This window comes from Rhinoraja longicauda, chromosome 22 (assembly GCF_053455715.1).
Source record: "Rhinoraja longicauda isolate Sanriku21f chromosome 22, sRhiLon1.1, whole genome shotgun sequence".
Taxonomy (NCBI): Eukaryota; Metazoa; Chordata; class Chondrichthyes; order Rajiformes; family Arhynchobatidae; genus Rhinoraja; species Rhinoraja longicauda.
In genome coordinates this window covers 27,045,159-27,189,337 of record NC_135974.1, presented here as the reverse complement: position 1 = coordinate 27,189,337, position 144,179 = coordinate 27,045,159, and the positions used below count along the sequence as shown (strand labels likewise).

At 41.8% G+C, this 144,179-nt stretch overlaps 1 protein-coding gene across 1 annotated transcript; it reads right to left on the bottom strand.

Annotated features, from left to right (window-relative positions):
• Nucleotides 1–25,908: 25,908 nt before the first annotated feature.
• nfatc2a (nuclear factor of activated T cells 2a) lies at nucleotides 25,909–131,685 on the bottom strand. Its single transcript, XM_078419336.1, has 11 exons — nucleotides 131,352–131,685; nucleotides 125,984–127,013; nucleotides 120,041–120,203; nucleotides 108,794–108,996; nucleotides 102,954–103,126; nucleotides 96,587–96,727; nucleotides 77,945–78,000; nucleotides 76,881–77,010; nucleotides 73,458–74,297; nucleotides 50,323–50,366; nucleotides 25,909–26,731 (listed from the first exon to the last, which is right to left on the bottom strand). The coding sequence occupies exons 1-11, from the start codon at nucleotides 131,452–131,454 to the stop codon at nucleotides 26,717–26,719; spliced, it is 2,898 nt and encodes a 965-aa protein (XP_078275462.1). The 5' UTR covers nucleotides 131,455–131,685; the 3' UTR covers nucleotides 25,909–26,716.
• Nucleotides 131,686–144,179: the final 12,494 nt, after the last annotated feature.

Below are 144,179 nucleotides of genomic sequence, written 5' to 3'. Positions count from 1 at the left end.
GCATCCCATATTCCACTTGGGTAGCTTTCAACCTAATGGTACAAACATTGAAATCCCCAATTTTAGGTAACTAACCTACAACCCTCCCCTTCCCCACCTCCCCTTCCCCTACATCCCCCTACTCTGTGTGCCATTTGAACCTGCACCCATTTCTCCCTCCCCCCTCCCCCCCTTCCACCTATATTCCTTTCTCTGACCTCACGATCCCCTCGTCTTCTATCCTTATCTCACACCTTTTATCTTTTCAGCTCTGGCCATTGTCCAACCATCTGCCCATCAAACCCCCCCCCCCCCCCCTCACCAGTACCCACCTATCACTTGCCAGGCTTTGACCAGCCCCTCCTCTCTTCCAGCTCTCTTCCCCCTCCACCATAATCAGTCTGAAGAAGGATCCCAACCTGAAACACAATCTATCCATGTTCGCCAGAGATGCTGCCTAACCCGTGAGGTTACTCCAGCACTTTGACTTTTTGTTTCCATAAGATGTTCAACTGTTAAAAGGTTGAGATGTCAGGTGGGGGAACAGGTAGATTTGCATAAGAGAGTCCTGAGATTTAAACGGTTAGCCAACATTCATTTTCAGAATTCACAAGTGAAGAAGGGCTAATTTGATTAAGTCTCAGAGACTAACCAAATAACCTTCAACTTAAATTATAGTGGTCAGTAAATGGGGGCAGAAACTGGGAAATGGGTTAAAAGGGAAGAGAGAAAACTGTATACTTGATTAAATTGCAAAATAAATGAAAGGTAGACACAGAATGCTGGAGTAACTCAGCGGGACAGGCAGCATCTCTGGAGAGAAGGAATGGGTGAAGTCTGAAGAAGGGTCTTGACCCAAAACATCTCCCATTCCTTCTCTCCAGAGATGCTGCCTGTCCCGCTGAGTTACTCCAGCATTTTGTGTCGACCTTCGATTTAAACCAACATCTGCAGTTCTTTCCTATGCAAAATAAATGAAAACAGTTTCCAGACCCATTTCTTTAACGTACATCATAATAGGATACGAGTTTGTCACAGAAGATCACCAGGTTGACCTTCAGTTTAGGAACGATGTATATTGATGTCGACAAAGTATTCTACAGTATGGTACAGCTAAAACAAAGCTTTCTTTATGCCATTAGGTCAGGTAATATCGGTAAAATAGATGCATTCTTTACCATGGTTAACCGGTGTTTTCAGATTAGACTTGGGCGTTTGAAATGAATGATCTTAATGCAAGGTTTTAACCCACTTCCTTGCACTGTGAAAGGACGGTCTGTTGCACATGTGTACAGAGTTATAATTACATCCCATGAGGAGTAACGGTGCCTGTTAATCAAAGGTCATTCAGTAAACTTGGTGTCTCTTCATTTTTCCTCAAAGCTTCACAAAAGGAATAGTAGCTCACGAATGGTTCACACTATGGCCACTTTATTGTACATTGTGGTTCACTTTACCTGATGCTTCAGTATTTATCTTCGATAATTGATGTAGGGTAATTGTGGGATTGCTGGTAGGCGCAGACTCGGTGGGCCAAAGGGCCTGCATCTGCGCTCTAAAGTCTAAAGTCTAAAGCGTAAAATGATACCTTTAAAATTATAGTGTGTATTTCAAAATGTGTAGGAAGGAACTGCAGATGCTGGTTTAAACCGAAGATAGACACAAAAAGCTGGAGTAATTCAGCAGGACAGGCAGCATCTCTGGAGAGAAGGGATGTATCCTCATCACAGCAGGGAAGGAGACCATTCATCCTATCCGATCCATCCTAGCTCCAAAGGAAATAATCTAATTCATCCCACTCCTCCTGTCCTTATATCCCTGTCCCCTGCAATCTATATTGTCTCACGCATGCTCATGAAATGCTCATTTTTTTACCATTAATCTGCACTAAGGGGTAATATAAAATAGCCAAAATCTGCCATCATGTCACAGTCATAGAGTCATCGAGTCATACAGGGTTGGAACATGCCCTTCGGCCCAACTTGGCCGCACCGACCAGCTAGTCGCATCTGCCTGCGTTTGGCCCATATCCCTCCAAAGCTGTCCTATCCATGTACCTGTATAAATGTTTCTTAACCATTGCAATAGTACCTGCCTCGTGGAGATAGTACATGTCTTTGGAATGTGGGAAGAAACCAGAGCTCCCGAAGAAAACCCATGTGGTAATGGAGATAATGTGAGAAGGAGGATTTGGTGTGAGTATTTCATCATCAAAGTTTTCAGTTCCAGCCGTGTACTGGAATAATGATTGAAAGTCCTCACTGCACGAAGTTGCTGAGGCTGCATCAACTAAAACTGTTGAAATTGCCACAGATGGATTTCTGTTGGGCACTGGCCGGGAACAAGAGGGGCAGACGGATTTATAACACAGAGTAGTCACAAACTAATTCAATGGCAGAGAATGCTTGAAAGGCTGAATGATCTTTGCTTACGTTTCTACCCCGACCGGAGGAGGAATATTCTGAGGTAATTCTGCACTTTTCACCAGGTCACCTCATGAATTGGATCTGTTCATTTAATTATTACAGCAACATTACAGAATCCACCCACCCAATTCATCCATTCAATCTTTCTTTATCATAGAAGAGGGGGTCTAAGCCATTGAGCCCATGCCAGCTATCAATGCAATCCCATCAAATCAATTCCCTCACTTATTTCTCCGTAACCTATTTACTCTCATACACCCATCAACACCACCTATCCCAGCAGCCAATTGCACCTGGTGCGGGATCTCGACCCGAAACGTCACTTATTCCTTTTCTCCAGAGATGCTGCCTGAATCGTTGAGTTACTCCAGCATTTTGCGTCTATCTTCAATGCACCAGTAGCAATTTACAGTAACCAATTAACCATTAGAAAACACATCTTTGAGATGTGGTAAGAAAGCAGACCACCCACACTGGGTAGCCCACACTGTCACAGCGAGAGCGAGAGCGGTCTTCTTCTTTCACGTCCATCATCCATGTTTCAAATGTTACATCACTGTCATCGTCCGTCCTGAGAAGGGTGCAAGCTTCCGGCGACAATCAATGGGAGCCATCACTTGTACAATATATGATGGTGGTGGCAGAATTAGCTCCAGACACTTCCAGTTTCCAGCCCCGCGACATGGACGCTTCTGCTAAGGGGCCAACTCCGCGGTGACAGCACTGGAGGTGGGAATCGAACCTAGTTCGCTGGAGTTGTGAGACTGCTGTACTATTTACAGCACCACTGTGTCACCCATTCATTTAATATGAATAAGGTAAGGACTGGAGCATGAAAACCAAGAAGACCATTATGACATTTAGTTCAATTGATAAAGGATGCACTGAATTTTGTGTATGTCTGAATCTTGATTGATGTTGTTTCTCAAAACTGTTCATTCCAAAGCGCAGTTGGCACCAAACTAGGATTTTTGTTTTTGATATCCGTTGCCTTAGAAAATTATCCCCATCTGTAGTATTGTATGGAAGTTAATTCTAACACTTGAAGCCTCCAGAAGGTGGCAGTGACTAATGCTTTTAGATGTCCTGTGCTATAGTGGACCTGTCGGCAAGACTTGTGAACCCAAATGTTGTTTGTGTTAATTATCCAAACTGTTACTATGCATTAAAGTGTTAGGTTTCCACACTCACTGCCAATCCCATGCAGCTGTACAGTACTGATGGTGATGGTCATTTCATTTTGGCGAATTTGATGAATTCTGCAGAGTGTAGTGTGGCAGAACACACCATGGGAACTACACTCGCCCCCCTGCAGGACCTATACATCAGGAGGTGTAGATCGAGAGCAAGCAAGATTATGAGGGACCCCTGCCACCCCAGCAACGGACTGTTCCAGATGCTACGGTCAGGCAAACGCCTCCGCTGTCACGCTGTGAAAACAGAGAGGATGAGACAGAGTTTCTTCCCACAGACCATCAGGACTGTTAACTTTTATAACTCCAGGGACAAATTTTTGTCTTCTCTATATTAACTTTATTTATATGCTGTAACTGTAATTCTTTTTTTGTGCACAATCCGCAGGCATTGCCACTTTCATTTCACTGCACATCGTGTATGTGCATGTGACAAATAAACTTGACGTGACTTGAATATAAATTTAATAAAAATGTAATGCGGATCTTCTGCAAAGGTTCCACTGTCCAATCTGACGAAGTCTTTTCCCGAAACGTCACCCATTCCTTCTATCCAGAGATGCTGCCTGTCCCGCTGAGTTACTCCAGCATTTTGTGTCTATCTTCGGTTTAAACCAGCATCTGTAGTTCCTTCCTACAACATTTCTTCTGCAAAGGTTCCACTGATCTTAGGCAGATTGAAACTTACAAAATAGATGGGCAAGAAACTACCAATGTGTCCATCAAGCCTGTAAAGATACTACATCAACATACTACATAGTGAAAGGCTTGGATAGTGTGGATGTGGGGAGGATGTTTCCACTAGTGGGAGAGTCTAGGACTAGAGGTCATATCCTCAGAATTAAAGGATGTTCTTTTAGGAAGATGAGGAGGAATTTCTTTAGTCGGAGGGTGGTGAATCTGTGGAATGCTTTGCCACAGAAGGCTGTGGAAGCCAAGTGAATAGATGTTTTTAAGGCAGAGATAGATAGATTCTTGATTAGTATGGGTGTCAGGGGTTATAGGGAAAAGGCAGGAGGATTGGGTTAGGAGGGAGAGATAGATCAGCCATGATTGAATGGCAGAGTAGACTTGATGGGCCGAATGACCTAATTCTACTCCTATTACTTATGATCTTATGATCACTTTTGAACACTTCTTCATCTATTCAGTAACATCCAAAGCCATGATTTCCTGCTAGAGGCAAAGACAGCAAGAATCAGATCCAATTAAGAAAACAGTACACTGGGAAACCTCTCTCTGACATCTTCAGACTATCAACTATACCTAGTGTTAACTTTAAAAGAATATTGCTTCATAATAAGGAATCATTCTCCGAGTAAAGAAACATTCTAGTTTGCTTTTAGAGATGTGCCTCAACATACATTACACCAACTAACAAAGTGCAATGTTCTGAAATGAGGTGCTTTTAGGTGTGATATAAAAATGGAAGATAATTAAGTGTATAGATAGGTAGCTAAAATTTGGAAGATAGTTAGCTGTACAGATGGATAAGTATGATTGCAGTACAAAAATATATTGCCATTTACATGGCCTATCAATGGTCGGTTTACTTCCTCTAAAAACTTACAGAAATTATTTTAAATGTAAACTTTGGGCAGTGGTAAAAGTATTGACTTTCACTTGAATAAATATTTATTCACAAAATGCTGGAGTAACTCAGCAGGTCAGGCAGCATCTCAGGAGAGAAGGAATGGGTGACGTTTCGGGTCGAGACCCTTCTTCAGACTGATGTCAGGGGGGCAGGACAAAGGAAGGATATAGGTGGAGACAGGAAGATAGAGAGAGATCTGGGAAGGAGGGGATCTCCAACAACGATGAGAAGGCCTACCGGGAGGAGATGGCTGATCTGGCACTCTGGTGTCAGGACAATAGCCTCCTCTTGAATGTCACTAAAACAAAGGAGCTGATTGTGGACTTCAGAAGGGCTAAACATCCAAGGACGTACATGCCACTGGAGATAAATGGGTCTATTGTGGATAGGGTGAGCAGTTTTAAATACTTGGGAGTCCGCATCGCAGAGGATCTGACGTGGGCAACGCACATTGCCGCACTGGTGGGTAAGGCTAAGCAGCGCCTTTACCACCTTAGACAACTGAGGAAATTCAGAGTGTCTCTGAGGATCCTTCATTGCTTCTACTCTGGGGCTGTAGAGAGCATCCTGTCCGGCAACATTACAGTCTGGTTTGGGAACAGCTCTGCCCAGGACAGGATGGCCCTGCAGAGAGTAGTGCGTTCGGCAGAACGCACCATGGGAACTACACTCGTCCCCTGCAGGACCTATACATCAGGAGGTGCAGATCCAGAGCAAGCAAGATCATGAGGGACCCCTGCCACCCCAGTAACGGACTGTTCCAGATGCTACGATCAGGCAAACGCCTCCGCTGTCACGCTGTGAAAACGGAGAGGATGAGACGGAGCTTCTTCCCACAGGCCATCAGGACTGTCAACTTTTATAACCCCAGAGACTAAATTTTTGTCGACACTAATAGTAACTTATTAACTTTATTTATATGCTGTAACTGTAATTCTTTTTGTGCACAACCCGCAGGCATTGCCACTTTCATTTCACTGCACATCGTGTATGTGTATGTGACAAATAAATTTGACTTGACTTGACTTGACTATCTAAAGTTAAAGTCTATCTTGAAGAAGCATGCGTGGTTACATAAGAACAAGAATTAGAAGATATGTCCGATATTTGAACCTTTGAGCTTGCTCTGCCGTTCACCAAGGTCGTGGCTCATCATCTTCCAGCTCAGCATCATTGCCCCACACCAGCTCTCATCCCTAAATTATTTTAATTTCCAAGAATCTATGATTCTCTGTTTCAAATAAACTCAAGTACTGAGCACTCTAAACTTCTGGGTGGAGAATTTGTATGGCGCAGCGCTGCAGCAGGCAGAGTTGCTGTACCACAGCACCAGAGACCTGAGTTTGATCCTGACCTCGGGTGCTGTCTGTGCGGAGTTAGCACGTTCTCACTGTGATCGTGTTGAGTTTTCTCCAGATGACCTGGTTTCCTCCTATATCCCAAAGATGTGCATGTTTGTAGATTAATTGGCCCCTGTAAATTCCCCCTGGTGTGCAGTGAGTGGATGTGGAAGTGGAATAACATAAACCAAGTGTGAATGAGTGATCGATGGTCGGTGTCAGCACAGATTCGATGGGCCGAAGGGCCTGCTTCCGTGCAATCTCGATCTATTTTAAATATCTATCTATTTTTTTTATCTCTTAAAAAAAAAGTCAAAAGAAAACAAATATTTGTTTCTACTCTCTCCACTTTCTGCCCAGTATCTAGGCAACTTATCACTGCGGCCAGATTGTGCTCTCCAGCCTTGTGGCTGTGCCTAAACTGTCACTCATGACCACCTCCCCACATCCGCACTAAATCCCTGCGGCCTTGCAACTCCCAGTAACTGTGGCCTAAATTGCAGGGCCGTTGTGTGGAGCAGTTTACTCTGTGAGAGGCCCACAGGCCTCAGGAAGGGCAAAGCCAAGGCCCATTCAGAGCCTCCATCAGACCTTTCTGAAAGTTTGTGCTGTCATAAGACCTCATATTTCACTTGGGCAGCTTACAACCCAAAGGTATGAAGATTGATTTCTCTAACTTCAAGTAACCCTTGGTTTCCCTCTCTCTCCATCCCTCCCCCACCCTAGTTGTCCGACTAGTTTCACTGTCCTCCTGATTAATTGTACTAATTGTCACCTACCCCTCAGCTAACAATGAACCATTTTACATTTCCTTATCAACATCTGCTTTGATCTGTCATTTTCACACCTTACCCTTCCATATTTCTGGACTCCCTCTACCCTGACTCTCAGTCTGAAGAAGGGTCTCGACCTGAAACGTTACCCATTCCTTCTCTCCAGAGATGCTGCCTGTCCCGCTGAGTTACTCCAGCACCTTGTGTCTATCTTCGGTGTAAACCAGCATCTGCAGTTCCTTCCTGCACCTAAGATCTTTACGCCGTTTCTAAATGTCAGTTGCAGGTGCAGGCCAGAAATATGCATTAACATTTGAAATGATCAATAAATTTATTGGTATTCAGTGATAATGTTGTGCCAAGGCTCATTTATAATCAGATAATACAAGACATTTTGCAGTGGGAAAATGTGTTACTGCAATTCATCTGCACAAAAATATGTTGGGTTTCACATGCTTCCTCCTGGCACAATACATGTATAAGCGCTATAACAATACAAACAGGAAGAAAAACAAGCAATCGCAATTTTTAGGAGAACAAATGACTCACCGAGAAATGGAAAACAGACTTCATGGCTAAAAGACCAGCAGTGTACCAGACTAATTGCTGTTCCTGATCTTGTTGCACTGTGGGACAGCTCAGGCAGTCGACAGAGAAAAATAAAGCCATGTCACTGGTTTCTTTACAAGTGAGAAACCATGGCTTTACTTTGCAGTTTGACAGTGACATGTAATTAAACATTACATCGTTCTTGGTAAAACTTCATAGAGCTGTGCAAATGATAGTGGAGTCAGGGGGTATGGGGAGAAGGCAGGAACGGGGTACTGATTATGAATGATCAGCCATGATCACATTGAATGGCGGTGCTGGCTCGACGGGCCGAATGGCCTACTCCAGACAATATTGTATATTGTCTATTGTCTAAATCAAAATTTGACAATAAGTGACTGGAGGAAATAACTGACCTTGATCAAAAGATTGGTCCAAGAAGGTATGTTTAAGGACCATTTAAAAAGAAGCAGATAGCCAAATAAGGATAGACACAAAATGCTGGAGTACCTCAGTGGATCCGGCAGCATCTCTGGAGAAAAGGAATAGTTCATAAGTTCATAAGAATAGATGACATTTCGGGTTGAGACCCTCCTTCAGACTGAGAGTCAGGGGAGAGGGAGATGGGAGACATGAAAAGGTACAAAGAACAAATGAATGAAAGGCATGCAAAAGGACGAATCAAAGCCAGCAACGATGATCAAGGAAATGTGGGCCCCACGATGGTCCATGTTGGCTGTGGAGAAGGTGATGACAAGTGATACAAACAGTAAAACTAAGCAGGACAACAGCGAAACTAATGCGTAGACATGGATGGGGGAGGGACAGAGAGAGACCACTGGTTGTAAGCTGCCGCAGCGAAATATAATCTGCTGTTCCTCCAATTGAAAGAATGGCCTCACTCCGACAGTGGAGGAGGCCCTGGACAGAAAGGTCAGTGTGGGAATGGGAAGGGGAGTTAAAGTGTTCGGCAACTGGGAGATCGCATAGGCAGACTGAGCGGAGGTATTCAGGGTTGGACAAGTTAGAGGCAGGAAACATGTTCCCAATGTTGGGGGAGTCCAGAACAAGGGGCCACAGTTTAAGAATAAGGGGTAGGTCATTTAGAACTGAGATGAGGAAAAACGTTTTCAGTCAGAGAGTTGTGAATCTGTGGAATTCTCTGCCTCAGAAGGCAGTGGAGGCCAATTCTCTGAATGCATTTAAGAGAGAGCTAGATAGAGCTCTTAAGGATAGCGGAGTCAGGGGGTATGGGGAAAAGGCAGGAACGGGGTACTGATTGAGAATGATGAGCCATGATCACATTGAATGGCGGTGCTGGCTCGAAGGGCCGAATGGCCTCCTCCTGCACCTATTGTCTATTGTCTATTGTAACGATCGCCCAGTCTGCGCTTGGTCTTGCCGATATATAGGAGTCCACACCTAGAACAGTTGATACAGTCAATGAGGTTGGAGGAGGTGCAAGTGAAGAGACTTGTTATTATTAAGGACTGCATAGGTTACAAAAATTAATTCTCAAAAGTCCATAAGTTTGTAAGTCATGGGAGCAGAATTGGGCCATTCGGCCCATCGAGGTAACTCCATCATTCAATCGTGGCTGATCTACCTTTCCATCTCAACCCCATTCTCCTGCCTTCTCCTCGTAACCTTTGAGTTGAGAGTTAGTGGCAATCCGCTCTATATTTTGAGCCAGCAGAACACAACCTGTTCAAAGGAAGATAGTCCTAGTATGTTGGCTCAGACATTGTCAGTAATTCCATAAATAATTGCTGGCTCATATTAGCTGTCATCTTTTGAAATTTCTGGCTAAGTTCCCGTATTGGACTCCAAAAGTGAAGCAGAAACCGATTGAGATTCCCTGGATTATGATAAACAACGTTCTGTGAGACAACTTGCCAACTACAAGCCCGTGCATTTGAAAGAGCATCACACAGTTCTGAGGAAGAAAGGTAAGAATAAGAGAAGTCGCGCATTTTTAAATTGAGCATTCGATTGTCTCTCAGTTTAGTCTCGAGATGCAGCATGGAAACAGGCCCTTCGGCCCACTGAGTCCATTCAACCATCGGTCACCCATTCACATTAGTTCTCTATTCTCCCACTTTCTCATCCACTCCCTACACACTAGGAGCAATATACAGCGGCCAATAAGCCACAAGTATTTGGGACCTGGAAGGGAACCACAGCACCCGGAGGAAACCCACGCGGTCACGGAAAACATACAAACTCCACACACACAGTACCCGAAGTTAAGCTCAAACCTTATTTTAAAATCCTTTGTTTATTTTAATTTTGTTTTAAAAAAAACGATTAAAAAACGTAAATATAAACATAGCACAAAAAGTAAGGAAATTTGTGTTTGGTAGATTATTTCTTTGTTGTAACAATGCTTCTTGGCAATAATTCTTATACCGTTGGAAAGCCTGTTTATTTCCCTTTTAAATGGTGCCACATTTGTAAGGAACATGCATTTGTGGGATGAGCAGCAGAGCTGAGTATATGGGTTGCGCCCATGAAAAATTTGCCAAATCTTCTCTGCCAATGCCAAACAGCTTATTCTGCTGTTGCTATTGGCTCTTGTTTTGAGCTTCTGGTACCCCCAGGTGCTGACAATCAGGTGCCTGATTGGCACCTGATTGGCAGCATCTGTGAGCATGGGCCCTGCTACAGTGGTCAGTAGGTGTCTGCTCCAAGAATCGGCATGCCACGTTTGACTGATCTGGATAGGGCCCGTGCGATAGGGCAACTTCAAGCTGGTGTTCCGCAAAACCAAGTTGCGGCATTATTTGGAGTGAGCCCTAGTACCATCTTCAAAGTGAAGGCCAAGTTCCATATAATGGGGGATGACAGAGACAGGCCGCGAAGCGGGCGTCCCAAGAAGACGACACCCGAAGAAGACCGTTTCCTCACCCTGTCAGCACTTAGGAACCGTAGGCTGTCTTCTACAGATTTGCAGTCAAGGTTTGCAGGACGATATGGCCGACGGCTCTCTGCCCAGACAATTCGGAACAGACTGCACGCAGCCGATCTCCGGTCTCATAGGGCTGCCAGGAGGCCTGCCATGACTGCCCTTCACCGTCAGGCCCGTTTGCGCTGGTGTCGGCAACATGTGCACTGGAACCTGAACATGTGGAGGAATGTTATGTTCAGCGATGAGTCCAGATTCTGCCTACGGCAGTTGGATCATAGGGTCAAAGTGTGGAGAAGGCACGGAGAACGCTATGCTGATTGCTGCACCGATAGAGTAACATCTTTTGGTGGAGGCAGTGTGATGGTGTGGGGCGGCATCTCCCTCGCTGGAAAAACGAGGCGTATCATCATTGGAGGCAATCTCAATGCAGAGAGATATCGAGATGAGATTCTGCAACCAGTGGCAATCCCATATCTCCACAGTCTGGGACCGAACTCTATCCTCCAAGATGACAATGCTCGCCCCCACAGAGCAGGGTTTCTCAGAGACTACTTCCAGAATTTGGGAGTGGAGAGGATGGAATGGCCTGCCAGCAGTCCTGACCTCAACCCCATTGAACACTTGTGGGATCAGCTTGGGCGTGCTGTTCGTGCCAGAGTGACCAACACAACCACGTTGGCTGACTTGCGACAAATGCTGGTTGAAGAATGGGATGCCATTCCACAACAGTGTGTGACCAGGCTGGTGACCAGCATGAGGAGGAGGTGCCAGGCTGTTGTGGCTGTGTATGGTTCTTCCACACGCTACTGAGGCTCCTGTTTATTTAATGAATAAATTGTTAAATTGCCAATATGTCTTGTTTCTTCAGACTTCAATCATCCAATCCACCAAACAACACCGAACAAGAGTCAATGGCAGAATAAGCTGTTTGGCATTGGCAGAGAAGATTTGGCAGATTTTTCATGGGCGCAACCCACATACTCAGCTCTGCTGCTCATCCCACAAATGCATGTTCCTTACAAATGTGGCACCATTTAAAAGGGAAAAAAACAGGCTTTCCAACGGTATAAGATTTATTGCCAAGAAGCATTGTTACAACAAAGAAATAATCTACCAAACACAAATGTCCTTACTTTTTGTGCTATGTTTTATATTATTTAATGTGAATTTTAGAATATTGGAGACATTCAGAAACATTGAATAACCTCGACAATAGGTCAACTTTGGCGGGAAGGCTTTAGGGTCAAGTGGAGATGTCCAGTGGAGGTTTTTGAGCAAGATTTGTTCCGGGCCACCACAAGACTCAGTTTCATTGTAGGAAGCTCTACCATTGTTTGCGGCCTCATTGTTGAGCTCCAAGACTATCTCAGGCAACTAAATTTAAATCTACAGAAGAACAACAGCAGAATGGAGAACATGTGAGTATAGACATGAAGCCAAACCCAAGAAAACCTGTTTCAACAGCCATCTATCTCCCCAGTAAATGATGAAATCCACCATTGTTTTCTGCCATAAATAGTTGATTAGGTAATAAAAAAGTCAGTTTGATAATCATAAATAACTGCAGATCCAGGTAATCGATATTTCATTATAAATTGAGAGCTAAGCAAAATATTTTATTTGTAAATTACATTGGAATGTTCATTTCGGAATCAGAACCCTACTTGGTTCAAAGTATTGGGATAATCTTGAAGTGATGAACTGTTCTATGGTCTTTTCATATGTTTCCAATGTTGGGGGTGTCCAGAACCAGGGGTCACAGTTTAAGAATAAGGGGGAGGCCATGTAGGACTGACATGAAGAAAAACTTCTTCACCCAGAGAGTTGTGAATCTGTGGAATTCTCTGCCACAGAAGGCAGTGGAGGCCAATTCACTGGATGTTTTCAAGAGAGAGTTAGATTTAGCTCTTGGGGCTAAAGGAATTAAGGGATATGGGGAAAAAGCAGGAACATGGTATTGATTTTAGATGATCAGCCATGATCATATTGAATGGCCGTGCTGGCTCAAAGGGCCGAATGGCCTACTCCTGCACCTATTTTTCTATGTTTCTATGTTCTATGCTTCACCCAAGCGTAGCTGGAGAACTGAAGAGGAAACCACAGTTTGAAACCTCTGGTGTGTCATAGAGTCTTACACCGTGGAAACAGGCCCTTCGACCCAACTTGCTGACACTGGCCAATATGTCCCATCTACACTAGTCCCACCTTCCTGTGTCTGGCTAATATCACTCTAAATCTGTCCTATCCATGTACCTGTCTAAATGTTTCTTAAACGTTGCGATGGTACCTGCCTCAACTACCTCCTCCGGCAGCTCGTTCCATGCACCTACCACTGTTTGTGTGAAAAAGTTACCACTCAGGTTCCTATTAAATATTTCCCCCTCACCTTGGGAACTAAATCAGCCTGCAGTGGTCTGTGTCGCTCTTTAAGTGAGACGCTGAGTATAAGGACATAAGCATATTGTTTATTCAGGATCTCAAAGAAACAGTGCCCTTAGCACATGCTGACATCTGTCCTAAACTCTGGGTGGTATTAATCGAAAGGGTTCTAAACATCTAAACAATTGTGTACATGCTGCCTGGTGTCAGATCAAACTGTTGCATTTGATGTAGATTCATTTAATTTTTCGGATTCTTTCTGGTTTGGTTTGAGTTGGAGGTAATAGTTACTAGCAGTTTCAGGGCCAAGCTTGTTCAACTTTGGGTGGATTTGTTTTTCAGTTCCACAATGGAGCCACTGCTCCACTTAAAAAAGTCATTAAATTCCTGCAGTACTACATCACAACTCGATATAAAAAGGACGCCAGACTGTTTGTACAGCCATGGCTTAGTGGTGGCATTCACGCCCGAGTCAGCTAGTTGTGGAGGAATGTGCAGGAAGGAACTGCAGATCCTGGTTTACGCCGAAGAAAGACACGGAATGCTGGAGTAACTCAGTGGGTCAGGCAGCATCTGTGGAGAAAAGGAATCGTTTCGAGGGTCTCTACCCAAAACGTTACCTATTTCTTTTCTCCAGAGGTGCTGCCTGAGTTACTTCAGCATTTTGTGTCTATCTTCAAACAATTGTGGGTTGGTATCTCAGGTCAGAAGCAAGCATGCAATACAGACTGACACTTCAGTGCAGCATTTTGAGAATGATGCTATGCTAAGGGAGCAATATTTTGAATGATATTTATATACTAAAACTCTCGTTTGTTTGTTTGTTTGTTCCTGAACTACAGTCAAAACGGTACACGATAGCGCGACAATTTTAGGCCCACCTTACGCACCGTCGTCCCTTTGGTGCTAATGGAAGAAGTTTCATTGAAATCGGTGTTATATTTTTTAAGTTATTCACATTTTAAAGTTTAAATCTACCTCCTAGGGAGGGAGGGAGGGAGGGGAGGGAGGAAGGGAGGGGGGAGGAGGGACGATAAGGGTGGTTGAGGGTGATATGGAGTGGGGGAGGGGAAGGGGCAGGGTAGGGGGGGTGGAGGGAGGGGGGAGTGGGAGGGGAAGGGGTGAGGGGAGGTGGAAGGGAGGGGGAGGAGGGAGGGAGGGGGGAGGAGAGGGGAGGAGGGGGGAGGAGGGGGGAGAGGGGAGAGGGGGAGAGGGGAGAGTGGGAGGAGAGAGGGGGAGAGGAGAAGGGGAGGTGGAAGGGAGGGGGGAGGGAGGGGGAGGAGAGGGAGGGAGGGGGGAGAGGGGAGAGGGGGGAGAGGGGAGAGGGGGGAGAGGGGAGAGTGGGAGGAGAGAGGGGGAGAGGAGAAGGGGAGGTGGAAGGGAGGGGGGAGGAGGGAAGAGGGGTAGGAGAGAGGGGGAGGAGAGAGGGGGGGAAAGGGGGGGGGAGGAGAAGGTGCTGCACCAATGCTGGAGAGGTTTGGACCCAACAGGTCCACTTGGTCTAGTGTTAAACAAAGGCCTGAACTGAGGTGGCATCTTGGCACAGCTGGTACAGAGAGATTTAATGATAAAAGTACATAGATCCCTCGAAGTGGTGACACAAGTACTGCTGAAAACACATGGCACAATTGCCTTCATTAGACGGGCTATCAAGTGCAAGAGCTGGTATGCCAGGTAACCGCTGTGCAAGATGTTGGTGAGTCCACGCCTGGTATATTGTGTGTGGTACTGGTCACTATAGTGTAGGTAGGATGTGATCAAGCTGGAGAAGGTTCAGAAGGATGTTGCAGAAAGGTGTGCATTAAGGAGAGTGGGTAAGCATGGACTGTCTCTCTATGCACCTATCCAAATGTCTCTTAATCGTTATGATAGTACCTGCCCAAACGACCTCCTTCGACAGCTCGTTCCATACTCCCACCACCATTTGTATAAATGAGTTACCCCTCATGTTCCTATTAAGTCTTTCCCCCCTCACCTTGAACCTATGTCCTCTGGTTCTTGATTTCCTTACTCTTGACAGAAAAGTTTGTGCATTTACCCGATCTATTCCTCTCTTGTACACTTACGTAAGGGTTTATGAAACATATTTCCCTACATAAGTCGGGGAGTGACTGCAATGATATCTGAAATCTAGATGGAATATGCTTAATGAATTATCATGATGGTTCATCTCCAGGCTTTAGCAATTGAGCTGTTCTTTATACATTCCACTCCATTGAAGGTTTCAATCTGATTTTCATTTACAGACAGATATTCCAACATGCCACAGAAAATTCATGCGCATTGTGCCATTTAAAGTTTTCAAGATTACTTTTGTGTCCTCTGTGCATTTGGCCTGCAGATGTACACAGAACTCTGCACGTGAGAAGGGAGAGGTTGTGATGTGCTGCACATTGTGCATTACTTTCAGGAAATTCAGTTAGCCTTGCTATGGAAAAACATGTTTTGGTCTTTTATTCATTTATAACTATCGCAGATGCCTTACAATGTAGACAATAGCACCTGTATTGGAAGTTATGAACTCATAATGTAGTCCCGATTCACTGGAAGGAACAGCACCACACAGCTGGAAATCCTAGATTGAGATGCCAACACTGACTGATTTACAGATGCATTATCTTTCACCAGAAATTCATCCTACGATTTCCGGTGATGGTTTGTGCAAGCATAGTTCTGCATGTCTGGAGTGAAGTTGTCTCCCAGTGGTGTAAGCAATAGTTTTATCAGGTCAACGTGACCATCAGCACATCAGGCTTGTATACACTGGAATTTAGAAGGATGAGAGGAGATCTTATCGAAACGTATGATTATTAAGGGGTTGGACACGTTAGAGGCAGGAAACATGTTCCCAATGTTGGGGGAGTCCAGAACAAGGGGCCACAGTTTAAGAATAAGGGGTAGGCCATTTAGAACTGAGATGAGGAGAAACGTTTTCAGTCAGAGAGTTGTGAATCTGTGGAATTCTCTGCCTCAGAAGGCAGTGGAGGCCAGTTCTCTGAATGCTTTCAAGAGAGTGCTGGATAGAGCTCTTAAGGATAGCGGAGTCAGGGGGTATGGGGAGAAGGCAGGAACGGGGTACTGATTGAGAATGATCAGCCATGATCACATTGAATGGCGGTGCTGGCTCGAAGGGCTGAATGGCCTCCTCCTGCACCTATTGCCTATTGTCTATTGATCCAGAAAGAAAGTATCTGTTGTGGGTCATTTAGAGATGAACCAGAAGTTTGATTATGTCTTTAAAGAGTGGAGATTTATGCTGCTTAGAATCATCGAGTCTATGGAACATGGAAAGAAAGCCTTCAGCCCATTTTGTCCATTCTGGGCCAGTTACATTTGGCTACATTTAGCCTATAACTCTCTAAACACTTCCCATCTATCCATCTGTCCAAATTCTTCTGAAAGCCGGAAACAAAATCTGCTTCTATAGCTTTCTTTGGCAGCTCAATCCAGATACAGACAACCCTCTGAATGAAAAGGTTGCCCCAGAGGTCCATCTTAACTCTCTCCCCTCTCACCTTAAGCCTACACCCTCGAGTTGCTGAATCTTCTAACCTGTGGAAAAAGACTGTGAGCGTTCACATTATCCATGTCTCTTATGATCTTAGCTTTGGCAACAAGGTTAACGGTGGCACAGTGGTAGAGTTGCAACCTTACAGTGCCTGATACCCAGGTTAAATCCAAAGAATAGCCATATAAATTGGCCAGAAGCAGCAATCCGGAGGACTGGGAGAAATTTAGAACTCAACAGAGGAGGACAAAGGGGATAATTAAGAGGGGGGAAAACGAGCATGAAAGCTTGCAGGGAATATAAAAACTGACTCTAAAAGCTTCTTTAAATATATAAAAAGGAAAAGATTAGTGAAGACAAATGTAGGTCCATTACAATCAGAGGCAGGTGAAATTATAATGGGAAACAAGGAAATGGCAGAACAGTTAAACGAGTATTTTGGTTCTGTCTTCACTAAGGAAGACACAAACAATCTCCTGGAAATACTAGGGTACCGAGTATCTAGTGGGAGGGAGGAACTGAAGGAAATCCACATTAGTCAGGAAATGGTGTTAGGTCAACTGTTGGGACTGAAAGCAGATAAATCCCCAGGGCCTGATGGTCTGCATCCCAGAGTACTCAAGGAGGTGGCCCTAGAAATCGTGGATGTATTCGTGATCAATTTGCAATTTTCTCTCGAATCTGGATCAGTTCCCGTGGTCTGGAGGGTAGCCAATGTAACCCCACTTTTTAAGAAAGGAGGGAGAGAGAAAATGGGGAATTATAGATCAGTTAGCCTTACATCAGTAGGGGGAAAGATGCTTGAGTCGATTGTTAAAGATGTTATAGCCGAATGGCCTACTCCTGCACCTATTTTTCTATGTCACTGTTTCTACAGGTGCAGTCCGTGCGGAGTTTGTACGTTCTCCAAGTGACCACATGGGTTTTCCGGTTTCCTCCATTGATCCAATAATATGCAGGTTTGTAGGTTAATTGGCTTCTGTAAATTGCCCGTAGTGTGTAGGATGTGAAACTGCGATAACATTGAACTAGTGCTGGGTGATCTTTATTCGGCGCGGACTCGGTGGGTCCAAGGGCCTGGTTCCACGCTGTATCTCTAAACTTTTTCACTGAACTCTTACGCATGGTCTGCCTAGGCCTATGGGATCTCCCGGTTGCCAACCAATTCAACTCCCCTTCCCATTCCCATACTCACCCTTCTGTCCTGGGCCTCGTCCATTGCCAGAGTGAGGTCACACACACCTCACCTTTCGCTTTCGTAGATTATAACCCAGCGTTGAATTCTCTCATTTTAAATAACTTATACTTACTATCCCCACCCCACCCTCTCCCCCTTGCCCCGTTCACCCTATTCATTTTACCAGTTCCACAGTTCTCCACACTGTTTCCCTCTTGAGATCACACCTTCCCTAGCCAACGATGGGCCTACCAGGCACTGCCTGAGGTCATTTGTGGCTGTCCATGTTTGGCCTTGGTCTTTTCTCGCCTCCAGGTCTTCAACCTCCCCTCCCCCCCTCTTTTCAGACTTGCAGTCTGAAGCAGTGTCCCAACCCAAAATGTAACCTATCCTTTTTCTCCATAGATGCTGCCTGGCCTGTTGAGTTACTCCAGCACTTTGTGTCTATCTTTCTAAATAAGCTAGAGTGACCAAGGTGCAGGTGAGTCAGTGTGTTGCATGTGTATGCATGCACTTGAATGCTTATGTACATTAATATGTATGTAGGAAGATGAAGGAATATGTGTGAGTGAGTTTGAGAGGAACTAATCAGTGAGTGAGCATCTGATGTGAGAATGAGAATCCATGAAGAAAAGTGTTTTGTGAAAGTGAGAGTTTAGGATGGAAGGTAAGCTGCCAATAAAATGTTGATTGAGCTGAAACCAGAGACTACAGACATTGTTAAGAAGTATATAATGCTTACATTTCTCATATCTGGCCCTTTGTCCCACCAAGTCCGCGCCGACCAGCGATCTTTGTACACCAGCGCTATCCTACACATTAGGGACAATTTACAATTTTAACCAAAGTCAAATTAACCTACAAACCTATTTGCCTTTGGAGTGTGGGAAGAAACCGGAGCATCCAGGGAAAGCCCACACAGGTTCACAAGTTCACAAGTTATAGGAGTAGAATTAGACCATTCGGCCCATCGAGTCTACTCCACCATTCAATCATGGCTGATCTCTGCTTCCTAATCCCATTTTCCTGCCTTCTCCCCATTACCCTTCACACCCATTCTAATCAAGAATTTGTCTATCTCTGCTTTAAAAATATCCACTGACTTGGCCTCCACAAAGAGCGTCCTTTAATTCTGAGGCCTAGACTCTCCCACCAGTGGAAACATCCTTTCCACATCCACTCTATCTATGCCTCTATCTAGGTCACAGGGAGAACGTACAAACTCCGTGCAGACAGCACCCATAGTCAGGATCGAGCCCAGGTATCTGGCACCGTAAGGCAGCAACTCTACTGTTGCGTCACTGTGCCGCAGCAGTTTGATTTTACTGGCTCTCTGAACAAAAGCTCTCGCTTAATGCCTTCTGGCAGGGCTGCCCACCTGACTATAGTCCTCCAGCTCTTTGCTGCTTGGCACACAGGCATCTCTCTGCAGACTGTTTCCAACAACTTCTTACAGTTCTCTCAGCTCTCCGAGTCATGCAGTAGCTACTGTATTCTGCACACAGCTCCATAATGGTCAATTTGTAACAATGAGCTACTCATGGGTTCAATCAGAAGGTCGCTCCAGTATCTTGCACAGGAGCTAAAGAATAGCTGTGTTGCAGTCAGAACTCGACAATACTCTTTCAATAACATCTTGACGGAAGAGTATAATCCTCTTTTCAAATAACATTATTAAAACAGATGTTTAAATAGTTTAATGAAATTATAGCTTGGTGTTATAAACTTGTGTTTGATTAGCTGAGGCTACAATGATATGTGTAAATAAAAGTTAATTTATTGATGAATTGAGTAGAATTTAATGCGGATTTACAATGGAAACAACATTTTATGGATAGACAAAAAACTATTTAAAAAAAAATCTATGGAATTATTTTCAAATGAAGGGAACTCAGATTCGCAGTCAAAACTTGACAATACTCTTTCAATAACATCATGAAGGAAGAATACAATTCTCTTTTCCAATAACATTATTAAAACAGAAGTTTAAATAGTTTAAAGATATTATAACTGCGTTATAAAATTTTGTTTGATGAGCTGAAGCTACAATGATATGTGTAAATGTAAATTGGTGTAGAATTTAGCATGGGTTTAAAATGGAAACAAAATTTTATGGATAAACAAAAAAAGTAAAGTTTAAGTTTTATTTTAATCGATGGAATTATCATCAAATGAAGGAATTCAGAGTTACAAAGTTAGATCTCCAGCTGTTATAAAAAATCAATTACACCTCTTTCGATGAAGCATAATATTTCTAAGAATATTTGCATCAAAAATTGTGTAGAATGTTGAAGTTCATGTTAAATCTGTGGTAATTCCACTTGTAAGGATTATAAAGGGCCTGTCCCACTTAGGCGATTTTAAGGCGACTGCCGGCGACTAGGTTGTCGCCAACAGTTCGCCGGGGTGTCGCGGGCATGATCGTGAGGAGTCTTCCAAAGATCGTAGTGGATCGTAGTGGATCTCGGCACGTCGCCGAGAAATCAAAAGGTTTGAAATCTCTCAGCGACAGCTGGCTTGTCGCCAGGCATCGTAGCCTATTGTGGGCGCTGTCGCATGCTGTCCCCAGGTTTGATAGGTTCTCTTAAGTTGCATTTAGAAGCACATAATATTAAAATAAGTAAAGTCATTTCAAAATACCATAAAATGCTTGTATTTAACCAATTTATTTACCGTCAGGACATTTGACAGGTAGATTGGAGGCGACAGTTTGACGGTCAGGTAAGCGTAGGAATTTTCGCGATGTTATTGGCCTCAGCCATTACATTTAAAGTGGGCTCCAAACCCAGATATGCAACCCTGAAACCAGATATACATCTCCCTTACATTTTCAAAGAATGCCCACACACTTTTCACAACAATCCACTTAACAACTTAATTTTTTTTTAATTTTAATTCAGCTATTAGTAAACTGGAAGTAAATCCTGTTTATTCCTTGTTTCAATGAAGCTTGGTATTTAAGTAACCCATACAAGGTGTTACAGTTCAAAACTCTCAAATACTTACCGACTTGTCAGTGATTTCAGCGAAAACCAGGACGCCGGAGAAGCATTGACAGCGTGGGAATTTTCGCTATATTTCAGAAGACGCTGTCATCTCGACCTGACTCAGCATTGTCGTGGTCATTGTCGGCGGGTGAAAGAAAAATTCGGCGATCTGCTACGACTTTGACAGTCGCCTGCAGTCGTCAAAAAGATCGCCTAAGTGGGACAGGCTCTTTACTCTTTACTTTGTGGAGAAGCTGAATATCATTGACAACCAGTTCCTGGCACCTATATTAATCTACTTGAGCAGAAACCACACAACACTGTGAGTTCTACACACCAATGACAATTTGTAATCACTACAACCGCAAATTTCAGGTCATTGCTGTTCAAATTCTATGTAATTATTCTGACCTCTAGCACTGCCCTCAAGCTGATACAAATAGAAAAACCCTTTCACTACATTTCACTCTTCTTAAAAAGATTTTGATATTAGATACAGCACGTAAACAGGTTTTTTGGCCTACTGAGTCCATACTGACCTTCGATCACTTGCATTTTACAGAAGCCAATGAACCTACAAACCTGCACGTCTTTGGAATGTGGGAGGAAACCGGATCACCCGGAGAAAACCCACGCGGTCATAGGGAGAACATACAATCTATGAACAGACAGCAGAACCTGGGCCTATGACACTGTGAGACAGCAGCTCTACCATTGTGCCACTGTGCTGGCCTTGCATTTTATAAACATTAAACACAATAAAATATTTTTTTCCTGTTTCAATATAGCAAACGTAAAATTTCAGATTAGTATGTTAAATTATGCGGTGGCATGGTGACGCAGCGATAGAGTTGATGCCTTACAGCACCAGAAACCCGGGTTCGATCCTGACAATGGGTGCTGTCTGTACGGAGTTTGTATGTCCTCCCCGTGACCGCGTGGGTTATCCCTAGGTCCTCTGATTTCCTCCAACACTCCAAAGACATCCAGGTTTGTAGGTTAATTTGGCTTTGGTAAAAAAATTGTAAATTGTCCCTAATGTGTAGGATAGTGCTAGTGTATGGGGAAGGGCCTGTTTCTGCCTTGTATCTCTAAACAAAACTAATCTAAACTTAAGATTTCATGTTACTTGAAATCAGTTTTGCAATTAAAACAATATTTAATCCCCCCCTTGTAAAAAGACAATATTTAATATTAATTTAATTTAATAAAAATATGTATGACTGGCGACCATTATCAAATGTATTTTCTTAAGGCAACTATTATCAAAAAATTAAAAGAAACAGTTCAGCCAAAAATTAAGCTTTTTTTTCATTTTTATTGATAAATTGCACAGATCTAAGCATGGCAAAAGGTTATAATAATTAGCATCAGAGTACAAAAGTTAATGATTTAATACTTTGCTTAAAGAATAAAATGGCAATATCATCAGATGCATTTAACCCCTTCTGTGCTGGTTCTTAGTCTTTTCTTAGAAAATCTTAGTAAATATATTTCTTTACGTAAGCAGTACATTGCATTAGTCCAAATCTCATTAGATCTGACACTGAGGGGAATATAAAAGTCAGGCAAATAAGTAAATAGTATCGACAATAGTTTAAGGTCAGAAGCATGAAACAAAAATATTAAACATTTCTATACTTTAAAAATAAAGATAACACCATGCTTTTGAAAAACATGAATAGATATTGAGAACTTTTTGGATACAAAGGTAAGCAGCAGAAATCTTTACATTACAAAAAATATAGTGCTGTCTTTTGAGAAGTTCTACATTCAGAAGGAATATATTGCTCTTAATCAATGGCATTACATTTAACAGTGCAAATCTTCACTTTATCACATTCTTTATGCTATTACACATGGACCTTTGTGAGTCAGCTTTCCATAGTTGACCTTTGCTAAGAACTTTGTTGGCTCAAAACATACTTTGCTTGGGAGATACTTAGCAAAGTATCTTTGAAATATTTTACTTTACAGAGATCTGTGGAAAGCAGGGTTGATTTTTTTGGCATCCAGTCCATTCGTTTTTTGTTTCAGTACAATGACAGGAAGGCACTGCAGCAAACCATTTAGACAACTGGGGAAAGATGGCGTTTCCTCATCTACAAATGTGGCCACCATCCACAATAAACTAATACAAAATGTCCCCTCTTGTCAGTTTCTAAATACATGCCAACTGGTCAGCCCTGGTCATTGTAAGGGACTGAAAGTTGTTGATGGAGGGATTCTGTGCATCGTTGAAAGAGTTTGATAAAATAGAGCAATTAAAAGCTGTTGGAGCTGACAATGTTCTAAAGCAAAATATAGTTCTGTAATGAACTGTACATAAATTACATGACACATACGAGAAGCTGACTCATTTAAACATTTTCCATTTGAATCCCAAAGACTGTCTTTTGATATGTATTTAAACATCTGTTACAAAATAGGTTTAGAAACAAGACTTGAGCCATGTTGTGCACTTTGAAAGAGCCAAAAAATACTCAATAGAATAAAATATTCATTGAATGCCATATAAAATCGCCTGGGGCCAATTGTATAAGGAACAATGGGTTGGCCCACCAACACCTGGAATCGCAAAAGTAAGGAAAGTAATTTGTACTTCAAACACGTATTAACTCAAGATAATTTGCAAAATCTTTTTAAGATTTCATTTTTATAAATCGAGTAAATGAACACCGATGGATTAAGTCGTTTCATCCCATCGTTTTACCTTTCTATCTTCTACTGCACTGTTACCAATTTGTTTGTTTTTTTGCTAAAAAAGAGTTTAAAATATGAACGCATTGAGGGTCAACAAAATTGAATTTGTTATACATTTACAATGATTTTATGAAATTATAATACATTGTTTTAACCTGTGACAGTCTCAGTTTGCAATATAGAGGACTCATAAGTTACTCTGTGCTTTATGAAAGGATATACTGGTAGGAGCATCCTTCCATGCATTATTTTAATTATGATATTAAATAAGAGATAAAGATCAAATATAAATGACCAGGAAATAGTAAGCTTAAAAGCAAAAGCTTAGAGATTTGTTCACTCCATAGTTAAGTAATAACCAAGAAACATAACTTTAAAACAGATTCCTTAACAGAGATTTAATCTATGAACGAATTGTCCCTTGACAGTAAATAAATGTGACTTTTGAAGGGGGAACGTAAATAATGTGTCAACGATGTAATATTAGTTGATGCCATCCTTATCTCCATATTCCATCACATTTAAAAACTTCTCATTTCTGATCCTTACATTACAAGCTATTTACAACAGTTGGCAGTTTTCGTGCTTGATTATATTATATGGGAAACGCTGTCCAATAAACCATTGATAAATTGGTATTATGGAATGAGAATAGTAAAAGAATCTTTTGGCATTTAAGCAAGCTAAATATAAGTTTAATACAAAACTAAAATAAATTCATCTACATTTAAAAAAATGGCATTTGGGCTTTCTTAAGTCTACATTCAATGATTCATTAAATCATTTTGAGATCATGGGTGTTGAGATTAAAGTTTACTGTACCTATTTATAAAACTAAAGAAGCTTGGAAGATGCACAGCTAAACAATTTCTAATGAGGCACCAGATTACAAACCAGTCCGATTGCTTGGGGGTTTTCAATAATAATTGCTTTCTTATTTGAGCCGAAGTACTTGCAAATCTTTATACAGTTGAGCAAATTGTAGCATCTGAATAGGCCTTTTTTTGTGGAAATATGAGATGCTTGAAACACTATGGGCCGTAAATCCTTTCTCCTATTTACAGTAATCTAATTTACAGTACCATATTTTCTAGCCCCACAAGGTGGCAGTTAACAATAACAAATTAGTATTTATGATATTTAAATCTAATTCTGCCATGCGTTATCCTATGCCACCAACAGGGAATGTATTTGATAGGCATCGCCCAATATTGCAAGAAACATTAAGATAATTTGAGCAGCAGAGATACACAAATCTTCTGGTTCATCAGAAAGTAAAACAAATGTTCTTATAGTTTCTGGGCTATAGAGTTAGAAAAGCATCTGTGGTTTACAACGACAAAATAGATTAGTGGATTCACAAGATTTGAGAATAGAATGTCATTAAAAGCATTTCCACTGTTTAGTGGAGATATTCCAGTCACTTCAATAATAACTAACCTCAAATTCCTGATCATTAGGCACAAAATAGTCCAGCTATTCTTCGGCAAAAATTGTAATGTACTACTTAATTGCCACAGACACTATTCATGCCAATATTAATGATTCCTATCCTGACTGTAACAGTATTTTGTTCTAGAAGTCAGGAAGTAGATTGCAACTTCTGATGAAAAGAACGGTGTGCAGCCTTGGAGGGCAGAAGACCTGTGAAAGCTATATTAACGCAAAACCATTCAGCTAAAAATGGCTGCAAAAGGAACAACTCTGATACTATGTAATCAGTCACTCGTTATTACAATTGCATCCACATGTCCAAGAAGAAGATAATGATAATAATGTACAAAATATTTAACCTGCCTAATGCAAGCTGATTCTGTTGTGTAATTCAGCAAGGCTGATTAAACCACAAACAGAGGGAAAACAGCTGAGCAGGAGAAAAGTCTGTACACTGACCACAATATTAACTTTCAAAAAATTGACAAGCAACATGTACACCAGATATGTTAATATACAATTAAAATTATCTTGATTCCTTTTGAAAACATAGAAAATAACTTCATTCTCAGATTTTTAAGTATCAAAAAAGAAGTATATCCCATTGTTATAAAAATAACTGCTAAAACGATGGCAGATGATTTCAAGAAATGCTGTAGGATTTTTTTTTGGTATTTATGGCGTTGAAATATTATCCACTATAATGGGAATTCAAGTTATAAACAAAAAAATAATTCCTCGGAGCTTGAGATATTAACAATTAGATCTGCAGTGACTGACGCTTTGGTTAAATAAATCAACATGCATCAGTTATCAGTATTAGTTATTCTTGAATTCTTCACTTGTCTTACCTCAGGCCGCTGAGATGTTTTATGTCAGAGTTATATTAATGACAACCCAGAATAAGTCAGAAAGAAACCTTGAGCTTCAATGCAGCATGTCGATTCTAGCAGTTTTCTTTAAACTGCTGTACATAAAATAACTTACTTAGTTTGAGAGAAACCGTGCATTCTTGCTGATCATTCACCAGTTATCAATGGTCAACACAAATCAACAAATTGTTGTACAAAAGTGGGAGTTACAGGCTGGTGAATAATTTTTGTTGTTGTTGCATTTTGCTAAAAAGACATCACACTTGCCTGGGATTTATCCAAATATATTTCTAAGTGAGTGCCAATCATATTGATGTGGTGATAGGGGATGTCAAAGTGGCAGTGATGCACATTCTTGCAGCCAAACAGCTTCTTCATACCAATACTTTTCATTTTGACTTCAAGCCATGTTTAGGTCTTTTCTATGGAAATGGTTGCAAAAATAATTTGCGGTCCTTGTAGATAAAGAAGATAATACGGAGAGCTTAAAAATTGCTCCATTTTCTCATGGAAGCGTGTGAAGTTCAGTCCTTCTTAAAAAAATGAGACTAGAAATGGGCCTGATCCAAATGAATAGAAGTGTACAAGTGTAAACAAAAAACACACTTTTTTGGACCCAATGCATGGATTTGAAAATGAATGGAAACTATGAGGAAAATTTGCTATGCCGAAATGAACATGGTTAAAGTTCCCATGGTGATTAGTCAGAGAAACCAACTCCTTGCCAGCTTATTGTTCTGTGCAGCTGAATGTCAAATTTATTGTTGACCTATGGGTGAACCACAGGTGTAATAGGGATGTGTAGAAAGTTTCCACGTTATGCAAGGAAGTGTCCATTGTACATTTGCTGAGTCTACGACTGGCTTCGCACAGTAACTCCAGAAAGATCTTTTCTTATGATTTCATTAACTGCAAAGGAAAGAAATATAACATGAGTATGTTCAGTTCTTTGTATGAGCTATAAAATATCAATTTCACAATTTCATAGATTTATCAATTAGTTTAGTTTAGAGATAAAGCACGGGAACAGGGCTTTTGACACACGTGTTGCACGCCGACCAGCGATACCCGCACATTAACACGAGAGACACTTTACAATTTTACCAAGCCAATTAACCCACAAACTTGTGCTTCTTTGGAGTGTGGAAGGAAACCGGAGCACCTGGAGAAAACCTGCGCAGGTCCCGGGAGAACGCCCAAACTCCATAAAGACTCTCTAAACTAAATCTCTAAACTAAACTAATCAATTAGTTTAAAATAAATGTAACATTACACAAATAAAATTTAAGTTCCTTCCAATTGAATGTTTAAGTATTATTAAATTGCTTTGCGTCAAAGCAATTGATAATAATACAATAAAATTCTTAACCGTCTCACAATTTCAGTCGTCAAACTAAAAGCACAGGTGCCTGTGGGGTAAGTTAACTCGAAACAATGCGCTGGTAGTTATACAAGTTAACCAGAAACATTACACAGGTCGCTGTATAAGTTAACCAGAAACAATGCACAGGTAGCTCTGCAAGTTAACCAGAAAGGATGCAATAGACAATATATTCGTAAGTTAGCAGCTAAACTCTGGCACATGCAGTTATTGGGACATGGCAATGAACGAGAAGCATTCTTTTTTCTACATTTTAACTGACTGCTCCCCAATTACTGCATTGCCTTTTGTTTTGGCGCAGATTGTTCACCAATTCAAGGAGCAGAGTTAGGCCATTCGGCCCATCAAGTCTACTCCGCCATTCAATCATGGCTGATCTATCTTTCCCTCTCAACCCCATTCCCCTGCCTTCTCCCCGTAACTCCTGACACCGTTATTAATCAAGAATCTGTCAATCTCTGTCTTTTGTGGGCTGAAAACCATAATAAACACAAACCTGTCCATTCATGACTGTCTGAATAAAATGACAGTGTCATTTGGACTCAGAACCTTACATAGTTTCATATTTGACTTGCACATCAGGAATCAAGAGGACCCACTACCATCATGAAAAGTGGATCACCATTTCTCAAAATTACAAAATAAGCAAGCCCCTGTGTACTTGTATAAGTGACTCTATTATGTGCAATTGTTTCAATGTTACTGATGCACTCTGAAATTCATATATTTGCCAAAACCATACTTGCAAAAGGAGAAGCACAGAGTGGACATTTACGATATGACTTCAGGAAGGCAGTGAAAGTTTTTTTTGTTCCATCGTCTCTAGCTTTGTGTACGTTCTACAACTTCCTGCCCCTTGTGTTAAACGAGGAAATGATAGCTGTGAGTAAATGGAAAGTTTGGCTGCCCCCTCAAACTATTAATAACTTGAAGATGAAAAGTGTGGGTGGAAGTTCTCAGTTCTCACCTGCTGCAGGTAAAGACACGTGTGCACACACACACACACACACACACACGCACACCCATTTGTCCATTACATGGATAGGACAGGTTTGTCTGGATATGGACCAAATGCGGGAAGGTGGGACTAGTGTAGCTGGAACACATTGGCCGGTGTGGGCAAGTTGGGCTGAAAGGCCTGTTCCCATGCTGTATCACTCTATGCCTTATCATCGCACAAGCATGGTGAGTTTCAAAGAAACGTGTGACCTTCCAGGTGGCCGATTTTCAAGCCCATTATATGTTTGAGTGCATTCGACACACTGAAAAGATTTACAAAATATTGGAGCTTGCTTATTTTGAGAAATGGTGATGCACATGAAATCTTGGGACATGGAAATGAAATCTTTAACATTATAAAATTCAATAAATTGAATTACTGACATTTCAATTTCATCATGAATTGAAGAAAATGCTTTCCTCTTAAAGAGAGTTAAAATTCACCAGGGCAGCATAAAGTCACAGTTAATCTCATAGGAAACAAACATCAAAGTTTATTCATGGAAGGACAGGTTTAAAAAAAATCTTGGCTATGTGCAGTTAATTTAACATGTTAAACTGTTTGTAAAATTATATAAAATGTACAGAATAATGAATCTGTTTACAATGTGCTATAACTGTAATTTTTGATACATCATAGTGCCAGCCATTGCTGTTTAGTTGAGTGTTGTTTGCCATCAATAACGGATGTTTGTTTTGAACCTCCATTTTTGTTACTTGCTTTTTTAAACAGCACTCTAAGGATGAAGCCATGGAGACAGCAACAACTGTGAATAGCTTGTTTTAGATGTTGTAATACAATAATTTATTGTTATTGGAGATAGTTTGAAGATCTACTGCTTCAAAATTTATTGCTCGTCCATTGTGATAAACATGCAATTTCCTGGTGTCAGCGTTTTGCCCTCTGATTCAAACGTGGGGATTAAATGTCCATTCCATTCACGAGAACAGAATTAAATTTCTGAGACAGAATACAAAATGCTGACACTACTGATACATTTATCACATCCGGCTTTGGATAAATTTCCAGGCATAGATTGCCCATTTATAGAAAAGATGCTGCCGTCTTTATTTCTAAGGCAACAAAGATGCCTCCTACATGTTCTTATTTTGATAGGGGTTTAAAATAGGCTTTAAGATCAATAAATATATTGGCATCAGGCTATGCCGACTTTCTCTGATCTCAATTCTCTGTTCTCCAAAGTACTTTAAGTAACCAAAAATTATCTTTAAAAAAAAAATTGTACGTGCAGAAACTCCAATCTCAGTCAAGATTTATGACAGAAGTTATGTGTTTCCTGCCAACAAGGAAATATGGGATGAATCACTCGTAATATCTACAGTGCTTGCTGTTCCCATTTATCAATTGTCTTGTCAAAGCCAATTTAAAATCTTCTAAAACATCATCCCTCAGTCAACATTTATGGACAGGTCGAAGCATACAAATAAATAGTTCTATATTGTTGAAAATGAGTATGTATTGATCATGCCATGCAGCCAAGCTCTCAATCAAGTTTCAGTGTGTTAATACAAATGGTCATAGTCATACGGTGATACAGTAGGGAAAACAGGCCCTTCGGCCCAACTTGCCACACTGGCCAACATGTCCCAGCTACACTGGTCCCACCTGTCCGTGTTTGGTCCATATCCCTCCAAACCTGTCCTATCCATGTATCTTTCTAACTGTTTCTTAAATGTTGGGGTAGTCCCCGCCTCAACTACCTTCTTTGGCAGCTTGTTCCATACACCCACCACCCTTTGTGTGAAAAGGTTACCCCTCAGATTCCTATTAAATCTTTTCCCCTTCACCTTAAACCTACGTCCTCTGGTCCTTGATTCATTTACTCCGAGCAAGAGACTCTGTGCATCTACCCAATCTATTCTTCTCATGATTTTATACACCTCTATAAGATCACTCCTCATCCTCCTGCACTGCAAGGAATAGAGTCCCAGCCTACTCAACCTCTCCCTATAGCTCACACCCGCTAGCCCTGGCAACATCCTTGTGAATCTTCTTTGTACCCTTTCCAGCTTGACCACATCATTCCTATAACATGGTGCCCAGAACAGAACGCAATACTCTAAATGCGGCCTCACCAACGTCATATATCCTCAAGATATGATGGTAAGAAGCTAAGGCCAAGTCAAGTCAAGTTTATTGTCAGTTGCACAAGGATACAGAGCTACAGGTGTAATGAAAACCTTCCTTGAAGCAATGGCTTTGCCCCACTCTTACCTCTTTTTACCAGCTTTCTCCCCCTTGCTCCATCATTCTGAAGAAGGATCCAAACCCAAAACGGCTTCAGTCTATTTCTCTACACAGATGCTGCCTGACCCGTTGAGTTGGCTCTTGAGCACTCAAGATTCCAGCATCTGCCGTCTCTTATACCTTCAGGCTGGATGTGGAACTGTGGCAAATGACTGGTCTCCCAAATGACTTGGTATATTTTTTGGAATGTATATTTTTGAAAGCCAAATGAGTGGAAAAGACTTAAATGTGGGAATCAAAGGGATCGAGAATTAAAGTTCATCAGTACATAAGTTCTAGGAGCAGAATTAGGACATTTGGCCCATCAAGTCTACTTTGCTATTTAATCATGGCTGATCTATCTTTACCTCTCAACCCCATTCTCCTGCCTTCGCCCATAACCACTGACACCCGTACTAATGGAGAATCTGTCAATCTCTGCCTTAAAAATATCCATTGACAGCCTCCATAGCCTTCTGTGGCAATGAATTCCACATTTACCACCCTCTGACTAAAGAAATTCCTTCTCATCTCCTTTCTACAGGTTAGTCCTTTTATTCTGAGGCAATGGCCTCTGGTCCACTCGTGGAAACATCCTCTCCTGATTCAGAAGAAGAGAAGGAAAGAGCAGAAAGAAAAAGGGAACAGGGAGAGGGCAATGAATAGGGAATAGAGAGACAGGGTTGTTCCATGAGAATAGCAGCAACAGGAAAGGATGAATATTATGAGAATGAATTGCAGGAGTTATTAATGAGCCGATTGATTTAAGGAAGAGATGGAAAGATGCGAGTAAGAAAAATATGCAAATAAAAGAGAAAATCAAAAATGTTCTACTTCTAAAATGCAGGCCCAGCTTGTTCTACTGACGATATTGCCCAGGTCTGTTTCCCATAGAAGACAAAGAAATCCTGGGAGTGGATGGTGGGCAGTGCCCTCTTCTTGAACCACAGCTCTTTACCATGATTTCCAACAACTAAGTTGCTTGCTGGCAGCAGAATGTGATCTGGAATCACGTTCATCCCAGACTGGAGAAGGAGAGCAATGATGCATCCCTAAAGAACATGAGTGAACCGACGAAGCTTCATTGCTCTCTCGTTGGATTTAAAAACTGATTTCCAATTCTCCAATCGCCATGTTGGAATTCGATCTTGCCTTTCTCTGAGTTATTCATTCAGTAAAGCAACCAATATACAGGTTGGCCCCAGGTTATGAACGCCCGATAGTCCAACACAGGTACTGACCTCCCCACCATTGAAGGGATTTACAGGAGTCACTGCCTCAAAAAGGCAGTCAGCATCATCAGAGATCCACACCACCCTGGCCACACACTCATTTCACTCCTGCCATCGGGACGAAGATATCGGAGCCTAAAAACTGTAACAACCAGGTTCAGGAACAACTTCTTCCCTACAGCCATCAGGCTCCAAATATTATATTGCTTACACGGTACTTGCTGTTGCAAGTAAGAATTTCATTGTTCTGTTTGGGACATATGACAATAAAACACTCTTAACTCGTGACTTATGGAAACCCTTACATAAGATCGAGGTCCAATTACAACGTCAATTTTTAAAGACAAAAGAGGAAGAAGTTTGGACTTTTTTGCCTTCCATCACAGTGAGGAATGTGTGGAATCCGCTGTGGGGCATGTTTATGTTAACTTTTATGTAGTTGTGTGTCTTGTTGCTTTTTTTTTCCATATGGCTGTATGGTAATTCGCATATCACTGTACCTTAATTGGTACATGTGCCAATAAAAGACCTTTGAAACCTTTGACTCTTTTTTCATTTTTAGTAATTGTTCTTTCTTTGTAGCCCGCTGTGCTTATGATGCCATCCATTACAATATTCTGCAGGTATATGTACCATATTGAGGGATTTTTGTGTATTTTCTGGCATACAGACAAAATTGACTTACAGATACCTGTAGAAAAGGAACCCATTCACTGCCCTGGGATAGCTGACACGATTGCCATGAAGGTAGAGGAGAAATTAAAAGTAGACAAGTGCCAATTGGATGAGTGAGGGAACAATTGGAAAAGGGGAAGTTGGATAAAAACTGGAAACATTGACGTTTGCAAATTGTAGTTTTTGAAACATCATGTGGTTAATAATTTATTGAATATTCTGTGCACGCTATAAGAAAAACGAGTTGGATTTTTGCCTTGAAGCCATTATTTTTCTAAGTTTGTAATGGCAGTCCAGCCAATTTGGTGCAACAATCCAGTGGCACATCTTGGGGGAACATAGTGACGCAGCTGAGAGAGCTGGTGGAGACCCGGGTTCGAACCTGACTTCGGATTCAATGTGGAGTCTGCACGTTTTCACTGTGACCGTGTGGGTTTCCTCTGGGTGTTCCAGTTTCCCATCACAAAGATGTGTAGCTTTGTTAATTGGTTAATTGGCTGCTGTAAATCGCCCCCTAATATGCAGGGCGTGGCTGAGAAAGTGGTATAACATAGAAATAGAGTCATCAGGTAATTAAAAGTCAGTGTGAACTCGGTGTGCCGAAGGGCCTGTTTCCATGTTGTATCTCTAAACTAAACTAAACCCTTCATCTAGGTAAGTATTCACATGTATCATCTCTAACCCCCAAAAAAATCACAAGAGATGTTGTTAACTCCTTTCTAACAAATGAGTTAAAAAATGTAAATGCTGGCAAACAACTTATATACAATATGTCATGGGCATTAGTCCTACACGAGTGAAAGGTAATACACAAATCAGATGCAAAAACAGCCACAGCTAAAACTTTGCACCAGTTATATAAACCTTTTGCCTGATTAGTTTAAGCTGTGCAAACACTACTTATTTTCTTGACTACTATGAACTTCCTGTGGAGCAATGCAATGCACAGTAAAATGATGGGATTATCAGTGACTGCTAGGGCAGTTTGGCTCAGAGTGAAACTCTGGACAGGTTCAGATTTGCAATCCATTCCGGGTATCTTCCTGTGATAACTGTCTTTGTTTTTTTTCAAATGCTACGAATAGTCTTAAATTTGTCCTCAGGCTTCTGAGTGGTTCTTCCATAAGCTAGGGCAATGTCTGATCTATACCATTGCGGACATTGGACTTTATCTCTGGAACTGGTGGGCTCCAATGCTGAGAACTATATTCTTTACTGTGTATCTTACCCTTCATTCTACCTATTGTACTTGAGTTTATGTTTTAGACATTAGAGATGCAGTATGGAAACAGGCCCTTTGGTCCACCGAGTCCGCGCCGACCAGCAATCACCCCATACACGGGCACTATCCTACACACTGGGGACAATTTACAATTTATAGAAGCCAAACCTGTACGTGTTTGGGGTGTGGGAAGAAACCGGGACACCCAGAGAAAACCCACGTGCTCACAGGCAAAATGTACAAACTCCGTACAGACAGCACCCGTAGTCAAGGTTTAACCCGGGTCTCCAGCGCTGTAAGGCAACAATTCTATTGCTGTGCCAATGTGTTGCCCATTAAGTTTGGATTAGTTGTATTTATGTAGAGTGTGATCTGAATTAATTGGATAGCAGGCAAAAAAGAAATCGCTGCACCCCAGTACACGTGACAATAACAAACATAATTCTAATTTGCAGCTTCACAACTCCTCTCTCAACAAATATCATACATGAGGCACCACACACACATCTCATTTCTCTTTATCTTTGCTACCATTCAGCGCATCCTCCTTTCCCCCATTCCCCCACATCCTTCTGAATAACCTACACTCTCTCTCACATGATTATGGCACATGGCAAACTGCCCAATGGACGGGATTGTCTATGAGCTCAGGATTATGAACCTCCATGGCAGACGAACTCTGTCAACAATTGAGCAGCTGAATAGGCAGAAGTGTTTTATAAAAATATATGAATCTCAGAAGTGATAGTGTACATTCCCTTCTCTGTTTTAATGGTTCACTACACACAGAGACAAAGACTTTGTCCTTTGGGGCCATAACAAACAGCAAATTCATGATTCCATTCATTTGAATTATTTTCAATACTCGTGTAAAATTATAGAATTGTTGTTTCCACTGGTGGGAGAGTCTAGATTCAGAGGGCACAGCCTCGGAATAAAAGGACGTACCTTTAGAAAGGAGATGAGGAAGAGTTTCTTTAATTAGAGGGTGGTAAATCTGTAGAATTCATTGTCACAGATGGTTGTGGAGGCCAAGTCAATGGGTATTTTTAAGGCAGGGATTGACAAGTTCTTGATTAGGATATGGTGTCAGGGGTTATGGGGAGAAGGCACGAGAATTGGGTTGAGAGAGAAAGATAGATCTGCCATGATTGAATGGTGACTCAATGAGCCAAATGGCCTAATTCTGCCCCTACGACATGAACTTATAAAAGGAATGATCTGATCCAAATTTTATTTTCACAGACTAATTTTCAAAACTGTTGCCACTTTGCACCATGCATGAAATTAGTTTGTCAAGAATTGTATAAAACAATAGAGAATTGTGGAAAATAACTGAGGCAGTGAATTAAAAAGTGAAGCTCGCCATTTTATTTCATCATTCACAGCTTTAGAAACATTCAGTGCCTTTTTAACTGATAATCATTTCACATCTTCTGCCTCAGAAAGTTGACAGCAGTTAAAACCGACATCGGTTATTTTAGGCTCTTGTGGTATTTAAGCAAATAAATAATTTACTTGAATGCTTCACCCATTACTTTAAATTGTACATAATGCTGAACGTGAAAAGTTGATGTGAGACTTCCTGTACTGTTGGTTGGGGAAAGGGTTTTATTGCTTATCAGTCCTTTATCTGATGTACATAGATTCTGCCTACACTAAACAAAAATCAGTCTAGATTTTGTCAGTGAAGGCAATCAAGCACAAGGTGTTAAGTAAGGACTTTCCCCTCCCTACAATGACCGTTACTCCAACATTAAAACTGTTTTAATTTTACGAACTTTCCACCTCTGTGGCCACAGGATGACTCTATAATTATACAGCCTGTTTGGTTTACTCATGAATGATTGGCCTTGAGAAAGACTCTGCCATACAGTCATTGCTACAGCAACAACTCCCAGCTACATCATAGATTTCTTTTTCAAATATTAGAGCTCTACTCTTTAGCTGCTGTCCATTGCAACAAACAGAACAACAATATTTGAAGACCAAGACTGTTCAGCAGATAAAATGTAGAAACTAGGAAAGTTACTATTTCCCTGGAGAAATATAGTACTTAAATATTTATGAACGATATATTATCACACCCACGTTATTTGCATCACTACCATTACATTTGAATTTAATTAATGTTGTAAAGAAATCATGCAAATCTGTAAGTCCATTTGGATCCAGTTTACATGACTTCATCCTTTGGTTACACTACTTTTTGGGAAAAGAGACTAATTTAGCCAGACACTCACATCCTGCTCTCCACAAGTGAAAGCTGCATACTCTATCCCCAAGGAGGAACCATTAATCAGAGAACAGTAATCACCTCAACTCTTGCAACTTCTTCGGGCAGAGGTGGCAGAGAAAGGACAGCAAACATACTGTTTACCTTCTCTCCCTGGGGAGCAATTGCCTGGGTACTGGAATAGAGAAAATCCACCCAAGCCTGCTTTTTAAGCTTTAATTGCACAAAGCATGCAATTTTATGCGCATTTTGTCATGTCTGCACACATTTCCTGGTGTATTTCTGCCCAATGGACTGGATACTTCCTGGCACCATTCACCCTCACACCAATGCTATTTCCTTGTTGTATTTTGAGCATGTAATGATATCTTCAATGCACATAGCTTGTCCTGCTTGCTTAATGACAGAAATTAACTAAAAAAAGCCAAGGTTTATGATATTTTGTTTTTAGTTTACAGATGCAGCGCGGAAACAAACCCTTCGGGCCACTGATTTCATGCCGACCTGCGATCCCCGCACACCAACACTATTCTACACATCTTAGGGACAATTTAGACAGAGTTAGATGGAGCTCTTAATGATAGCGGAGTCAGGGGGTATGGGGAGAGGGCAGGAACGGGGTACTGATTGTGGATGATCCGCCATGATCACATTGAATGGCTCGAAGGGCCGAATGGCCTACTCCTGCACCTATTGTCTATTGTCTACTGTCCAATTTACAATTTTCCCGAAGACAATTCACCTCCAAACCTGTACGTCTTTGGAGTGCGGGAGGAAACCGGAGCATCCGGAGAAAACCCTCGCGGGTCACGGGTAGAACGTACAAACTCTGTACAGACAGTCCCCATAGTGAGGATCAAACCCGGGTCTCTGGTGCAGTAAGGCAGCAACTCTACCACTGCGCCACCATGCCACCCCTAATATGGTACTAACTCGCATACCCACAAAGTGTACATCACAATGATAGTAGGGAAAACTGTATGATGTAAAAGCCATCTTCCTTAAAGCATCCCTGTTTAATGTTAACTTCAGTGTACATTTAGTGCATCAGGAAGATGAGTGATCCAATAAGACACAACAGGACTTAAATAACAAAGGAAACCAAGAAAATGAGAAGCAGGGGCATTAAATAAATATAAATTGTTGACAATTATTGATTGCCGTAGTGGTGAAATTGGACTGAAATCTAATTCAAGGGTTGGAGATCTTCATCTTTCAGTCACATATTCTCTACACATCCTGTCAGAGGCAGGATGGAAGCTACAACCATTTTGATAATTAACACTGATCTCTATTTCAATTTTGGGAGATTTTTTTTTGTAAACAGTCCGTTTGAGCTTCTTTACGCCTTAATTTGTTTAAAAATGGGAACTGAAACCTTAATTGACCAGATCGTTTAAATTAGGTTCGCACTCAGCAAGTTTTATTAATATTTCAGTATTAATAGGCACCACAATTAAACAGCAGTGGTCCACAGATTTTCAAACAGATTTGGATGTTGGACACAGTTTGATTCCAGGCATGCTATACCATGAGTATACCATGAGTGGACCTTCATCTCCAGCTATGGCTTGCCACACAGCTGTTGTGCAGCAGTAGCACCATTCCTACTTCCTGCTAATGGGTTTTAGCTGTCAACAACAGTCCCTTTGTCTTCGTTTAAAGAGACTGGAGATTTTAATATTTGTTCTTTGGGCAGAGGCCGAGAGCAAAATATTCATATTAGCTCTTTAGTTCACAAATGTTCTGACCTGGAAATATTCATGCTTATTTAGGGATCAAGAGATAGACTCACAGGACGCAAAGAAGTTAGGGAAGGATACTCATGTAGTAGATGGAACAAAGCTCCTTGTGTGGTCTTTTGGACAAAGCCTTCCCCACTGTACTATGTCGGCAGCTACTAAAGGCTGTGCTAGGTGGGTGCAGCAGTGGATGCCAACAGTGCTGCAGACCACTGATGAGTCAGTGCAAACTACTGCTGCAGCTGATGCCTGAGATTGAGGGTTGCAACTCAACATTTGAGGGGCAAATGGTTAACTGTGCTGAATTGCCTGAGGAATGGTCATTACAATTGGGTTGGTGCATCCAGGTTAAGGAGGGAAAATAGTTTTCATCACTTGCTTCAGAAAATATTGAACATAACTTTTTTTTTCTACAGTTCCTTTAAGGACCATGGGTTAAAATATTTATGACTAATATTGGTGGATAGAGCACACCTAGTACTTGGCAAAAATAGCAGAACATCCTAAAAGATAATTTAAACACTGAAGGTCCTTAAAACGTTTGGAGTACCACAGGCAGCCATTTTGAGAAGACAACATTTATCTCCATATTTAATAACACTCGAGGGTGAGATAGAGGAAAAGACTGTCAAATATTTTTCCATCTCTAATTAAAAGGTAAGTTATATAGTCATAGTGACATACAGCGTGGAAACAGGCCCTTCAGCGCCACTAGCCCACGCCGACCAATATGCTGGCCACACCAGCCAACAAGTACGGAAAGAGGAAAGTCCATTTGACCCATCAGAGCTAACATCTTCACAGATCATAGTTCACTGCATCTCAGACATATTTCTTTGATTTTTGTGAGGTAAAGATTTGCATAAGTCATTTATGATATATTTTGTAAAACTTATACATCAAATGTGCAAGGATTGCTCAGAATATACAGCAAACAGTCAATTCACCCTAATCTGTCCTGTTCAGAATTTATACTTCATGAGTTTCTACTAAATTTTCCCCATGACAATCTATCAGATTAATCCTCTATTCTTGTCTCTCTTAAATGCTTCCCTAGCTTATCTTTACACTGATACCATTTACATCAAGTATTCCCTGTGATATTGACTTATGTGGAAAGAGCTTTCTGTCATATTTCTTGGTGATAATCTTTGATTGAAATGTGAATATTTAACTATTATTCTAATTCAAAATGACAGTAACCTTCAATAACCTCCTGCTTGTTTCTGATCATTAAACTATCAAACAATAGATACAAACCTGGCCTTTCATTTCAAGAAAGCAAAAAACAGTACTTGAAAAGGCTTGCATTTGGAACAAAAATAAGTGTGGAATCAGTACTTGCTGGAGCTGATAGAATAATTGCACACGCCTTCATGAAGTAATCCACTTTATCTAGTAGATTGTGCATATGCGTGTGTGTGTGTGCGTGTGTGTGTGTGCGTGTATGTGTATGTGTGCATGCACGCAAATACACTTTATCTAATGGATTGTGCATATGTATTTGTGTGTGTATGTTCATGTGTGTGTGTGTGTGTGTATATGTGTGTGTGTGTGTGTGTGTGTGTATGTGTACATGTGCATGTGTATGTGTACATGTGCATGTGTATGTGCATGTGTGTGTGTGCGCGCGCTAATACACTTTATCAAGTGGATTGTGCATATGTGTGTGTGTGTGTGTGTGTGTGTGTGTGTGTGTGTGTGTGTGTGTGTGTGTGTGTGTGTGTGTGTGTGTGTGTGTGTGTGTGTGTGTGTGTGTGTGTGTGTGTGTGTGTGTGCACATGCGCATGCCTTTAAATCTTTCTTTCTCTATGAGACTTATTCCTCACAATTTCACAGTTAAAACATGCTACAACAAGTTTTTAAGTATGTTTCTAAAACAGCAACAGCAGCCAACATGAGAAGGGAAAACCACAAAGTGTTAATGTGTCACGTCGGAATATTTGAATTTTATGATCATACAATGGCACGTTGCCTGATCGCAGAGAAAGTCAGTCGTTCTTTCCTGAAATAACTTTCAGATGAACAGTAATGAGGGTCATATGACAAATACTTGCCATTAATGCTGCCTTTCAGTCTCTACAGTGCAGGGAGCCAAAGTGCGGTATTATATTGCTTAGCAACGTGACTAGCAACCATTTCAACCTCTGTTGCAATGTTTTTGTTTACATTTTTGTTTCAGTATAACCTTACAGAGGGTTACAGTTCACATTAGAGGAGCGTAGGGTGGCTCCATTGAAGGTGTGTTTAATGATTAAGATAAAGTCCTGTCAAACTTTGGCAATTAAAGCGAAGGAGGTAGAGTTAGACATTCTTCCTCCTGCTTTCTGCAAGCCTGCTAATTTGCTTGTTCGTTATTGCTAAACAATATGGGCTTTTCATTGCATGGCTCTGCTTCCCATTTCCACTTTCTGATCTCATTCTGCTACTTAAAGCTTCTTTAGTTTAGTTTAAGAGATACAGCACGGAAACAGGCCCTTCGGCCCACCGAGTCCGCACCGACCAGCGGTCCCCGCACATTAACACTATCCTACACATACTAGGGACAATTTACATTTATACCAAGCCAATTAACCTACATACATGTACGTCTTTGGAGTCTGGGAGGAAACCGAAGATCTCGGAGAAAACCCACGTCTGTCACGGGGAGAACATACAAACTCCGTACAGACAGCAACCGTAGTTGGGATTGAATGCGGGTTTCCGGTGCTGCAGGCACTGTAAGGCATCAACTCTACCGCTGCGCCACCGTGCCGCCCTGCTTAGTTTTTAGTTTTAGTTTTGGAGATACAGCATGGAGACAGGCTCTTTGCCCCAACAAGTCCGTATCAACCATTAATCACCTGTTCACACTGGTTCTATGCTATCTCACTTTCTCATCCACTCCCTACACATAAGGGACATTTTTTTTACACAGGTCAATTAACCCACAAACCCGGTTGTTTGGAATAACATCATGACGTTTCCTGTTTATTTCAGGAAGACAAAACACAGTGAAAGAGAAGTGTCCCAGTTGTTCAAATGCATATTGTCTTTGTCAGAGATGAAGTGATTTTGCTTTTTGAACACCTCAAGCAATTTAGAAATACTAGTCATTTTGAGGCAGTAGAGCGCAATGGGACAACAAAAAAGGACTGGACTCTGGAGAGGTGGAGGACTAGATTGCTTCCACAACCCACACAAACGTTGTCAATGATCGACACAAAATGCTGGAGTCATTCAGCGGGTCAGGCAGCATCTCTGGAGAACAGAGATGGGCGGCACGGTGGCGCAATGGTAGAGTTGCTGCCTTACAGCAAAAGCAGCGCCGGAGACCCAGGTTCAATCCTGACTACGGGGGAGTTTGTACGTTCTCCCCGTGACCTGCGTGGGTTTTCTCCGAGATCTTCGGTTTCCTCCAAAGACGCACAGGTATACAAGTTAATTGGCTTGGTAAATGTAAAAATTGTCCCTAGTGGGTATAGGACAGTGTTAATTTGTGGGTATCACTGGGCGGCACGGACCCGGTGGGCCGCAAAAGGCCTGTTTCTGCGCTGTATCTCTAAATTAAACTAAACTAAACTAAACATGGATAGGTGACCTTTTGGGTTGGGACCCTTCAATGTCATCTGTGTTTGCAATAAGGAAGTATTAACGAAGTTTTGTATTTCCCAGTGGAGCTGGGAATCTGTACAGAGATCGTCGTAAAATTGACCCTTTCCTTGAGCTCCAATATAATCACTGGAACAGTACTGGTGTTGACCACCCACTCTGCCAGTGGTGTAACGTAGTTTACTTCAGACATACAGCATGGAAGCAGCCCCTTCACGGGGCCACGCCGACCATTGATCACCCATTTTAGCTCATTCCAAGTTATCCCACTTTCGCATCCTACAGACCAGGGGCAACTTATAGGGGCCAATTAACCTACAAACCTGCACATCTTTGGGATGGGGGGGGGGAAACAGAGCACCCAGAGAAAACCCACGCAGTCAGAGGGAGAAAGTACGAACTCTACACAGACAGCACCTGTAGTCGGGATCGAACCCGGGTCTCTGGCGCTGCAAAGCAGCAGCTCTACCGTTGTGCCATTGTGTCACCATTTGTGCGTGACCGAGAAAAAGGGAGGGAGAATAGATGAATTGCAAAAAAGGACTTTCTATACCGTCAACGAAAAATTCAAAACATGTTTGCACGGTTATGGAGTTTTACATAGACAACGCTAATAAAAATATATCCAAAACTGCTGTGCAATCAAAACCATAGGGCTTGTACAACTGCTAAGTGATGTTACTTTGCTGTAAAAGGAGGTTCAATTGAAACACACTCCCAAACACTAGCTTCTACCAGGTTTCGAGTTTTGGAATATGTCTACACTCTTCTAGTTGCAGTCTCTGAGTGCGCTGGAGAAATCTGTACATTTGCAAAGAAAGCTTTGTGTTCTCAAGAGAAACAAAAAGATACTGTGGTTAAGGATACTTCCTGATTTTTTTTATTTGGGAAGTGAGCAGAGCCAAGAATCAGCCACAATTCGCTTCCTAGCACCCATTATGACAAAGGCAAATTTACAACGCATCACTTATCCACAAATTAACATGTTGCCGAAACTCTGTTGATTAGTTACCAAAGGAAGCAAAATTTGTCGGTGATAAAGCAAGATTGAGGCAGGGAGATGAACTGGATGGCAATCATCAAAGACTTCACTATTTATCAATGCCCTATTGAAATAGTCCCCGTTTCTGAACATATGTAGGACGGACCTGCAGAGGCTGGTTTAAACCAAAGAGTGACACAAAAAGCTGGAGTAACTCAGCATGTCAGGCTGCAGCCCTGGAGAAAAGGAATAGGTGACGTTTTGGGTTGAGACCCTTCTTTAGACCTCGACCCGAAACATCTCCTATTCCTGTTCTCCAGACATGCTGCCTGACCTGCTGAGTTACTCCATCTTTTTGTGTCTATCTTCCCTTTTCTGATCAGTGGCATGCAGGCAACTTTTTGAGCAGAGAGATAGAGAATTTGGATAGTTATAATATCCACCTTGTTTGTACTCCAAACTTGTTCCATTGGGGAGGGAATTCATATGGAGGTGCAGGGAGACAAACTTCTGGGACAATGTTTGGTGGGAATGTTAAAAATCCCAACCAATTACGCCCATTTACAAACGCCCATAGGAAATCGAAATGCTTTCAGCATGGGAAAGCATTTGGGCATCACGATGTGGTCCCATTCAGCTTTTGCTGGGCTCACCACCACCATCAGTGGAATATGTATCCACACTGCATCTGTTTACCGTCCCAATTTCAACCCTGGACACGCCCCCGTGGCACCAACAATCTTCCCAACTTCATTTCAGCCCATTTGGTTCTGTTCAGATTGTTTTGCTAACCGAGCATACCATAACATTTCTGCGAAACCACAGTCTTATAATACTCGAGTTGAGTGCTTCCTGGTTATTTGCCATTATGGATTAATTCGCTGACACATTATTCCTGATAACTTATGAACTTAATTAGGCAGCAGTTAAGTCTGGTGCTGATCTGCTGTGGGACCCCGCTGGCACACACCCACCTGCACCATAAGCAAATCTTTAAGTAAAACCACATGTCCCGAGTTAATGTGGGGGCAAAAGAATGTTGCCAGTCTTAAAGTCAGGATTGCTTCAGTTTGAAGTCTCCCAGCTCTATAGGAAATTAATAAAATTGAAAGAGGGATGGTACAAAAGATTAAACCAGCTTTGGCTCACTTACATCAGTGCAATTTTTAAACCCCAAAGTGGATAATAACCACTAGTGCTTCAGAGCTGGTGTCCTAATCATCATGACTTTCCTTGGTTTCTTTTGCTTCTTTCTTTAGTTTAGTTTATTTAGAGATACAGCGCAGAAATCAGCCCTCCGGCCCACCGAGCCCGTGCCGACCAGTGATCCCCTCACACGAACGCTATCCTACACACACTGGGGACAATTTACAATTTTACCGAGTCAATTAGCCTGCAAACCTGTACGGCTTTGGAATGTGGGAGCACCAGGAGAAAATCCACCTGGTCACATGGAGAATGTACAAACTCTGTACAGACAGCACCCATAGTCGGGATGGAACCCGGGTCTCTGGCGCTGTAAGACAGAAACTCTACCTCTGTGCTACCATGCCACCCGTTACTTTAAAAAAAATTATGTATTTCTGCCAGTTATTAGTACAGTAGGGGAGATGTATCTCACTTCATTTGGTAAAAGCAGGATGATTTCATTGTTAAAAGATGGCCAAATTACCGCATTTAATCATGCTCTGCCTTCAATTTGATTGAGACCTTCTACTCGACATCCCTGAATCTGACAGGAAACTGATTAATTTATGCAGGGAGCTGATTAATTTATGCAGTGAGTGTTCAGGATCGATTGAGAGCACCGTGTTCTCAGTAACTTTGCCAACTAAGAGGAAGAGATCCAAAAACGCTGAGTTTAATATTAGTTATATGGGGGTAGGTAGAGGAAACTCAACAAGAATGTTAGTCATTCTGCTTTGCTTTCCTCCTTTGTGAAGTACCTCCATCCCTACACCCACCCTCACGATTCATGTCTACTTGCAAATTGCTGCGGGTTTACAGCAAGCTGCTGAGCTTCTCCCAATTCCCCAACCTCAACAGGGTCATGGTCCTCCACTGGAGTCATTAGCTGCCAAGCTCTACTATGTATGATATCCCTTCATCTTCTTTCCGATTCATAACATTGATGCAAATTTGCTTGTGTGATTTCCTGCCGTTTGTCTATTCATAAACTATTTATTATGGAAAACTTTCTCAGCTGTGGAAATTTACTAGAATGGGCTACTGGCATGAACCTGACCCCAGAGGAAAATAAAATATTGGAGGCACAGCACAAGAACCTCAGACCGTTATAACCAGTGTGAAACACGGGTATCACTGACCGCCACCCATTCCTACCACGGTCACATCTTGCCCGATGCTGAAAACAACAAGTTGGAAGGTGCGGAGAAATCCCCCGTGTACAAAACGTCCTCTGTGTGCAACATATTTATCTGGTCAACCGTATTGACTCTGCGAATGAGCAACGGTGGTCCTTTGAAATCAGCTCGCATCCTGCTCAAAGTCGTCTCTTGCCACGGTAAACAAATTTCAAAGCGCCACTCGCTTGTTTATTCATTTACTCTGTTTCACTTCAGGAGACTGCTGGAAATGTTTCTGAAATTAACTGCAGCTTATCCCACAACGCCAATGCCAAAACAGCCAAGGTCTTAAGGCAGCAGAAATAGAAGAAAAAAATCATGAGACGCAGTGAAGTGGAGGAATTTATGGGGACGGTTCCAGGGAGTGGAAGTCCCGCTGAGTGAAGACTGCCACTGAATGTGGATTAGAGTAGAACGGGAGGCTCAGGAGGCCAGGGTCTGATTCATGGAAGCAATACTCTGGCATCTAGAATCAAGAAGATTGCAAGTATGGAAGAACTAAAGTTGCATGAGAATTTATAAAAGATAAAGTGTTTTAGTGCAATTGGGGCAGAAGGCTAATGAAGTATTTCAAACAATAAAGTGATCAGCAACTAAAGCTTTGATAGACACAAAAAGCTGGAGTACCTCAGCGAGACAGGCAGCATCTCTGGAGACAAGGAATGGGTGACGTTTCAGGTGGAGACCCTTCTTCAGACATTCCTTCTCTCCAGAGATGCTGCCTGTCCCGCTGAGTTACTCCAACTTTTTGTGTCATCTGCAGTTCCATCCTACACAACTAAAGCTTAGACTAGAATGCCTATATATTGGACAATTTTGTGTCCATTTTTTTCATTTTAACCTTACTTTTGCCACAGTAGATCATTGCAAACATTTCCCAAATGAAATTGTACGGAGTGTAGGTGGTTCACGTTAGCGTGCCTGTCATTCCCAATGTCAGGTGCATATCTATTATAAGTGGAACTATGCCTTTTTCCTCCCATTTCAATGCCAATTATAGCACAAAGCTCAAATCTACTGTGCAGTCACGCATCTCTCCACCATGCATGTTCCCCTTTGTCGGCACTGGGCCTGTACTCGCTGGAGTTTAGAAGAATGAGAGGGGACCTCATTAAAACATACAGAATAGTAAAAGGCTTGGATAGAGTGGATGTGGAAAGGATGTTTTGCACTAGTGGGAGAGTCTAGGACTAGACGTTGTAGTCTCAGAATTAAAGGACGTTCTTTTAGGAAGGAGACGAGGAGAAATTTCTTTAGTCAGAGGATGGTGAATCTGTGGAATTCTTTGCCACAGAAGGCTTTAGAGGCCAAGTCAGTGGATATTTGTAAGGTAGAGATAGATAGATTTTTGATTAGTACATGTGTCAGAGGTTATGGGGAGAAGGCAGGAGAATGGGGTAAGGAGGGAGAGATAGATCAGCCATGATTGAATGGCAGAGTGGACTTGATGGGCTGAATGGCCTAATTCTACTCCTATCACTTATGATCTTATGATCTTATGACAGAATTTGGAAGCTGTCAGCTTCCATCCTGAATCTGACTGTCTCCTTCATGGCATCCATGATATGTAATGGTGCTGTCTGACTGCTACAGGGAAGTGAGTCTTTCAGTCTATTATGTGGAACCTTATCAAAAGGCTTGCTACGGTCCATATAGTGCAGATGCTGGTTTAAACTGAAGATAGACACAAAAAGCTGGAGTAACTCAACGGGCAGGCAGCATCTCTGGAGTGAAGGAATGGGTAACGTTTTGGGCCAAGCCCAAGACCCTTCTTCAGGTCTGAGACACTGGTCAGTATAAAGAAGGCAGGGGTCAGGTACGAGCAGCTGGGATCACGTGAATCCCTGGAACAGTGCAGCCTCAATGTCTTTGGTCATCCAGGGATTCCATACTCCTGTCCACCTTGCCCTTTACACTAAAATGAACATGCAGACCTTGAACTCACGTTATCTCACTTTCAAAAGCTTCCCAAGCAAATTACCAAGGTTATAAGTGTGAAACCTGAAATCACCAGAAGTTCAAATCTACTAATGCAAACAAGATCTGTCCACGCATATTGATTGGTGAATCGCCTGTCCAATGATACATATATAAACCTACAGCTCGATCGGGGGAACTTGCCCACACCGACCATCATGCCTCATCCACACTAGGCCCACCTGCATGTCTTTGGCCCATATCCCTCTGAACCTGTCCTATCCATGCACCTACCTAACTGTTTCTTAAACATTATAGTACCATAATAGTACCTGCCTCAACTACCTCCTCTGGCAGCTCGTTCCATACACCCACCACCCTTTGTGTAAAATAGTTACCGCTCAGGTTCCTATTAAATCTTTCCCCCCCTCACCTTAAACCAATGTCCTCCGGGTTTGGTCTTAATTTGATTCGGTGTTAGTAAAGCTGGAAGTAAATCTGGTTGACAACTTATTCCAATCACATCACCTCTCATTCAGGCATCTTGATCAGACTATACAAATGTCCTTTTTATCAACCTCATTCAACTTCAGTTCCAGGAAGGCTATTCTATTCCAAAATATGACGATGTTTGTTGTATCAATGGCTGTACCTTTGTAACAGTTGCACAGTCTCCAACTGGCTGCTGTATCTCAAGGTCCCCATCTGTACATTTTCTTTGCTTTGTGGCTGTTCAACTGTGGAAGTTCATTGCAATGCTGAACATGTGGGCGGTATCTACTTGTTTTCAGGTACACCATTTGTAACTGTGCGTCAGTTGCTGTGGTTTAGAATTTTCCACACCAGAGTGAAATGCTGACAGTGCAAACACAACGACAACTGATCACCTTGCCTTGCCTTGCAAAATAAATCTTTACTTTGGATCTTGATGGGACACTTGTTAACCTGAAAACATGTCGCTCTATATTTGCAGTGATGCATCTAAAGGAAGGTTTACCATTTTATTACAAGCAATTACGGGCGGCACAGTGGTAGAGTAGCTGCCTTTACAGCGCCAGAAACCTGGGTTGATCCTGACTACAGGTGCTGTCTGAACGGAGTTTGTACGCTCTCCCTGTGACTGTGTGTGTTTTCCCCGGCTGCTTCGGTTTCCTCCCGCATTCCAAAGACGTACAGCTTTGTTGGTTAACTGGCTTCTGTAAATTGTTCCTGGTGTTCCTGTTCATTGTGAACTCGATGGGCCGAAGGGCCTGTTTCCACCCTGTAACTCTAAACTAAACTAAACTGAACTAAGCTAAACAATTCAAAAAGCAAATCTTATTGGTTTCCTTGACCCCCCCCCCCCCCCTCCCCCACCCACCTCAGATTTATTCTAAATAATTTGAAACAACAAAAGGTTGGTCACATATGTTAAAAGCTAAATGCCTCATCTTTGATGCTCTTTATCTGACAAGTGAACTGAAAGATTGCAGAATGGCACTGTTACTTTAAAGTAAAAGTGCAGCCCCGTGTACCGATTGACCTCAGACCTGTCTGCCTGTGGCTTTGACTGCCAGATTGAGCAGACAGTTCCACACGAGTGCTTACACACACACGCACAGAACCTCCACATCCACCAGTTAACCGTGTTGAGCCCCCAGCCGGCAGTGTGCACACTTTCAAGAAATTTAAATAAACTCTGAGCGACAGTTCAGATAAATCTTCACATGAAGTAATCCTGGCATGAGAACATGTCTGAAAGAACTGCATTTTTGGAACTCACATGTGAATTGGCCATCATTTCCTATTTATTTACTTTAACAGTAAATCAGAGGTGGTGGGTGTGAAAAGGGGTGGATTCACCATGGAATCTCAATATGCCTCCCAGCAGTGAAATGTCCAAAACCAGGATTACCACAGGATTACTACCTTTCCTTGATCATCGTTACTTTATGCATATCCATCATCCATTTGTTCTACATCTCTCTATAATCACCGTCTACGTCTCTCGTTTCCCTTTCCCCTGACTCTCAGTCTGAAGGAGGGTCTCGCCCCGAAACGTCACCCATTCTTTTTCTCCAGAGATGCTGCCTGCCCGCTGAATTACGCCAGCTTTTTATGTCTATCTTCGGTCTAAACCAGCATCTGCAGTTCCTTCCTGCACGTAACCACAGATTACAATGAGCCCTGCTGCATCAAAAGAGCTTAATGGGCTCCTCGAGCACTTTACGAACAAGATATGAGGCATTAGTATTATCCTCCAAGTTGGAACAACTCATGTAATCAGGCTGTTATTTTCTAGGTTATTCACCCCAAACCTAGCTTGGTATTAATAAACCACAACTTCCGACATTCTCTGTGAAAGTAGGGTATACACAGCAGATTTTAAATAATCACGATGCATATTTAGATATTTCTGCATTCTGATTTTACATTTTTTTTCTTCTGATTTGGGTTATAATTGGATGAATAATTTTGCCACGCTGGTTAGCTGAACTGTAAGATGTGATTCAACAAAATTCAAATTTTGCGACTTCCATTCAGACTGAACGAGAAGAAAATGGAAGTTGTTTTGTTGATTAAAAAGATGCACATTTTTTGCACCGTAGATAAGAACCTTGTTCTCCTTCTTTTGCAAGACTCCGAATAAAATCAGTGGTTTGGTTTATAATGCAGATGCCCAGCCAGAACTTCCTATCATCATGTAAGAACACCCATCAATGTCAAACTTTTATATCTTTTGAAGATATTGCACATTGCACATCCAGTATCAAAGAACACCAATCACTGAATAAACAGAAACGTAGATAAGCTTATTATATTTTGGACACAGAAAATCCATTGAGTTGTCAGTGACTCACAGCAGCAACTATGCGGGACATGTAGAAATATGGGCAGATCCAGTGAAAACATTAACATATCACTCACAGAGCACAATGCTTTTGACAGATTGTGAACTGGATAGAAACACTATCCCTACAGTTGCTATTTTGTATTTTCCAGTCATTTCATCAGAATCCTCTTCTAACCGGCAAGTATAATTGCAGCTATCAGCACTCACTGAACAGAAATCCCAATGTGGCTTTCATTACGGAATGAAACACAAAATTGCTGAGTGTCAAAATCTACCTGTAAACCAAACCCTCATTATTTTCACTTTAGTTGGAGAAAATGATCAAAAGGTTTTACGCTTGGCACTGCGGCAGTGAATAAGAAGTACGGCAGATAGCTGTGCACAGCGGTTTACAAGAGCTGTTTATAGAGGGGAAGCCTTGTTAAGCAATGCAACAAATTTCTGCAACGTGCCATGTGCGCTTAATTTTTTTCCATTAACTTCTGCCACTGCGTTTGGGGAGATCAGACATTTTGGTGGCAAACAGCTGAAAATAGGATGGGGAGGGTGTTGTGAAAAGGTGTGGGAGCAGCGATGAGCCCTGCCAAATTGGCAGGGCTTCTGGTATGGAAAAGAATGGTCTCAAAGGTCCCCCTACAGAATAAGAGTGAGTTAAGCCAGCAAGCCCTGCCAGAAACAACAAACAAAACGGCTTTCCCCATCCTTCCTGGGCAGTCAGCTCCACAGCATTACAACAGTTGCCATAGAGCTGGCTTTGCTATCATAACAAATTTGATATGTCCAGTTATAAAAGAGTGCACTGTATTTTGCAGACTTGAAAATTGAATTTTTGTTTTTTCACAGCCCCAGCTTACCTCTGTCTGGGTGTTACAGACAGGGACTCCCTGACTTAAAGCTGCCGTTTCCTTTCTTTCACTTAAAGTAAGCTGTTTCTGCGTCCAGACCAGATTCTCTCACACATCATGTCCCCTGAATGTAACCATATCTCCAGTGAATGCTCAAAAAAATCAATCTGCGAGACATTAATAAAAGTTTTATCCCATTTCTTTGTCAGCAATCAAATCTTCGCTACATACCTGATTAAAGTGCTCCAGCCTTTTGAAGAAGTCCCATGAAGTTTCTGTAAAAAAAACTCAGTTTCACTGGTGCAACTTAATTTAGTTGGCCCTCACATCAAAATGTGGTTGACTTCTATAAAACTGTAATAACTTTCTTTACCAATTATCCCCACAACAATTAATCCATTATGACAAGGCTGGAATACCTAGAATGGGATAATTTCCCCCCTCTAGCCCTTCTGCATCAATAAAAATAGACCTTCTTTAGATAATATGAATTAGGCCATTAATGTACAGACTGCAACCTGTGTGAAATACACTACAAAGACATTAATTAGAGGTGTGATTTGGCCTTGAGTGATTTACAATATATAGACTGGACTTAACTGGTTTAAAAGATTCAGTTAGATGAACAGCTGAATTAAATTTATTTATATTCTTACAGATATTATATTGCAGTGTCTGCAAACTTAAATCTTTAAGTGAATGGTTTGAGGTGTGGAAGGACAATACATCAAATTCAACAAAATAAATAGGACAGAATACAAAAGCCAACAGCAAACACCAATTGATAAAGCTAGCTTATGTTCACAAGAGCAGCATCTTAATGGGTGATTGATGGTCAGCATTGGCCTGGTGGGCCGAAAGGGCCTGTTTCTATGCTGTATCTCTAAACTAAACATAAAGTCTTGTCCATGAGAACCATGCATCCGCTCACAATTGTTATGTTCTTTGACCATGGATGTTCTGTACATCAAATCCACTTGTCTCAACTTGCATCATATATCTTGATATTCCGATCTACAACAAATCTAATCAATTTTTAAAATTTCAATTGATTCTGTACCCATGAGAAAGAGCATCAGATTCCGACTGGCGTCTAAATGAGAGAGAGCTTGTGGATTTCACTCCTATTGGGTCAGACCTCATTTCTATATTGAGTCTTCTTATTTTGGATTTCTGTCCTGGAACAAACATTTGTTGGATCTTTCTGATTATTTTTCTAGTTTACCTCACCATTATACCTCTGGTATAATTACTCTGATTATTGTCAATACGCACAATTACCAGAGCAACACTTTCCAACCCCCAGTAGCCTGTTTTATAGCTGCTCACTCCCAATGACTTGGCCCTTGAGATTCTGATTCCCTGCCTGAAACCTCAATCCTCCCTTAACTGTTCATGACTTAACTGTTTACCTTTGCAACAGTGGACCATACTGTGGAAGGGACTTTACAATCACAAATAGTGCGAGGCCTATTCTGCAACCTAATGTTGTGTAGAACTCCAAAAGAATATTGAGTGGGCCACTGTGCACCACTGTGTGTATCTGAGTATGGTCGATGTGACTTTAGATTTTAGACCGTAGTCTTTAGAAATATAGTGTGGAAAGAGGCCGTTCAGCCCACCGAGTCCACGGCAACCAGCGATCACCCCGTTCGCTAATGCTATCCTACACACAAAGGACAATTTTTTTTTTACAACTTACCAAAGTCAATTAACCTACAAATCTGTACATCTTTGGAGGAAACCAGAGCACCCACAGAAAACCCACGCGGTCACAGGGAGAACGTACAAACTCTGTACAGACAGCACCTGTAATGAGGATCGAACCCGGGTCTCTGGTGCTGTAAGGCAGCAACTCTACCGCTGTGCCACCATGCTGCGACTTCTAGGCCTCAGTCTCATTTTATTATGAAATAATTCAATTTTTGGTTATTTTTTCAGATTCAAAATAAAATTAAACGACAAAATAAAAAGTGATTTGGAAAATTAAACATATCTGATTATTTGGTAAGGAAAGTTAAATGTGTGGACACCATATAAACATTATTTTTTTGACAGTTTATTTTGATAACAAGAGTCTGGAGTTCTTGATTAGTATGGGTGTCAGGTGTTATGGAGACAAGGCAAGAGAATGGGGTTGAGAGGGAAAGATAGATCAGCTGAGTTTGAATAGCAGAATAGACTTGATGGGCCGAATGGTCGAATTCTGTTCATAGAACTTATGAACTTTTGAACCTGATGTGATGGTACCTTCAGCAGAAATATCGCTTTGATCTGAGTTTAGTACAAGGTGTTAATTTTGTCAGGAAAGTGAACCAAGAGATAGGAATAAGTATTCAAGGGTTCTTATGAGGATAAATGCCATTTAAACTAACTGCTAGCACTTATTAAAAAGGCTGCCTGGTATTTCGTCAGAAGCAACTGCACAAGAAATACTTCTGGTCTGTGGTCAAATGCCAAATCTTTTACTTTTGCATCCAAGGAAAATTCAAATAATGGTAGTCAGCAATTAGCCCCTAAATTGCCTGTTAAAACTGGCCTCTCAAAACGGGATGCTTTCTTAACCCAGTTGTATTCCACGTGTCTGCATCTTTTCAGTAAAATAACTCAAAAACTATTTAACTCTGGTCCTAGACTCTTCAGAAGTTCATAAATTCATAAATGATAGGAGAAGAATCAGGCCATTCAGCCCATCAAGTCTACACTGCCATTCAATCACATCTGATCTATCCTTCCCTCCTGACCTCATTCTCCCGCCTTCTCCCCATAACCCCTGACACCGGCACTAATCAAGAATCTATCTATCTATCTCTGCCTTAAAAATATCCATTGACTTGGCCTCCACAGCCTTCAGTGCCAATGAATTCCACAGATTCACCAGCCTCTGACTAAAGAAATTCCTACTCATCTCCTTCCTAAAAGACCGTCCTTTAATTCTGAGGCTATGACCTCTGGTCCCAGACTCTTGCACTTTCAGAAACATCGTCTCCACGTCCACTCTATCTATCTAACCTCTGACCTGACGCTCATAATGTGAACCAATCATTTCTATCTCAAGACCTGAAGGTCCAGTTCCTGACAGAAATTCCTCTTTAAACGTTGCAGCCTTTTAGGATCTCACTCTGTTTTGCTTTCCCACAGAATTTTGAATTACGTGGAATAGATTTAATGACATCTAGTTATTTTAGTACCATAACACTGGAAAATTTAAAAAAGAATAATAACGTCCAGATGAACAGGATACAGATTTTTGCCCAGAGGTGAATACCATTTCATGAAAAGAAATGAGAAACGAGGAAATACAACACAAATATAAAAGGGAATAAAAAAGAGGGAATAAATTGTTTTACAAAACCTTTATAATTTTAAACAAATCGGCGGGAAAGAGGTAGACTTCATAATAGGAGCTAAGCAGAATGCGAACATTTCATTGCAAAAATATAACTTGGAAAAGCAACTGATGTGAATCTGGTGACATACATCCAATTATAATTAAAAGATTTTCAGAAAAAAATAACATTGGGAGTGTGGATAGAAGCATTTTTATAGCAAATTAGGAACAGGGGAAATGGCAGGTGACATAATAACATGGCTTAAAGTAATGAAGCATTACACCACGAGATATAGTTGCGATGTTAGCTATGGTTTTGTAGACACTCCCAGAGATTCTTATTAGAAATGCATTTTGCTTAACACAATGAATGGAGTTCCCATCAGGAACTGGACCTTCACGTTATGGTGTTGAAATTATTTGCTCAGATTATGCCTGAAGATAGGTTCTGACTTGAAACATCATCTGTACATTTAATCATAGAGTTATAGGGCATAGAAACAAACCCTTCAGCCCAACATTCCCATGCCGACCAACATGCCCCATCTACACTCGTCCCACCTGCCTGCATTTGGCCCATATCCCTCTAAACTTATCCTATCCATATACTTGTCAAAATGTTTCTTAAATATTGCGATACTACCTACCTCATCTACCTGCTCCGGCAGCTCGTTTCATATATCCACCATCTTTGTGTAAAAAAGTTACTCCTTAGATTCCTATTAAATCTTTCCCCCCTCATCCTACGTCCTCTGGTTCTTGATTCTCCAACTCTGGGCAAGAGACTCTGTGCGTTTACCCAATCTATTCCTCTCATGATTTTGTACACGTCAATAAGATCACCCCTCATCCTCCTGCACTCCAAGGAATAGAGTCCTAGCCTGCTCAACCTTTCCCTATAGCTCCGGCCCTCAAGTCCAGGCAACATCCTCGTTAACCTTCTTTGCACCCTTTCCAGCATTCCTGCAAACTCTTGCATAAAACATGGTGCCCAAAACTGAACCCAATACTCTAAATGCGGCCTGGCCAACATCTAATATAACTGCAACAAGACCTCGAAACCTCTTTATTCAATACATTGACTGATCAAGGCCAATGTGCCGAAAGCCTTTTTGACCATCATATCTACCTTTGATGCCACTTTTAAATATCTGCAACTATTCCACCCCCCCCCAACATATACTGCCTGATCCAGAGTTCCTGCAGCAGTCTATCTTTTTGTTCAAGGAGACTAATGTGCATAATGTCCTTGACCCGATGGCCCAAATTATAGTAAATTAAAATATGTAAAATTTCAGCATAAATTTCCAAAATGACCAAAACTCTGGAAAGGTGCCAATCAATTGGAAACCTGCAAATGTAACATTCCTATTCAAGGAGGAAGACAGGAAGCAGGAAATCACAGGGTTGTCATCTTAGTATCCCTCATTGGGAAAAGTGCTCAAATCCAGTTTTGAGTAAAGAGCCTGTCCCACATTAGGCGATTTTAAGGCGACTGCCGGCGACTGTCAAAGTCGTAGCAGATCGCCGAACTTTTCTTTTACCCGACGACAATGACCACGACAATGCCGAGTCAGCTCAAGATTACAGCGTCTTCGGAAACATTGCGAAATTCCCTGTCAATGCTTCTCCGGCGTCCTAATTTTCACTGAAATCACTTACAAGTCGGTAAGTACTTGAGAGTTTTGAATTATAACACCTTGTATGGGTTACTTAAAAACCAAGCATCACTGTAACAAGGCAGAAACTGGATTTACTTCCAGTTTACTAATAGCTGTATTAAAATATTTTTTTTTTAAAGTGGTTAAGTGGATTTTTGTGAAAAGTGTGTGGGCATTCTTTGAAAATGTACAGGAGATGCATATCTGGTTTCTGGGTTGCATATCTGGGTTGGGAGCCCATTTTAAATGTAATGGCTGATGGCCATAAACATCGCGAAATTCCCACGCTTACCTGACCGTTAAACTGTCGCCTCCAATCTACCTGTCAAATGTCCTGACGGTAAATAAATTGGTTAAACACAAGCATTTTATGGTATTTTGAAATGACTTTACTTATTTTAATATAATGTGCTTCTAAATGCATCTAAGAGAACCTAGCAAACCTGGGGACAGCATGCGACAGCGCCCGCAATAAGCAACGATACCTGGCGACAAGCCAGCTGTCGCCGAGAAATTTCACTCCGGGTGATTTCTCAGTGACGCGCTGAGATCCACTACAATTCTTGGAAGACTCCTCACGATCATGCCCACGACACCCCGGCGATCTGTCGGCGACAGCCTAGTCGCCGGCAGTCGCCTTAAAATCACCTAAAGTGGGACAGGCCCTTAAGTAACAGCAGGGCGTTTAGAAAATCACAATGGAGATAGTTTTATGAAAGTGAAATAATGTTTACAAACTTATTCGAGTTCTTGGAGAGTGTAACACATGAGGGTATAGTAGAGGCCATGCATCTGAATTTCCAAAAGGCAATCAATAAGGTCCTTCTACAGTTGTACTGGGCCCTGGTGAGACCGCACCTGGAGTACTGTGTGCAGTTTTGGTCTCCAAATTTGAGGAAGGATATTCTTGCTATTGAGGGCGTGCAGCGTAGGTTCACTATGTTAATTCCCGGAATGGCGGGACTGTCGTATGTTGAAAGGCTGGAGCAATTAGGCTTGTATACACTGGAATTTAGAAGGATGAGGGGGGATCTTATTGAAACATATAAGATAATTAGGGGATTGGACACATTAGAGGCAGGAAACATGTTCCCAATGTTGGGGGAGTCCAGAACAAGGGGCCACAGTTTAAGAATAAGGGGTAGGCCATTTAGAACGGAGATGAGGAAGAACTTTTTCAGTCAGAGAGTGGTGAAGGTGTGGAATTCTCTGCCTCAGAAGGCAGTGGAGGCCAGTTCGTTGGATGCTTTCAAGAGAGAGCTGGATAGAGCTCTTAAGGATAGCGGAGTGAGGGGGTATGGGGAGAAGGCAGGAACGGGGTACTGATTGAGAGTGATCAGCCATGATCGCATTGAATGGCGGTGCTGGCTCGAAGGGCCGAATGGCCTACTCCTGCACCTATTGTCTATTGTCTATTGTCTAATAAGATGTCCCATTGAAGGTGATCGCACAAGGTTGCTTTGAGGGATTATATATTACCATGGATAGATGACTGGCCAACTAACAGGAAATAGAGAACCAGACGGCACAGTGGTGCAGCGGTAGAATTGCTACCTTACAGTGCCAGAGGTCCGTGTTTGGTCTGGACCTTGGGTGCTGTCTGTGTGGAGTCTGTACGTTCTTCCTGTGACCGCATGGGTTTTCTCTGGATGCTCCGGTTTGCTTCCACATCCCAAAGACGTGCGGGTTTGTGGGTTAATTGGCTTCTGTAAAACTTGGCCCTAGTGCGTAGGATAGAATTAATGTCTGGGTGATCGCTGGTCAGTACTGACTCAGTGGGCTGAAGGGCCTGTTTCCACACTGTATTTCTAAACCAAACTATAAGATAAAACGGTCATTGTGTAACCAGTGGGGGGCCACAGGGATCAGTGCTGAAGCCTCAACTATTTACAGTTTATATTCATAGCTTAGGCAGAAGAAATAAAGCCAGATTTGCTGACTATCCAAAGTTGGATGAGACACTGAATTGTGAGGAGGACAGAAAGTGTCTGGAAAAGGATTTTGAGTAGATCTCAAGGGTGGGTGCAAACTTAGTAGATGAGTTATAATGTGTGGAATTGTAAGGTCATCCCCTTTGGTCGGACGAATAGCTAAAGATTGTTTAAATGGAGAGAGATCACAGAATGCCACTGCCTCGAGGATCTGGATGTCTTCATTCATGAAACATGGATTAGAAAATAGGAGTAGCAAATCTGATATGATTTCCCTTCTCTTTGATCCAATGAGCACTGTGATTCCTGTTTCCTCCCTCCTTCACTCTCCCCAAATGCACCATTTTCAAGCACCGAGGAACTCAGTAAAAACCGAAGATTAAATGGGAACCACCCTGCTCTTTTATGCCAGATGACACAACACTTAGAGCTCTTGCAAATGAGTCATGGAGGATTTGAGAACAGCGATATTTAAATGAATTTACTGAATACATATTTTCTATATTTACTGAATATATATTTAAATATATACACAGGTTAGATTTCCATTTTGAAATCTGGCCAAACAAAGCCCACAAAATGGTACACTGCAGATTTAAATGCAAGTGCTATTGTAGCGACCATAGAGAATGGTCCAGGTCGTCGAACCCTCGGATTGGCCAGCGAGGTCACGTGTGAACGCGACCATGGGGATTGGTCCAGGGAGCGACATCGCTGATTGGCCAGCGATGTCATGTGCGCGTTTGGCGCCCGAAATAGTTAGTTCGGCGAAGTCTTCGAAGAAGACAGTAAGTTTTTGATGGTTGTCCTTTACCTTGTTGTTTAACTCTGTATTCGAATATTGCGGCTGCAATAAACTTCCTCTACAACCAAGAAGTTTCCGGACTCGCCATATTGGACGATCACCGATTATGCAGGGACCCGACGCCTCGTCGGCGATGGCCGCGCCGGGCACACCGGAGTCAAGCGCGGTAAGCGATCACCTTCCATGGTTTTGGACGCACGCACCGCAATCTTGGTTTATACACACCGAAGCTCAATTTCATATAAAGAAGATATCGGACGACTCCACGAGGTATTACTACCTCGTCAGCGCTCTATCATCGGAGACGACCACGCGCGTGATGCGGTTCATCGTTAATCCACCTGCGGAAAGCAAGTACGAGGCCCTGAAGAAAGTATTACTGCGAATCTTCGGGTTTAATAAGCATGGTGGTGCGGCAAGACTTCTGCAACTACCGGATCTTGGAGACCGACTGCCTTCCGTCCTCATGTCCGAAATGATGATGCTAGCCGGTGAGCATACGGATTGCCCTATGTTCGAACAGGCATTCCGCGAGAAGCTTCCTGAGGATGTCCGACTGCTGCTCACGGATTGTTCTTTTAAGGACCCCGAAGCATATGCAGCGAAAGCGGACGCGCTCATAGCAGCTAAAAACAAGGCAAAGGACCAGGCAAGCGGTTCGATCAACAAGGTCTCGACATCAGTGACCACGCCACAGCGACGGCAAGATGGCGCCACGTCTCCCGCCAATTCTCCGAAAGCCCGCCAAAAAGATCCGCACAAGCGCGGCTGGTGCTATTATCACCTACGATGGGGTAGCAAATCCCGCAACTGCCGCTCACCTTGTACCTTCGCGGGAAATGCCTCGGCCGATCGTACATAGGGGCAGTTACGATTGGCCAGAACCGGCGCCTCTATGTCCATGATCGATTCACGGACACAGAATTTTTGGTGGACACGGGAGCCATCGTCAGTATAGTGCCGCCGACCGACCTCGAAACCAGATCGGGTAAGACAGGTCCCACCCTCATCGCGGTTAATGGCAGCCCAATTCGCACTTTCGGTATACGGAAGATGTCCCTTGTGTTAGGCCTCCGCACGTACGAATGGCCATTCATCATAGCCGACGTCAAACAAGCGATCTTGGGAGCAGATTTTCTCTGGGCTTTTTCACTGGTCCCTGATGTCCGCGGTAACGACCTCCGACCCTCCGCCGAAGATGAGCACGTCGCTCCGACAATCGCCTCCTCGCCCAGCCCTACTGTCCAGGCCGTCGTCGCGGCCCTCGACTCGTATGCTGAGATTCTGGCGGAGTTTCCAGAGCTGCTCATTCAACGTTTCGACACGTCTTCGGCCAAGCACGGCGTGGTCCATCACATCCGCACCGAAGGCCCTCCTGTTTTCGCTCGGGCCAGGAGGCTACCGCCAGACAAACTGGTGGTGGCACGGGCAGAGTTCAGGAAGATGGAGGAAATGGGAATTGTTCGTCAGTCTGACAGCCCGTGGGCCTCGCCGTTACATATGGTCTCCAAGGCATCTGGGGGGTGGAGACCATGTGGCGATTATCGGCGTCTCAATGCTGTCACCACGGCTGATCGCTACCCCATACCGCACCTACAGGACTTTTCATCTGGGCTGGAAGGAGCGGTGGTATTCTCCAAAATCGATTTGGTGCGAGGATACCACCAGATCCCGGTGCGACCGGAGGATATACAGAAAACTGCAACGATTACTCCGTTCGGGTTGTTTGAATGGTTGCGTATGCCTTTCGGTTTAAAGAACGCGGCACAGGCTTTCCAACGACTGATGGACCGCGTGGGCCAGGATTTACCCTTTTTGTTTATTTATTTAGACGACATCCTGGTTGCCAGCACCTCAGTACAGGAACACCAGGCCCACTTGCGGACCGTTTTCCAGCGGCTCCAAGACCACGGGCTCATAATCCAACCCTCCAAATGTCAATTCGGCCTTCCTGCTCTTGATTTTCTAGGGCACAGAATTACCCCTGCCGGCGCCTCCCCTTTGCCCGAAAAGGTGGAGGCTATCCGGGCATTTCCCAGGCCCACCACAGTAAAAGGGCTACAGGAGTTCGTAGGCATGGTTAATTTCTACCATAGGTTCGTCCCGGCAGCTGCGCGAGTCATGCGCCCGCTTTTCCAGTGCCTTGCAGGGAATCCGGTAGAGTTGATATGGTCCCCGACCGCAGAGTCGGCTTTTACAGCAGCTAAGGCAGCTTTGGCAGACGCCACCATGTTGGTCCACCCGAGCCCCTCCGCCCCCACGGCCCTGACGGTTGACGCCTCTGACGTGGCGGTGGGCGGGGTTCTGGAGCAGCAGGTCGGTGGCCGTTGGCAGCCTTTGGCGTTTTTCAGCCGGCAACTAAATTCGGCTGAGCTGAAGTATAGCGCATTTGACCGAGAGCTTTTGGCCCTCTATTTAGCTGTTCGTCATTTCAGGTACTTCCTTGAGGGCCGCCCATTTGTGGCCTTTACGGACCATAAACCATTAACATTTGCTTTTGTCAAATTGTCTGACCCATGGTCGGCCCGCCAGCAGCGGCATCTGACTGCTATCTCCGAATTCACCACCGATGTCCGTCATGTCGCGGGTAAGCTTAATGCCGTTGCTGACGCCCTGTCTAGACCTGCTTTTCCCCCTATTTCGGCGGTGGACTGCGAAGTGGATCCCCAAGAGCTTGCGGAGGCACAGCTTCTAGCGGATACCGCTTCGGCATACCAGTCCACCACTTCGGGATTGAAGTTGGCCCAGGTAGCTTGTGGGTCAGAAGGCACAAAAGTCTGGTGCGATGTTTCTCTTCCCCGTCCCAGGCCGGTAGTACCGCCCTCCCTTCAGCGCCGGGTTTTCGATGCCATTCATGGGCTGGCGCACCCGTCCATCCGCTCCACCTCTGCTTTGGTAGCAGCTCGGTTTGTCTGGCATGGCCTACGGAAACAGGTAGCGGGTTGGGCGCGTGCCTGCGTTCCCTGTCAGACCGCTAAAGTCCAGCGCCATGTCCAGCCCCCCGTACAGGATTTCGAGGTCCCGGCTGTTCGTTTTTTCCACATCCACGTGGATTTGGTCGGTCCTTTGCCTTCCTCCCGGGGCTACACCCACCTCCTCACGGTGGTGGATCGGTTCACCCGGTGGCCAGAGGCTTTCCCATTGTCTGATATTTCGTCAGCGTCTTGTGCTAGGACTTTGGCCCTTCATTGGGTAGCTCGTTTCGGGGTCCCGGCAGTTATTACCACTGACAGAGGCCCACAATTCACTTCGTCCCTCTGGGCCGCGCTCGCAGAACTGTACGGGTCCAAGTTACAACCCACGACTGCATATCACCCCCAGGCAAATGGACTCGTAGAAAGGTTCCACCGCCAACTTAAGGTGTCCCTCAGTGCAAGGCTTGAAGGCCCGGACTGGGTAGACCAGCTCCCTTGGGTTCTTTTGGGCATCCGGACTGCTCCTAAGCTAGATCTCGGTGCATCGTCCGCAGAGCTAGTATATGGCTCGACACTTCGAGTACCCGGAGATCTGTTTCCGGACCCTTCAGACCAGCTGCCTACAGTCCCATCAGTGTTAGCATCTCTCCGGGAACGGGTGGGCTCCCTGGCTCCAGTTCCGACTTCACGTCATGGGTGTCCCATGGTACATGAACCGCCTTCCCTGAAGGACTGTGAGTTCGTTTTTCTGCGAAAAGATTCCCATCGCGCCCCGTTGCAGAGGGTCTATCAAGGGCCGTTCCGGGTTTTGCGTAAGGGAACGGCTACCTTCACCTTAGACATGTGCGGCAAGAGTGAGCTCGTCTCAGTGTCCCGGCTCAAACCTGCACATTTGGATCCGGATCAACCAGTCCTGGTCGGTCAAACCCCTAGGAGAGGCCAACCTCCGTTAGTTCCGCTCAGTCCAGGACCCCCCGTTCCGACAGTTCCTCCAGGACCCCCCGTTCCGGCAGTTCCTCCAGGACCCCCTGTTCCGGTAGTTCCTCCAGGACCTCCCGTTCCGGCTGTTCCGCCAAGTCCGGAACCCCCGGCTTCTGTGGTTCAGGCTGTCCCTCTCCGTACTCGTTATGGTCGCGAAATCCGGCTCCCTGCTAGGTTCCGCACCTCGGGTTCTGGGGGGGGTCATGTAGCGACCATAGAGAATGGTCCAGGTCGTCGAACCCTCGGATTGGCCAGCGAGGTCACGTGTGAACGCGACCATGGGGATTGGTCCAGGGAGCGACATCGCTGATTGGCCAGCGATGTCATGTGCGCGTTTGGCGCCCGAAATAGTTAGTTCGGCGAAGTCTTCGAAGAAGACAGTAAGTCTTTGATGGTTGTCCTTTACCTTGTTGTTTAACTCTGTATTCGAATATTGCGGCTGCAATAAACTTCTTCTACAACCAACAAGTTTCCGGACTCGCCATACTATTATAATAAAACAGTAAGATTTACCTTCTTCTGCATACTACCATTACCACCGAGGTCTATCAGATTGTAAAACTCCAGGACTTACATAGTCAGCTTTACCACAAAAGCTTTACTGGAATAATAATGAGCTGTAGAAACCTCTTTGAACAGAGCCCAGATATAATATCACTTTGATCATCAGTCCAAGAGAAGAAAAATGTCACTTTTAGTATCAATCTGTGAGCAATAATTATGCACAAAATATGCATAAAAAAGTTTCACCAACCCTTTGAAAAATCCCAGACGAGATCAGATTAGGCAACATTGCTCATTTTAGCAAGCTGTCCTATCTTAGTGGCGTGGACTCGGAGGGTTCTGGATATGGAGCGTATTCAACATTCCTTTTCAAAAAAACATTTTGCAGTTAGACACAAAATGCTGGAGTAACTCAGCATCTCTGGAGAGATGGAATGGGTGACGGAATGGGTTCTTCAGGCTGGAGAAGGGTCTTGACCCAAAACATCGGCCATCCTTCTCTCCAGAGATGCTGCCTGTCCCGCTGAGTTACTCCAGCATTTTGTGTTCATTATCGGTTTAAACCAGCATCTGCAGTTCCTTCCTAAACATTCTGTAGTGATTTGGCCACTGAAAGTAACATTACAAATGGGAGTAGCTTAGATGGGGCTACTTTGCCAGTATTGAAGCATTGGGCCGAAGGGCCTGTTTACATGCTGTATGACTCTTTGACTCTACGATTCTCCCCATTACTTCTACTTCCCCCAGTCCCAGTACCATTTACAATGAATTAGAACTAAGCTAATCCAAACACTGGCACTATTCACAGCAAATTCCCAATTCTCCATCAAAACGTCTCATAAATCATTGGTAAAGAAAAAAATGAAAATTAATTTTCTAGTTTAGCCTCACACTAATGATTTTAAAAAGTAAGAGTTGAAGACTACCTCAAAGAAATTCTTTCTGCTGCTGCCACATCAAAAACATAAGGCAATGTTGAAGCTGTTGCCAAATTATTTGCATTCCATTAAAATAAGCTTAGGACTTATGGAAATGAAATGAAAATTTATAAAATGGAAAGGACATTATGATCACTTTGTAAACTGAATCACTCCATTGCTGCAATACTAAATGCAAAAGTAGCAAATGGTTTAAGAGATAAAATAGTAGCATTGTTAAACTTTTGACCCTAAAAAAAAACCTACTTACATGAGGTGCATCAGTCAGAAGGCTTAAAGTTAATCTACAGATTATTATAATAATTTCCCAGCATTAATGAACCACAAAAGAAATAAGCCTCTGAACAACTGCATCAGTGTAGAGTGGCATGGTGGTAAGATATTAAACAGAAGCCTGGATCGAGCCATGAAGCCATACAACATGGAAGCAGGCCCTTCAGCCCATACTGGTCCATACCGTTCAAGATGCCCATCTACGCTGGCCACATTTACCAGCATTTGGCCCGTATCCCTTTAAACCTTGTATCTTGAAAGTTCAAATCCCAAATGATGGATTTTAATTCAACTTACGAAGAAATTTTGCAATAGATATTAATAATGGTGATCATAAAACTATCAATTTGTCATTTCATTCCATATGAATCACTAATTTCTTTCAGGGCTGGACACTCATTGCTCTGACCTATTCTAGCCTCTATTGATTGCAGGGGGCACTCCTAAGGACTTTCTACAACATGGTGGTTGCATCGACCATCTTCTATGGAGTGGTCTGCTGGAGCAGCAGCATCTCAGCGGCGGAAGGGAAGAGACTCGACAAGCTGGTCAGGAAGGCCAGCTCTGTCCTGGGTTGCACCCTCGACTCAGTGCAGGTGGTGGGAGAGAGAAGGATGATGGCAAAGCTAACATCGCTGCTGGACAACGATTCCCACCCCATGCAGGACACTGTCACTGCACGAGTAGCTCCTTCAGTGACAGACTCCTTCACCCCAAGTGCGTGAAGGAGAGGTATAGGAGGTCCTTCCTTCCCGCTGCTGTGAGACTGCACAACCAGCACTGCTCCCAGAAGACGAGCCAACAATAACAGCTAAGAACACACAGAAAAAAATGACAATTTATGTATCTTTTATTTATAATGAATGATCTCTTGCTCTCTTGCTATCCACTTTGCTGCTGTAACACTGTAAATTTCCCCGGTGCTGGACGAATAAAGGAATATATTATTATTATTATTATTATTATTCCTGTATCACAGCAAAATTAGGTTGCTCTTCAAAATGGCCTAGAAGGACTAGTGAAGGGTGGCCAATAAATACCACCTTGTGAGGATGTTCACATACTGTGAACAAATGAAACAAAATCTACGGGAAACCCCAACCTTACGTGGAACCGGTCTGTGTGTGTGTGTACACATGTGTATACATACGCGTACGTACGTGCGTGTGTGTGTGCATGCCTGTGTACATGTGTGTACGTGTACATGTATGTAATGTATGTAAGGTGTAAAGAGGCTGAGGAAGGATAGAGGAGGGATTTCCTTAATAACATTTCTGCTTGCGTTTATTACATTTGGTAGGGACTTTTGTGGACAATCCCTGGCCATTATAAGCTATCAGCCTGAAAGTGACATACACATCATTGTGTGTTGCTAGAATGAAGCTGAGGAAAGCTTGAAGATTGCGCAAACAATGCCACATGGACTCAGCTAAGCACATATGATTTTTGGCTCATTCACCTCTACTTAGGGATGTATCCTGAGCTTTCCCTTTCCCTCCTCCAACAGTCCTCTTCCTGCTACTTGCATGCAAGAAGGCAGCTGCTTGACACCCTCTTTGCACTACATATAAATAAGATCCAGATGCTAATCTACCAATGACTAAACTTTACACCAAAGACTGTATTTTACATTTGTGTCAGTAACACCATCATCCCCTCCAATCACCTACCACTGCTGGGTTAAAGCTGCAGCCTTTTTCTCAGAAGGGACTCGACCTAAAACGTCACCCATTCCTTCTCTCCAGAGATGCTGCCTGTCCCGCTGAGTTACTCCAGCTTTTTGTGTCTGTCCCAGATTACGTTTTTCAATCCTCAGTCCGTGGCACATTAGTTTTAGCAAAGCGCTGTAACATCAGAAATAAGACTAGAGGCCTTCCATATTCTGTACCATTAAAAGTAACTAAGATCAAGTCACTTCAATGGATGAACTTCAGAAATATTGCAATTATATTGAAAGCTGCTGCAGTCACTTAACAGTAGCCATGTACAAATATTGAGCAACATTTAGTTTCATTAAATGAGTGCTTACATTATGCCATTTATCAAGATTTACTTTCCCAGAAGGTAATGACTAAACTTTTAGACTGAACTTTTAAAGGTAGAATCCAGCAAAGAAAAACCCAGAGACATAAAAGGCATCGGCTTAACTCACTAGGGACCAGTGCATAGGACTGAGCTCATGTTGCTGATAGCAGACTTAAAACCCACAAGTTTAGGAGTAGCATCCTAGTCCAAGGCCATTGGTTTGCAACAGAAAATAACTTATCTGTTCATCTCTTGGAAAAGCTAACCTTACAAAAACATGGATGGTGAAGTTCAACAGCGCTCATATAAAGAAGGGTAGGAATATTATCAATTAACCGTGTTTAATAACTAAATGACCAATACTTACCATGTTAAAACTGCAGAATGAAACTGGAAGATTAATTATTTTAATAGAAATACAATAAGCTATATTTTAGCTCTCAATTAGTTATTAAATGTAAAGTATATACCTGTGAGTTATGCTCCCTCATGTGTCACAAAAATGAGAATCACAACTGTACAGTTGTGTTTAGTCAGAGGGTGGTGAATCTGTGGAATTCATTGCCACTGAAGGCTGTGGAGGCTGTCAATGGATATTTTTAAGGCAGAGATAGATAGATTCTAGATTAGTACGGGTGTCAGTGGTTATGGGGAGAAGGCAGGAGAATGGGGTTAGGAGAGAGAGATAGATCAGACATGCTTGAATGGCGGAGTAGACTTGATGGGCCGAATGGCCCAATTCTGCTCCTATCAAATGATCTGAACCTGAGCCAGTTGTGTCTCATTATTTTATAAATAATTTCCTTAGGAATAACTCATTAAAAAGAAAGTGATAAAAGCACTTTTTGTTTGCTGATTTTTTGGATGATTATTGAAATGTTGTTATATAATTCAAGCAATATAAGATGTTTGTGGCTTATTCATACCAGCACTGGGTAAATGAGTTACCTAAAGAACAAGTTAAATTCAGGTTGCCTCTGAATATTTATAAAAAATGTTAAAAGCTATTTTTGAATCTTCAGCTAGCAACATTTTCCCTCAATTCTCCTTTCTTCCTTCTCTCAAATCAAGTCATTAATTCATTTGTGAATATTTTTTATTGTGCATCTACAAGTGATTCCATGTAAATAGGGTGATCGAGATTAAAAACCTCCAGCTGAGATTAGTGTTGCTTTCATATGGTTTTAATGATTTAAAAAATACTTATAAAGATCTGATTAAATGTATGTTCAATTCTTTGCCCAGTTATACCTACGTCACCTCCACAGATGTTGCCTGACCCACTGAGTTCTTCCACTACTTTGTTTTTTCGCTCTATGTCCAGTTCCTTTGCTGTAAACATTTGAAATATATTCACAGAAGCAGTACGTCTGTGCTCAAACAGTTCAACTGTTCACTGCCAAGTTTTTATTTCTCTTGGCCATGATCAAGAATCCAGAAATCGGAGGTGCAAAGGGACTTGGGAGTGCTGGTGCATGACTCCCAAAAAGTTAATTTGCAAGTCAGATCATTATTAAGGAAGGCAAATAGCATTTATATCAAGAGGACTGGAATACAAAAACAGAGATGTAATGCTGAGGCTCTATAAGGCGCTGGTCAGGACATATTTGGAGTACTGTAAGCAAATTTGGGCCCCATATCTGAGGAAGGATGTGCTGGTTTTGGAGAGGGTCCAGAGGAGGTTTACAAGAATGATTCCAGGAATGAGTGGGTTAGCATATGATGAGCGATTGAAAGCACTGGGCCTGTACACGCTGGAGTTTAGAAGGTTGAGGGGGGCCTCATTGAAACTTACAGAATAATGAAAGGCATAGATAGAATGGATGGGGAAAGGATGTCTCCACTGGTGGGAGAGTCTAGGACCAGAGGTCACAGCCTCAGAATTAAAGGGCGCGCTTTTTGGAAGGAGGCGAGGACGAACTTCTTTAGTCAGAGGGTAGTTAATATGTGGAACTCATTGCCACAGAGGGCTGTGAAGGCCGTCAGTGGATATTTTTAAGGCAGAGACAGACAAATTCTTGATTAGAATGGGTGTCAAGGGTTATGGGGAGAAGGCAGGAAAATAGGATTAGGAGGCAGAGATCAGCAATGATTGAGTGGTGGAGTAGACTCGATGGGCCAAATGGCCTAATTCTACTTCTATAACTTGTGACCCGAGTATACCCGGGGGTGGAACTGAACAGGTTAATCCACATGCCAAGAGCATGGATAATTTACTGCCACTATCTCAATTTCAATCTACCTCACTGTGATGATAATTGTAGCACACATTCAGAAGGATCAGCGCTTTTTACTTCAGATGTTGCAAACTCACATGCCAAATTCAGGCAAGTCGGGTGCATTTTTGCCTTCAAGGATAGAGATCTGCTTGGGTTTATAATTAAAATCCCACCCAATCCTGACTCGGCCACAGATAACGTGAACAAAGCCTGACGACTTATATATTTTCTTATTTGTGACCTTGACGCATAGTTGGGACTCCTGTGGGTTAACTGGGCACTAAATAAAGAACTGAGCCTCAGTCCATTTAGTGGTCAAGAGCTGGCCCAATGTTACCCCTAATCTGAGGCTGACGGTTTAAAACATTATTGACTCCTAGCCCAATCTGAACTGCAAACTTGTAGTCAGATTCCATTAGGGAGCCAGGCTCAATAGATCTGTTAATTTCTCTTAATTGTGTCTGTTTTGGAATGCTTTTTGGAATACTAAAGGCCAAACCTAAAAGATTCCCGAGACCCATTTTTTTAATGATGAGCTAGATTTATTTTAGATTTATCTCTGATCTCTGATTTTTTTCCCCAAATACTTTGCTGATGTTCACTCTTGGCAGAAAGCTTTCATTGTACGAACTCCAAAAGAATGTCAGTTTTCTACATTAAAATAAAGACTTACGAAATAAAGAGCCACCATGTGGCTCCCTCATGCCTTCTGTGCTGTTCAGTGAGTATGTGGCTAATCTGGTCTTGGCTTCAGCTCCACTTTTCTGCCTGTTTCCTACAGACCTTAACCTGGATAGGTGACATTTTGGGTCAGGACCCTTCTTTCAACTCAATTCTGAAGAAGGATCCCAACCCGAAACGTAACCTACCCATTTTCTCCAGAGATGCTGCCTGACTTGCCGAGTTACTCCAGAATTTTGTGTCTATTTTCCATACAAACTCAGGCTGTTGTCCAGGTGGAATAGGATGGTATTTGTGGATTGCTAACCCTCTGTCCTCTCTGTTGGGATGGCAGAATTGGCCCTCGTACCCATCACAAGGCCCTGGATTATTGTCACCCATGTCAGGATGCCCGGGCTTCTCGCTCCAGAGCTGCTCCAAAGGAATCTACAACTTTCTCCACTGAAAATCATTGGCCCTCCAGCAGCCACTGGGTTAGTATTGCATTGGCAGGACCTCACAGAAGACAGGGATTAAGTGAATCCAAAACATATGAATAGTTGCCTTGCGTGGGATATACTGTAGCATAACGTAAATTATAAATTTGGTCTACCATGTTTATTTTGTCGGCTTTCATTTTTGCGCTTTGGCCAAGTGGAGGCGATGAAGGCCAGTGGCTGTCTAAGATCTGGTGAACGGGGAATTTAGATTGTGGTTACAAGATTTGCATTTGGGTAAGTTCTTGCATGAGATCCTCAAGGACACCTCATGAAGAAAAGTACGATCTATAGTGCCTTCTTTTGCTCCACCCTTCTCCTAAACCTCTTCCCCTTCATCGTCCTCCAGCATATGCTCCTCAGATGCCAATGAAGTTGGAGGTGGTATTCAACAAAACACCAGGAACTCTTGACACCTACTGTGCAGAGCATGGTTGAAGAGGAATGTTGCAGTATATGAATGGCCTGCTCTAAGACACTGGGTCAGCAAATCTGGTTTTCATTGTACATTGCCCCTGTACATATGGGTTACATACGAGTTATTTCATCAATGATAAGTGATCACTGCCAGCCAGTCTCTGTTATTACCCTGTGTAGGAAGGAACTGCAGATGCTTGTTTATACCGAAGATAGACACAAAATACTGGAGTAACTCAGCAGGACTGGCATCATCTCTGGAGAGAAGGAACGGGTAACCTCTGAAGAAGGGTCTTGACCTGAAACGTCACCCATTCCTTCTCTCCAGAGATGCTGTCTGTCCCACCCAGTTACTCCAGCATTTTGTGCCTATCTTCTATTATGCCTTGGTGGTCTCAAAGCAACTCGACCAGCTGATTGCCACTGAATGAAAATATCAATAGGATATAAACATTATACGTCAAACATAGCTTGGATATTAATGTAGAAATCAATAAAAGTCGAATTTTGCTTGCTCAGCCTTCTTCCTGATGAACTTTTTCCTTTTGTATAAACTTTCACCTCCCAGTTGATGATACTGTCAAATTTCAACATTGAAAACCCTTGTTAAATGGTACCCTATCCTCAATTTTTTTTTTTTTGAATTGAGGTTTAATTTGTTCAATTCTCTAATGGAGCTACAACCATGTGTAAAGTGTGGCTTATAATAATGGATTCTTTGTAGCAACAGAAAGCTTCTCTGTGATGTGACTGTGCCACATAAGTAACATGATCACTATTCACATGAGGTTTGTATTATGAGAGATTACATAACATATGAGCACTATGCTTGTTTGAATCTATTATATTCCTGCTCCACAATTATAATGTTACAGCTTTTTCTTGCACTAAACGTTATTCCCTTTATCCTGTATCTGTACACTGCGGACTGCTTGATTGTAATCACGTGTAGGTTTTTTTCGCTGACTAGATAGCATGCAACAATAAAAGCTTTTCACTGTACCTCTGCTTTTGTGAGAATAATAAACTAAACCGAACTAAACTAACGATGCTGAATGTCTGCTGTACAGGTGACGTTACAAGTGAGAATGGGTTTGTTCCTCGAATTGTCCATATCGTGGTTTTCCATAGCGCAAAGCCGTATCATCTGTGCAAGCTTCGAAATGAGAATCAAGAATCACTTCTTGACAATGAATCAAACAATGGTCATCATTTCAGTGGAGCCACAAGAGCTTGCAGAGATGCTGGGATCTGCAACGAAAATGAATTGCTGGAACAATTCAGTGGGTCAGGCAGCATCTGTAGATGCAAAGGGATGGTGGGTGGGTTGTGACCCTGCTTTAGGACTCTGATATTATATTACAGGTTCTTTGAACCTGAAATGGGAACTATCCTTTTGCCTCCTCAGGTGCTGCCTGACCCGTTGAGTTTCTCCAGTAGTTTGATTTTTCCATCATCATATCAGTGGTATCTGGAGCTTGGGGAAGCTTTGTCCATAAGGGGTCAACGTCTTTAGCAGATAAGGGATATGCTATAATTCACTTAAAAAATTGTAAAAGAATAAAAAATCCCTGGCAACTTAGCATTGACTACAAGTATACACATTTTGTGCACATACTGTAGAACTTCCTGTTGTGCAAATTCAACCAAGACTTTAACAGCATCAGAGGAACGAGGGCACTCATTGAATTATTTACACTGGAATGAGCAAAACTAATATAAAAGAGGAATGAATACAAAGTACGTGCTTCACTCCAGCTAAGCTTATTACCTTATTACTAGCTACATGAAGAATCTAAATGAAGGAAAGGGTCTGAACAGGTTGACAACTCCTCAGAGTCGGGGAGTTCAGCCAAGAGTACTTGGGATCAATCCATTCAGCAGCAAATTGAATCTAGTATGTGTTTTATTGCCAGTTACTAACGTGCATCATCGAGTGATTCCCTGCTTGAGTTTTATCCTAATTATCAGAAAAGCATAGCATTTAGGAAACGTGGCTGCTGTATGGCTTCCAGGAATCTGAGAATTGAAATGCTCTCTGGTAGGCGTGTTTGTTGAGGATAAAGGCGGCTGACTTCAGCTGTCTACACCAACCCCAGTGAAAGGCTCATCTGCCTGGAATTCCAAGCCAGTTTTACGCTAAGGTTTGGCAGAATTAAGCAAATCAGACTTTACGCTGTGCTGTGTCTGAAACTGTTCAATCATCTGGGGTTTCATAACTATGCCAAATCCTATCCTCGCCTGACAGCTGCATAAGTGCAATGGAAGGAAAATAGGCTTCAAAAGGACAATCGTTTATATGCAAGAAATGTAGGGGCATTGAGGGAATAGATGGAGCCAAGATCATTGATTTTGGATACATTTTGCAAATGTAAGCTGATGTATCTGTGCTGTTGTGTTTTAAATCCCAACTACCTATTCTGGAGAGACCACAAATATAGTATACGGATTTTTAATTTTTTTTCTAAAACTTTCCAATAGACGTTTTGGGCTTTAACCAGGATGTTGTTCCCGTCTACCTTTGAACTGTGTTGTGTGCAAACCTCCTCCTGCTCCTTTTCTTCATATTTTCAGTTCCTTCCACATGAGCGTCATGTACCTAATAAAACTGCATGCATTTACGTATCGTAGAAGGTATTATCAGGAAAGTTAACACAAACATCAGTTGTAAATGTAATGCCTAAAGGGCTAGACATGACACTGGCTAGGAACACAAGCCCCAGTGTGCTCGATTTGTACAATTGCCAATTGTGGGGACTGAAACAAGAACATCTAGAGGGAGCACAACTTGATGTGTCTCACAGTGCCACGTATAGGAAGTTACATTGGGTTCTATAAGCCAGAGCAAGGCTGAGATCATAATCACCTACCCATTGAATATTTCACACATGCTGGCAGCTTACACTATGGTGAGGTCCAAAATAATTCTCCAGTTATTCCGTTCAAATTAGAAAACTCTGAGTAAAAATAACAAACCGACTGACTGCTCACTTACCTTCAAGCTTTCTATTACTCTTGTGCATAATTCCAAATTATTTTGTGGATAAAGTAAATATGTATATAAGACATGAATCATTCTCAGGCAAACACAGGCCTAAGGTAAGGCTGGCACAATTTTTAACCACAAAAACTGCATTAGCATGATAAAAAGGGGAATGTTACACTCTGCACTTTTTCACCTCCACAATTACAGTAAGTTCCAAATCTAACTGCGGGGCATTTCTTTTTTGCAGCTGGGTATTATTTTCACAGTTAAATTAATTTAGAAAGTCTTATTCCATTTCAGTGAATGTACCATCACAATAAGGAAAAAAAAACTTGTTGCTTATTCATGACAGGATAGTTTCAGATGTGAGGAAGATTGGTCCGGTAAATTTAATGTAACCAACCAATAAGGTAGAGGCATCAATCTGTGGTTAAGAAATGAGCTACATTACAGAGTTGTGTCGGGAGTGCTTTGTGTTGCACTTAACCTTTCCACTTTACGAGGATGTTTCCACGACACGAGGGCCTGAGCTATAGGAAGAGGTTGAGCAGGCTGGGACTCTATTCCTTGGAGTGCAGGATGATGAGGGATGATGAGGGATGATCTTATAGAGGTGTACAAAATCATGAGAGGAATAGATCGGGTAGACGCCCAGTTTCTCTTGCCCAGAATAGGTGGAGTCGAGAACCAGTTGACATAGGTTTAAGGTGATGGGGGGAATGATTTAATAGGATTTTGAGGGGTAACGTTTTCACACAAAGGGTGGTGGTGTATGGAATGAGCTGCAAGAGGAGCTAGTTGAGGCAGGTACTATTGCAACGTTTCAGAAACATTTAGACGTACGTGTATAGGGCAGGTTGAGAGGAATATGGACCAAACGCGGGCGGGTGGACTAGTGTAGATGGGACATATTGGTCGGTGTGGGCACGTTGGGCTGAAGGGCCTGTTTCCACGCTGTATGACTCCATGACCTCCTTCCTGGAAGCTACCAATCTTCAAAAAGTAGCAGTTGCGGACTCCTAGTCTTCCAGTCCTGACACTCATCTTTCCCAATTAGTGAATACTCAAATAAAATTTATCTTCATCAAAGTACTTGAAGAATACTACTTATAATACATATAATTCAAGGGGCATAATGCAGATTTAAAAAAAACATATTTTGAGAAGTTTACTGCTGGGACCTTAGATGCACCAATGTCTTTAAAACGAGAATCGGTCCTTACCATCATCCAGATATGCCTGGTCCAGGTTCTGTGGCTCCTGTTTCACTGTGACTCCAGTACTTGTTGTTTCTTTCTCCTCTTGATCCATTATCAATGTTGCAAGATGGCTTGGCGAGGGGCTGTCTTTGGACACCATCTGAATGGCATTGGATGTTTGCTGTTGTGGATGAATCGCAGCTGGGTATTGATTTTGGCTGCTTTTTTGCACGTGATGCACAGGTTGTGGAGTAGTGGATCGCACAATAGACACCTGGGGATCGTTCTCCGAATACACGTGCTCCTGGTAATCCTGGTGGCTGCTGTATCTCAATGGCTGGCTGGTGGGTGAATGGTGGATCATGGAAGAAAACTGCTGATGGGTTGGGGAGCGTTGTATCATGGGTGACTGGTGGTGGTTGGTTGGAGAGGTTTGGAGCATGGAGGAAGCCTCGCGGCTGTTCGGGGAATGATGAATTATTGAAGAGGACTGGTTGTTGGGAGACTGGCGCAGCATTGAAGACTGGGCAGGTGACCCGGCATGAACCAACACAGATCTGTGGGGGTCTTGAATTATGGGGATTGTTGGCACCATCACAGCAGATGCTTGATAGCCGAGATGATTTGGACTGCCACCTTTGGATCTTGGATAGGCAACTCCTATTGGACTCTGCTGCTGATACTTGGAATCATGTGGAGAGAATCCTGAATGACAGGAAGTCATGCTACCCCCAAGACAGGAAGTGGGGTTAGGGATCATGACCTGCTGTGCATAATAAAACGGAGGCATGGTTCCATGATACGCAGCATTGCAGAATATGGCACCTTCACACTCTTCAATAGGTTCTGTTTTAATGATAGGCACTGAAATAAATTACATAATAAACTTACTTAGAATTGATTTTCATTGATGTGCAAAGTTTCTGATCAAAATCTCCAGTCACAAAACATTTACTTATGCTACTTATTATTCAATGTAATTTAGAGGCACAGCATCGAAACTGGTCTGTGTCGGGAAGAACTGCAGGTGCTGGTTTAAATCGAAGGTGGACACAAAATGCTGGAGTAACTCAGCGGGACAGGCAGCATCTCTGGAGAGAAGGAATGGGTAACGTTTCGGGTTGAGTCTAAAGAAGGGTCTCGACCCGAAACATCACACATTCCTTCTCTCCAGAGATGCTGCCTGTCCCGCTGAGTCACTCCAGCATTTTGTGTCTAACTTCGATGCAAAAAGGCCCTTCGGCCCATCGAATCCACGCCAGCCACTGTTCACCTGTGCTAGAACATGCTAGTTCTATTTAATCTCACTTTGTCATCCACCCCCGACACACTAGAAACTAATTAACATACAAATCCATAAGTCTTTGGGATGTGGGAAGCCAACAGGGTGGGACATTCACAGTGAACGGTGGGACCCTGAGGAGTGTTGTAGAGCAGTGGAGTCTTAGAGTATAAGTACATGGTTCCCTGAAAGTAGCATCGCATGTAGACAGGGGGAAGAAGGCACTTTGTACCCTGGCCATCATCATGTTATGTTACGTAACATCCCAATTTCTATACTCAGGCAAATGAGTTGTACAAGACCGGGAGTATTGTGTCATTTTCGGTCACCATTTAGTTGGAAAGATGTAGAGAAGATTTGCGAAGATGTCGCCTGGACTCGAAGGCCTGAGGTTTTGGGAGTGGCTGTTTGCTCCTTTGGAATGCAGGAGGCTAGGGGGTGATTTGTAGAGTTGAAAAAAGTCATGAAGTAAATACATAGGATTATTTCCCCCCCCCCCCCCCAGGGTAGGGTAATCAAGAACTAGAGTGTATAGGTTTAATGTGTAGGGTAAAGATGTATTAGGAACCTGAGGAGCAACTTCATCACACATAGGGTGGGTCGGTAAATGGAATGAGTTGCCAGAGGTATTAGTCGAGGCAGGTACAATAACAACATTTATAAGACATTTGGATAGGTACATGGATAGGATATTTACAGTTGTATGAGCTCTCAGCTTCTTCTAAAAATGCCATACTGTTTCAATGTGGTGCTATTAGTCTGTATTCAACTGTTACAAATGTATAAATGTAGCATTCCTTTCTCCTGTGGTTTTTTTAACAATGCGCGCAAATGCACCTCATTTTCTTTCATGTTTCCAAACAACCCAAATCAGGTTAAGACAAAACATCAAAAATTGCTCAGCAGCCCTAGGTCCAATTATCTTTGGAAATAATCTTTGGACCTTCCTCCCTCTTAACTCCCAGCCACATGCCAAACCAACCAGTTATGCATATAACAAATATTTGCACAATATGTGTTTGTTTGCATGTGGCTTGGCTTCTCCCTCAAGCTTTAGTGACAGTTAAAAACCATCAGAGCAACATTTGTATTGAGTTAGACTGGAGACATGGTTCAGACTGCTGCTGCTCCATTATATACGTTTCCTGGAGCAATATTGGCCCGCTCCCTTGCTCCTTTGTAAATCAGGCAGGCACCATGTGCCTCAGTATCTTTCTCTCGTCAACTCACGAAGATACTGGAGGAAAACCAATTACTTGAATGACCAGAAAATACACTTTTTTTGGAAAAGAGCTTACATTGAGCAAGACAGTTTTTTTCTTTGGGATTACTTCCGTCAGGCAATTAGTTTCTCCCCAGAGGATGATAGTGTTTGGAACATTCTATTCTATTGGGGGCAGCACAGTGTGGTGCAGCTGATAGAGCTGCTACCTCACAGCGGCAGAGATCATGGTTCGATCCTGACCTCGGGTGCATTGTGTGCGGAGTTTGCATGTTCTCCCTGTAACCGCATTGATTTCTTCCAGGTGCTCCGGTTTCCTCCCACATCCCACAGATATCGGGTTTGTGGGTAAATTGGCCACTGTAAATTCCCTTTTGTGTGCAGGGAGTGGATGCGAAAGTGAGATAACATAGAACTAGTGTGAACAATGGTCGATGTGGACTTGGTAGGCTGAAGGGCCTATGTCCATGTTGTATCTTTTAATTAATCAGTCAATTTGCCACATGGTAAATACTTAAATTGGTCCCATCCCAATATTACAAAAAACACATGTATTTCATAGAAACATTGAAAATAGGTGCTGGAGTAGGCCATTCGGCCCTTCGAGCCAGCACCACCAATCAATATGATCATGGCTGATCATCCAAAATCAGTATCCCATTCCTGCTTTCTCCCCATATCCCTTGATTCTGTTAGTAATAAGAGCTTATCTAACTCTCTCTTGAGTTGTTATTTTGCTGGCTGGAGATATGGTGCAGACTGCCACTGATTTTTTAAGTACCTCCAGGAAGATGCTTCTCCATTTACCCTAGTGTAAGCTGGACAAGAAACATGTTTCATCCAAACAGCAATTTCACATTGACTGAATTTACGTATCATTTATGTTCAACTGCGCCACGTTTTATGGATTCGATGTCCACTGACATCCCTTCAAGTAGTTTACCTGCAGGGAGATATGTAAATCTCTGGGGCTGGCTTCTTTTCCTTTTACCATTAACAACACAGAAGTTCACCTTTGCCGCTGTGCGAATATGCTGGTTCCGATAACGTGGGATTTCAACAAACAGCAGGTTCTAAACAGAAAGTGACAGAAGATTAAAAATAATGCAGTGATGTGTTACCTTTTTCCACACATCCGTGTCTTTATGGGAATTACAAAATGCAACACACAGGATTTGTGCATAATAGAAGCTCTCAGCACTCTAATAGAACTTCTCCCATGAACAAAACAAAAAAATATGGTTACAATATTATACTGAAAAACGCATTGGTACATTATTTGCTACTTTTTGCTATTTGCCATTTTTCAAATATCATGGAATTCATCTTCCCAGCTTTGTTTAAATCATTGCGAAGCCATGTTGAGTAGCAGCATCACACTCATGAAGACCCTGTCCGAATCTTCTAACATCGGACAATAGTGCAAGTTTGTCATCCTCACAGAAGCATCAGGGCTACAAATTCTTGAACAGGAAACTTGCCACAGCTCTTAGAGTTGATGGGTTGGACTTGGTTTGAACAACAACCTCACAAAATGTCTCGTTTAAATTGTGGTGAAATCATATGTTGCTGCTTTGATCATTATGAAAGGGAATAGTAAAATAAATCATGAGGATTGGAAGAATTGACGTAATTCGTGCCTTCACGATCACCTTTCTGCAAATTTCAAGCTGTGGTTCAGGCAATCAATCTACTGATAATTGGAAATAATGAAAGGCTAATATGGGGAGGATTACTCTTTGATCACCAGCACTATCTTCAGATTTTCAGCTTCTAAAATTCAATTCTAGTGAAGACTGTTCAACAACACAATTAACAAAAATGTATACCCTCATCATTAGTTTTACAATGGATTTCATATATTAGAATGTAAAAATGCTTAATATTTTTTATTTCAATGGATTAAACCATCCCTCCATTCTTGAATGTTTATGAAAAATTTAATCATCAGATTTCCATTATAATGCACGTCAGGTCTGACCTAAATGATTTTAGATTCATACTTACTGGCTGGCTTTTATCTTTATCTACTGTTGCTTCCACCTCCCATATTTGTTGTCCTTCTGAAAAAAATGTTTGAACACAATTAAGAATAAATAATTTAAAAACTAAAATAAAATGTCTACATAAATAATATTTTCCATTTTCTCCTTCTGCGAACTTCCACCACTGGGCTGGTTGCCGCTGCATCTGCTGACCATATTGAATAAACTTAAGATAGACACAAAATGCTGGAGCAACTCAGCGGGTCGGACAGCATCTCTGGAGTAAAGGAATAGGTGAGGTTTCGGGTCAAGACCCTTCTTCCGACTGAGAGCCAGGGGCTGATTAAGCTTAACATATTTTAGAAAGATGGATTGCTGCATGGATCGACAAATGTGCCATTCTGACTGTGGATACTGTGACTGCAAAAGAAATGATGCAAATCCATGCTATTCCAAGTGTATAAAGTCAGGACAATACATAACAAGCAGCCATACAGGTCGAAGTGTAGTGGTCAGCTTAGTTTCCATCAATGCAGTCAGTTTGTCCAGCTTATGATGATATTGAGTATTGAAAAGATAAGTGAAGGAGATTGACAGATTTAGTGTTTTTCCTTTTTATCCAGATCATCACTTCACTTTCTCTTCAGAAAATTGCGTGATTCAGAAATATTAAGACTGGGATTGCTACCGGGTGCACAAAATCAATGTGTTAGGAGTCACTGATGAAAAGATCCTCCCAGATACTTGCTGAGACGAGTGTTAACAGAATTGCCCATCTGGCTGAGATATAATGCAAGTGCTTTGCAAAAAGCAATTTTGAAAAGGTTATGTATGCATAACTGTATCTAGGTATAATAACAACTACAAATCTTACATTGCAGAATAGAAGATTGGAGACGTCTATTTTCAACACATAATTGGGAGAAACCCCAAAATAAATTTCCCAGAGTTAATCTGTGCAAAAGCACCTTGTAAAAATGATTCTGTACTGAGGATAGGGCAAGAGTTCATTGTAAAAGCAATAGGATCTTTCCACAATCTACATCTGATATTGAGATTTGGAATATCAGATTTGGAATGCAAAGTTACTCACTCATGACCTTTCCAAAAATGCTTTTTGCAAACTTTCATTATATCAGCATATATTTAAAATGTGGGGAAATTTGGCTGATTCACATTTGTTGAGAATTTTGTACTTTCAATTGCCGTGAAATGTTACCTATTTCTTTTACAAAATATTCCAGTATTTGCCTGAAATAGAACACCAAGTTTCTGAAGCAACCTGTTGGTCTTTTGAAATGTGCATTGCATTGAAACCGATTCCAACTCTTTGCACAAAAAGTCCCGTATGTCGACTCATTTCAAATTGCTCACAACATGCTGTATATTTTGAGAAACTGTAATTATAGTTGCAGCTTGGTATTTTTGGAAAAGTAACATCTGATTTACTTTTTTGGCGACAAAGAATTTTCAATTTAATCAGTACCAAACTGAAAGTGCAACTGTTCAGAGAGAAGCAGTACCTCAATTGAATTATCAAATAAATGTTCTATTTTTATGTTCATATTTGGGAACGCTTCAAGCACAAGGCTGATCTTGTGAGTCTCCTCGGGCGTCCCACAGCAATGTGGGAGGTTGCAGACCCATTTCGCTCAACACCACATTTGTAACATGCGATTTTTGTGGAACTGAATGCGGCTGTGGCAATGACAAGCATAAGCCTTATTAACATTGTGTAACTATTAAAACCAGGTCCCTGAGCCAAAGCAAGGCTCCATTCATAGTACGGATCTCAGCCCTATAAAATATGCACATCAGGAGCCCAGGGAACTGGTCTGCTTGAGTAGACTCCTTATAAGCACACCACAGTTTGAGCTGGTCACAAAATCGCTTACAATTGCAATTTGCTCCATACATTATTTGGCTTTGCTTCGCCAACTAGCATGTTTTAAAAAAAAATTACTTCGCTCTCCTCTTCCTTTTATCCTTATCCTCCACTGCCACTGATATTAAAAATCAAATATTTAAGCAGGGGTGAGACTTTAAAAAAACTTCAGCATTGTGTGACTCAGAAAGGTTTACAGCAGAGAAAGCAAATCAGTAGACATCTGTGTGTTAACACTTGTAGCAATTCAGATAAACTCTTCTGGTCCCCTTACTTCCATTGCTGGGAGTCTGTTCTCAGGTTCAAAATTGTTTTCAACCTTCCTTTCTCCCTCAACCGCTTTCAATCATTCCATACACCAAGAACCCACTAGAAAAATAAGTTTTTCCTAGTCCTTTTTATTTGATTAGTAATAATTTGTAATTGGTGACTGCCCCTCATCATAGATTCCTCAACCATCAGGCATACAATTTTACTAAATGACTGTTGAAAATTCTCCCACTTTCTCCACTGGTTTCCCATCCACATCAAGCCAACTTTTGGCAATGGTGAAGAGAAGCAATGTACTGGTTCTAAGTCCTGGTCATGGATGCTATGAACGCCATATCTGGAATTTATTACCATTGTCAGTTTAACATTTTTATAAACTTCTTCCTTGGGTTTGGGTAATGCCCACCAAAATGCTACATTCTTGCTTTGACATATTTCAACAAAAATGCCATAGCATGTCGTATAAACATAATGCTTATCCCGGCACCATTTCTGAGGAAGATTAAATATCAATATGTATATTGATGAATATTATTCTTCATGCTGTATGGAGTTGGTATGTTCTTGTAGGCTTTCTCCAGGTGCTCCTCCCACATTCCTAAGGCGTGCAGGTTTGTAGGTTAATTGGCCTCTGTAAATTGTCCCTCGTGTGCAGGATAGAACTAGTGTGCGGGTGATCGCTGTTCAGAGCAGAGTCGGTGGGGTGAAGAGCCTATTTCCACACTGGATCTCCAAAGTAAACTAAACTAAATTAAATGTAAAAATTGTAATTGTAAACATTTTGGCAGGAAAATAGAATTAATATGATTTTAAATCAATTTTATGTTTAATAATTTGGTTTTTTTTTTAAATTATCTTCATTCTAATTTCTATTGTGTCAGAATCAGCAATAGATTCAGGATTGTGCATGCCATCAGTTTGTGCATGTGAATGACTCGGGGGAAATCAACAAGGTCGACAAGATGTAGCTCTTAGGAAATCCTCATCTTAATCTTCTGCCTCAACTGTTAATCCTGGAAACACATTCCTCCTCATTATGGAGTTTCTCCAGCTCTTTGTCCCAAAACGATAAAATAGCCTGGTATCTATTGTTCAAGATCCCTCAGCTAGAGCAACCATCTATCTACTCAGTCCTGAACCTCCAGAATGTTGTGCAATCCTTTAGCTGGGTTTATCTCAGAGAATATTTGTTGTGTCCTCCTGAATATCTTGATATTCTTCATTTGGCTTGAAGCTCAAAACACGATACAATAATCCCCAAGATCTTTTTAGGTTTGATCAAGCTGATCTGGCTTTTATATTTTAATAAATCCCTTTCTCAATGCTTCCATCTCAGGGCGTTACCTTTGATTAACATGTATGCCCAAATTCCTTGATCCACTGCAGCACTGTTTCCTACTTCAATTCCGCTACTATTTTCATTGTTATGTTTTCACTACTATGCTTTGATTCACATTCTTTGAGATTGAATTTTATCTGACATTTTTTTAGTTAACTTTCAATTTTATCACTATTTCTTTTGATATATTGAATGAATAATTAATTCCCCAAGCTAATACAATCTGGAAAAGTTGACATAATTCCTTCGAATCCAATATTCACATTTAAGATATCCAGGGAAGTGTAGTGGCCCATATTAAATCCTGAGGGAAATTAGGTCCACTTGTTGGGCACCATGTTATAGAAAGGATGTTGTCAAGCTGGAAAGGGTGCAGAGAAGATTAACGAGTATGTTGCCAGGACGCAAGGACCTGAGCTATGGGGAGAGGTCTTTTCTTCGAGTGCAGGAGGATGGGGGTTGATCTTGTAGAGGTGTATAAAATCATGAGGAAAATAGATTGGGTAGATTGGCTAGTCTCTTGCCCAGAGTAGGGGAATCAAGAATCAGAGGACATAGGTTTAAGGTGAGGGGAGAAAGATTTAATAAGAATCTGAGGGGTAACTTTTTCACACAAAGGGTGATGGTACATGGAATGAGCTGCCAGTGGAGATAGTTGAGGCAGGTACTATCACAACATTTAAGAGAGGTACATGGATAGGACTGGTTTAGAGGGATATAGGCCAAACACAGGTATGTAGGTTAATTGGCTGGGTAAATGTAAAAATTGTCCCTAGTGGGTGTAGGATAGTGTTAATGTACAGGGATCGCTGGGCGGCACGGACTTGGTGGGCCGAAAAGGCCTGTTTCCGGCTGTATATATATGATATGATATGATATGATAATGTAGATGGAACACATTGGCTGGTGCGGGTAAGTTAGGCCGAAGGGCCTGTTTCCACATTCTATGACTCTATGACTATTCTAATCTGTTTGTAAATTGTCCTGAATTGCTTCTCACTGTTTTCTCAACATTTTCTGCTAGTTTGCTGCCCTTCCAACCAATCCATTCCTCTTAACCTCATAAGATAATCCTCCAGGTCTCTATTCCCAAATTGCTGAGGCAGATTTGGTACATCTAACCAAACAAAGTTTCTGAATTTGGCTAAGAGCTTGAATAGCAACTAGCTCTACATACATGGAAAGGGCGGACAGGATTATAGTGAGATTCAAGCAATCCAAACCTGTCGAACACATATTTCCCTTCACTGGAAAAAATAATAGCACTTTTTAAAATAAATGTCATCAACTGAGTCAGTCATTTCCCAGCAATGAAAATCATCAAATAGCAGTATTAAAAATTCTAAAATGAATCATACCTTTTAAAAACAAATTAAGTTACTTTCTTAACGGAAAATGAATTTAAGGGAATTATTTTAAAACTATCCAGCTACATCCATTGAGGAATTAATTTGACTATCATCTTGACGACATTTTTCTCCCTCATTACAGTGATGGATGCTGTTGCCAACATTACAGTTGAAAAAATGGTGGCGGTGGCAAGCTGTACAGAGCAGTTTTTGAGCACAGCAACTGCTCTGTTTTATTTGAAGCTTGCATTTTGCAATCTGTGGAGCTGAAACTAAACATTTGCCCAAGATATGACTTGTTGCGCAGCGAGTTGCAAACATCAAAAGGTTTAAGTGGCACAGATCGTTTTGTGCTGTAGTGTTATGTTCGGGCTGGCTCACTGGGAAATTCCTGGTAGGTGTCTCTGATCAACCACTGTAGCGTTAGTGGAAGGTTGGGCAAGACCCGTTCATGCCTACCTCTGCACATTGTGCTGATGACTCCTTAAATAATAACTGATTGTGTGAAAAATAGAAAATTAGGAGAACCAAATAATTATAATCTAACAGCTGAAGTCATTTTATATTTAATTATATTGAATTACATTTATGTTTATTAAGAGCAGCACAGTGGTGCCGCTGCTAGAGCTGGCTGCCTCATTATGCCAGAGACCCGGGTTTGATCCTGACTTCGGGTGCTGTCTGTGTGGAGTTTGCATGTTCTGCCTGTGACCACGTGTGCTTTCTCTGTTTGCTCTGGTTTACTTGCCCCTCCCATAAATGTGCAAATTTGTAGGTTACTTGAGTTGGCTTCTGTAAATTACCCCGAGTGTGTAGAGAGTGGATGAGAAAGTGGGATAACTTAGAACTGGCATGAACAGGTGATTGATGGTCAGCGTGGACTTGGCGGGTCGAAGGGCCTGTTTCCATGCTGTATCTCTAAATTAAAACTAGTAAAATGTAACCCTTGGATTATTGTTTCCACCGATACTTTCCTCTACTTCTCCTCTCTTTAAGATCGTTGGTTAAGTACAGTTCAATCGCATTTTTAAAAAAATGTAAGAGCAAAATGATTCTCAGTAAACTATTTCACCATGAGGAACATGACAGTTAAGCAGGCCCCTAACCACACAGAAATATATTGTGTTCGAGATCATTGGATCAAAATTAACAGCAGATCCAAAACAGGAGACCTAAAGACTGGGAGAAAATCAATGGCAAATTCATAACTTTCCCCAGCAATTTGTGGCAGAGCTTGACTTCCAATTAGACAAATTGCTGAGCTGAGTTCCCAGTTAGTTTTGTTAACACGCAAGAAGAAATATTATCTCATTTTGAGCCTCCCCATTGCGTGTTTTGAGATGTCTGGATTTATCTATCTTCGTCTCATAGCAACCATTTAGGCTTTGTAATTTATCTCTTAAGGGACCCTATTAATGGCATGATTAATAGCCCTGATACATTACCATCTAGATAGAGCCAATGCAGGAGAGGTTTGGGCCCAACGGGTCCACTTGGTCTAGTAGACATATAGATCTAAAGTTTCTGTCAGATCGACCTGATTTCTTTCAGCATAAATCATGTAAAATCGGCCAAAACTTGTCAGCAGAAAAAAATGAGGAATTTACATACACAGATACATAGAAAAATAGGTGCAGGAGTAGGCCATTCAGCCCTTCGAACCAGCACCGCCATTCAACGTGATCATGGCTGATCATCCACAATCATCCTGCCTTTTCCCCATATCCCTTGATTCTGTTAGCCGTAAGAGCTTTATCTAACTCTCTTTTGAATGCATCCAGTGAATCGGCCTTCACTGCCTTCTGAGGCAGAGAATTCCACAAATTCACAACTCTCTGGGTGAAAACGTTTTTCTTCATCTCAGTTCTAAATAGTTTACCCTTTATTCTTAAGCTGTTGCCCCTTGTTCTGGACTTTCCCCAACATCGGGAACATGTTTCCTGCATCTAGCGTGTCCAATCCCTTAATAATTTTATATGTTTCTATAAGATTCCCTCTCATCCTTCTAAAGTCCAGTGAATACAAGCCCAGACGTTCCATTCTTTCCACCACAAGATACATCCACTAGAAATTGAGGTTCTTTAATCTTCAGTGCTGAACATATTTTCAGCAGTAATAAAATTGTAATACGTTACCAGATGAAGGAATTATGCCACTTCTTTTAAAAAGTCATACACAAAATGCTGCGTAGTCATGATGAATCATGGTTTTCCATGCAGTTACATACAAATGAATTTGAGCAGATATCTGAGCTAAAAATTCTTTTAACACAGGCAAAGTTTGAGCGCAGTTATGTGGCCAGATTGCTCTTTGCACTCAATGCAGAATTCTTGGCCTCAATTAGAGGCCTCAAATTTTTTTCCTTGGCAATTATACATTTCACTCTTTTCCAAGTATTATGCTCTCCTCTGAATATAGGTAAAGAACAGGTGTCATGTGCAATTGCACAGGACATTAATTATATGCAGCAATTAATAATGAACTGATTGGCAAGTCAACATAAAATGGTTGGTAAATATATATTTTATTAAACTCTTACATCAAGGTGTGCAACAAATTTTAATTCCTATCACCTCTACCTGCTGTAAAAAATCCGTATTTAAAGCTTACTTTACAGAAGCCGCAGAAACATAATCTATCAGAACCAATACATTTTCAAACTGATTACATCTAAATCTCATTGCTCCTTTCCATGAAGGGATTCTGCTACTTTATGCCTGGCAGTGCTGGTTATATCTTTCCTTGTATAAAGAAGATAAAAAGTTAACATGATTTTGTTATATTTATTTTTAAAAACTCTGTAAAATGCAAGAGACCGGATCAATCTTCAAAGGTAAACTATAAACCAATGTCCCACCGCCTTCTCAGCACCGTACAAAGAGAACAGCCAGTGAAAACTTGCTGGAAGTGGTTCCCCATATTAATTAAGAGTTTAAAGGCTATAAAGTTCCAGATTGTTTCTGTTAGTGTGGAAACCATCCAGAATTTCTGTCTTTCAAAGAATTAAGTGCAGTTGGTTACTTATTTAACTCTTCGCGTGATAAAGAGTTATACAACCCCCTCCCTCCGCTACTTTCCAACCTCTGGCTTACCAATTTGCATCTCTTCAAACCTGTCTCACACCTTCTTTTCTTATCTCTGGAATTTGTTCCAACCATTTGCCTCCCTGCTCTATTGAGCTATTACTTGTCACGCTTTGTCCTGCCACTTCCCTTTTCCAGCTTTCCTTTCCCTGCCATATGGTGGCACGGGCGACAAGGTGGCGAAGTGGCAGAGTTGCTGCCTTACAGTGCCAGAGACCCGGGTCTCAGTTTCTGTGCTGTATCTCTAAACTAAACTAAAGGTTTAATGTCACCTATCTCGACCCAAAATGTCACCTATCCACATTCTCCAGAGATGCTGCCTGACCTGCTAAGTTACTCCAGCACTTTGTGTCCTTTTGTGTCCTAACCAGCATCTGCAGTTCTTTCTTTCTACACTATACAACACTACACCTATTTTATAGAAAATATACCTAGCTTGTTCATTTATACGAACAATGTAATGAAAAATACTCCATTACAGACAGTTAAAAAAAATCTCAGGGTGAGTTATATTGCTAAGGAATTACACCAGGAAGAGCAGAAAATAACTATTCTGCAAAAAAAAATATGCCACTGCATGCTGGTAAATCTGACAGGATTCACCTCAATAGGGATAATTTCTAATCAAATCTGCTCCAAAACATTTATAGGAAAATAAATCAGTGACAGGTTGTTGATGCTGAGGAGCATTCAGGTAACTCCTAACCTACCATTTTCATTTCTGGCAAAATTCTACATGGCAGATTTGTGGATTCAAATAGGGTGAAATAAGTTCACCTCAGAAAACAAGTTATATTAACGAGTCAAAACAATGTTTCTCTCTGCTGAAGTGCAATCACACCCTCATGTCAGGATTAGCTTGGTCTGTTTTTACATTTCAGGTGTAACTAATCGCAACATTTCAATAGTTTTTATCAATTCAAATATTTTGTGGTGTTTGGTGTATGCAAAGTTCCACCATGTCGTGTTGATATCTAAATATAATTATGATCATTAAAGGGGAATGGCCTATTGATGGGAGACAAAGTACTGGAGCAACTCAGCAGGTCACGCAATATCTCTGGAGAAAAAGGATGGGTGACGTACCCTTCATCAACCTAATGACCTATTGGCCTACTAATGGGCTTACTAATGGTAATCTATTACACGGCTGTCATGTGGAACATGCAAATTATAATTGCTTTTCTTTCTGAAAGGAAGATTTACAAAATGGAGACATTTAATTTGAGGTTAAACAAAACCTTTGAGAAATCTTGAGACCTGGTTGATATATTTTTTAATAGTAAGGAGTAAAGCCAACATATGACAGCAGAATAGCAAGATTATAAAGGGTGGCACAGGTCTAAACAATTAAGTGGAATAGTAACAATTACATTGTTTGGAAGTTTGAGCGGATGGGATGGGGCTGTGCGTTGTCAAGGAGTTAAATCACTTGCCACTGTATTTTTCTGCTCTTTCCTGATATGGTTGAATTTCTGGTCAAGGGTGATCCCAAGATGCTTATGATGAGGAATGCAGTTGTGGCAATATCATCAAAGCTAGACACTCTTTTGCTTAGACTGTAATTGTGTGCCATTTTGTGGGACAAATATTAGGTCCCAGTTATCGGCACAAGCTTAATTGCTGTTGTGGACAGCTTCATTTATTGAGTACATAGAACATAGTAAAATGTAGCACATGTAGAGGCCCCACAGCCCATGATATCTGTGGCAAACATAATGCCAAGACCAATGCTTATCTTCATGCACATCATCCATATCCCTCCATTCCCTGCATATCAATATGCCTATCCGAAAGTCTCTTAAATGCCACTATCATATCTGCCTCAACCACCATCCCCGGCTGCACATTCCAGCCACTCACCACCCTCAGTGTACAAAAGATGCTCCGCATATCTCCTTTAAACTTTGTCCTTCTCACCTTAAAGCTGTGCACTGTAGTATTTGATTTTTCCATACTGGGAAAAAGGTTCTGACTGTCTATCCTACCTATGCGTCTCATAATTTTATTTACTGCTATCGGGTCTCCCAGCAACCTTTGGCGTTCCAGTGAAAACAATTCAAATCTGTCCAACTTCTCCCTGTAGCTAATACTCCCCTAATCCAGGCATCAATTTGGTAAACCTCCTCCGTACCATTTTCAAAGCCTCCACCGCATCCTTCCAGCAATGGAGCGACCAGATCTGCAGGGAATACTCCAAATGGTGGTCCAACTAAAGTTCTGTGAAGCTACATCATGAGTAGATGTGAAGCAACTTTGTATAATCGTCAGCAAACATCTTTTGTTGGAAGGAAAGTCATTGATAAAGTAACTGAAGATGGTCGGGTCCAGCGTAGAGCCCTGATGAGCTATTGCGGAAATGTCACAAGACTGGGATTATTGACTTCCAATGATCAAAACCGGTTTTCTTTATGTGATTTGGAACTCCTGTCATTGGAGTGCAATCTTCACTGCTCCAGCTGGGATGTTGTCTGAGTCCATAATCTATCCTTCATCTAATGTTCCCTGCTATTTCTTTATATCACATGGAGCAAATCGATTTGGTCGAAAACTGATTTTTGTAATAGTGGGGGATCTCTAGAGGAAGTCAAGATGGATCAACCACTTTGTAAATGCGTGCGTATGTTTCAGCCTTGTTTTTAATGTATATGTGCTGGGCCCCACCATCATTGAGTATAGAGATAGAGGGCAGCACAGTGGCGCAGCAGTAGATTTAATGCCTTACAGCGCCAGATACCCGAGTTCGATCCTGACTATGGGTGCTGTCTGTATGGAGTTTGTACTTTCTCTCTGTGACCTGCACAGGTATTCTCCGGGTGCTCCAGTTCCCTCCCACACTCCAAAGACGTACAGGTTTGTAGGTTGACACAAAATGCTGGAGTAACTCAGTGGGACAGGCAGCATCTCTGGAGAGAAGGAATGGGTGACTTTTCAGACTGAAGAAGGGTCTTGACCCGAAACGTCATCCATTCCTTCTCTCCAGAGATGCTGCCTGTCCCGCTGAGTTAATCCAGCATTTTGTGTCTACCTTCGATTTAAACCAGCATCTGCAGTTCTTCCCTGCACAGGTTTGTAGGTTAATTGGCTTGGTTTTGTTGTAAATTGTCCCTTGTGTTGTGTTGGTGTGCAGGGATCGCTGGTACGTTCAGACCTGGTGGGCTAAAGGGCCTGTTTCTATGCTGTATCTCTAAACTAAACTAAACTAAACTAAAAGATGTTCTTGGTGTTCTTTCTTCCATCTGTTAGTGTTCAATAGTCACCACATTTCATGACCTGATGCGGCAGAGATTTGTTCTGATTAGTCTATTATGAGCCACATTGTCCTGCCTTTTGCCTGCTGCTTTTACTGATTCACTCTCACAAGTATTCCTGTCTCGAAGTTTCATCAGATTGGTGCCTCATATGCCCAGTGCTCTCCTGATATGCCCTTCTGCACCCATCATTTAACCATGGCCTGAAAGTAAGAGTGGAGTGTGGGCTGTGGTCAGATCAATGGGTGACAAATGTGGTGGTGTTCACATCTGTAGCTTTTGGTCATGATCCATGTTGCCTCATGGATGAGCAGATTTGAGCTACCCGAATCTCTTCTTAGTTTATTCCATTCAGCATGATTCTGGTGCCACACAAAGGGTGTTCCCAATGTGAAAAAGGGACTTTGTCTTCATAAGGGCAGTACTCTGTTACCTAATATTGAGACCAAGGTTTCAACCTGAAACATCAACTGTACCTTTTCACCCACAGATGCTGGTCAACGTTTCTTCAGCAGATTGGAGATACAAGAGCCTGCAGATGCTGGAATCATGAGCAGAACACAAATGTTGGAGGAGCTCAGTGGGTCGGGCAACATCTGGGCAGGGAATGCCACCCCTTTACCATTCAATCCCTCCCCAAATGTTGTCCGACCCTCTGTGTTCCACCAACACTTTGTTTTTCCTTTCAGCTGAGACTTCATGTGGTCACAGGGAGAACAAACAAACTCCATACAGACAGCACCCGTGGTCAGGATCGAACCCGGGCCTCTGGCGCTGTAAGGCAGCAGCTCTACCACTGCGGCACTGTGCCACTGTGCTGCCTGAGGAACATTTGAGATTCAATCCATTTTTAGTAATACAATTTTCACATTTTGGCCTATCTAATCACCAAATCACTTTTGTTAAACCATTAGATTTATTTTGGTTATGCATCTTATCCTCTTGTTCTTTCTTCCACATCATGGGAACGTATCACATTGTTGAAAGCTCCATGAAGGAAACATGCAAAACTAGATCCTGCTCAATGTTGTTTTGTCTTGTTCTACTCAACTTAAATTTATTTCTTTATACCACTCATCATCCGAATGGTACTTTTAATACGATATAACTTTAACTAAAATGCACTGAAAATGACATTCGTCTTAAATTGAATCTGAAATGAGCTCCTTTACATCAGCTCCCTCTAAGAATAGATATTAATTTGAATGAATATAAATGAACGATTCCAAATGAAATTCAGGGGCAGCTAACATACTGCATTACAGTCCAGTATAAACATGTGGAATCTGCTTCAACAGAATACTGATCTAAAGTTCCAAAATGTAAAATATCTTCTTGGCACTTAATAGACAATAGACAATAGACAGTAGGAGCAGGAGTAGGCCTTTCGGCCCTTCGAGCCAGCACCACCATTCAATGTGGTCATGGCTGATCATTCTCAATCAGTACCCCGTTCCTGCCTTCTCCCCATACCCCCTGACTCCGCTATCCTTAAGAGCTCTATCTAGCTCTCTCTTGAATGCATTCAGAGAATTGGCCTCCACTGCCTTCTGAGGCAGGGAATTCCACAGATTTACAACTCTCTGACTGAAAATGTGTTTCCTCATCTCCATTCTAAATGGCCTACCCCTTATTCTTAAACTGTGGCCCCTGGTTCTGGACTCCCCCAACATTGGGAACATGTTTCCTGCCTCTAACGTGTCCAACCCCTTAATAATGTTATATGTTTCGATAAGATCCCCTCTCATCCTTCTAAATTCCAGTGTATACAAGCCTAGTCGCTCCAGTCTTTCAACATATGACAGTCCCGCCATTCCGGGAATTAACCTAGTAAACCTATGCTGCATGCCCTCAATAGCAAGAATATCCTTCCTCAAATTTGGAGACCAAAACTGCACACAGTACTCCAGGTGCAGTCTCACTGGGGCCCTGTACAACTGCAGAAGGACCTCTTTGCTCCTATACTCAACTCCTCTTGTTATGAAGGCCAACATTCCATTGGCTTTCTTCACTGCCTGCTGTACCTGCATGCTTCCTTTCAGTGACTGATGCACTAGGACACCCAGATCTCATTGAACGTCCCTTTTTCCTAACTTGACACCATTCAGATAATAAGCTGCCTTACTATTCTTACCACCAAAGTGGATAACCTCACACTTATCCACATTCAACTGCATCTGCCATACATCTGCCCACTCACACAACCTGTCCAAGTCACCCTGCAATCTCATAGCATCTTCCTCACAGTTCACACTACCACCCAGCTTTGTATCATCTGCAAATTTGCGAATGGTACTTTTAATCCCTTCATCCAAGTCATTAATGTATATTGTAAATAGCTGCGGTCCCAGCACCGAGCCTTGTGGTACCCCACTAGTCACTGCCTGCCATTCTGAAAGGGACCCATTTATCCCCACTCTTTGCTTTCTGTCTGTCAACCAATTTTCTATCCATGTCAGTACCCTACCCCCAATACCATGTGCTCTAATTTTGCCCACTAATCTCCTATGTGGGACCTTGTCGAAGGCTTTCTGAAAGTCGAGGTACACCACATCCACAGGCTCTCCCCTGTCAATTTTCCTAGTTACATCCTCAAAAATTTCCAGAAGATTAGTCAAGCATGATTTCCCCTTCGTAAATCCATGCTGACTTGGAACGATCCTGTTACTGCTATCCAAATGCTCCGCAATTTCGTCTTTTATAATTAACTCCAGCATCTTCCCCACCGCTGATGTCAGACTAACTGATCAGTCTGAAGAAGGGTCTGGACCTGAAACGTCACCCATTCCTTATCTCCAGAGATGTTGCCTGTCCCACTGAGTAACACCAGCATTTTGTGTCTATCTTCGATTTAAACCAGCATCTGCAGTTCCTTCCTGCCAACTTCATTCATTCTTTATTTCTGAACCATGAGGGAAAAGCTATCATAAATACCATTTCCTGTCTCCACCTATATCCTTCCTTTGTCCCGCCCCCCTGACATCAGTCTGAAGAGGGTCTCGACCCGAAACGTCACCCATTCCTTCTCTCCCGAGATGCTGCCTGACCTGCTGAGTTACTCCAGCATTGTGTGAATAAAACCATTTATAGAAATCTGGGGAAATAGCACGGTGTGGTTTTCAACTTGTAATTTGTTGTCACTGTGTTTGAGTATGCCAAATGAGTAATGTGGTGGATTGGCCTTATATGCATGAGACACCTTACCAATGCACATGGATGATTCTAACTAAGCTGTTATCAGGCAACTGAATCATGCTACCTACAACTAGAGAGCAGTCCTGAACTACTATCTACCTCATCAGAGACCCTCACACTATCTTTGGGCAGACTTTGTCTTGCAATAAAGTTGTAAATCTGTGGAATTCTCTGGAAGGCAGTGGAGGCCAATTCACTGGATGTTTTCAAGGGAGAATTAGATATAGCTCCTAGGGCTAATGGAATCAGGGATATGGGGAGAAAGCAGGAATGGGGTACTGATTTTGGATGATCAGCCATGATCATATTGAATGGTGGTGCTGGCTCGAAGGGCTGAATGGCCTACTCCTGCACCTATTTTCATGTTTCTATAAACATTATTCAAGTTATTCCCTTTATCATGTATCTGTACATTGTGGATAGCTCGATTGTAATCATGTATTGTCCTTCCATCTACTGGTTAGCAGGTGACAAAGGTTTTTCACTATCTCGGTACACTTGACAATAAACTTAACTCAAACTAGAAAAAAATATATTGACAATCATCCCCAGACTTATTGGATTATTTTAAACAACCCTTTTCCCAAACAGTTTGGACAACAAATGTCTTCAGATTTGACCTGATCAGCAATAAATAATACGGCTGTGATGGTGCCGTCCATTAATTCAGTTTAGTTTATCAGTTTAGTTTGCTGTCAGATGTACCGAGGTACAGTGAATAGCTTTTATTGCTTGCTAACCAGTCAGCGGAAAGACAATCAAGCTATCCAAAGTGTACAGAATCATGATGAATTTATATTCTATGTTCTCAATACACCAGTGATGGTCTGTGGATTAGAACTATGAAAATGATGTAGCACAGAACCAAGCCGTTAAGTCCATCCATTTGTGCTGGCTCAGTAATTCCCAATTTCCTACCTTTTCCCTATAGCCCTGCATTATTTTCCCTTTTCAGTTGCTCTTTCAAGCCAGATGTATTTAAAATGCTCAAGTGCCCATTGTTCACATAAACCTTCATCATGAGCTATTTGATGATGGAGACAAACCTAGACCCACCTTGCACGTTCCCCACTGGTTCGGATGATGGTATGTAGGTTAATTGGCTGGGCTGATGTAAAAATTGTCCCTAGTGGGTGTAGGATAGTGTTAATGTACGGGGATCGCTGGGCGGCACGGACTTGGAGGGCCAAAAAGGCCTGTTTCCGGCTGTATATATATGATATGATATGATATGATATGATATGATATCATAGTTAATATAATTGCTTCCATTAAACGTTTGGAGAGTGAGTGGCAAATGGTAAGTGGATCTGGTCTATTGCATTTGCTTCAGGTTCCGTTCTATATTTCAGTTTTTTTTAAAAACAGTTGGCAAAGTACACAGATTCAGCAGCAATTATGAAACACACATTGCATTTAACAATAATTAACTTTTGGTTTCCTGCCACCCCTTTCTGACCACATGAAACGGAGCAAACTCAATAACCCAACCATTGTTTGTGCAACAACAGCAAACTGCATTATGGAGTCTAACAACGCAAGTAATTCACATAACGCAAGAACATATAATACAAGAGCTGGCCCTCTGAGCCTGTTCTACCATTCACCAGGATCATGGTTGATCCTCTACCTCAACACGTGTTTTCTTTCGTACATCCATTTCACTTGATTCACCAATATCCAAAAAATATATTATTGATCTCTGTTTTGAGCAAACTCAGTGATTGAGCAGCCACATTCATCCGATGTAGAGAATTCTAAAAATTAACCCTTCCCTGTGTGAAGAAATGTCCTCTCGTCCCCTTGCTAAACAGCCTAACCCTTTTTCTAGGCCTATGGTCCCTGATGCTGTACTGCACAGCCAAGGGAAAAGCCTTCCTGCACCCAGCCTGTTGATTTTATAAGGATTGTGTGAGTTTTAATGAGGAAAGTTTAATGGAGATGTGTGAAGCCAATTTATTTTACACAGAGGGTGGTGGGGTCTTGAAACACATTTCCAGGGGTGGTAGTGGAGGCAAATCTGATGGTGGCATTAAAGAGGCTTTTAGATCGGCACATGGAATTGCAAGGAATAGAGTGATATGGATCATGTCCAGGCAGATGAGATCACTTTAATTAACTTCATGTTTGGCACAATGATTGTGGGCTGAAGGGCCCAGTCCTGTGCTGTACTGTTCTGTTATATGGGGGATGTCTCTCTTTCTTCTGTACTGTACAGAACTCAGGCTTAATCTACTCAACTCTCCTCTTGTGTCAAATCCTCCATTCTTGCAACCAAACTGCAGAGACTTTGCTGCACTCCCTCCATTGTATCTTTATTTTTTTAGATCGGAGGCTCAAAACTGCACACAATACTCAAAGATCGGTCTTGCCCACATAATGTACAATGAACTATCTTTCCCTTTGACATAATAACTTGAACAGCAATTCTTATGAAGAGAGGCTGCAAATTGGCACAATCCCTAAAAGATAGAATTTCTCTGAGAAGATTTTTCCAATCGTAATGTATTATTAATGGTGTTAATGCTGCAAGTTCAACATTCATGCTCAAGGACATAGTGTAACTCAGCGGGTTAGGCAGCATTTCTGGAGAACATGACTGCAAGACATTTTGGGTCAGGAACGTTCCTCAGTGATTGCACTAAGGGGGAGAAAGATGGAAGGGATGTTGGGGCAGGATAGAGCAAGGTATCATATCCCCCCCCCCGACTACAATCAGTCTGAAGAAGAATCCTGATTTAATATATCACCTATTCATGTTCTCCAGAGATGCTGCCTGACTCGCTGGGTTACTCCAGCACTTTGTGTCATTTTTAGTAAACGTACATCTGCAGTTCCTTGTGCCTTCATACCCATGGGCCATTTGGATAAGTTTGTTACCCGAGCTATATGCAAAATATTGGCATCTCTCTACAAGCAAAGTAGCATTGAAAAATCCAGATGTACAATAGTGATAATAATCTGCTTCAGTAGAGCTAAAGAATGATCTTGTAAACAGTGTTGCTGTTCTTGTCAACGATCGTGTAAATAATGTTTATAGGAGGGTGTGAAAAGATCATTCTTAATGAGATAGGTTTTGAAACTGTTCTTATTTTCTACTGCCAATTTGTTATGATTCACACATTAAGAACTAGCCCCACCTGCCTGCGCTTGGCCTACATAAGTAAAAAAGGGACTAGTGTAGATGGGACATGTTGGTCGATAAGGGCAAGTTGGAATGAAGGGCCTGTTTCCAGGATGTATGACTCCGAGAACACAATACTCTATCATTTATGGTCAACAAATGAGGAAGAAAGAACTGAAAATGAAACTGATGGAATTGGATAAGGTTTTGTGGGGCATCATGAGCATGAATGGTTTTGTGCCGTAAATGTACATCATTTTGTGACAATAAATAAAAACATTCCCACTATGTACGCGATTAATAAACAGATATTCATACAATATCTTTGTACACATGGGCTCCTTTGATGCATCGTAGCCTCATCGTTTCAGCAGTCTACTGGCGGAGGACAATGACTCTCCCACCGGTACACAATACCCCAAGCTCAGACTTACCTGCGTCATATCCTGCATCATATGGGGCGGCACAGTGGTGCAGCGGTAGAGTCGCTGTCTTACAGCGCCAGAGATCTAGGTTTGATCCCGACTACTGGTGCTGTCTGTATGGAGTTTTTGTACATTCTCCCCGTGACCGCGTGGTTTTTTTCCAGGTACTCCGGTCTCCTCCCACACACAATAAACCTAAACCTTGAATGTGTAAACTGAAGTTCCTTTTTTTTCTCACAAGAATATTAATTAATCTACCAGTGTGAACCTTTACCACTTCAGTCATGCATGCAACAAGAGTATATCAGTGCAACGAGTGTAACAAAATTGGACGTCCTTTGTTAATGTTTAGTCTAGAGATACAACATGGAAGCAGGGCCTTCGGCCCACCAAGACCGTGGCGACCATCAGTCACCATTCTATGTTCTATGCTATCACCACACTTGTTCTATGTTATCTCACTTTCTAATCCACTCCCTGCACACGAGGGGCAATTTTACAGAGGCCAATTAACCTACAAACCTGCATGACTTTGGGTTGTGGGAGGAAACCAGAGTGCCCGGAGGAAACCACAGGGAAAACATGCAAACTCCACACATTTATACAAGCAGTAGAAAGTCTGAAGGATGCAATTCAATTTGTTTTAGATTTGATTAGTGATTCAGTTCAATTTGTATTCAAAGGATTGAAAAAAGAAAAACATGCAGAAAAATAGAAAAAAAGAAAAGAGAAACATAACTCACCAGGGGTCTTCTCCGTGAAAACCACCTTTGACTCAGTCGTGAAGTTTTGACCATTAAGGATCATTTGCTGTCCACCGGTGACTAAACAATTGTCTGTGCTCAGCTTTTCCACCATCGGTAGCTCATGGGCGGATCTCTGAGCTGGAAAAAATAAAAGAAAGTACATTTATTGCAAATTATCAGTGGAGATAGTTGAGAAAGTATATTTCACTGTTACAGCAACTTTTTTTGAGATTCATAGAAACATAGAAAACAGGTGCAGGAGTAAGCCATTCAGCCCTTCGATCCAGCATCGCCATTCAATATGATCGTGGCTGATCAGTACCCCGTTCCTCCTTTTTCCCCATATCCCTTGATTCCGTTAGCCCTAAGAGCTATATCTAACTCTCTCTTAAAAACATCCAGTGAATTGGCCTCCACTGCCTTCTGTGGCAGAGAATTCCACAGATTCACAACTCTCTGGGTTAAAAAGGTTTTTCTCACCTCAGTCCTAAATGGCCTACCCCTTATTTGTAAACTGTGACCCCTGGTTCTGGTCTCCCCCAACATTGGGAACATCTTTCCTGCATCTAGGATTTATGCCCTGAGCACAAAGCACTGGAGACCCTCATTCACTTCATCAGTACAATATGATGCTGTATCAATTAAATGGCCCCTCATTTACACCATTAAATCTACCTAATCAGCTGCAGCTGATTCCCTTCTGCCATTTTGATAATGAAGCTGTCTACAGTGCCAAGATCAATGTCTTCATGTAAATGTGGTATTAATAACATGGGGAACCTCAAAGAATTTAAGATGCTCCACAAAATCCCAAAAGGCAGTTTATTTTTCTATCTGCACTTAAGATACAAACAACATTTCATAGCAATTTTATTTCCTCAGCACACCCCAAAGAGCTTTTCAACAAATGACGCATTTCAGAGCAGCAGTCAGAAAATTAATTGTTTGGGTAATTGTATATTAATAAAATCAGCAGATTGCATTTGTTTGTTTTTAACAAGATGTTCCAGATGATTTAAAATTCCAAGTCATCCCACACCCATTAGTTGATCTATTTTAAGAAAAGAACGCTGTTTACAAGTAGCGGCTGTTTTTTCGAAACCATTTTAAACAATATTAATTTGGGAAAATGTGAAAAGTATTGAACATAATTTTGTTAAAGTATTGATGATAATTAGAAAAGGTTTGCCGGTACTTGAAATGTAACTGAATGATGCAAAAAACAATCTGTGGTTTGTGTACAGGAGCCTAAAAACTGTAACGTCCAGGTTCAGGAATAGCTTCTTCCCTACAGCCATCAGGCTATTAAACACCACAGCCTCCAAATAAGCTCTGAACTACATAAACTTGGGAGCATTGGTTTTATCTTTTTGCACTATTATTGTGTGTGTGTGTGCATATGTATGTAGGTATATGTGTGTATATGTATATATACACACACTGAACTTTTTTCTTCTCAGTTATTATGTTGTTTACAGTGCACTATGTTTACATATTCTGTTGTGCTGCTGCAAGTAAAAATGTCATTGTTCTATCTGGGACATATGGCAATAAAACACTCTTGACTCTTGACTCTTAAGGAACTGCAACAACAACAGTTTGCATCGTGACTGTACTTGTCCTCCCATCTCTGTTAAACTAAGGAATTAATTTAAAAATGACATAAGAAGCAGAATTGCTTCCACAAGCATTGTGTGCTGACTCACTGCTCTTCATTCTCTCTCTCTCTCTCAACAGAACTTCTGGGTTTTGTGAAGCCTATGCATGATTTCACTTGATGAAGGTTTCTGTTAACAAGTGTTGATCTTGATCAGCTATTCCTGTCATGATATCTCACTGCAATGCCAATGTGCATAATGAATTCCATTTCAAAACTTAAAATAGAACATCACAACAAACACATCTGTTCAACAAACCAAATGTAACAAAGTCAGATGAGTAAATGATGCAATTGTAGCAGAATTAAAATTGACCAGGGCTGACAAAGTTTTCAGCACAAGTCATTTTAAATCAAAAACAGATGCAGGAATGAATATAAAAAAATAACAGTTTGCCTCTCATTTTACACCTGGAGTTGGGCTTTCCTGCTCAATGCTCTGCAATTGTTGGTGTTTTCAATAATATTGTTACGGAATTAGACTCAATCATACGGGTTTCTGTTTTAGACAATAGACAATAGACAATAGACAATAGGTGCAGGAGTAGGCCATTCAGCCCTTCGAGCCAGCACCGCCATTCAATGCGATCATGGCTGATCACTCTCAATCAGTACCCCGTTCCTGCCTTCTCCCCATACCCCCTCACTCCGCTATCCTTAAGAGCTCTATCCAGCTCTCTCTTGAAAGCATCCAACGAACTGGCCTCCACTGCCTTCTGAGGCAGAGAATTCCACACCTTCACCACTCTCTGACTGAAAAAGTTCTTCCTCATCTCCGTTCTAAATGGCCTACCCCTTATTCTTAAACTGTGGCCCCTTGTTCTGGACTCCCCCAACATTGGGAACATGTTTCCTGCCTCTAATGTGTCCAATCCCCTAATTATCTTATATGTTTCAATAAGATCCCCCCTCATCCTTCTAAATTCCAGTATATACAAGCCCAGGATTAGATCAGGAACTAATTGTATGAATTTCTGTGGCACCATTGTTATGAAAGTTCTCCACATAATGTAATCAGCCTCAGTTAAGCATGCAAATTTAGGAAGATATATTTACAGGAAAACTGAGAGACATCCATTCTCAAATCAACTTTGTTAATCTCTGTTGAAAACTGCAAGAGGTTTGTGAATAGGAAAAAAATCCTCTGAAGAAGGGTCTCGACCCGAAATGTCACCCATTCCTTCTCTCCCGAGATGCTGCCTGACCTGCTGAGTTACTTCAGCATTTTGTGAATACCAGAGATTTGTGAATAATGGATATAACGATATTTCTGTCGGGTCAAATTGTGCTGTCAAGTGTAATGTTCTCACATGAAATTAGTGTTCAAAGGGGAAACAATATGAACGTTATCAGGTTACATTGAAGAAGTGTGGTAAATGTGGTAGAGGGGGTGTCTTTTGACCCAGAGCCTATTTGCAGGGGGTACAGACCAGGGAACCAGAACACGACACACATAGATACTCCTGCAGCTTATTTAATTTAGTTTGGTGATACAGCGCGGAAACAGGCCCTTTGGCCCACCGGATCTGTGCCGACCAGCGATCCCAGCACATTAGCATTATACTACACACACTAGGGACAATTTTTACATTTACCAAGCCAATTTACCTACATACCTTTATGTCTTTGGAGTGTGGGAGGAAACCGAGGATCTTGGAGAAAACCCATGTGGCCACGGGGAGAACGTACAAACTCCGTGCAGACAGCACCCGTAGTCGGGATCGAACCCGGGACTCTGGTGCTGTAAGTGCCGCAAGGCAGCAACTCTACTGTTGCACCACTGATATCAGAATATGATTATTCTCTCGAAGGTATTTGTTCACAAAATGCTGGAGTAACTCAGCAAGGAATTCCTTCTCTCCAGAGATGCTGTCTGACCTGCTGAGTTACTCCAGCATTTTGTGAATAAATACCTTCGATTTGTACCAGCATCTGCAGTCATTTTCTTACACTATGATTATTCTCTAATCATACTCTGGGGGCTCGGTGCTAACAGCCTCGTTTTGGAACTTTTATCATGAATACTTTTATCATTATTCATAAATAATGCAGTTGGTAGAGCTGTTGCCTCACGGTGCCAAGACCCCAGTTCGATTCTGACTGCGGGTGCTATCTGGGCGGAGTTTGCACATTCTCGCTGTGACCATGTGGGCTTCCACCGGGTGCTCTGGTTTCCTCCCAGATCCCAAAGATGTGTGGGTATGTGGGTTAATCAGCCTTTTTAAATTGCCCCTAATGTGTGAGAGTATGAGAAATGTACCCCTAATATTAGGGAGGGGATGTGAAAGTGAGATAACATTGAAGTACTGTGAATAGGTAATCGAAGGTCTGTATGGATTTAGTGGGCCGAATGGCATGTTTCCATGTTGTATCTCTAAACTCTAAACACTGTGAAGCTAACTGTCCCCGAAACCGTTAGTATTTCCTTCTGTAATGCTCAGCAACATAGGGCAATGAAGACATCGGCACACAAGGAGAGTTCCAACATTGCAATCAGCGAGTTGCTGAAATCTTTTTGAATGCTTTCTGATTCTTCAAGCCCTGCAAGGAGTTAGAGAGCTGTGGTGGTGAATTGCCAGCTTATGGTGTGGAATTTGCATGAACATCCTGCATCAGGATGCATCTGGGCTGAGCAAGGCTTATTTCAATAAGGTGAATGTCCGTGAGATACATTGGCAAGTACCATATACTTTTGATTTTGTTTCATTGCTTAAATATTTTGGTTTGCAGCTTTCTTAATTTGGCTTTTAAAAGTCTCTCGAGGATTAAAAAGCAGAAACGAGGAACTGCAGATGTTGGTTTACTAAAGAAAGACACAAAATGCTGGAGTAACTCAGCGGGTCAGGCAGCATCCCTGGAGAACATGGATAGGTGACCTTTCGGGATGGTGGCCCTTTTTTACGTCTGAGGGAATAAGTGCTTTCAAATTTCTGATATACGTTTCTCAGCAATGAAATTTCTGACTATTTCTGGTGTTTACTTTGGCAGCTGTCAGGCATTTATTCTGTGGTTGGGGCTTGTTTTGGTCACACCCATTTAATGCCATCGCACAGCGGAGATCGCTCTCAATCTCCCTCGCCCCACACTGAGCTAGCTCCTCCAGAAGAACTTACGATTGTGCTGGAAAATACAAACCTTCAGAAATCAGCGATAATTCTAGGCAACTCCTGACTGATTGTGAGTTTTAGTCTATTGTATTTGAAAGTAGTTTCATGTTTAACAACTGTCCGTTGAATAACAGCAATGGACATTCCTTTTAAATGTCTAATAGGCAACCGCAATTATGACGCAGTTGGGTGAGCTTGAACAGTTAGGCAGAGTATTTTTTTCCATTCTCAAGTTATGGGACAATAATTGACAATAACTGTTTTTATAGCCCATCTACCAAATCATGAGAGGAATAGACGCACGAGAACCAGAGGACATAGGTTTAAGGCAAGGGGAGGGAAAGATCTATTAGGAACCTGAGGGGTAACTTTGTCACACAAAGAGTGGTGGGTGCCAGTGGAGATAGTTGAGGCAGGTACTATCGTAACATTTAAGAAACATTTAGACAGGTACGAGGATAGGACAGGTTTAGAGGGATATGGACCAAACGCAGATTGGTGGAACTGTTGTAGATGGGACATGTTGGCCAGTGTGGGCAAGATGGGGCATGGGCCGAGAGTCTCCATGCTGTAAGACTCCTTGATGATGCCAATTATTCTGGAGTATGTGATAAATCATAACAGTACCTACTTGTGAAAATATTAGTTGAAACGATTAGTGGTGCTTTATTTATATTCACTACATGCAGTTGATGCCAGCGTAGATGTCACTAAGTAAACAGTTTAAAAGCTTAGAAAATAATTAGAGAAATCAGGCGATACACTTGCTTGAAAAATAATCTTCATTGTTCTTCAAATACATTCTTTCTATAAAAATTACTAGGACTTTAGAGAGCTGTATTAGTAACTTGTGCAACTTAAATTTAGAACTGAAGCTTCATTTGTCCATGTTTGAGACACTGTTATTTATTTATTCAGTAAATCCAAGTAAAAAGTGGAAACCTAAAAGCCATTAGAAAAGGGTGCAAGAGGGATTCAGAAAGACAATACTAGAACTGAGATAATATTAAAGACTGAACAATTTGAATAAACAGAGAAGGCTGTTGGGTGATACAATAGCACTATAAGATTATAAAAGGGTTTGAAAGGGTTGCGTACAAACAAAATATTTCCAAGTGGGCGAGACCAGTTCAACAGACCATTAAATATACTCATTATTAAATCCAATGAGGAAGTCAAGGAGAAGGATTTTTTACACTATAAAACTTAAGAATGTTTAATATATTCCAAATAGAGTTTTAAAAAAAGTATTGTTACATTGGAATCAATAGAAGTAAATTTGAGCAGTGGAGTAAGATATTTATACTCTATCGTGCTGTGACCACATGAGACGAGGAACAGGTTTCTACTCCACTGTATTCTGCGCTATCACCATTGAAAGCATGTCGGTACTTGAGAACAGTTCTACATGTGTTTGTGTGGGATGAAATTCAACAGCACGACAAGAGTACATTTTGGGGAAGATTAACAGTGTTAGAAACGGCTCATTTTAAAAGGACAATTGACAATTCCTTTCAAACGAAGAACAGAATAGTTGCAATTTAAGCTGTTTAGCATTTCTAGGCTGACAATTCAGATTTAAATGCAATAGAAAACTTACAGCATTCAATGGGATTGGACGCAGCCTGCAGTGAGAGAGTCCTGCCGCTGGACTGGGGAATGTGGACTCGAAAAACCAGCCTGACCCTCGTGTTCTTCCTGCCAATGTCCGTCTCCCCTTTCCTCAGTTCGATGTCAGCATTTCTCAGCTTCAATATTCCAGCACAATCAATCCTATTATTAAAAATAAAAGGACCTCATTACAAAACACGACACGATTCGGGGCTACTTATCATGAGAGAGTTTCAGTTCAGTTTGAAAATTAGAAGTGAAGTTAGAATCAGTGAAATGTGTGACCATTAAGCTGCTGAACTGCCATAGCAATAGAAATTTTATTCGCAGTGAATGAGATGTCATGACTTCCAGGTCCCAATCTAGGACCGGCCCTATCCTGCCAAAAAACCACCATCCTCCCCTTACCCCTCCCATTCACCCCAACCTTCCTGGAGTTTCAAAAAAACTCATCGAAGTTCCTATTTCTGATCACTACCCAGTGATTTCTACAAGAAAGTGTGTGTGCATAAATATCAACTAAATACAGTTCCATTGTGACACCTGAAGAATTAGACACCATCTTGCCTCAGCCTGCACTTGTTACTCGGGTAAGTATCGAGAGATTTGGAAAAGTCAAGAGATTTCAACAAATAAGAAATTACAAGTATCAAGAATCTTTCTTTGTTGTAACTGCATCAGTCTGCAAACACCCTTTCGCTAGTGTCCCTATTTGCTTGTGACAATTTGTCAGAACTGGTGGGGAGGAGAAGGAGAGGGGTGAGGGATAATGTGCAGTGACTCTAACAATAGTAACCTTTATGAATGTAAATGTGGTCACTTAGGAATCTAGTTACCTGTTATAACAGATATAAGTTCTCAAGGTAACATACCAATTACTTAATGTAGTAGAGCTTCAAGTGAGTAGAATGTACTAATTATAGCAATTCACAATGGCATGAGTCAAGCATGAGTCAATGAACTTAACTTTCACCTGTGTGGACTAATGGCTAAGGTTGTCACTTTACAAATCTAGCCCGTTATGCATCATACTTAATGCACAAAAATCCTGAATTCTTCCTTTGTTTACAGACAGGTAACAGACAATACTGCTAACAATAGCCTTCCTGTTGAAAAATCCTTTTGTTATAAATTATTTTCTTAATCAATGTTAACCAACAATAATGATGCACACAAAAATGGTGCCTATCATTAGTCCAATTTTTGTTGGCACCAGATTTACTAAATCAGTTTTCTGGGAATGAGTTATTGTGTGACAAATGTGTACTTTTTGAGCACATTTTTACAAAGACATTGCAAAATAACAACATCAAACTCGAAGCAGGGTATGGACCGCATTATCAGTGAAATAGAGGGCTGTGAAATTAAAGAGCCAGTAACAGTGTGATTAGGAAATTGGTAGTGTTCCCAGGGGTTGGAGCTAGGGCCACTGCTTATTCTGACCTATATTTAAGACTTAGACCTGGGTATCCATGTAAAATTGCTAAATTTGCTAATGACACACAATCTAAAAGTGTGGGAAACATGAGGATAGAGAGAAAATGCAAGATGGCAAAGATGGGAGCAAATAAATGTCAATCATTTCATACGGGGAAGTGTGTTGTGATACATTTCAGCAGAAAAAGTAAGGAGAGATGATATGGACAAAATGGCACAGTTTGAAATAGTGTGCATGATTAAAGAGATCTGGCAGTATATGTGCCTAAGGTAAAGGGCGGAGTGATTGAAATGAATGGGTTTTTTTAATGTGACAGTTTATATTCGCAGTTTTATATTGTGAAGGTGATGCTGGTTGTCTGGAGTGGGCTGTTACTGGTTTTAGATATGATCCGAAATCAAATTAACAACTTGGCGACTGCTGACATCCCTACCTCCCATATGGAGTCCATTGAACCAGGACGTCCTGCTCAAGGGTAACTGGAAAGCATTACAGTTCACTCATTAAGACTAAATGCCCAATAACTCTGCCAACAGATTATCAAGTGCAATGTTCTGCTCTGCTCTATCTATTCCATTTCAGTCAATCTGACAAGACTCCCAGTCACTATTTATTACCATTTTTTAAATGTGAGCAATGAGATTTTCTTTTATAGTTATAAAATATTGCCAACAAGAGGGACATTGCATTTCGCAGCTGTTGCTTGTTATAACATATAACATATAACATATAACAACTACAGCATGGAAACAGGCCTGTCCGGCCCTACCAGTCCACGCCGACCATTCTCCCTGACCTAGTCTCATCTACCTGCACTCAGACCATAACCCTCCAATTCCCTCTTATCCATATACCTATCCAATTTACTCTTAAATAATAAAATCGAGCCAGCCTCCACCACTTCCACCGGAAGCCCATTCCATACAGCCACAACCCTCTGAGTAAAGAAGTTCCCCCTCATGTTACCCCTAAACCTTTGTCCCTCAATTCTGAAGCTATGTCTCCTTGTTGGAATCTTCCCCACTCTCAAAGGGAAAAGCCTTCCCACGTCAACTCTGTCCGTCCCTCTCAAAATTTTAAAAACCTCTATCAAGTCCCCCCTCAACCTTCTACACTCCAAAGAATAAAGACCCAACCTATTCAACCTCTCTCTGTAGCCTAAGTGCTGAAACCCAGGCAACATTCTAGTAAATCTCCTCTGTACCCTCTCCATTTTGTCGACATCCTTCCTATAATTTGGCGACCAGAACTGCACACCATACTCCAGATTCGGCCTCACCAATGCCCTGTACTGACTGAAAACATTTTTATAAAGATCTCGTGTAAAATACAACCATATTCTATTTACCAGCTAGAGATTTGTAGATGCAAGAACACAGAGCAAATCAGATTAAAATCAACCTCTGTCAAATCTTTTTTTTAAAGATAATGACAACTCTCTCAGCTTAGTTTAAAGAGTTTTGGCCTCCTCTGTGTGACTTTAATTGATTTCAATTGAATTTTGATATACTGTATCCAGCCATGTCCAATTCACATGCCCAATGTGAACTGACTAACTTACTTAGTTACTTAAGGTCAGGTACTGTCATAGATTCAATGGGAGACCTATGTTGAGTCAAACGCTGTAATGCGAACAGGCAAAACTTGCTGGGAAGGATAGACATGGATAACAAACAGCATCTAATTTATTTTAAAGAACCGTGTCTGTCATAACAATGTATATTTTGGCCAAATAACCAATAAAGAGTTTTGTTTCCATATGCAAGAGACTTAAAGGGTCTTCCTCTGAGTCAATGACAGTAAACATGTGCAGAAACCCAACCCAAACCCAAGGATCTCCAAAACTAAACAAGAAATTCACAAAAGCAGAACTTTAATTTGACAAGTAGGGACCACATTGCCTTCCTGGAATGAGAAATTGAAATGATATCAGTAAACCTCAAGCATGTAAAGGTAAGATAGGGGCAGCACAGTGGCACAGCTGTAGAGTTGCTGCCTTAGACTTGGGTTTGATCCTGACCTCTGTGCTCCGTTTCCTCTCACATTCCAAAGACGTACAGGTTTGTAGGTTAATTGGCTTCTGTAAAATGTAAATTGTCCCTAGTGTGTAGGATAGTGCTAGTGTGCGGGGCGGTCATTGGTCAGCATGGACTCAGTGGGTCGAAGGGCCTGTTTCCACGCTGTATCTCAAAAGTAAAGCACTGGTGACCTTTACCAATTAAATGCATGGAGCTTACAAGACGGCGACTAAACTTCCTCCATCTTGTCCAGTTTCTCTTGAAAGATCCAATCTATGAATCTCTCTCCATGTTACTCAGGAGTGAACCTGCCAGGGGACATAATCAAGTAGTGCAAGGAAGAATGCATTAGCATTCCTCAGACTACTCCACAAGGTGTTTTCTGTGTAACACTGAACAGTTCAGTGCAGCTACTCCAAGTTCAGCATCGACAACTGAAAGCTTGTAGGCAGGAAGAGACACAGTGCAAGTTGCTGTTTCACAGTATAAGACAAACATCCCCAATATTTATTGACCTCAACGTGGAAAAGTTGTAGTCTGTTATGCAATTTTACTACAACAGCAACTCAAAGCTGCATTTGGATAACTCCATACAAACAAGATAGTGGAAAATGATTTTGTGTTTCCAGGTTGTGCCATTATAAGCTGCCCTTGTGCACTTTTGGTATTAATCTTTATATAGAATTTAAGATCAGGTCAAGTGAATGACATTCTTTAAATGTTGTCCCTGGAATGGCAAGTAGGCAAAGGGAATGTGGGGAGATGGTCTGAATGGAAACTGTACAAACTTTTAAGTGTCACCACAAGTTTGGGGTAGTGGTATAATCAGGTAATTTTCACCATGGTGTTTTCTTAGACTTTTCTTCTAACAAGTACAGAAGCCAGTGCAAAAATATTTTTGGAGCATGAAAATTAGATTACTAATCCTACACTGTGCACGGTGCCTGTGCTCCATAATGATAAAAGCAAACTTCCAAATACTTCTTCAACTTTATCTTGCAATAAACATTATTGTCTTCATCGTGTATCTGAACACTGTGAACAGCTTGATTGTAATCATGTCTAGTTTTTCCATTGGCTGGTTAGCACTCAACAAATGCTTTTCACTGTACCTTGGTACACGTGACCATAAACTAAACTAAACTAAAGTTAACAATTCAACTAATACAGAGTACTTTCCACCAATATTCTTAACATTCCAAAATCCGATAGAGAAGCTACACTTGACTGGTTTGATGAAATTCCCCTCAAGCACCCAAAAAAACCCCGGAGGAAAATCATGTCTTTGCTGGTCACTATTTCAACAAGTGTGCAAACATTGTGTAAGTAAACGTTTAAAGATGAAAGGAAAATACACATAGAAGTATGCAGAACAAAAACGCTCAGCCAAAGCAGAAAAGATTTTCTTACAATTCATATTTCAGATGAAATTAGGAAATAACAAGCAAGATGTCAAGTACTAGGGAATGGGCCATTTTTAACCTGTTCAGTGCCACCCCCAAGTATACTGGGGTCCTGGCCAATGGTGAAAAAATACTTGGGAGTGAACAGGTTAAAGTTTAAGCAACAAAAGTCTAAATTGAGCAGGCCAGGTTCAGGCAAGGCATGGTGCAGATATAAAGATCTGACACCATGACTCAACAACTCACCACAATGCTAATCTCAGAAAAACAAATTCTAGTTGCATCAGCGTGTAATTTAACTCCCCAGATTATAAATCAAAATCAGCAGTGCAGTAGCAGAAATGCATTACTTTCATCAAAATGATTTAAACATTTTTGAGAAACAAATTGACAGAGTAAACAATTTAATTACTTTGCTAACACACAGAGAGCTGAAATCAGGCAAATATGTCAACCGACGCATTCAATGCAGTGCAATGTTAAATTAGCTTGAGCCTGATAGGTACGATCTGCCCAGGTCCTTTACAGCAGCTGCCAGGAAGCTTTCAATTCATCGCTCTCGATTGGATTTAACCAAATTGTTCAATGTTAAGGAACAACAACAGTGCAAAGCTGTTCCCCAACTTGATCTCTTCAGATAGACACAAAATGCTGGAGCAACTCAGTGGGTCAGGCTGCATCACTGGAGAAAAGGAATAGGTGTTTCGGGTCGAGATCCTTCTTCAGACTGAGAATCAGGGGAGAGGGAAACTAAAAGTATGAAAAGGTACAGGCCAAATCAGAGCCGGCACCGATGACCAAGCAGTGGTGAAAAAGAAAGGTCTCGACCTGAAACGTCACCGATCTTCGGTGTAAACCAGCATCTGCAGTTCCTTCCTACACACTCAATCTCCTTGGGAGTAATATTTAACAACATATTTTAAACATAGGTTATATACTGCTAATACTTTAATTAAAGTAATATTCTTACACTGCTTTCATGTTGTTCTCTGGCAGAAGAGGGATTTCCAGAACTTTGGTATTGCCACAGATTTTCTCGTAGCTGGTGGTGGAGACTGTTTTGCCGGTGATACGGTGGACTTGGTAAAAGGCATGTGGCCTCAGGAGTCTTTCATCAGCCGTTCCAATAAATATCTGCAGGCTCAAAGGCTTGTTTTCCATGTATCCGTGCAGCTGGGGAGAAACAAGATAACTTAAGTTGGTGTATTTAAGATAAGACTGCATTAAATCCTCACAGGCTTCTACACAGAAGTGAAGATAGGTTGGGACAGTTTTGCATTGCAATGCAAGAAAACTCTTAATTTCATTGCTGTTTTTTAAAACAACAGATCTTTAGAAATTCCAAGACCTCATCAAGTACCTTGAACGTAGCAATGTGGTGAATTCAACAAAATGTGTAAGAAAGCTTTGGTACTGATCCATTTGCAGGATAAATGAACCAACGTCAGCACTCTCTCTCAGGCCAACATCTCTGGCATCGAAGCTTGAATTACACACAATCAGCTCCACCGAACAGACCACATAATGCCCAGGACCAACAATACTCCAACCTTCATCAAGACAAGAGATATCCAAGAGGAAAGAGAAAATGCCTCAAGGATTGTCTCAAAGTTTCCATGATTTAAAAAAGTATTTTCAAAGTGTCATGAGACTCACTGACTTATCAACAGAGCGGAGGAGCATTTAGGAAACAAAAATCATGATAATTCCAGCCTGCTGTATGCAATGTATTCGGTCCCATTCTGTACCGTTTATCACTTATTCAATTCCATTAACTTTTCTCGTGATTTTCTCCGTTACTCTTAATTTGTAATGGTTCTCCATTACTTAAGGTAGAGTTGTGTTTTCTGCTGTGAATGGCATCTAATGTAGCCTTAACTATTGCATGCTTAATCACACTGGTCTCTTTTGGAGATTGCTCTCAGATGTATCTCACCACAAGCAGAATGGAAATAAATAGAGTGACCCCTATCAATAAAATAAATACTTTCAATGTTTGTTAGGTTTCTGCTAATAAGGGCCAATATTCTGATTTGTTTTCACATGTCATCTGAGCTTGTTTAGACAACCCTAGTGCAAGGGGCTTTCATACAAAATGTGAACACCAGGAGTTCAGCTGCATTCCAGATGGTTGCGTTTAATTGGAAATATATCTCATCATTCAAACTTTAATTGAAAAGGCCTCAGGCAATCTAGTTTACCTGCTCATTTCCTTCCTCAGCAAGTTCTGGCACAGAAACTGTCTGTTTAAACTATCAATTCTTCATTAAATGTAATCTGTAGCTTGTTCTCCGCCTTCCTTGGCAACTCCCACATATCCCTCTGAAAGAATTTAGGACCTGATTCAACAACAATGCTCACCTTGCATTACCTTGAGTTTGTTAGGCTGGTGGGATTTTTTTTATACAACCGGGTGATTTGCAAGATCACGTGACCAAGATTCAACTATCTTGAAATGAAACTGAGATGGGATTCAGACCAGACTTGGTAAAAGTGGTCTACTTGCTTCCCTGAAGCCCTTCGACAAAATAATTGGACAAATATGAAATTCTGGTAGCTTAATTGCCATTTTTATAGGTGCTGGCTGTTGAGATTCAGCTTATTTTTCAAAAATTGAACCTCATTTCTCAAACAGCTAAAGTGGGATTCAAACAATATTTACTTTGGTAGAAGACATTTAAATGAATCACTATCTGAATATGCAATATGGTGTCAAACCAACACTACTACAGAGGTGTATTGCCCACTGGTATAATAAGAAGTCAGAAAGCCCTGAGAAGTATATGTCCAGAGTTTCAATATATAAAGAAAGCAGGATGATCTTAGTAGAACCCTTCTAAAGTTAGCTGAACCTGACTTTGTATATTGGTCTACATCAAGTAGGTTATGAAACAAAACCCAGGAGCCATGCAAACCATTTTAGACATGCAACATTTAACTCAGTGGTATCTTAGTAGCATGTAAGAGGCTTTTATAGGCACATGGATATGCCGGGAATGGAGGGATATGTTTCACGTGCAGGCAGAGGAGATTAGTTTCACCTGGCATTGTGTTCGGCATGGACATTGTGGGCCAAAGAGCCTGTTCCTGTGTAATACTGTTCTATTTTCTATCGTCTATGTTTATTATCTATCTAATTCCAGACAGGGCAAGTGTTAAATAGGGAAGGTTCAAATATAAATGTCCCTGACACTTCAGTAACTTGGAGATAGCAATTTAAACTTTAAAAGTAAATAGTCTCCTTTTAAAAAATAATGGAAATGAATCTAAATGTAAAAAATTGGAAATGAATTAACAACATGAATATGGTTATTCATGTGAATATCAAAGAAATGTTGATAAGGGTTTACTAATGTTCAAGGACTGACTTGTTAGATGAGGGACCTGTTTAAGGAAGAGGAACTAGGTCAATTTAGACACATAAAGCACCACTTCGAAAGAGAAATATGAACTGTTGCACCATTTCCATCGGAGGGAACCAAGATTGAGAGGAACATGATCCAGACTTTTAAGAGATGAGGAAGTGTAGATGATGTAAAGATTAGCAGTTTATTTAAATGAGTCATCAAAAAATGAGACAAGCCTAAATTAAAGCTAACGCGCACAGCCTATGAGTTCAAATTCTGCCCCGGCAATAGGCTACTGGGGAAGGTCACAAAAGGGCAAAAGGGCAGTACAATCACAACCTGGCATTCCCCAACTACCAGAAAGGAATAAGGAGCGGATTCACCTGTAGATGAAGATGTTTCCTTCTGCCTGATTTTCGCTCAAGTCAACAATAATCAATGCTTCCTGCATCAGCTAACATCTGTATTTTTTTTTCTCTCTGGGGCCCACAATGGAATCACTGCCTACGTACAGCTACACATACCAAAGTAGAATTGGGCTATGCCAATCAAGCCTCGTCTGCTGGAGATTCAAGTAGAGACCACAAGTACACCAGTACCCCAGAAATGTCCATAAACGTCAGAAGAGGACAAGAAAATGTGGCTGTTGTAAAAAAAACACTACATTGCAAGTTTTCCTCACATTTCATTTGCACATCTCGTTAAAAGGAGAAGACATGAAGATTTTGTGCTTTGATCATTTTGTGCACCATTGCAAAAGGAACATCTCTGTATAATTTGCTTCTTAAGTCAGGAGTTAAGAAAACAGTGTTGTTTATTGGAAAACAGCAAGAAAATGATTAGTAGAGAGATGTGTATGCAAAACATTCAATTGAGTTGTGCACAATTGTCTGAAGGCATCATGGAGAATATCCACGTGACGATTCAAATCTATAACTCCTCTTCCAAGAAACATAGAAACATAGAAAATAGGTGCAGGAGTAGGCCATTCGGCCCTTCGAGCCTGCACCGCCATTCAATATGATCATGGCTGATCATCCAGCTCAGTAGCCTGTACCTGCCTTCTCTCCATACCCCCTGATCACTTTAGCAAAAAGGGCCACATCTAACTCCCTCTTAAATATAGCCAATGAACTGGCCTCAACTACCTTCTGTGGCAGAGAATTCCACAGACTCACCACTCTCTGTGTGAAGAAATGTTTTCTCATCTCGGTCCTAAAAGACTTCCCCCTTATCCTTAAGCTGTGACCCCTGGTTCTGGACTCCCCCAACATCGGGAACAATCTTCCCGCATCTAGCCTCTCCAACCCCTTAAGAATTTTATATGTTTCTATAAGATCCCCCCTCAGTCTTCTAAATTCCAGCGAGTACAAGCCCAGTCTATCCAGTCTTTCCTCATATGAAAGTCCCGCCATCCCAGGGATCAATCTGGTGAACCTTCTCTGTACTCCCTCTAAGGCAAGAACGTCTTTCCTCAGGTTAGGAGACCAAAACTGCACACAATACTCCAGGTGCGGTCTCACCAAGGCCCTGTACAACTGCAGCAGAACCTCCCTGCTCCTAAACTCAAATCCTCTTGCTATGAATGCCAACATACCATTCGCTTTCTTCACTGCCTGCTGCACCTGCATGCTTGCTTTCAATGACTGGTGCACCATGACACCCAGGTCACGTTGCATCTCCCCTTCTCCCAATCGGTCACCATTCAGGTAATACTCTGCTTTCCTGTTCTTGCCGCAAAAGTGGATAACCTCATATAACCTCATAAGAGTCATTTAGTTAGTCTCACTTCTTGATCCTTGTTCCTTAACTCTGCAATTAATTATGTTTAATATTGCCATGTTTAACGAGGTACAGTGGCAAGCTTTTGTTTGTGTGCTGCCCATTCAAATCAGATAATACGAATTGTGAACACAAGTAGAGCAATGAGGAAAATACCAGGATGCAGAATATAGTTCTTCAGCAATGAAATGTAACAGTTCCAGAGAAAAAGTTCAATGTCCACAATGAGGTAGGATGGAAAATTTGGACTGTACCCTAACGAATGGAAGGACCATTCAATAGTATGCTGACAGAGGGGCAAAGCAGTTCCTGATTTTTTAGGAATCTACAAAGTAAATGTGGCTTGCACTTTATACACCTGGCATTATAAATTTGACACAGTTTTAAAGCTTACTCCTCCATGAGTGTGCATTTTAATTGCAATGATGATCATTAATTAATTCTACATATATAATTATCAACTCTCTGAATGTGAAAACTCTAATTATATAATTGTGCACGTTTTCCTAAAGCATTTGATTTTAAGTCCTTTTTATTACAGAATTGCAGTATTCTAACAAATTATTGGCTTTTAGTACCCAAATTTCTAATTACAATGTTAGTTGTATCCCACAATAATTGTTTAAAAGTTGAAATTAATAAGATTCAGAAAATAGTACAGCAGAGGAGGCCATTCAGCTAATTGATTCTGTGCTAGCTCTTTCAAAGAGTAAAGAATCAAATCCTACTCCTTGGCTCATTAGCCATATCTGACAACTTCAAGCAATTTTCTAAATCTGTTTTGAAAGCTACTCCTGAATCTTACACTCGTATTAAAAAGATATTGCCTGTTTTCTTATCCAATCATGAAAATTCAGACATTGGAAATAATTGTCATCATGTCCTCCATTTGTAAACATATTAGAACTTTTTGGAAAGGGTGATCGGTGATCAGCATGGACTTGGTGGGCCGAAGGATCTGTTTCCATGCTGTATCTCTAAACTAAACTAAACCTTCATCAACCAAGGTTCAGCTGGTAGCATTTTGGCTTTTGAATGGAAGGCTGTGGACTCAAGTACCACAGAGCACTGAGCATGTAAATTGAAGGCGCAGACCTTCAGAAAAGGTGGCTCTCTGCTCTATTAGGTGAAAGTTAAGGGCCTGTCCCACATTAGGCGATTTTAAGGCGACTGCCGGCGACTGTCAAAGTCGTAGCAGATCGCCGAACTTTTCTTTTACCCGACGACAATGACCACGACAATGCCGAGTCAGGTGGAGATTACACCGTCTTCGGAAACATCGCAAAATTCCCACACTGTCAATGCTTCTCCAGCGTCCTAATTTTCGCTGAGATCACTGACAAGTCAGTAAGTACTTGAGAGTTTTGAACTATAACATCTTGTATGGGTTACTTAAAAACCAAGCATCACTGGAACAACCACTTTAAAAATTAATGTTTTCAATACAGCTATTAGTAAACTGGAAGTAAATCCAGTTTATGCCTTGTTACAGGACGCTGGAGAAGCATTGACAGTGTGGGAATTTCGCCTGACATGGCATTGTCGTGGTCATTGTTGTAGGGCAAAAGAAAACTTTGGCGATCTGCTCCGACTTTGACAGTCGCTGGCAGTCGCCTAAAAAATCGCCTAAGTGGGACAGGCCCTTTAATTCTCAAGTTCAATATCTGAACAATGTCAGTACTGTCATTTGAAATAATTAAAAATAAAATATCATCAGTTCTTAATTTAACGATCGAACAATCATACAATTCTCGTAAAGCATTAAAGTATTCAATTTATTTTTGTTTTTAATTCCATGTAAAGCTGAAAGGGTCTGTGGTTCCTCCTGCTTCAATAGTTAAACCTTCCTTCAGTTTAGTTAATGACTAATCATATTTCATATTGTAGTGGATTCAATCACTGAAATTAATGTAAGATATCCACTACAATGGCCTCTGGGTGTATTCGGAGTGAGAGGAGGCAAGATGGTGGAGTTGGAACAATTCACAGGAGATTGGGGAGAATTGTGACAAAATTGTACATTGTCCCTCGTGTCTAGGATAGTGCTAGTGTACGGGGTGATCACTGGTCGGCGTGGACTCGGTGGACTGAAGGGCCTATTTCCATGCTGTATCTTTAAAGTCTCAAGCACTGGGGCTACAAATTACATGGAGCTGTGCTATTTATTTTAATGATGTATAATTGAAAATAAAATTTGGAGAGAGTGAAATGCATTATTGGCTATTTACCTTCTATACAGCCTCAAAGTACCCAATGCCCCTGATTTACAACTGTCAAAATTCATGTCCATTATTTGCAAGAATCTGCTGTGAGTAGTGTCTGTAAAACAAACCCAGCAATGGTGACAATATTCACAAAGCTTCAAAGGAGCCATTTTCTGCCGACATTTGTCAATGAATATCCTTTGATCAAATTAACTCCCTGGGAGCAAGGTCCCAATAATAACTTCCTCTCTTATTTCATGAAATCCAAGTATAATAGTCCCTTGCTTCTTGTCTGACATTTTGTGAGACATGTTATTCTTTCATTAAACTTTGTTAGTGAAAAGCTATTGAGGATTAAAAGGATAATCAGGTGGATGCTGCATAAATCACTTTGATTTTAACTCATTCATTGTTAGAATAATAAAAAGATCCTTTTAAGATGGTCTGACGTGGATTATAAAGGCGCCAAAACAGATTTACGTCAGCCGAAATAATATATAGAATCACTCCAGGAAAAATTCCCGAAGTGTAGCTTGACCCTGCTAGAAACCATCAATGAAACTCAGATATTTTGTTCAGGAAAGAAAGAAAACTGATTTGGGATTCATGGTTTTGGGATTAGTTTCCCGGCCTCTTTCAGGCAACTGAACCAACTAGAGAGCTGTCCTGACCTATCATCTATGGAGACCCTCAGACAACTTTAACGGAACCTTACCTGGACTTTATCTCACATTAAACGTTATTCCCTTTATCCTGTATCTGTACACTGTAGATGGCTTCATTGTAATCATATATAGCCTTTCTGCTGACTGGAGAGCACGCAACAAAAAAGCTTTTCACTGTACCTCGGTACACGTGATTGTTATAAAACTAAACTAAGCTAGTCCTCCATATTGATCAGCATGTGGTTTGTAGTTGTAGTGGAGTTTTTTTGGCACTGGTCATGGTTCCGAATTTTTGACAAGCATGGAGAGCAAGAGAGAAAAAAAAATAAAGGGAGGAAATGAATTACAAAATCTATATTTCATATAAAAGCTAGAGTTTATTTTGGATTAGTTTTGCAGGTGTAATCAATTATTGAGGCTAACCGGAAGCATCGGTTTAAACAATTCATTATGAACTAATCCAAACATGAGGAAAGGTGCAGGAAATTCATTTCCATTTTCAAGAACTGGAAAAATGTGGAATGAGTCATTCTAGGTGGGCGCTATTTTGTTCCATCCCAGGTCTCTGCTCTTTATTTCCTACAACTCTCACTCCAGCAGGAAAATACACGTGTATCAAAGTCAAATGAGGCCATAGTTCGACTTGGCTTGGACATCCAGCATTTCTTCCCCACCATGACAGGACCTACTGCTGACACATATCGTTAAGTTCCTCCAGGAATAAAGCAAAGCTCAGGTAGGTGGTAAAGCAATAAACTATAGAAATCGGAAATACAGATAGAACATGCTGGAAATAGTCAGCAGGTCAGGCAGATCTGGAAAGAGTTAAAGTTTCAAGTAAATAGACACAAAATGCTGGAATAACTCAGCAGAGGTGGGGGGGGGGGGGGGGGAGCAGCATCTCTGGATAGAAGAAATGGGTGACGTTTTGGGTCGAGACCCTTCCTCAGAATTTGTGTTGTAATGTCATTAATCTGAACGTTGACCCATTTTCTTTCTTCACAGATACTGCCTGAACTGCTGATTATCTTCAGGATTTTTTAGTTTAGTTAGTTGAGAGATACAATGCATAAACAGGCCCTTCAGTCCACTGAATCCACACTGACCAGCGATCCCCGTATGTTAGCACTATCCTACACAATAGGGACAATTTACAACCTTTACCGAAGCCAATTAACCTACAAGCCTGCATGTCTTTGGAGTGTGGGAGGAAACCGGAGCACCCGGGGAAAACCCACGTGGTCATGGGGAGAGCGTGCAAACTCCCTACAGACAGCACCTGTGGTCATAATCGAACCTGGGTCTCTGCCGTTGAATGTCAGCAACTCTACCACTACGCCATCGTGCTGCCCTGTTTGCCTTTATCCAAGGAGAGTTCATGGGATTTACATTCCAAAATAATCTCCACACTTATGGGGAAGAGGGGAAGTGGGTGAAATTGAGTTAAAACAAGATCACCTAATAAAATCTGCAAATGTTCTATGAAGAAAATGCATGTGTTCCAGTGATGGTTAATCACTGATGGTTAATAGAAATTTCAGTTCTGACAGGGTTAATCATATGTTACAGTTACAATTATAAAGTCACAGCACTAAGTGACAAAGATTTTCCACCTTTTGGGCAACTTTCATTTCCCACCAATGACATGGGCACAACCCACACTTTAAATGACTTTAAGCCCAATGGCACATCCTTTTTGCTGTCTGCGTTATAGGCAACGCGTAGGCTGAAAACTTTACAGAATTAACAGAGTATTAAAAAAATTGAAGTGGATCGTCGAGATCCAAAAATTAAAACAAAAATTACAAGAGACTGAAAATGCATCGCAGGCTAGAAACATCCAGTATGAGAAGAAACAGTGCTAGAGAAAATAAACAAGGAAGTCAAACATTCAGGAACCTCTGCTTCTTCACCAAGATGTGATTGAGTGTGATATTCGTTTTATCAAAAGACCAAGTCAAAAGTATGCAACATTTAGACCACAGAGAATTCCGTTCTACTCGTGCTTAAGAAACAGGGCACAAAAGGCTCCCAGACATGGTGACTAGCAAAAGCTTGCGCCTTTTTCAGGACGGGCGATGACAGTGATGTAACATTTGAAACATGGATGATGGACACAAATGAAGAAGAGAGGCAAAAAAAAATGTCTTCTGTTATATTTGAACTATCCTACACACGAGGGACAACTCACAATGTACAATCTTTACCGAAGCTAATTAACCTACAAACCTGAATGTCTTTGGAGTGTGGGAAAAAACCGGAGCACCCGGAGAAAACCCACGTGGTCACAGGGAGAACGTGTAAACTCCGTACAGACAACATCCATAGTCAGGATCGAACCCGGGTCTCAGTCGCTGTAAGGCAGCAACTCTACTGCAGCGCCACTGTGCCGACCCTGTCCTGTGCTGAATTTGATTTTTCATTGACAGTTATAAACAGCAGAACTAGGGAAAAATTGGGTCATTATTTATTATTAAAATCCACTCGCAGGCATCTTTATATTCAGTGTCTCTGTGTTTACCCTGAATACTTTGTGTTTTATTTCCTCATTCTTTCACTCACAGCTTCCTGTTTCACACGTGATCTTACCTCTGCTTCCCCTGACCACAACACTCCACAGATGCAAGTCTGTGCATCACACCACCTTCACTTCACCAGCAAATATAATCCTTCTATCACCACCCATTTTCAGACCTCAAACTGAAGTGTTTTAGACGGAAGTAATTCAGTAATTATCCTTCAACAGCTTCAATTTTCTTTTGAAAGAAAGGCGGTGAGAACAAATTATTCTCATCATAAATATCATATCATACTTATCATAAATAAGTGCAAGAATAACATTGCCTTCACTCCCTTAAAACCAGTGCGGGGATATTCAAGATTACACACGCCTTGTCTTGGCGGAAGACTACGACTTTGAAATTGAGGAATTTCAAGATCGAGAAAACCCACAGATCACAGTTAAAGGATGTGAACCCAGCTGAAAAATGTGACAGTGAAAATATCACATAGCAGAAAACTTATAATGTATTGTCTAAGGGAAGGAAGAGATCAGTCCATGAATACTCAAAGAACATGGCACATCGTCACTCATGGGTTCCAAGTTCACAGGGTGGCATAGTGGCACAGCGGTAGAGTTGTTGCCTTACAGCACCAGAGATCCAGGTTCGATCCTGACCACAGGTGCTGTCTGTACACAATTTGTACGCTCTCCCTGTGACCGCGTAGGTTTCCTCTGGGCGCTCTGGTTTCCTCCCACACCCCGAGGACGTGCAGGTTTGTAGGTTAATTGACTTTGGTAAATTGACCCCAGTTTATAGGATCATGCTAGTGTACAGGGTCGGTGCTGACTCGGTGGGCTGAAGGGCCTGTTCCACCCGATCATAAAGTCACAGAGTCATACAGCATGGTAGCAGGCCCTTCGGCCCAACTTGCCCACACCGACCAAAATGTCCCAGCTACACTAGTCCCACCTGCCTTCCTTTGGCCCGTATCCCTCCAAACCTGCCCTATTCATGTATCTGTCTAACTGTTTCTTAAACATTGCGATAGTCCCCAGAAATATATTTCTATTGCTTACAATGTTTCTCGATCTTTCACCAAAATTAATCCTGATTCATAAAAACAAAAACTAATTGACTAACTAATTCTACTTCAATCAAAATTCTGAACAGTTTTATTAGGAGCAATAGTTTTTCATTTGCTCAGTCAGCCTCCTTCAAGAAGATCATCGTAGATCTTACATCTCAGTTTAGTTTAGTTTAGAGATACAGCACAGAAACAGGCCCTTCAGCCCACCAATTCCACAACAACCCACGATCCCCACACACTAGCACTTATCCTACACACTAGAGACAATTTACAATTCTTACCGTAAGCAATCAACCTACAAACTTGTACGTCTTTGGAGTGTGGGAGGAACCCGGAGCTGCCAGAGAAATCCAACACAATCACGAGGAGAATGTACAAACTCTGCATGGACAGCACCCATGGTCAGGATCGAACCCGGGTCTCTGGCATTGTGAGGCAGCAACACTGTGCCACTGTTGTACCATTTACATACCCAAAACCATTGCATATCCTTTAATACTCCTTGTATTGGTCTATCTTGAATACACTCATTGATTAAGTATTCAATGTAAGCAAGGATTATGCTTGAAGAAGCAGCTCTATTCCTAGTACCAAGTGGAATTATCTTTCATTAATAAATGTTCATTACCTGGACGATGGGATGACCACCGCTTTGTGCTTTAACGGCCCCACGGCTGCCTTCCGTTTCATAGTGCGCTCGATGGTGCGGTTTAGGCTGTACTTCAATCTGCAATTCGTATTGTTCTGTTAAACTTGGCAGATGCCACTCCAGAGGAGGCAGAGATGGAATGCTGTAAAAAGAAAACACAGTTTTTATAATTACTTGCATCAACAACTAAACACATGTTCATATACTTTAGACTTTACGAGATATAGCACGGAAACTGGCTCTTCGGTCTGCCAAATCCGCGCGACCGTCCATCACCCCGTACGCTAGCACTATCCTGCACGCGAGGGACAATTTACAATTTTACTAAAGCCTATTAACCTACAAACCCGCACGTCTTTGGAGTGTGGGAGGAAAGCGGAGCATCCGGAGCAAACCCACATGGTCACAGGGAGAACGTACAAACTCCGGACAGACAGCACTTCTAGTCAGGATCGAACCCGGTTCTCTGGCACTGTAAAGTAGCAACTCTACCACTATGCCTTGTGTATTTGAAGCCTAAGAGTGAAGATGTGCCACGTTCTTTGAGTATTCATGGACTGATCTCATCTGATCTCATCTTTTCCTTAGACAATACATTACAAGTTTTCTGCTATGTGATATGTTCAGTCACATTTTTCACATCCTTTAACTGTGATCTTGATAGTTTTTCTGACACAGGAGGCAATGCAATCTCAAAATTAAATGCAATCTTATATGTCAATGAAGTAAAATGTCTGATTTGAATTCACTGAAATATTATTTAAAGATCATTTAAAAAATATTCTAAAATTTGTACATTAATCTGGTTTCTCAATCACATTTTCACAAGATTAAAGCACAGTTTCTGAATATTGCTGAACTGTATTCATTTTGTTTTAGTTAGTTTGTGATGGAAAAGTAATTTGATGTTAAAATATCTCCCATTTTGTGGACATTATATCATCGCGCATTGCATCAAAGCAATCTTTTTTTCCAGTGGGCTGTTTCCTGTTTAAAATGTTGTCATTTCTTTTCAAATTCATAATCACAAGTCCAACCCAGTTTGACCCAACCGCAAACAATTTTCAACCAAAGCCATGTGATGATATGGTTCCTCTTTTGGTTGTACAAATGTACCTCACTTTGCAATAAAGATGCTTTCCCGTGAAGGAGAGTGTTATGCACTTAGGTTATTCTGCTCTGCACTCATTGGCCTACTCCAGCGAGTACAGGCCCAGTGCTGTCAAACGCTCATCATATGTTCACCCAATCATTCCTGGGATCATTCTCGTAAACCTCCTCTGCACCCTCTCCAATGCCAGCACATCCTTTCTCAGATGTGGGGCCCAAACTGGCAACTTGCCAAAAAAAATTTGGTTTATAGACATTTTCAGTCAATATATTTTACCACCCCAAGGTTGAGCACACTGCAGGCAAAGCAGGAAGACATTATGTGAGGGACTGTGTACTTCATATTTTATCAAATTATAAATAAAGATATAGAACCAAGATATAGCATTATCTCTATCTAATGCCTATTTTACATTCGCATTTTCCTGTATTGTTAGTGAAGTGATTGGGTTTTTAAAATATTTTAACTTCAGACATATTCAGTAATCAGAACCAGGGAATAAATGCTGTCCCAAGCAGAACAGTCTATTTTGAAGAAATCTGAAGAAGGGTCCTGCCCGAAACGTCACCTATCCATGTTCTCCACTGTACTTGGTGTTCTTTTGCATAAACCAGCATCTACAGTTCCTTGTTATCACAGGATACTTTGTTTCTACATTGAAATTTAACAAAGATTATCTGATGGCATAACATTATTACCAAAAAAAAGGAAATTCCAGATGCATAATGTGGCTAATGTTACTCAAAGAGAAGGTATCACAAAATGCTGGAGTAACTCAGCAGGTCTGGCAGCATCTAGGAGAGAGGGAATGGGTGTCGTTTCGGGCCGAGACCCTTCTTCAGACTCAAAGAGAAAATCCTTCCATCATTTTCCTAAATTTTATGGATGGAATATGCTGCCTACATTTCTGCCAACAGCCGCTCATTAAATTAGAGGATATTATTATGGCTAATTATTCAGAAAAAAATAATTGGGGACTTAGATGAATCATGAAGACAATAATTAGGTTGGCATCAAGCTTTAAAATGGATTACTTGTAAAGGAGGTAAAGCAGAACATCTTTCAGTATTTCTTTTCTTGCTAATGAATATCATCAATCTTACTAATAGTCCTTGAGCATCCTGAACTCTCTCAGAAGTGATACATCTGTAATTCTATGATGACAAATGCAGCCAGGAAAGTTAGATTTACATTCATGCAACATCCTTTATCGCCTCAGGGATCAAATGATGTCTTTTCAAAGTATAGTCACTAATCTGATCACAGAGGCATAAAATGATGCAGCATTGGAGGCCATTATGTTTACAATCGAAAGAGCAATTGGATCCACTTCCTATTTCTTTCTCCATAATATTTTTCCCTTTGAATATTTTGAAAGTTTCCATTAAACCTGGTTCTTCCAGCTTCTTAGACAATACGTTTTAGTTCGCAGCAATCCTATGAATAAAAATGTTTTCTTTCAATTGTCTCTCATACAGTGTGGTCGATATTCTTCTGCATCTGTAAACCGTTTCTTCTTATTTACTCTTCCAAACCTTTCAGGAAATCTTCCCTTTAATCTTTTCTGTTATTGGAAGAGCATCCAGTGGCTCAACAAAACCAGAGTCCCAGCACCATTTGAGTAAATATGTTTTTTCAGGTTCCCAACCGCACTCCAAGTGATAACTAGGCCTACCAGCAGGCCCGGCTAACCAACTGTGGACCAGGGGCCTGCGCCGCGGACAGGAAACCCACTCGGAAAGCCGGGCTCGCCTGCCCTGAGAGGATGGAGTCAGATGGAGAGGGGTAAGCAGACCGGCTGTGGGAGGCAGTGCACTGCCTTAATGGTTGAGTGGGCCGCTGGAGGCCCTGCAAAAACCTGGGGCTCGGCTGGCCATGGCGCCGATCCAAGAGGCTGAGTGCACAGACCAGACGTGGCCTAATGGTGGAGGGCACCACGGCTGCCCTTAGCCAGGATGACCCTGCAACGAGCCAGGACAATGGCCCTTCATGGTCAGGTCAAGAGCCCTGCACTTACACCAACTGGGACATGAAAATGGCACCAAATCTGGCAATTCTGTATATTGTCTCGATGTACTACTGCTATACACATGTACTGTATCTGAGATGCTTATCTAAAATGTATCTAAGTGCCTATGTATCGTAATACGTGCACTGAACTATATAGAAAATTAAACATCACTGTACCTCAATATATGTGACAATAAAGTACCGTTGAACTAAGAAGTATAGGAAATACTACAGCTAAGTTGCAAGTGACAAACTTCCACAAACACCAAAAAATATATTGGCTGAGTGTTAGATGTTAGTTGTAGCATCTGAAGAGTTCTATTGCTCTTTCTTGAGTAGAATCATGCAATCTATCACATCGACCCAGGAGTGCAGATTAACGTTACATCTACAATAGTGTAATGCAACAAGAGTGTGATGCAAGAGTGCAATGCAAGAGTGTAACGCAAGAGTGCAATGCAGTGCTCAGTCCCTCACTGGACGACATGCGATAGAATAAATGCTCACATCTATGGTGATGTAGGATTTGAACTCATGACCTTCTGAATCAGAAGTGAGAATGCTAGCGAATTATGGTGCCCACAATGCCAAACGTTGCAGCCCTTTGGTACACCTGCACGGATACTCAGAATGAGTCATTTGATTCAATTTCAAAGAAAATATATGAGACATAAAAACAGTGCAGGTTTTTACTGGAAATCTGCATTTACATCACCAAAGAAAGACACTACTGAGCAAATTGTAGGATGGAGGGAATATTTTCCAAATAACTTCAGAATTTCTCTGTATGCTTCCATCCTCCCTGTATCCTTACATTTTAAAAACAACTTTAAAAAAACAATAATAACTCCCCAAATGTCAATGATTTCAAATCTGCAAATAAAACTATCTTAACACTGTTCAAATAATTTTTAATCTATTAACTTCTGTAAAGTTCAGTAAAGTACACAGTCTAGATAGAATTGGAAAACTAAATGCTTGAACTAGTTGTTTCATTATGCCTAATTTACAGCCAACCTTTTAGTAACCGTAATAAGGAACGGGTTTAGTTTAGTTTAGTTTAGAGATGCAGCACGGAAACAGGCCCTTCGGCCCATCGAGTCCACGCTGACCAGCAATCCCCGCACACTAACACTATCCTACGCACACTAGGGACAATTTACATTTAAAGCAACCCAATTAACCTACTAACCTGTATGTCTTTGGAGTGTGGGAGGAAACCGAGGATCTCGGAGAAAACCCACGCAGGTCACGGGGAGAACGTACAAACTCCGGGTACAGACGAGCACCCGTAGTCGGGATCGAACCCGGGTCTCCAGCGCTGTAAGGCAGCAGCTCTATCGCTGCGCCACCGTGCCGCCCGCGTTGAAATTCACTGTCTTCCATCTTTTGGTTCAGTAACTAATTGCTACACATTACGAAGTCAGGAGTTGCAATGAGTGACCTTTACCTGTGTGCTGGCTATCCAAGCACACCTGCGGACATTTTACACCATTATTCCAGTTATATAGAGCAGTTTTACCTGCTTGAAACTGATTTTTTGTCTGAATTACCACAACTCTAACATTTTACCATCTGCAAACAGCATAATAAAAAATATATAACTTACAACCATAACTGTGGATTAGTACTACTGCCATTATATCAAGACAGGGAATAGCACAACAAAATTGACCTGGATCTTTGCAGTATTAACCACTGACTTGATGCCATGATGTTGTGGCACAGGATAATGTGTCACAATGACCAATCTAAACGATTCGTCACCAATGTAAAGAATTTGAGGTGACTAGTAGGTTATGAGAAGCCAAGAGGTATTTTTGCTGATCTATTGTTTTAGTTTAGTTGAAAGATACAGCGCGGAAACAGGCCCTTCTGTCCACCGAGATCAGGCCGACCAGCGATCCCCACACACAAACACGATCCTAAACACTAGGGACAATTTAGAATTTACCAAAGCCAATTAGCCTCAACCCTGTACGTCTTTGGAGCGTGGGAGGAAACCAAAGTACTTTGAGAAAACCCACGCAGGTCACGGGGAGAACGTACAAACTCTGTACTGACAGCACCCGTAGTCAGGATCAAATCACGGTCTCTGGTGCTGTAAGACAGCAACTCTACCCACTGTACCTGGTCTAGATTATGAAAATAAAACTAATACCTTGTTCAGTAAATCCTTAATTTCATGAGTTTAACTACATATGCTGACACATTATGAATGCATAATTGAATGTTACTATCCCAACAACATCTCAATTTTAAACTCTGAGATTTCCTCTTCAATTTGTTGAGATTGTGGAATTGCTATTCTAATTTTTAATATATTTATCAAATGAATCTGTACATTGCTGTACAATTATATTATCATAAGATTCTTATAAAAGGATGAAAGGTTTGGGCAGCACTGTGAGGCAGCGAAAAGTTGCTGCCTTACGGCTCCAGAGACCCGGGATCGATCCTGACTATGGGTGCTGTCTGTACGGAGTTTGCACGTTCTTCCTGTGACCGCGTGGGTTTTCTCCAGGTGCTCCGGTTTCCTCCCACACTCCAAAGACATACAGGTTTGTAGGTTAATTGGCTTCGGTAAAATCGTAAATTGTCCCTAGTATGTAGGATAGTTTAAGTGTATGAGGTGATCGCTAGTTGGCACGGATTCGGTGGGCCGCAGGGCCTGTTTCTGCACTGTATCTCTGAAGTCTAAAGAGTTCTTATGCAGTTGTTGAGGGCTTTAGTTGAAGCCCAAGTGAAGTAATCTTTCTGTTTGTTTTTGATATTGGGATGTAAAATGAAATGAAACTCACCTGCATGGAGGTTTGGGTTTTGTCCATTGAAATGGATGAGGAGGCATCAGAAAAAATGGGTCAACGCCATAAAGATCATTCTTCAAATCCTGACAGGGCGTTGAAAACTCGGAGTAATTAAGCGTGGTGAAGCCAGCAGGCTTTTCTCCTTTACACATGTCAGCTTTGAGGGAGGATGGTGGGGTAAGGTCCATGATGCGAGCCTTGGATGGGACCATTTCGCCCAAGTCATTGTTGGAGTCAGTGGTGAGTGTGCTCATCGCATCTGCAAGACACGCAGAATTGGGAAACTGGTGCAAGCTGGGCTCGTCTCTTGAAATGACTCTTGGTGAAGTCTGTGGAGAAGGAGTTCTGGAGCGGTCGCAGGAGTATCTTCTCTTTCCGCACGGTGATGATGACCTCGAAGAAGGTCGGGGTGTTGGGGACGGTGACCTTGTGCTCTGCCAGTTTTCAATGTGAGTTGAGGGTGAGTTGACAGGAGATGTCCTTGGGGAATGGTGAACGCCATGACCTTGATATTCCTCTGAGCCATTTTTTGGTGAGACACATGGAGATGTTATTGGTGAGGTCTGAGGTGAGATGCCATAGTGAGAGCAACTTGACTCGTGGCTCACTAACGATTGCCAACTTGTTGAGGAGGCGCTACTAGCTGGACTGTTTGGGTCCCTGTATTGAATGTTCTCAGAACCTGGCACCGGTAATGTAACTCTAGGACCTGCAGTTGGAGAATGATATGTTTGCTCTCCGCAGCTGGCTGCATGTGGAGCTATGTGGAACAGTCCGGGCGATGGCGTGATCTCAATCCTTGGGCTTTCTACGCCAGATGAGGCATGCGGCTTTGCAGCTTCCAGGTAGTACTTGAACTCTCGGTTGTCCACTTGGCCATATTCACTCATGTGCTCTCCAGCCAGCATTGTGGATGCCATTGAGCTACATGAGTGAGATCCATATTGGGAGACATCCATAGTTGGGAAACCAATCCCAGAAGGAGGGACAATGCCCTTGTGAGAAGCAGCAACATTTTCTGCCTCTGAAAGAAAGGAACACCAGATTATTATTGTGCAAGCTTCTGACATTGTAAATGGCTTCAAGCTGTTGGTCACCATATTTTGCTGCCTTTCAAATAACATTCTGATATTGATCTGACTAATTAATTTTACTCATTGTATGCCTCCTTGTCACGTTCCCCTCGGCTAACAATGAACCAATCTACATTTCTTTATGTGTAGGAAGGAACTGCAGATGCTGGTTTACACCAAAGATAGACACAAAATGCTGGAGTAACTCGGCGGGACAGGAAGCATCTCTGGATAGAAGAAATGGATGACGTTTCGGGCCGAGATCCTTCTTCTCAACCCGAAATGTCACCCATTCCTTCTATCCAGAGATGCTACCTGTCCCGCTGAGTTACTCCAGCATTTTGTGTCTATCTACATTTCCTTATCACCATCTCCTTTGATCTTTTGTTTTCACACCTTACCCCTCCATTTCTCAAGACTCCCTCTCTCCTGACTCTCAGTCTGAAGAAGGGTCTCGACCCGAAACTTCACCCATTCCTTCTCTCCAGAGATGCTGCCTGACCTGCTGAGTTACTCCAGCATTTTGTGTCTATCCTGATATTGTCAAGCCTGAGCTACTCACCACATAACAAAATAGGATCAGATGTCCACTCAGCCCTTCAAGCCAGTAACAAGAATAAGATAACAATACAACCTATAACTAGCTCAGATTAAATTAATAAATGGGACTAAAATAAAATTTAAGAAGAAAGGGGGATGCTAAATATTTTTTTGTTCTCCACTGGTAACTGATTAATCAAATGAACTTTAATATCAACATAGCAATCATATGCATTGACAAAATATTAGCTAACTAAACTTTAAAGTTAATGTTAAATAATCTTTAACTTCTTTTAAAGTTTCCAAAAAACTTCTCTTTAGTTCTTCTCTTTAGAATGTCTCAAAGTTCTCTTTATTAGAAAACTGATTTAAAAATATTAAACTATATGGAATATAATCATGAAAATGAAAAAAAAAAATCTGATGCCATCTTGGTTCATTTTAACCCCCCCATTTATAATATTTTGTGCGATTAATCTTCGTAGCTTCGCTGCATCATATTTGCTGATGTACAGAATAATGTTGGTGAGTCCGAATAGGAGGCAGCTGGTGAAATTCAACAGCCCTCCTGGAAATGGCTGTGAAATGTGAAGCGTAATTCACCATTGCCCATTCAGGAATGTACTGATAACATGCCCATTATTCACTACACACTTCCTTATTTATGGCATCGAATTACACTGTTACTGGCTGCATGCTTCAAGAGTTAACATTTGATGTTGTCAAGCTGCAAAGGGTGCAGAGAAGATTTATGCGGATGTTGCCAGGACTCGAGGGCCTGAACTATAGAGAGAGAGATTAGGCCATTCGGCCCATCAAGTCTACTCCGCCATTCAATCATGGCTAATCTATCTCTCCCTCCTAACCCCATTCTCCTGGCTTCTACCCATAACCTCGGACACCAGTAATAATCAAGAATCTATCTATCAATGCCTTAAATACATCCACTGACTTTGCCTCCAGAGCCTTCTGTGGCAAAGAATTCCACAGTTTCACCACCCTGCTGGAGGTTGAGCAGACTAGGACTTTATTCCATGGAGCGCAGGAGAATAAGGGGTGAACTTACAGAGGTTTATAAAATCATGAGAGGAATAGATTGGGTAGATGCACAGAGTCTCTTTCCCATAATAGGGGAATTGAGAATTGGAGGACCTAGGTTTGTGAGGGAGGAAAAGATTTAATAGGAAGCCAAGGGGTAAACTTTTTCACAATGTACCACAAAACTGCCTTTCAAAAGATGCACAACAACAATGTAGCATTTGCAGCTTAGGACAGAGTCTGGATCTGTGACTTGATTCTGATACTCATAAGGACCAACTCACAAGGACCACAACATCCTGATATTGATTTTACTGATTAATTTTACTGATTGTATGCCTCCTTTTCACCTTTGCCTCAGCTAACAATAAACCTTTCTACATTTCCTTCTCATTGGCTGCTTTGATCTTTCATTTTCACACCTTACCCCTCCATATCTGCAGACTCCCTCTCTCCTGACTCTCAGTCTGAAGAAGGGTCTCGACCCAAACTGTCACCCATGCCTGCATTTGTCAATGCCTGCACAAAAAATATATCACCCTACGGGGTCATGTAAATTTGCACCTGCAGATGAATTAATTTGGCCTAAAAATGTAGGAACTACAAAACACTGAGTCCATCCTGAATGAGGAAAGATGTCACCAGAATCGGTGGTTCAAAGTAAATACCCGGGAATTCAATAGACATTGCTTTCCAACTTGATATTATGTGTACCAACAAGCTGTGGAGGACAAGTCAATCGATATTTTTAAGGAGGAGATTGACAGGATTAGTCAGGGTGTCAGGAGTTATGGGCGAACTGCAGGAGAATGGGGTTGTGAGGGAAAGATAGATTGAATGGCGGAGTAGACTTGATGGGCTGAATGGCCTAATTATGCTTCTAGAACCTATGAGCACTGAAACAAACCCCTCAATCCATTTTTTCCATCCCAACCAAGATGCCCATCTATGCTAGTTCCATTTGCCTGGGTCCACCCATATTCCTCTAAACCTTTCCTCTCCAAGCACCTGTCTAAAATGTCTTTTGAACATTGTTGTTGTATTTGCCTCTACCACTTCCTCTGGCATCTCGTTCCATATACCTGCTAGCTCGTCCTCCCTGCGACCACATGGATTTTCTCCAGGTGTTCCTCCCACACTCCAAAGAGGTACAGGTTTGTTGGTTAATTGGCTTCTGTAAATTGTCCCTAGCGTGCACGAAGTGGATGCAAAAGTGGGATAACATAGGACGGGTGTGAACACGTGATCAATGATCGGCATAGACTCGGTGAGCCAAAGGGCCTGTTGGAACTATCAATGGAAGGGTGTGGTTCACAATGCTTCTAGACTCAATTATCCTGTACGTGCTCATTGCCAGCCTTGCAAATTTAAGATTCATCCCCCAAGTGGTCTTCTGGAAGGCATTCAATGATAAAACATCTCAGCAAAGATACAAAGGAGTGGAATATCTTGTCTAATTACAAAATGTATCAACTTGTGCCTCTTTCTTAGTGATTCCATATGACCAAATGAGAACCAGCTTTCCCTTCTCCAGTTTACAATCATTTCCAACAGATCTTTGGCAAATATTTTGATAATAAGCATTAGTTGAATAGTTAAGTATGGCCAGGGATAATAGAAAAAAAATGCGCAGTAAAATTAGCATAGTAATCTCTAAACTGGAAACCTGTTTTTAATAGACGATATAGTCAGAAACCATTTTTGAATGGAATTCCATTCTTTAAATTAATTGTAGGACTTCATGTTTCGATCCTCTATTCCGAAAAAGGAAACATTGACATTTAATTTAAGCTTCAGTTGCAAGTAAGTGCTTTCAGTCACAGCTCAGTAACATTCCCTTCGCTTGGTGATTTATACTGAAAGTTGGCACAGATCTACCACGGAAAACTATTCTGTTCGTGTGACGGAGCAAAGACAGCAGTTATATGGAGCACCCACCACTATCTACCTCGAAGACTACTTACTCCAAAGAATTGCAGAGCAGAAAATGGTTATGTGGCCTTTTATGTCCATTGCATCTATGGGGGTCACACTTCAAAATTAAAACTGTTAAATCGATGAAATTTAATTTTATGCATCTGCACAGGGAACTGACAGGTTTAGAGACTATACTGCATGCATTCTTCTACCAACCATGTGGGAATTTAACAGATCTATTCCCAAAAATGGAAACCAATGTTGCTAACCACCAGAGAAACCAATCTCTAGCTGTAGAACATGCCACCACCAGTGAAGAACTGCACTAAAGACAGCAAGTCCCGAAATTACTCTTGCCTCATAACTTACAGTCTGAGCTTGCCATAGTTCAATGTCAAGCTCTGTCCCACGTCCACATTTAAACACAACTTTTACTGAATATGGCATTCAGCCATAATAAAGGAACTGGTAGGTTGAATTAAAAAAGTTGTGATTACTGAAGTATATCTTTAGATCAATAGGATGCTGAGTCAGATGACATTTAGTGCTAAGTAGATTAAAACAATTCTAATCAATATCTCTTGCTACCTGTAAGAATAATTAGAGGCCACTGCAAATGTTTTGTAAGATGGCAAATGATTTTACAAAATCGCGACTCAAACAAATAGGACAGATACAAGAGAATTTAACTTTTTTTGTCGTTGTCTCTTTATGACAGACATTGAAACAGGAAAATATAATTCTTTAAAGATAATAATTTTTTTTACAACACAAGGTAAATATTGCTTACAAACCTTTTGTGGCGAAGTCTTCATCGTGGCTACTGTCGAAAAGTGCCGAAAAATCAAATTCCTCAGAGTCAACCTCTGGGTCTGGGTTATTATAAATGAAGCTCATTTGTCACCACTTGCTAGACTGTTACCACTTAAGTTGTTACAGGGAGATTTCACAAAACAAAAGTACCTAACTTGCACTGCACTTATCCTCACACCCAGACAAAGAGAAGTGTCTTTTCAAAACATCAGATTTTATTGCCAATGTACCACCAGTCAGTGAAGACCAAACTGGTTCTGATCCCCAAAACAATAAAAGCTCCAGCGTGTTTGGCAAATTCCAGTTGCACGTCTTTGCCTGGGTTGCTCAATGACACCACTATCAAATTGGCAAGTTCAATAATAGCTGCTTCCTGTTACAGCTATAGTGTGCAGGAAATGGGTGTATCCTTTGCACGCAAGACACCCAACTTTTTCAGTGTTAGTGGAGCAAGCCTCCCAATGAGAGACACCGGCAGAAGCTCAAATTTAAAATAAACACTGTACCAACATGTTTTCACACGTGAACTTGCACATTGTTTTAACATTGAGAAAGGAGCACATAATACATGGGCAGAATAGTGCAGCAATCACTGAAATAGGTAAAGCGGCGATAAAATGACTCTTGCTCTTCAGCAACTGCTGTGGTCCTTTAGCTTTATCTAAATATACCATAAGCAGTTCCTGTTACGAGTTCTTCCTGTTTGCTGTACATATATGTTGAAGGCAATTTGTTTAATGCAAGCAGATACAATGATAGTAAGAGGTGTAATGCGCAGAGATATTTATCTTCGGCATTGAACTTCGGTTCGACGTCTGTGTTAACATTTGAGATCTTTGTAAGAAAGTAGAATGCTTTTCCTACCTGAACCACAGCCCTGGGGAACCGATGGACATTTCAGTTGTTATGCCTTTGCTGCAAACATCATTCGTGCCCAAGCTTTTGCACACTTTCAACGCCAAGCTTGGGCTGCAACCATGCTCTTTTCCAAAGCCCGATTTTGGGGATTGGCGGCAACAAGCCCGATCCGGCCTGTTCTGTGGCTGGAGTGTTGGGAAGACCATCGTAGTGCGGCATTTTAGGAAGGTGGGTTGGGAGAGTTGACTGAGGGAATAGAGTTGAGGGTTGATCGGGAGATGGGCAAACCCAGCAGAATAGTAGGGTAAGAAATTTAAAAAATAAGGGATTGGAAATATTACTACGGGGGATGAGGCAATTTGGGGCCTTACACTCAGTGACCGTAGGGCCAGGAGTTGGGCAAGAGATGGGAGCTGTTATAAAAGGTATGACCTTTCCTGATAGCCATTCTAGTCTAGCGCTGCAGTATTAAAAACCCAGTTGTCCCCAATGGACTCATTCATGGGAAACTCCCAGGATAACATGTTTTAAGTTCCCCTGCAATGCTCCAAAAAGAGTGTTTTACCGGAAATGGCATTATGCTGCGCATTCCTAATGCATAGATTGTACCAATGAAGACTCATATCAGGAAGATATTAGACACAAAATGTTGGAATAGCTCAGTGGGTCAGGCAGCATCTCTGGAGAGAAGGAATGGGTGACGTTTCGGGTCGAGACCCTTCCTACTCATATCAGGGAGTTTCCAGTCACATTTCTGAAGTGTCGCCATATGATGAGCTCATTATTGTTTTACTTCAGGAATAAATGGGTTTGAGTTACGTCACACTGAAAGCAGACAGCAATTGAATTTTTCATCAAAGAAATTAAGGTAAAAATCATTAACTTTTAGGTTAGATTTATTGAATCACAATAAGAAAAATTAAAGAGATGATTATGGCCCTTGGGGGCAAAAGAATCTCCAAGGTAGTCAAGATGCTTTTTGAGTTAATATTGAATACTATCTATTGCTAGAAACTACTAGAGAAGCTCACTGTAAGGAGCTGCTCCTGTGGCAATTTGATATTCATGTAACTTCGGGGTTTGTTTTATATTGATTTAGCATATTAAATACAAGCACCATCTTGTGGCAGGGTGGCACAGTGTTTAGCATTGCTGCCTCTCAACTCCAGAGACCCAGTTTCAAATCTGAATTTTGAGTTGTGTCTCTGTGGAAACATAGAAAATAGGTGCAGGAGGAGGCCATTTGGCCCTTCGAGCCAATAGAGAAACACAGAAAATAGGAGTCACAGTGTGGGTTTCTCCTGGGTACTCTGGTTACCTCTATATGTCAAAGGTGTGCTAATTAAATGGTTAAATGGCTACTGTAAATTGCCCCCTTCTGCAAATGGGTGGCAGGAGAACTGCAGGGGAGGTGCTTGATGGGACGCAAGAGAAAAATGGGAGTCATGTAGGGAGATCCTCGGTGGTCAGATGAACTCCCATCAGGCAAGAGGGACAGAAGTGTGAAAAACCACACCTCCAGATTTAGGGTCAGTTTCTTCCTAGCTGTTGTCAGGCATCTGAACCATCTTATCAACAACGAGAGAGCGGTCGCAAGCTACTATCTATCTCCGACCACTCTGCTGGACTGCTTAAGACCAGGCATAACTTTTGGTCTCAGTGAAACCTGAGCCTTTGGAACTCACTTCCTTTAAGGACAGCGGAAACATATTTTCAATATTTTTTAAGGCAGAAGTATAAAGATATCTAATAGGCAAGATGTTGAAAGGTTTTCAAGGTTGGACAGGAATGTGGAATTGAGATTTAAATTTGATCAAACTCCATCTTATAAATGGTGAAAGCAGTATTGAGGGATCGAGGGGCTTGTTCTTGCTGCAAATTAATTTGTCTCGAACTGCTACTCACTGAATAGGGGGAGCAGATTCTTTGATAAGGCACTGCTTAAAGCTGTCCTCCTGTTCTCAATGCTTACTTGCTTTTGGAGATGTGAGGACTTTTCAATCTTATCCAGAGACTCTGGTATCATACAACAATGTTTATTCCGGAAACTCCCTGATAACCTGTCGCGCCACTCCACATAAGTGGACATCTTATAAGAGTAAATCTGGAGAAAGGGCATTTATATGGCCATGGGAATCTTGACTGGCTTGCAAGAGGAAGCAGAGACCAGACATTATGGGGTTAGGAAGGAGAGATAGATCAGCCATGATTGAATGGTGGAGTAGATTTGATGGGCCGAATGGCCTAATTCTACTACTATCACTTATGACCATAGCAGCACTGGCTTCTGAACGATGGGAGGGGAAGGTTCTCTCCTTCCTTCTGCAGGTTTAAATCATCCCTCCTTCTCTGAATCTCCTCTACCAAGCCTTCTGCTTCCTGGAATATCTGCCCTCGGTCTCTGAGACATCCTGAGAACTGCCACTGAGTACCTGCCTCTGCTTCAGTGGAGGTGGGTGGGTGGATTAAAAAGAATGGATGGATAAATGGATTAGAGGAAACGTCTATGCATGTATCTGCTCAAAGTCCAGATACCATTAATAGCAGCAATGAAAAGCCATGTATCTGCACACAATGCGATTCAATATAATGAAAGATCATTCACAAAGAGAAACTGTGCACTTATTGTGAACTCCAAAAAGACTGTGATTTTTCCTTTGTGAATAATTCATTTGCCCAGTAATTGATACAGCCTTTGAGATTCCTTCTACATTATGGGTGTAGACTGTGCAGAGAGCTTTATGGAAATTCTGAGGCTGCAGTCCAGATCCAGTTACTGACACTCCACCTGTTCTAACTCATCTGTTCACCCGACACACCGCAGATGGGATCCACAATTTTAGATCAGGGGTATGTTGCTCAGAGGTCACCCATGCAGAAATGGGCCTTTGTTACTTAAGTAGTGCCTTCCTGAGCAGGTGCCAAGGTAGGGAGTTGGTACATAACTCTTCACTTAATGTGTGATTTTATATTGCATGCTAAACACAAAATTGAAAAAGTATTGTTTAATGTGCCGTGTTTTATTGCCAAATCTCACGATGTGATGTTGCAATCAGTTTTACTTATCTCCCTACGCAAAGCAATGACATTATGATAGGTGCATTTTTAAAAGTGAGGCATAAAAGTGAGGCTTAAACAAAAAGCTGGTAACCTCAAAATCCTCTTTCCTCTCTACACTCCTCTATTACATCTTATGCTCAAAGTCCAATAATCTTACTCATCGGACTAGTGTGCCATTCCATTGCCCAAAGCAAACTGTCATTGTGGCCTTCCTTGATCTAACTGGGTATCAATCAACAGTGAATAATGGAAGGTATTTATTCATAAAATGCTGGAGTAACTCAGCGGGTCAGGCAGCATCTCAGGAGAGAAGGAATGGGTGACGTTTCGAGTCCCGAAACGTCACCCATTCCTTCTCTCCTGAGATGCTGCCTGACCCGCTGAGTTACTCCAGCATTTTGTGAATAAATACGTTCAATTTGTACTAGCATCTGCAGTTATTTTCTTACACAACAGTGAATAATGGATGCCTCTGTTTTACAAGCTGGCACAACGGACATGCCTTTCATTCACTTTGAATCTAAATTGAACCCTTGTGGAGTGTTTTAGTTAGTTACTCAGTCTGACAAATAAAGAATCTGTCAACAACTTTTAAGTCTCCAAAAGTACGGACACGAATGGTCTGGCCGACCTTGCAATAGCATATGGTCGACGGGCCTTTATGGCCAGATTAGGAACTCTACACCTATAACAACTGGGACTTGAAAATGGCGCCAAAACCTGGCGACTCTTGTATACTGCCTCTGTGTACTATTCGTGTACACTTTTACCTAATCTAAGATTGTGCTTATGTAAAATAATGCTTTTACTGAACTGTGTGCAAAAGAATTATTTCACTGTACCTCGGTACATGTGGCAATAGAGCACCATTGAACCATTGAACAAATCCATTCTGGCTTACTTACCCAAGTTTAGGGACACTCAAGACAACCCAGAAATGATCAAGACTTAGGAACTCTGAATGGGAGCAAGGCTTGTGCTGGGATTTATTGAACAAAAACCAGTCAACACCGACACCCATGATCATTTTATCAATAAAGCAATGGGTTTCTTAGCTATCTGTAACCAACATTTCATTAATGATCTAATCAACTTTTTCATTCATGGAAAACACTCTATTGTTGCATGGATTAATCAAATGACTGAGTTAGCTTCAGACGATTAACTTAAAATGAACTGTGGAGTCAAAAGAGCAAACCGCTGGTGTTGAACATGTACATGCGCCATGGAACAGTCATTTCATAGCAAGTAAAATGTTAACTACTCTGCCAAATCAGTAGAGTATGAATCAGAAAAAAAATCAGGCTCAAATTGTTTAATGCATCATTCAGACCATACCTTTGACCGTTTGTGGTCACCACGATACAAGAGAAACATTCATGCTCTGAAAGCAGTTCAGGGAAGAGTCATGAAGCCACATCCTAACTTGGGAAGATTGAAAGCAAAATGCAGAAAACTATTACAAAATAATAGGTTATCATTGTGAAAGTTGTTCTGCAGACGCAATGGATTACATGTCCTTCCTTTTTTGGGTTTGCCCTTGACCTTATTAGGTATGTTCTCTCAAACAACCTCAGGTCCAAAGTAACCCTGTTTGCCTTCCCACATGAGGATGCGCTGCCGAGGGAATAAAGAGGGACCTGGCGTGGGGGGGCCGCCGAGAGAACAAAGAGGGACCTAGCGTGTGGGGGGGGTCAAGAACTTTGGGAACCATTGGGACATTGAATACTTTGTAACGCTATCAGTCGCCAGGTTTTGGCACCATTTACAAGCCCAAGTTGTTACAGGTGCAGAGTTCTAAGCCTGGCGACTCTTTGCATACATTTTGTATGGTGGGCAAAACAAAGAATTTCACTGTGCCATGTCACATATGATAATAAAGTATCATTCATAAAGTATCATTCACATGAAGAGGAGTAACTGGTCAACTTCAGACAACTGGAATGAAAAGCTAATTCTACAACCTATGGCTCAACACCCTCACCCTGCATATATATTAAACCGTTTAAAAAGATTTCATTTTCTTTACAGAATAAAATTTGAGATCTAGTGGTTCTCTGCTTTCAGAAATTCATTGTCATTATTTCTGCTGTAATACTCTAGTGAAGATACACTGAATTAATTTAATAATGTCGAAAGGCACAAATACATTTTTTCTCCAACTGAAAGTGAATCAAAAGGACAGTACATGAACTATACTGTGATCCAGCTGAGTTTAACCAGAATAATTTGCAGAATAATTTTTACCATAATGAAATATTAGTGTTTTTTCAAACCAAAGTATCACACCAAATCTTTACAGCATTAAAGTGTTATAATCTTTAGAAATACACTATCAGGAAGATTGATAGATGATTGTTTTGTATAATTGTACCATATCTAACACAAAAATACAGCAGAGGTAAATCTACATTGATGCTTTCTTCAAACATCACTGAGGCTTCTTCACCTTTTTAATCAATAATTACCAAAGGGTAACTTTCACAAGAAGTCGACGCATCTACAAATGAAATGTTGCTTTCCTTTGGAAGATTGCCCAGCAGAACATCAAACTGGCATCACGGACTCAGTGAGTTGTGTCAGATTTGCACTGCTGATATGGGAAATTATGCAATAGGTTTTAAATTGTCCAGATTGTGAAGTTCATAGTTTATGATGTTGGGATTATCTGATCGAATTAAATCAATTGTTAAAATGTCAGTAAAGGGCTGTCGGAACATAGGTTTGAAATTCATCCTTACATTCACTTCTATCCATTACAACGGAACCAAATTCAGGGAACGTGGAGTTTAACACACTATCTGAGGCACTTAACATGACTCAGGACAATCTCTGCCCCATTATATTCTTACAAGATAATATTACCAAAGTCATCTCTTTGCACATTTGATCCCAGACATCTAATAATGATCCCAGACATATATAATAATGAAACAGATGTGGTTCTGCAAAATAAATAGCTTCAGTTCTTTTCATATTGCAGATAGAAAGTGAATTATCTTAGTTTTCACAGAAGTGCCAATGATTTGATCCTCTGGAAGGTTTGGTGGTATGATATTTTAAATGAATAAAAATATTGTAAAAAAAGATATCTATATATTACTAAACGTAATTTAGTTTGTTATTGAATTACAGCCAAAGCAGTACACGATAGCGCCACAATTTTAGCACCACCTTAATCACCATTGTCTTGTGCTTCAAATGGTTCTTACAGTAAAGCAGTAAAAATCATCTTTTTAAACGTTAAAAATATCTTTTCCACCTGCCGTCCCCGTCAGCCGAGTATGACGTCACAATCTAAACCAAACGGGACCGCTTGTTTCACGTCACAATGGGAACCCAACGCGTCAGCGCCTGCGCAGTTGGGACCCATTGATCTGATACTTACATAAGATGGCCGCCGGATCCGCGCGTGCACAGAACACACGGTCCGCGCCTGCGCAGTTGGGACCCGTTGATCTAATACTTACATAAGATGGCCGCCGCATCCGCACGTGCACAGAACAAACGGGTCCGCGCCTGCGCAGTTGGGGCCAGTTGATCTAATACTTACGCAAGATGGCCACCGGATCCGCGCGTGCGCAGAACCCAACAGTTCCACGCCTGCGCAGATGGGGCCCGTTGATGTTGAGGGGGGATGGAGTGGGTGAGTGTGTAAGTGGAGGGGGGAGGGGAAGGGGGGTGGGGGAGGGGAAGGGGGGAGGGGGGAGGGGAAGGGGGGAGGGGGAGGGGAAGGGGGGAGGGGAAGGGGGGAGGAGATGGGGGGAGGGGAGAAGTGGGGGAGGAGGGAGGGGAGGGTGCTAGACCAATGCAGGTTTGGGGGGGAGTTTTAAGGGGGGTTGAGGGGGATGGGGTGAGTGAGGGGGTGAGTGGGTGAGGGGGAGGAGAGGGGATAAGGGGGGTTGAGGGGGGATGGAGTGGGTGAGTGGGTGGGGGGGAGGAGGGGGGATAAGGGGGGTTGAGGGCAGTTGGAATGGGTGGGGGGAGGGGGAGGGGGGTAGTGGGGGAGGAGAGGGTGCTGTTCCAATGCACGAGGGGTTTGGGCCCAATGGGTCCACTTGGTCCAGTATTTATTGAAATTAATACATTAGAATGCTGCAAAGTACACAAGGATTTTAGAAAGTCTAACTTAATTTACAATGACTTTAATGAAACATATGCATAGATGACACTAAGCTATATTTTGGCAATGTGGCAACATTCAGCAAAGAGGAGCCAAAATGATAATCTCATATAACATTAATCTAATATGTCCAAATGTTTCCTTCATATCCCTCCTATTATTGAAAATGTGAAGTGCTTTTGACCGCAAACCTCTCTGCAAAGTGCCACCCACAGAGGGGTTTTTAAGTGGACCTAAACTGTTAGATGTTGCATTTACTGACATGCAAAGACAAAGTCCAAGTTATTATCCTTTGACTTCACCCTTCAGAAGGTATTTTATCTGCAATTTTGAATGCTTTCCAGCCAGGTTTTAAGGCGTTATATTTTAGGGGTTGGAAAGAGTAGACTGTTGCCGTTTTTATATTTATTGTCTGAATCCTATTGATTTTCATTCAGCTCCTCCTTACTGTTCTATGGTTTCTGTTCTCTGGTCCTCAGTTGTTCAAAAGCACATCTTAAAATAAAACACAGAAGATATCCTCTTTGGCATAATCAAAAATGACCCTTTCATGGTTGAAAGATTTTTTTTTTTAAGTCATTCAGTTCACTCCAGCAGCTGATGATCATCGAGATTGAATGTTTACCCAGAGATAGCCCACTCACAAATAGGCCACAGCTTTTTGACACTCTCTTCATTGCAATCCACTGATAAACGTAATCACAGAAGGTAGAACATGTAGCTTAACTGGCATACTTTGTAGTATTTTGTTTGAAAAGACCATAAAGTTTATTTATGCATGAATTATGGATGTTGCACATCCTATGGGTCTCTTGATATCTTCCAACTCTGTAAACATCCGGAGTCTTGGGTGCGAATTTGAACCTCAAAGATCTATATGACCCGTCGTAAGCATCGTATATATCCATTGATATTTTTAGCCATACTCCTGAAAAAAATACATTGCAATATATACAAAACATCTTCTAACTAGTAAACAAAGATGAAGACCGAAGCAAAGGAACTGTGAAAGTGGATTAAATTTATGATTTAAAACGCACTTCGCCAATGACAGTGAAAGCTGATCCAACAGTAATTATAAAAAGAATGTTTATGAAAGAGTATTTGGAAAAATATTTTAGTGTAGTTTAGAGATACAGCACAGAAACAGGCCCTTCAGCCCATCGGGTACGCGCTGACCTGCGATCCCCACACACTAACTCTATCCTACACACACTAGGGACAATTTACAAGTTTGAAGCCAATTAGCCTACAAACCTGTACGTCTTTGGAGTGTGGGAGGAAAGAGGAGCTGTCCGAGGAAACCCACGCAGGTCACGGGCAGAACATGCAAACTCCGTACCAACAGCACCCATGGTCAGGGTCGAACCTGGGTCACTGGTGCTGTAAGGCAGTAACCTTACTACTGCGCCATCGTGCTGCCCTATGCTATGATGAGCTGAACAACTTCATTATATTCTTGAGCTCTGATAATTGTCTGAAATCTAATATGATGGTATAATGGTTGCAGATTTGCCAGACTTAATGTCAATGAGGGATGCTATCATTTTCCATGACCCCTCTCAATGATTCACATTAGAATGCAAACAGCCTCCTCATTTCTAGAAGCCCACTCCCATCATCGGTCTCATGAGATCTGATTTAATTAAGCTCACAGAGTGTAGAGGTCGGAGGGCGATCCAGATTATTCCTGATGCCACAGGAGCCAAGAAAGGGTTAAATCTACGGAGGTTATCTGTTCCAATGGTTATCTGGAGCCATGTGGACACGTAGGGCAAACTGGCTTGTGGGTGTCTGTTCCAAAAATCTCCACCCTTTGCTGCAATTTTAACATCTGTCCAACTGGATGACACATCTGCCCACACAAATATGGGTGGGTGCATCAGAATAAGGTTGTAAGATCACATCTGTCATCACCGCTGCTTCAGTAAAGCTGGCCTTAAGTCACATCTGTATAGAACAAGGATCCAATGATATCAGGTGGCAAAATGGCGAAGAGATAATGAGCAGAACCGAAAGGTTTAGGTTTAGGTTTATTATTGTCATGTGCACTGAGGTACAGTGAAAAGCTTTGTTTTGCCCGCTATCCAAACAGATCAGATAAAATCCATACATAAATACAATCAAGTCAAACTCAAGCATAATAGATAGAGCAAGAACAAGATACGAAATGCTAGAGTAACTCCGCACGGTGGCGCAGCGGTAGAGTTGCTGCCTTACAGCGCCAGAGACCCGGGTTCGATCCAGACCACGTCTGTACAGAGTTTGTACGTTCCACCTGTGACCGCATGGGTTTTCTCCAGGTGCTCCGGTTTCCTCTCACAATCCAAAGACGTGCAGGTTTGGAGGTTAATTGGCGTCGGTAAAATTGTAACTTGTCCCCAGTGCATGTAGGATAGTGTTAGTGTGTGAGGAACGCTGGTCGGCACAGAAGGGCCTGTTTCCATGCTGTATCTCTAAACTAAACTAAACTAAAACTCGGCGTTTCGTGCAGCATCTCTGGACAAATGTGAAGACGTTTTGGGTTAGGACCCTTCTTCCAGACTGATCAAATCCAGAGCAAAGGGGAAGATACAGAGTGCAGAATATTGTTCTCACTTCATTGGATTCAAGTCTTGACATAAACCCATTCAAATAACTCAGAATAATGAATTCACAATCTGGTAATGATGTACCCACATCACGCCTAGTCCACCTGCACTCTCGTCCACCACGTGTCTTGTCAGTACAAATAGGTTAAAAGAGCAGGACTCGTATACATGTGGAATACTTTCTGCAGAACCACTGATCAAACCCTGCTGCAAGGCTGCTTGACGTTGCAAAGCCGCACTCTTAATACACATGTGCAGGAAGGAACTGCAGATGCTGGTTTACACCGAAGATAGACACAAAATGCTGGAGTAACTCCAGCATTTCTGGAGAGAAGAAATGGGTAACGTTTCGGATCGAGACCCTTCTTCAGACAGCTGCCTGATCCGCTGAGTTACTCCAGCATTCTGTGTTTATCTTCTGTTAATACACATAGGAACTCATCTCCTCCCACTTCAGAATTTTAAAAGGCGTCAGACACTTTGAAAGTCTTTTGCTGCTTTAGGTCAGAAGGTAGGGTAAGGCAGCAGAACTCAATGGGTTAATTAATCAATAGTGGTGCAGGATGTTGGGAGAGGGGAGGGGGCAGGCATTTTAGCAATGATGTTCTGTTTTTTTTTTAAAGCTGATAGAAAAGGAGAATGGGGTGTGTTTCCGTGAGTCAGTGAATTGGAGGGACAGAGGCTGTGTGAGAATGCGAATCACAGAGAGAGAGAGAGAGAGAGAGAGAGGGAGAGAGAGAGAGAGAGAGAGAGGAGGGGGAGGAGGGAGTCTGGAGACGGGACGCGTAGGCGAGGGGGTGGGAGAGAGAGAGTGAGACTGGGGGAAAGCCAAGAGTGAGTGTGGGGAAGCCACAGGGTTTCGGATTGGTTGGGATGGAAGTTGTGACAATCGCCTCCCACCACGTTGCCGGCAGCCACGCTTCACAAAAAAAAAAAAAAGTTGGAGCGGTGAGAATGAAGCAAGAGACGATGCAGCAGCAGCCCTCGTTATATCAGTCCTAAAATAAATTAAGTTGCAGATTAATATCCCCAGTAAATAGTGGTGAGGTGGGGCTGCAAAGAATATGCAAGGGGAAGGTACAATCTGCCCCACCAGTGAATATAAACCGCAGATGTCCAGAGGAGACTCGGGCACCCAGATCATTTAGGATAGTGAGTGCCATGCGATTTCTATTTCGTTCAGTAATTGCATGAGGTTTTGTACATTTGAGAGGAGCCGATGCGTCTGCAGAAACCAGCCTCGCTCGCCTCAGCGCTGCCCGAGGATAGCAGCACATCTGGAATTTCTTACAGATGTTTCCAAGAATGTCCAGATGCATAATTAAATCGACAATTACCAAAGCCTCCCGTTACAGTTAATATACATTGCTAGCAAATAAGTTTCTAAAACAAAACAAACAAACAAAAATATATTTGGTTTTTTTTTTTTTCTTCTCCAATTTGCACAGAAAATAGCGCCTTCAAGACTAATTTTCACCGCCCCAGTCAAAATAATAATATCCCCCATTCACACAGCAAGATTATGTCACATTACAACGACCCTGTGTCATTTTCCCCATCAGTACCGTTAGCAGGTTTCTGCAATTCAAAGACTTTGGAAGGTTGTTAACGACTTTAGAGGTTAAAGAATTTAAAAATAAAAATAAAAAGTTTAGAGTTTTAAAGAATTTTTTAAAAAAAAGTTTAGAGTTTTAAAGAAAAAAAAAAGTTTAGAGTTGAATGAAAAAGTTTGTTTGAGGAAAGGGCCATACCGTGATCCATGGACCTCATGATGTGATAGGGAACCACTCTGCATCCAGCTTCTCTGAACATTTGCAGGCAGGTCGGTTAACATCAGTTTCAGGCTGAGCTTTCTTTCTGCCGCGGCCAGGACTTGTCCAGTTTTGGTGTGTGTGTGTGGTTGGGATAACCGAAGCACAAGGGGCAGAAGCAGTCCCGACAGTGCAGCCCTATCCCGAGCTTTCTATGCACTGCACTGATTTTTCTTCAGTCCCAGATCTTACTCACTACAGAGGGGAAAACGCCACTTCCTTCCCAAGGATCAGAGTGTTTATAGTTTCGCTCCAGTAAAATAACGGGATTCCCTCTGTGTTTCCTCCTGTTTAGTCCGTTGCCTTGGACACCCTGGCATCCATCCCGACCCTGAACCAAGGGGTTTCCTGCAAACTTGTAACTCC

Coding starts and splice junctions, on each gene's coding strand:
- nfatc2a (XM_078419336.1), bottom strand. CDS start 131,454: ATGAGCTTCATTTATAATAACCCAGACCCAGAGGTTGACTCTGAGGAA. Junction 120,204..125,983: donor AAACCCAAACCTCCATGCAG/GTGAGTTTCATT, acceptor TTCTTTTTACAG/CATTCCATCTCTGCCTCCTC. Junction 50,367..73,457: donor CCAGGCATATCTGGATGATG/GTAAGGACCGAT, acceptor TTTTTTTTACAG/AAACTTCATGGGACTTCTTC.